This window comes from Solea solea, chromosome 15 (assembly GCF_958295425.1).
Source record: "Solea solea chromosome 15, fSolSol10.1, whole genome shotgun sequence".
Lineage (NCBI taxonomy): Eukaryota > Metazoa > Chordata > Actinopteri > Pleuronectiformes > Soleidae > Solea > Solea solea.
Genome location: NC_081148.1, coordinates 12,565,180 through 12,669,940, shown reverse-complemented (window position 1 = coordinate 12,669,940; position 104,761 = coordinate 12,565,180). Strand labels below are relative to the sequence as shown.

At 40.3% G+C, this 104,761-nt stretch overlaps 8 protein-coding genes across 9 annotated transcripts; 2 read left to right on the top strand and 6 right to left on the bottom strand.

Annotated features, from left to right (window-relative positions):
• Positions 1-46,979: 46,979 nt before the first annotated feature.
• On the bottom strand, positions 46,980-51,628 carry emx2 (empty spiracles homeobox 2). Its single transcript, XM_058650726.1, has 3 exons — positions 50,908-51,628; positions 49,625-49,809; positions 46,980-48,209 (listed from the first exon to the last, which is right to left on the bottom strand). Exons 1-3 carry the CDS (start codon positions 51,287-51,289, stop codon positions 48,042-48,044), a joined length of 735 nt encoding a protein of 244 aa, XP_058506709.1. The 5' UTR covers positions 51,290-51,628; the 3' UTR covers positions 46,980-48,041.
• A 2,455-nt stretch (positions 51,629-54,083) lies between these two features.
• eif3s10 (eukaryotic translation initiation factor 3, subunit 10 (theta)) lies at positions 54,084-62,852 on the bottom strand. Its single transcript, XM_058651919.1, has 21 exons — positions 62,682-62,852; positions 62,050-62,240; positions 61,818-61,954; positions 60,946-61,109; positions 60,592-60,791; positions 60,169-60,377; positions 59,918-60,089; positions 59,577-59,681; positions 59,359-59,457; positions 59,144-59,260; positions 58,860-59,045; positions 58,137-58,484; positions 57,938-58,042; positions 57,739-57,852; positions 57,526-57,648; positions 57,200-57,353; positions 56,816-56,997; positions 56,582-56,664; positions 55,943-56,493; positions 55,183-55,533; positions 54,084-54,876 (listed from the first exon to the last, which is right to left on the bottom strand). The coding sequence occupies exons 1-21, from the start codon at positions 62,728-62,730 to the stop codon at positions 54,704-54,706; spliced, it is 3,813 nt and encodes a 1,270-aa protein (XP_058507902.1). The 5' UTR covers positions 62,731-62,852; the 3' UTR covers positions 54,084-54,703.
• Positions 62,853-65,687: 2,835 nt separating this feature from the next.
• Positions 65,688-69,990, top strand: dennd10 (DENN domain containing 10). Its single transcript, XM_058651165.1, has 10 exons — positions 65,688-65,841; positions 65,929-65,983; positions 66,880-67,076; positions 67,268-67,347; positions 67,430-67,578; positions 67,821-67,932; positions 68,020-68,120; positions 68,570-68,677; positions 68,764-68,858; positions 68,943-69,990. The coding sequence occupies exons 2-10, from the start codon at positions 65,938-65,940 to the stop codon at positions 69,108-69,110; spliced, it is 1,056 nt and encodes a 351-aa protein (XP_058507148.1). The 5' UTR covers positions 65,688-65,841; positions 65,929-65,937; the 3' UTR covers positions 69,111-69,990.
• On the bottom strand, positions 69,798-73,085 carry sfxn4 (sideroflexin 4). The gene is made up of 14 exons (XM_058651166.1): positions 72,947-73,085; positions 72,786-72,851; positions 72,642-72,695; positions 72,531-72,557; positions 71,773-71,827; positions 71,455-71,480; positions 71,304-71,357; positions 71,134-71,196; positions 70,935-71,003; positions 70,744-70,834; positions 70,540-70,655; positions 70,359-70,444; positions 70,159-70,276; positions 69,798-70,080 (listed from the first exon to the last, which is right to left on the bottom strand). The coding sequence occupies exons 1-14, from the start codon at positions 72,983-72,985 to the stop codon at positions 70,003-70,005; spliced, it is 942 nt and encodes a 313-aa protein (XP_058507149.1). The 5' UTR covers positions 72,986-73,085; the 3' UTR covers positions 69,798-70,002.
• A 301-nt stretch (positions 73,086-73,386) lies between these two features.
• Positions 73,387-77,486, top strand: prdx3 (peroxiredoxin 3). Its single transcript, XM_058651167.1, has 7 exons — positions 73,387-73,538; positions 74,635-74,740; positions 74,981-75,122; positions 75,222-75,357; positions 75,509-75,612; positions 76,729-76,894; positions 77,310-77,486. The coding sequence occupies exons 1-7, from the start codon at positions 73,503-73,505 to the stop codon at positions 77,358-77,360; spliced, it is 741 nt and encodes a 246-aa protein (XP_058507150.1). The 5' UTR covers positions 73,387-73,502; the 3' UTR covers positions 77,361-77,486.
• A 222-nt stretch (positions 77,487-77,708) lies between these two features.
• Positions 77,709-87,585, bottom strand: tm9sf3 (transmembrane 9 superfamily member 3). The gene is made up of 15 exons (XM_058651164.1): positions 87,355-87,585; positions 86,024-86,219; positions 85,757-85,879; positions 84,326-84,486; positions 84,112-84,189; positions 83,671-83,802; positions 83,391-83,557; positions 83,140-83,234; positions 82,890-83,020; positions 82,112-82,251; positions 81,373-81,441; positions 81,137-81,283; positions 80,638-80,721; positions 79,867-79,943; positions 77,709-79,288 (listed from the first exon to the last, which is right to left on the bottom strand). Exons 1-15 carry the CDS (start codon positions 87,445-87,447, stop codon positions 79,221-79,223), a joined length of 1,761 nt encoding a protein of 586 aa, XP_058507147.1. The 5' UTR covers positions 87,448-87,585; the 3' UTR covers positions 77,709-79,220.
• Positions 87,586-89,139: 1,554 nt separating this feature from the next.
• On the bottom strand, positions 89,140-95,260 carry si:ch211-117n7.7 (Monoacylglycerol lipase ABHD12-like). Its single transcript, XM_058650711.1, has 13 exons — positions 95,032-95,260; positions 93,242-93,357; positions 93,042-93,147; positions 92,810-92,929; positions 92,638-92,668; positions 92,489-92,534; positions 92,069-92,198; positions 91,559-91,596; positions 91,389-91,468; positions 91,194-91,276; positions 90,989-91,067; positions 90,756-90,877; positions 89,140-90,061 (listed from the first exon to the last, which is right to left on the bottom strand). Exons 1-13 carry the CDS (start codon positions 95,124-95,126, stop codon positions 90,022-90,024), a joined length of 1,086 nt encoding a protein of 361 aa, XP_058506694.1. The 5' UTR covers positions 95,127-95,260; the 3' UTR covers positions 89,140-90,021.
• Positions 95,261-95,809: 549 nt separating this feature from the next.
• Positions 95,810-103,614, bottom strand: mocos (molybdenum cofactor sulfurase). Of its 2 annotated transcripts, XM_058652316.1 has the most exons (15): positions 103,380-103,613; positions 102,175-102,264; positions 102,011-102,077; positions 101,259-101,903; positions 101,075-101,151; positions 100,757-100,956; positions 100,546-100,662; positions 100,088-100,468; positions 99,841-100,003; positions 99,635-99,722; positions 99,138-99,262; positions 97,851-97,947; positions 97,569-97,710; positions 97,369-97,473; positions 95,810-97,274 (listed from the first exon to the last, which is right to left on the bottom strand). In XM_058652316.1, the coding sequence occupies exons 1-15, from the start codon at positions 103,489-103,491 to the stop codon at positions 97,173-97,175; spliced, it is 2,511 nt and encodes an 836-aa protein (XP_058508299.1). In that variant the 5' UTR covers positions 103,492-103,613; the 3' UTR covers positions 95,810-97,172. The 2 variants fall into 2 exon arrangements, 1 of the variants encoding a protein (XP_058508299.1); XR_009242290.1 differs by lacking the exons at positions 95,810-97,274; positions 97,851-97,947 and having other exon boundaries at positions 103,380-103,614.
• Positions 103,615-104,761: the final 1,147 nt, after the last annotated feature.

Below are 104,761 nucleotides of genomic sequence, written 5' to 3'. Positions count from 1 at the left end.
ATGTCCAGATGTAAAAGACCATCATCTGTTTTTAGCATTGTAGTGAGACGCTTATGTACTTTTTAAAAAAAATTGCAACTTCATGTCTTGGAAAGATTTCCTTTGCGGAGACTCCTCCTCACTATGCACCCCAAAACAGTTAGCACCCACTCTAATAACTGTATTAACAACAGCAAACATGTGTATACAGCATTCCAACAAACCGATTGTAGTAGAGTGCTGTAAGCATGATGCAGACTTGCAGCTGTTACCCCAGCTGTCTGTAACTGTAACGTCCTCCCCTCTCCCAGTCTGCTGTTGTTATTGCAAACAGCCACGTGGATTGCAATGTACAAATAAGCTCGTAGGGCAAATTGCCCTCTGGCATCTCCTAAGTGCATTCTCCAGCAAGGCATCTTCCGATTCTTGGTTGTGTCTTTATTGTCTGGTAAAAGTTCCCAGCACCAGGTGAGCATTCACAGGTGAGGATAGTTAATGTGCGACTGCCAGGGATTCATCCATTATCATGACATCAGTGTTTATTTAGTATGTATTTTGGCCGTTACTTCTGAGCTGCCGGTTGATTTGACGTGAATGTCTGAAGCAGACATTCACGTCAGTGGTTCTGATTAAGCAGTAATGTAAATCATAAACAGCTGTTTTACTTGTCAGAAATATTTTTATATCTCTCTCTGAGTTCACAGACCTGGATTTATCTAATACTTGACGCAGTATTCAAATCATAGTTGTGAGAGAATCACAGACGTGCGCGCACACACACACGGAGTCCCATCTGTTTAATAATGACATTCACAAGTAAAAATCAAAGCATATGCTCTTATCACGATAATTAAACATTTTGACCAAATCTGGCTCCATTCTCGACTTGAATTTACAGCCAGATCTTTGTGTTGTGTCTTGTTGAAGCACATAAGTCTCATTATCTTGCCCAAAATACAAAGGCTATATTCCCTATGCCAAAAACATTTCTTCCATGATTGGACGTAAAAGATAATTAGCCGTCTTGTATCAATGGGCTGCCAGCCACACCATCTCTTGAAACCTTTCACGCCCAGACGTGGCCAACAATTGGCTCCATGCCTCCCTCATTCATATACAGTGGAATCAGTGAGCAACTGCATGAAGGTTTCACAATGGGAAGGGGAGGGAGTAACACAGAGAGAGCGAGAGAGAGAGAGAGTGAAAAAAACAGGCTAAGAATGAAAGAGCAAGGGAGGGAAGGTGGGAGGTGGGGGTAAAAGGGAGGAGAGAGAAATAGCGGGCCAAACTCGTTTTCCGCTTGATGGGTTAGCTGCAGAGAATGTGCCTTTACTAGGTAAATGATTAAGGCGGGTGGGAGGGGGACCTATGCTGCTCTGCTATTATGTGCTTCAAAGGTCTCCAAAGGCAGGTTAAATGAAAAGCAAATGTGTTGCCCTGCTGCTCAAATACCTCAAATGTTTTAGCAGGTGCAAGCAATGAAGAGGTGGGCAGTGATGGCGATGTGCTACACCTTGCCTGGGAATCGTGGATCTTCCTCTCTTATGTGGGACAGATAGTAACTGACCACTGAGTGGTGAGACACCGGTCAGTGGGTGGGATGTGGGTGACACAGGGCCAGTGTCTGAGAGTATGAAAGAGGTCAAGCTCTGCTCAGCGTTCTCATCACTTATAGGCTTTCATCTCTCACACAGGTGAATAGGTGATTGGGTGCAAGTGATGTAGCTCATTTATTGTCCAGGGTAAAAATAACACAAGGGCCATTCACATTTCTTTCACATAGTTCACTTGTTCCTCAAGTGTTCATGTTCCTTCTTCTTCCTTGCTTGATGAGATTTACTTACATCCATACACAATGTTATATAGAGTACCGATCAATAAATATAATGGATAATCATTTAAAATCTTTATATGACTGATGCGTTTTAAACAAATTTGCAGTATATCTAATATAACGTCGAATGAATCTCACTTTGTGTCTTTGTTGTTTCTGTGAAGCACTTTTGTTATATGAATAAAGGTTATTATTATTATTATCATCATAATAATTAATAAATTAATCTGTACTCACCAAGGATGAAGGTGACTGGCTACAAATATAGATTTAATAGCTTGGGATTTGTTTTAAGCAATAATCACTCAGTGGAGAGTAAACAAGTCATTTGTTAGAGATTTTCAGCTGCAAATGAAGACATTTTTGTTTGTGGGTTTTTTCAGTAGCATCAGCAATGGGACTGATTCAGAGGTGTTCATTATAATAAACAAACATGTCAGTTAGTCCACAGGTGTGGGCCACTAATGTGTTCCTGATCAGCAAAGTAGATCAGTGGCACAGAGCAGTGTGTAATATTCTGGCTTGTTTATATTGTTAGTTTTGGTTCTTTCATTGGATTTGGAAGTGTGAAAATGTTGATTATGCAAAACTCATCCTGTGGGCTGGATAAACCAGTTTGTTTTTGTTTCTGACGACAAGCAATTATGTGTTCATTAGACTAAGACAATGTTATTATTAAGGTTAACAAGACTTATTAAAGTAAGAGTAGCAACCTATGATTTAGTAAATTGTCACCACATAAAAAAACATATTTGAACACAGCCTTTATTGTCCTAATGATCTAGATTAGTGCCTGCATGCAAATTAAGTCCCTGTTGTTGATCAGCATCGGATCAACAACAGTAAATTGTCACTAGTTAAACATGTTTACCACAAGTTGATGAGATTGATTAAGTTGAATGCATGATCTGTGATGATAGTCATAAACAACACTCCAGCAACTCCAGATAAAACACTGTGATCACACATTAAGGGTGTAATAGCAGCGACATAATGACTATTCTGTTTACATGCAGCCGGTCCTGTTTTACAGCCTTTACTGTTTTAATGACGGTGTAATCTAGAATACTGTGTGCATGCAAATGAAGTCCCTGTTGTTGATGGTCCAAAATCAATCAGCTCACTCTCGGTTCACCTGTTCCATATCAGCGACGTCAGTTACATAATCACAGCGCGGTGATTACAGGTCTCCTACTGGCAGAGCAATTACCCCGGCACGGTCATTATCACCTCATAACATCATCTGCTCTCCACGCATCAGCACAGACAACATCGCTTTATATTACTCAGTGTTAGGTCATAAAACCAATCATTAATGTAGTGTAAATTGTTCATTATATTAAGTGTGAGAGTAATAGGTATAAACACTGATAAGCACATTTGTGATACCTATTTTTCTTACACATGATTGGATGCAGACACTCGGACACAGTCGCACAAAATAGAAAAAACTAAACCCAAAGGAAAAAAAACTTAAATTTAAGCACAAATAATAATGGTAATTATATGGAATTTGACAATTTTAGATGCATCTCAGTAAAACCGATTGTCCATCAGTTCTGCAGATTTTCCTCCGAGAGATTTAAATCTACATTTACTTCTAATAAATCATTTAAAGGAGAATAATGTATCCAATTGACTCAATATCATTATTTCATGAGATAGTTGAAAGAATTATTCAACAATTGCCGAGACATAATCACTGGTCATTCTGTTCATTTAGTTGAATACATTTGCAGTCATGCAAAGTGACTTACGACATAATGGAGGCCACTATTGAAGAACACTGTTGACATCCGTGCGATGTGAGAAGATGTGAATACTTTAAATTTCCAATATCATTTTTAAAAATAGTTTTATTTTATTTATATTTTGGTCTTTTTATTTTTAATAAAAACAAATTATTCTGAATAATTCCCATCATATTCATTACTGAGTTCAAGCTTTGCTTTGACTTTGTCCACTTCTGCTCACTATATGATGAATGCAAAGAATGATGAAGACTTTGTGCTTTGCTGTCTCATAATCTAACAGCCATTTGTCAATCCACTTCCAGGGAGTACAGGTGTTGATTATTCCTCTCTACATTTTCCCAAGACATTAATTTCTTCATATTGACATTCTTGCAGCTGCCTGGTGAGGGGTGGGGGAAATGAAAGCACTGCCATGGTATTTTGGAAACTCCTCAGAAGTCAGACTAACATGGGCTAGTTGCTATGATGGCCTATATTACGGAGTTTATGGCCTGTGGGGGGTCTGCTTCCACTGGCCCAACCATCAGACCTCAGGAAAGAGCCAGTCTGTGACATGATCAGCACGTCTGACTCCAGATAGATGCTAGAGGAATATACGCACTGCTGTAATAAACGATGTACCACCCAGTGAGGAATTACAGTAGCAATGACTGTGTTATGAGGCTTAACTGTCATTATTTTTATGTATTTCATCGCCGTTCTTGATTTAATCCATACAGTAACACCACAGCTCGCCCACTTCTTTCACCCTTAGAGCTGGACACAAGTACACACTGCACCCACTGCCTGCCCTGATGGTAAAAAAAAGTGTTGTTGTTTTTTTATTGTAGTTATGTTCTCTAGCGGAGCAGTAATTATTAATCATATTGCTCTGTGGTGCTGCTCTGACATGGTGTAACTGTGTTATTCTGTGGTTGACTCCACAGACAAACACACACACAAAAAAAATTTCATGGTGGCGGTTCAGCCACAGATAAAGGCTTTCTCTTCATTAAAGAAATAAATCAACAAAGGGAGAAAATGATATGTCAACACATTATTGACATAGCACTCTTCCCCTCATCTCATTATGATTCCTCAGCTGTGTTGTCACCAAAGTGTTAGATGGAGAACTGCTCACAAACTAATTTAAAAGTTCAATCACGTGCGCTGGTAGCAGTTTGCACTTAAACTCATGGCACACAGTTAGTGCAGTGTGTAACACAAGCAGAAAATCACACACAGTAGTACAATTACTTAGTTAATTAGTTAGTTAAGATTAGTGTTAGAATGTTCTTATAATTTTGAGGGTGATTGTGAATTGAGAATTGTGTTGGGGGTGAAATATTATGCAAAAAGGCATCTCTACCAAAGGTTTTTTTTTTTAGGGTCAGGTTGAGCGCTTACTGATGGAGCTGCAAGAGGAATCTTGCGTTGTGCACTTATCTGGTGTGTAGAGTTGGGGTACTTTCCTCCCTCTTTCCTCCATTTCTTCTCTATCTCTGGCACCAAACTTATCAAAATAATATGTGCAGTAAGATCTTTTTTTTTTTGGCTTACGTCTGACAAACTGATATAAATTTTAATCTTGACTCTGACAGAAGTTTTCATTTTGCCAAGAGTGCAGAAAGAGATGTGTGTGTTGTGTGGGTGTTGGGAGGTGTGCTGTACACTTACAAGTTAAAAACGTGACCATAGGAAAGCAGCAGATGACCGGAAAATGTTTTCAAACTGCACCCAGGACGAACATGTATTTTCATTTACGAGTCAATCAGGAAACCACAAATTCTTTCACGTCTCACATGACGTTTGGAGCCAAAGCACCAAGAATTACTTTAATGCATCTATTATTATTCCTCAGGATCATTGTTATTTACATTATCACCTGTTTGGAGCCACTCCAGTCTAGCTGAGAAATGTATCTGGAAATATTCAGCAACTTCAGTCCAAGTCCACTTTGATACGATGCTGGCTTTTCTCACATGCTGCTTCCAGCGGTAGAAACTCTGCTCTGCTCTGGCTCAGATTCCACTCCATGGTGTGTCATCAGTAACCCCGGTCCAGTTTGGCACGGGCTGCATGAGCCGGAATCTTGCACCCTCATTACACCTCAGCCACTCTAATTACAACCTGCTCAAGAGCTGTTATCCTACACCTCACAGTGACAATGACAGCGCCTGCTCTTTAGAGGCCTGACCGGTTTTCTTTTTTGTACAGAGACGCAGCACAACACCCATGTTAATAAGTGGCGTTCCTGCTGAAAGAAAATGCATCACTTACCAATTAATAACTAAAACCTATGATCTTTCACAGTGTTATGTCCCCGGCATAATTTTTACAAAATTCCTCTTGAATTTTTAATAATGATGATGAAGATGGCGTGGATGGGTTTGTGTATTCAGTGAAATGATGATGAAACCAAACAGAATCCTTTCTGGCCCTTCACTCGCTTTCATGGAGGAGAAATCCGTTTACACAACAGGCACAGAATTCGGTGGTGAATGTGTTCCATGGTGTCCTATCACACACATTATTGTTTGAGATCCTGTGTTATGCTGACAAATCCTCTCGTGGCAGCAATCACCTAAGCGTCTTCCATGAAAGAGATGTACATATTCCTCCACTTATTTCAGAATTTATTGTGTTCATCACTAATCCAGAGATGGGTTCCTCATGTAATACCCACCATCTAATCATTCTTAGCACTCCAAGGGCTTGTTAGACAAGATCCTGCAGACTGTAATTGTTTTGACAATTGATCCCACCAGCAATAGATTAGAAACCAGGAAACAGTGGGACGTTATAAATTGATATTAGTTTAAATATATAAATTACTCCAAATTAAAGTCTTCTTCAACATGAAAAACAGCACATGAAGCAGAGAGACTCCATCTCTGCGAACACCTTGCTGCTGCCTTTTGAATCCAGCATGCACATTGTCCTGATGAAGAGCATGACTTCTCAGCTCGATGACAGTGAACAGTGGCTGCCTACTGTATGTCCTTGCTAAACCTAAACATATTACACAGCATAATGTTTTTATAAAAGTCCACATTAGGCCGTGCCGATCTTAAAAGGTTTATGACGGCCATTTAGCATCATAGGAGCGAAGCTTAACGTGGCCATGTCAAGATAACATGCAAGCATCTGTGTTGTTTTCATTGGCTGTCAGCACAGATTTTACAGTGGCTGCAGGGAAAAGGGGCATATGTGCTTAAGATCCTCCTGCAAGGGCTGTCACTGCAGGAGAGCAAGGACGGGGAGGTGCAAAAATAGAACAAGAGAGACTGAGAGCTCTCCTGTCCAAGAAGATGATAAGGAAGAATAGACCACAGTGGATAATTTGACTGGAGCAGGGGGATAATATGGGCACAGAATTTTATTTGAAATGGCAGATCTCCTCTCATTCGGGCTTCATTCATTCATCTGTGCTGCTCTGAAAAGAAGTGCAGTGGCTAGAGTGGCGCCACAAAAACTAGGTGGAGCTATTGCTCACATCTGCGTCCACTGCTGAGGAATCAGGGCTAAGGGGGGTGGAAGAGACAATGTTTAGGAAATGAATGCAGGCCTGGGTCACAGCTTAGAATAAGATTGCGGGGTTATAAGAAAAGGAGAAGCCCTGTGAACTGTGCACCTGTCATGCAGGATCTAAACGGTCTTAGACTTAAAGTACAGCTTTAGGCCTACTTGTTACTCCAGAGGAGGGCAAAAATATGAGAAAATATCTGTGCACTTCCTTCTTTATCGAAATGCTGCTGCACTATACCCCTAAAGATGACACCCAACAGAAATTAATCTATAGGGAAATTGTGTTGCGGTAATGCTGAGTTGAAATTTGCAGACTAAATTACTCTTTGGCTCTATCTCCCCTATCACCCATGCATCATAAAAGCAGGGGTTTAGTATGAGATGAATAATCTCGCTTCAGCATGCCTCCCTTCTCCTGCTCCCCCTCACGCCATAATCGTCAGAAGGCAAGCCAGCTTAGTCAACCCTGTGCTACGGGCCAGGATAATAATTGCCGTATTAATTGGTGTTGTCCAGGCTAGACTGAATATAAGAGATCCCACTGGGGCTAATAATTAATGTTTTTACCCTCTCTTTCTCTCCTCCTGCTCTTCCTTTAACACCACAAGCACCTGCATAATGCACACAGTCCCTCTCTGCCGTCATTTGTTATATCATTAAGAAAAAGAGTCTTTACCTCCGCCAGTCTAGTAGCGGGATGATGACGTCTCACAGGAGCATTTAAAGATAAGGCAATGGAAACAGCACTACCACCTGTGCTGATTATGTTTATTCTTAATCTCACACTACAAAAAGATATGAAGATCCCGGTAACATGGTAACGTGGCTGTTCACAGTTTTCTGTGGGGATGAAGAGTCATGTCAAGGCATGAACCAGAAACCTGGACTGACTAAATCACACTCTTTTTTTTTCAGAAGTGTGTTAATTTAAGAAACAAAATTCCAGCAAGTTGTGTGTAGGTGTGCACACTATATTTTACAAGATTTTGCTGAACTGCTGCCCCTCCTTGTGTGAGCCTGCGTAAGTTTCTCGTGGAAGCCCAGTGAGTCAATCTGAGAGTGACTGCCAAAGAGGAGAAAAGCGTTTTTATGAAAGGCACACAGGAGCTCATGGCAGTTTTACACAGCCCTCCACCTTCAAATAATTACAGGCTGTATTATGTGCTGTAGTATCATGTCAGAAAGTGTACTGACTGCATAGGACTGCTGAATGTGCTATTACAGCATGTGTTCCAATTGTAAAATGATGATTATACTCTATGATCCTTTTAATGACAGATATGGGGATTTCTTTTTTTTTTATTTCTTTGTTTTTTTTTGTTCAGCTGGTATTTAGCACATATCTCAGTGTGGGGCTTTTAAACACATCTCACAGTTAAAGGGGGAAGAAACACATTTGGAACCAGTTTTGTGAAAGTCTAATAAGAATCTCTCTTTTTCTTAAAAATATAAGCCTGACCACACACTAATATACAAATCTGCCACAGCCTTAATTTAGTGACCTCCCATGGTGCTTTCTTTCTTTCTTTCTTTCTTTCTTTCTTTCTTTCTTTCTTGGATAAAAAAAAGAAAGAAGAAAAGATGAAGGAGATAACTGTTTCCTTTCCATGGCTGATTGAAGGTCATTCAAACATGAGTACCTGCGCTGTAGAGATTAGGCAGCTTGGTATTAACCAGCTTCATTTCAAGTCATTTGAGGTCATATCTGTCATGTCACAGACACTCTCGCCTAAACGTCTGCTTTGTTGTCCTCAACCGAGTCTATTTACTGCTGTGCGTCTTAATTGTAACCACAGCTTTAATAGGGCCCAAATGAAGTGAAAAAAACAACTCTTCTGTAACAATGTGCAGAGGGAATTGACCAAGGCACAGCTTAGCTCAGCAACCGGGCAGGGAATAAGGGCGGTGTAGAGGCCCTACTTTGTTAACGACTGACAGGGTTATTTGACCATTTGCTTTAATTACAGGTACTGAAACACTCACGACGTAATGCCTCAGTGTCAACCGTACAAAGGTGCAAATTAGTTTCCACTTGAATAGTTAGGGTGTGTCGCAAATCTAACGACATCATTTGGCATCAGACATGAAACTTAATCAGCTTAATTGTCTGTGCTAAAATATTTTATTAGTTTCCCCATCCCTTTAATATGTGACAGCTCCACAGAGATATGCGTTTAACATTTGCATAACATTGTTTTGTTTTTGCTATGTTACATGTGTACACATGTAAGCAGGAGCACAGAATGTTGCCACCATGGTTGGTATTTCAAAGGCAAATGTTTATGAAGCCTGCAGGGCAAATTAAACAGCTGCATTCCAAACATGCCTTGTTTTGCACAACACTGGCAGGTAACTTAATGGTTGTGTGCTCTTTTTATTTGCATCGGATTAGGTTCCTGTAAAGTCAAACTGAAACTGCATCCATTTAAACAGATAATTTTAGCCCCATAACACACCTCTCTGCTCCAGAGGCTCTCCCTCCTCAACATCTGCAGCAGGCCAGCACCTCTGCTGAGGGCATGACACAAGGGAAACCTACAGTATTACTTTTCACTTTTCACCCGTACTCACCTCTAACTCATGGGTATTACCACCGTGAACTGTCAGCTAATCAGCTTGCTACACATATCCTACCCAACGTCGACAGTTTGCCTGTTATTCTCCCCTCTCGTGAGTCAGTGAATAACAGGGTGAACTCTGCAGCACTTAAATCAAACAGTCATTAGTAGAAGAACAGATTGTCTTTTCTTCCAGTTCCTCTGTCCCTCCGATAAACAGGTCTGAGTGCTGACATATGATCCCTTTAACTAAAACAGCCCAACCTGACAAACTGATGAGAGGAATATTAATCAGGCAGGCAGTCATATGTGCCACACACTATATTGCTCATAGGATGAAAACTTAAAACTAGGGATTAAAAAAAAAGAAAAGGAAAAAAAGGTCTTATATTTTGGATATATTTGAAGAATAATTAATCTAGTTAGTGCTTTAAAGTGGGAAATAATAAGTAATAAAATTACACTTGTGGTTTAAAATAAGCCCCAAATGTGTGGTGTTCTTGGTCTTCCACAACACTTTGAAGTCAGTTGTTAAGAATGCGGACTCAAAATAGGTAGCTCCTGTTTTTTGGCAAATGCTGTGTGATGGTGTGTTTTCAGCCAAGCTAAACATCTGTCTCTGTGATCTCTTCCTGTAGGGGCCTGGTGTTCTGTCAGCCACCCAGTTTAGGCAATAACTGTCATTAATTAGTCTGATAAATTACGTCCAAAACAATGACTTGTTTAAATGGTCCAATTTAGCTCAAATCCTAAATGAGATATTACATCAAAAGCCAGCCGTTTCTCTATTTTAGTCCATTTATAGAGGCATGCTGCCTTCCTGAAAGCGTTTTAAAGGTTATGATTTCCTCTGATGATAAAGCGGTACCTTTTAATGAAATTCTAATTAGTAATTTCATGGACTTTCTTACCAACCATATCTGATAAGTGCACATTTTCACAGCCCACTTTAATTAAGCACACTTACAGTACAGTTTCAAACAGTCCCCACTTGAAGATGGAGCTCAGTGTGTCAAAAAAAAAACTTTGTCAACAGAAATGTTGCCGTTTTCTTTTCTTAATTAGATTGCATTATTTTTTTTGGTGAGTGTTTGTAAAAAGGTTTTTCCCCACTTCTGTAGCGCATGCCTCTGAACATGGTAAATGTGGTCATGATAAGGCTCTCATTAACATCCATGATTTTTGGTTATTATTTAATATGATGACAACACAATTAATTGGCCTCAGTTTTTCCTTCACTTTTTTTTTCTTGTTGACTTTTGGAACTTTTTAATCTGAGTTTAAGCTCAGATGTTAAGATTTAGGTGAAATATGATGATTGCTTGTGATTTTCCCAAAATTGTTTTCACAATATGCACACAGTGTAATCACATCACCTTTTTTTCCCATGTAGGTTGAACGTGTCCCATTTTTGTCAAAGCCAATTGAACACTGTTGGTGTGCTGCTGAGGTTTGGCTCTGTTGACCACAGAGCCCCAAGACATAATCTGATTTCACTTTCATTCAAATCATTTTCCACCTTGAGATCTAATCCTAGTTTACAATATGAACTCTGACCTTGACTATCAACTGGACTGGAGTTGGTATTTAATGTTCATCAGTGCTCGTTGTGGGAGTCTTCCCCTCAAACTGGAGTGCTTTTGACACAGCCTTCACCCAGCTGCCCCACAGTGGGCCCCAGTGGACTCTTTCAGGTCCCTAACCACACAAGTGTTTCCACGGTGGCGAAACTGTTTCAGTCTGACTGACATCCCAGTGTTGGGGTCCAGAGTTTTAAAAGTGCACAAAGCGTGACAGACCACCTTGGCCCTACCTCCTCGCCCCATCTCTCCTTTTAAACATGGAGTCCACCCTGTCAAGTCACATGCCGGAGCCGTAATTTAGACTAATAATTACCAGACATCACCACAATGAAACATCAGTGTCTGAACTTCTTTGGACCAAACTGAATTTTAATACATTTGGAAAAGGTTGGCCGGAGGCAGGAACCCTGCACACTGGGAAAGGCATTGCACATGTGGAAGCACTTTGGGAAGTGATAAATGATTTGAAATCCACAGCGTCCCTGAAAATGGAAATTAGGGCGAACAGGTGTTAAATGGGAACCACTGGTGCATTTTGAACAGGAGAAAGAAAACTCGGGTCTTTTGGGCCAGATGTGACACAGCCGGGCCTGGGATGGAGAGGGCGTTGCTGAGTGGTCATGGCCTGAGGTGTGTGATGTGTGGAGGCCCCATGTGCTGGACCTGCCCTCCAAGAAATAACAGATCTCTTGTGTCAGCTGGTCTGGGGGGGAAGGGGACGGCCTATTCTTACCCTCCTCCTTGCCACAAATACACTGCCTCTGGAGCGCATCGATTGAAATACTAGCAATTTAGCTTTAGCATAACGTGCTTTATAGATAACATGTGTGAAGCCATTTTTAGCTGTACATGTGAGGTATTCCAGCTACACAATATGATAATAGCAGCTTCAGCTTGCACATTCTCATCACCTCTGGCATGATTACTAATTTGTATGGGTGCCGTCTTTAACATGGATAATTGCCATAAATTGGAGCTTTATTCACAGAGGGTCAGGAAATGGCCAAGTATAACAGCCATCAAGCGAGTAAGACTAATTTTCCCTCTGCTCTGCTGTATACTCTTAACTGGAATTTTCAGACCAAGGGAACTGAGCCGTAACCTAAATGCCCATGATTTCATTCTCATCATGCCTGGGGTCTGTTCACCTTAGGGACCCATTTTAAATGTGATGACTAATTTACATTGTCAGAGATAATGAATGAATAACAAAACGGCAAATGTTGCTGGCGTTACAGAAAATAAGTCATGAAGAACACGGGATTGGGTTTCATTGTTGCAGCGACAATGAATGTTCTCTAATTTTGGACAATGTGAGCACTGACGCAGTTGACAGTAAGCCAGCCTCTGTACCCACCTAAATACTGTACCTCCACTTTTCTTGCACACATATCCTCTCACTGTTTTGGCAACTGTCTTCATGAAAGGTCTGTTTCCCTATTCCCCTGTCAGTCTCATTTCCTCTGCTGATTTCATGGAAACTTCTCAGCCTGCACTGAATTGTCGTCTCATTTTAGAGAGAGACTCTTGTTTTGTCCCAGTTGTCAAAACAATAGGCATCAGAATCAGACACATTTGTAGACTCAGGTGATGTGTATATCGCCTTGACCTGAGAAAATCCCAGGATGGATCACTCAGCTGTGGATTGTTATACTGCTCTTAGATGGCCAGCTGTTGAGATTATGTGGTATAGTATTATAGACCTATTCTAACGGAGTGCTACACAACCCAGATGGAGCCTAATCCTAATCTCTACATCAACATAAATTAACCATTTCATTAACCCTGCCGTAGTAACCACTGCTGTGCATGGGGAGGCTGTGCATCTGCATTGTTTTGCCATGACCACTGTATGGGAGTTTAATTGGCTATTCCATTAATAACATGGGCAAACTAATTTAGTAGAACCTGTCCTCTTTAAACCACGGGAACAAAGAGTAGGAGGGTGGAAATCAATCTCAGCTTTGTGCCTGAGCCACTGACCCGTTCATGCTTTGAAGATTGCTGCTGTAAAAAAAAAAAGCATCTGAGAAGTTATTTAACTACAAACAGAGCCTACCTTCCCCATTCCAGCTGCATAATCAGGCATAATAAGTGACTGCAAAGGTCCACTTAGTGTATTTCTAACACTGGAGACCTGCTAATCCTGTCAGCAGGAATGAAATTGGGGTGGGTGGGTGGGGGGTGAGGGGAGAGGGAGGAGGACTGTGCAGAAGCTTGGCCATGGAGCTGAGCATTTAACTCCATAACCATGCAGGCAAATGCCTGGGCGCCTTTCACACAAAAAGAGAAAGAGAGGGAGAATAAGCCTAGCTTCATATTTCAACCCAAAGTGGGGATCCATTTTTCCGCTTTAGTGGCCATCGAGGAACAGTGGGAATAACAACAACAGCAGTAACAGCCTGTCTCACTGGGCTGAGTCCTCATAAACTTGTGCTATTATCACTCCTTTATGGGCCTTTAAATAGAGAGTCCTTCAGATCAGCAATGTGTGCGCTCGCCTAGGTGAATGTCAGCTCCCTCACCTTTCAGCCATTTATAACAAGACATTTAATACTTATTGAATTGGCCTCTTTGTCAGTAATCATTTTTCTTGCAAGCGCTGTGCACAGTAGGGCAGCAACTATGTATCGATGATTAAGGAATTAGAAGAAAATAATTAAAAGCTATATCAAAATTTTAATGTATACATGTTTTTTAGTATGTATGCATAATATTTGTGTGTAAACATAATATTTCTTTGTAAGCTGGTATTTTGCTTTTGTTTACTCTTAATTATTTATTTAATCTTCACTAAATCAGGACAAGGTCCAATTGAGATTATGATCTTCATTACCGCTACCATTTTTCCTACGTATGAAGTGCCGCCAAATATCGGAACGCAAAATCATGCATAAAAAGGAAGGAAATATTGAGCCTTGGAGCTTTGATGCCCTGCAAGTAATGGAAGCATAAAAAGGGAGGAAAACAAATAAAGAATACCGAGTCAACAAATACACTGGGACTCATCAGATATCGCATTTTCCCCAGCTTTGTTTGTCAAAACACCTTTTATGGTGTTCTTTGAAATTCAGAGGCCCCATTAACAGTTCAAGCATATAATCACATCTCAGTAATGAGGTATTAATTAAGCAAGGGGCATCTATTGGCCCACTAAACAGCCTCATAAACAATTGACAGGAGATTTACAATTTTTGACTTCCTGACACCATTAAACAAATCAATATTGGGTTTTGCAGAGATGCTCGCCGGCTGGCTCTCTCTGGTCTTTGCCAATCAGCTCTGTGGAATACTAATGAGGGAATTAACTGCCTCATATTCCGCATGTGTCCCATCAAACAGATCCTTATCAAGTGAGTCTCATTTGCATGGAAGAAGACTGCTTTGTAGGTAAAGATTTCACAATATGTCACTCATTATGCCAGCCCACCCCAACTCCATCTCCTATCCCTGCACTTGTCTCTTATTTTCTGTAAGACTCTTGAAAACCCCCATGACCACCGCACAGCCACACAAACATTTATCCAGACACACACACACACTGCCACACCAGAGACCCATGGGCTCTGTTTGCTCCTCCACTCTTGCAAAGACCTGATGATATAACATAATGAATAGAAGCGTGGATTTCAAGTGGCATGTTTATCCTCACTATTTCTGCTGAGATTTTATCCTACCACACTCGCAGTGTGTTCTGCTTTGACATGACTGCCTGTTTATTGTCGCCTGGCACTGCACTCCCTTCGAGTGCATGAGTAGTTTTGTTTGATGAATATTGCCCTTAGAGAAGCTAATGATGTTTGTTTGTCTAAATTACAATGCTGTTGACCAAACCTGCTTTTCCAGTGAGAGCTGCACACGCCACACTGTTGTGGCTCAGTTCTTCGTAATGTGTGACACCTTTGTTTAAACTGAAAGAAGCAGCTACAATGCAGGGTGTTCCTGTGAACGTTTTCTTTGACTTTTATTCGATAATTATAGGTACTGTGCTTTTTGCTGCTTGTGACATGATGGAGCGATCTTTTCATTAGTAGGTCAGCATTTGATTTTTGTATCCTGCGTGTGCATGTCCTGTATTTTTCCCTTTAACTGCACAATGATGCGGACATGTGGATACATGTAATTCACATTTTACCTTGATGCTATTTTGCTGCTCAACAGCAGTCCCATGGCAATAAATGTAGTAATGTGCCTACAGATCCAGTGAAGAAATAGACTGCTACTTAACAAACATGGATATAAACAGGATGAATAGATGTATAATCAGCTTTTTAAATGCTTTATGAGCCTGCTGCTTTTTTTAATAAGAGATGTAAACCTTCTTGACAAGAGAGTGCTTTTAAATATAATATTTATCTTGATGCTGCCTTACGCAAATGAAATAAAATGTAATTAATGATGGCTGACCTACATATAATCGCTGCTGCTTCAGGGTGCTGGTGTTGTATTTGTTTTATCATAGTTACTGGGCTCTTAAAGAGCACAGAGGCATAATTAAATGTGTTAATAATCTCTCTGATTTTCTTATTTTCAATGCAAATCGTTGTATAGAACATCTCATTGATGCGGATATAAAGACATTACACAAGCATTATGCATGTGACATGAACTGGAGATGCATTTCCTCGCAGCGTTACCTCCTCCAAGTTTAAGTTTCAGCAGGTGAGCTCAGAAGGACAGAGCATCCAATTTAATCCATCTCGGGAGTGCTCTCCGCACTGCTCACCCCAGGAAAATGAGTGACAGGGGATGGCCTGTTGTCTTTGTGCTATGTGTGTGGCCGCGGGGCGGTGAGTTAATGCAGGAGATTGACTCTTAATTGCAGTGGGGAATGCTCATCTTTTCTCATTAATGAGACAGAGCCAGAGCCTGGAGATTTTCTCATCACACAAATACACTCCTCTACCAGCCAGGTTAAGTGCTGTTTATATTATTGACTTCCTTGCGTATGATTTTTCCTCAGCACTATGTCTCAGATTGTGAACACAGGGAAGAGAGGAGGGGAGTAAAGCGGTGTTAAGGGAAGGCAGTTGTGTGTGTTTGTCTGAAGTGAGCTAGTCACATGTGTGATACATGTCCAAGAGAACAGGACTCCGTCCTGGTGGCTGGTGAAGCCTCCCCATAGAGTCTAACAAGGCATTTATAGGATCACATTTCATTTGCATTTTGTCCAGCCTCCAGATCAAAAGACAATCTTAATTTGGAGGGGTTGCACCAATAGAAAGTGAGTGTTTTCTGATGGATACAGATGTTGCGGCTGAGCCAGAGGAGAGGCAGTAAGGGGAGAGAGGAGAGGACTGAAGCAGCGCTGTGGGTCCGTCTGTCTCTCTGCTTGTCTGTGCGTCTGGAGGTGGGGTTAACCTCTGCCTATAGAACGACCACTGGCTCCCCATGATGCATAACCGTGAGGGATTAGAGAGCACAAAGCAGCAGACTGTTTGGTGGAGCACTAAAATGTGCTCCTCTGGGGCTCATTGAAAAATGATTGCCGATTAAGTGTTTGAAGTCTGCCAAAGACGAGTGTGCGTTTTTAGTGGGATGACGATGAAACTCTATCTTCCTGCTTATGCAGGCAATTTTTCCTCTCTTTTTCCACTAACTGTACCATGATGTGTGTTCTCTTGTCATGCCTGGAGTTGAGGTTGCCAAACTCATTTCACCTCTTGGACCCCAGCTTGACTGGAAGCCAGACAACCAAAAGTGATAAGAGTGAATTAAGCTGTTACTCTCCAGCAGGGATGTTATTATCCCACCAGAGAGACGCATTGATTTCCTTATGAGAACAACAGGTGAGCTTGTCGAAAATAACTTGGAGTCCGCCTCAATAGGAGGTTATACCTACTCTATAAAGATTAAATAATGTTTATGGAAATAAAGCAGATAAGGTTCCATAAATGCACATGTGATAAATTGGTTCATGACCTAATACTCTATTTAGAGCACCATAATAGTCAGAATTTCTACAAGGTCCTGTTTAAGCAACAATTGTGATTGCTAAAATGTTTTTTTTCGAGAGGGTGTTTTTCCAACATGATTTGTAGTTTTCTGTCTTATTTACTTACACACTGCTTTTATCACCTTTAAAAAATGTTTGAAGCAGAGAATAATGAAATATGTCTGTAGTGATGTGGGGTCAGTCACAGTCACCCTGCACAGGCATGTGAAACGGTGCTTCCTTTGATTAATTGAAGCCTTAAGAAGACTAATACTCTGAAGTGAACTGGAGGAAATAATTTGTGTGAGAGACAATGTCGAGAGTGATGACAAACATAGCTTAGTCTTTCCCTGGTTGCACCTCAATTCCCTGCGATGTCAGCTTTGAAACTGCTGCACTCCTCAATATATTATCATGTTACACTCATTTGTTTTCATTATCGCATCAAAGAGGATCTGGTCATGCAGCGGCCATTTTCCGCTGTATGGAGGCCCAGAGAACAAATGTGACTCAGGAGTCACTTTGGGGTTATACAAACACAGAGGAATCTGCCATAATAAAGAGCTAGATTCACATTCTTATGTTACTACCTAAAGGGAGCAACAGCCACTGGACTTCAGAGTAAAAAAAGCAGTGGTTATTACTTTGTTCTGGGAAAATATTTGAATATACCATTAAAGTTAATTTAAAGTAGGCTTCTGTTGTAAAATATCAAGCAATAAATGATAAAAAAAATGAGGCTTTACCTAGACTTGAAAGCAGTGTTTTCCCTTAACTAGTGTCAGTAAACAATGGCAGAGTTTTGTTTAAGAGCTGTAAAAGGAGCTGAGCTGGGTATGTTAAGTAGTCTCACAGAGAGGCTGGAGGGCGAGGGGTGAAGGGAGAAGCTGGCCCCAGCGGACAGGTGGAGGTAAGCTGAGAGCCATACCACCCAAGGGGAGGATGAACTTGAGAAGTGTCCTTCACCGTCCTGTGAAGGTGGAGGTCAGCAGACAGCCACTCTGATCAGCCAAGATTCCCCAAATCAGCAGGAAGGACCCTTCTTGCCTCACTTGAAATAAAGCCACCAACAGTCCAGGTCAGTCACAATTAGGACTCATAAAAATAATCAAAAGCTCAAAAGCTGGGCAGCAATACTGGGGTGGTCAGGGGAGAACAGAGCACATCTTTGTGCTTCAAAAGGTTTTACTCATGCGTGAAACAGGCACACCTTGTTCCAATGGGTTGAGATGTATAGCAGTCATGTAAATTAACTCGGAAAACAACTGCCCTGTAAGTTAGTGCCCTCTGCTCCAAAGAACAAGAATTAATTAAGTTTAGGAAACTATGGGCCACACACTTTTAAGTGTCACAACCTCTACCAAGGCCACATCCACAGTATAAGGTGCCTTTGTACTAATCTCCTTAAGACATCAGAGATGGTGATAACAATTCATAAGCCCAGAGGTTGTTTGTTTTCCACCAGCATCTCTACCTAAGGCAGAGTTTTTGTTTGTTTTTGAAATCCGGTAATTAAGGCAGCTGAAAATTTGTATTTCTCTTGTCTGAGGCCTGGGGCTGGGATTAACAGCATTTAGCATTGTATAGTGTACCACGTCTCGTTCAAATAGGGTAGATAAAAAAAACAAAAACACATGGAAAGATGTGTTTGTGTCATGGTGATAAACTGTGGAAAAATGCTGTTTGACATGTTTTGTCATTGTTGAAAAATAAGTCAGTTAATTGATCTTTCACACATACTGTGTTTGTGACATGAGGAAAGTATTAACTGTCATAGTTAATAAGTATTGTGAAAATGTGCATGGGTTTGATATGAAGTTTTTTCAGTTTATTTGTCAGTAGAACTTGATGAACATGATTTTGGTTAAGAAAAGGGCCGACGACTAATCAGTTAAGAATGATGTTGCCTTCACTTCAAAGCTCTCTGTTGATATAAATCACATATTCTTCAATGAAACAATTACAGCTACACCTGCCTTTGGATTGTGGTTTTGACACCTAAGTGACACAAGATGCCCAAAGGTGTTTGGAGTGGTGATTGGTTCTTGACACTCATTACCCCGGTATTACAAGAACACGTCAAGCGTGAACATATTTTCCATTTTTGCTCTACAACTTAAACAAAGGGATACATTATGGTGGAGGAATCTTCTGACACTCACTCGGCCTTATTTGCCCCAGGCTGCACCCATGGGTGACATCTCAACTCCCTGGTTTATTACACGTGCCCGTCAAACTTTGGCTCCCAACCGCTTGCTCAGCAATGAACATGATCTAAGCTGTCACTGCCAATGACCCGCTGTACAGACTTGCTCACTGACAGGAAGTATTCTGTTAAAGAAGGCGTGTTTGAAAGCAGATCAAGGTGATGCGTCAGATTGAGCGGGTGATAAGTCAATTTAACTGATACATGAGTTAACTCACTTTGACATACTGAGATGCATTCTGATAATATCTGCTGCAAATTACAGACTCTGCAGAGGTGAACTCTACAGGTTCACTGATGTGACAGGACAAGATTTTTTAAGTAATAATTATGTCCATTTTTATTTTTAATGATTGTGACAGGTATCGCAGAGAGAAAAAAAAGAAAGACCCAGATTCAAACGAGGAGCTTGCAGGTATTAAGAAATTAATAGATTTAACGTTTCCTGCACTGCAGTAGCAGCTTTGGTTTTTCTGTTGTGAAAAGAAAAACCTGTTCATTCAAATCAAATTTAGTTTGTGAAGGGACTTGTCATACAAAGTAATCTGTGCTGCACCACATATTAATACAAAAAATAAGATTAAATCAATGTCAATGTTTAATATAAGTATAAAAATAGTGCATCAGCAAACCCAGTGCAACAACACATCTGCTCACACACAAATGGACTGACTTAGATGCTGAGAGAACAGGCACTGGTTTTTAGTCCTGGTTTAGTTTTACTTGGTTGTAACTTTGAAAAAAAAAAAAACAATTGAGAATTGACCATCTTTGTAGTTTCTGCTCTAATAGTCACCCATTCACCTGTTAAGGAAAGGTAGCATGTAGCAAGTCAAGCAGATCAGGTGTGACCAGAACTGAGAGAGCACCTTTACCAGAAACCAGAAATTATGAAAGATACACAAAATGAACAGGCAGTTATGTGGCTATATTGTGTAACAGTGATGTAATCACATTGCTTCAGTGTATGACACGCAAAATGGGATTTTTCTCAAGATACTTCAATGGCCCCAGGGAGGTTGATAGTTGAGTCAATGTATTTTTTTCTCCTGGAATATACAGAACTGTGAGTATTATTGCAAAGTTAAATATGTGCAACTGTCACTCCATTAAACGTATTATTATTGCATTAATACATGATTGTTTCATGTTTTCCATTGTGCATGAATGTACTGTAAATACTGAATCCGCAACGGCAGAGTGTGTGTCTGAGGAAAAGTTTATTTTTCCTCATACTTTCCTGCACCTTAGTTCTGCAAGCTATTTTCTGCTCCACTGCAAATCCTAATTGATCCAGCTCAATCTTAGCTTTACATTACATGGGCAGATGACATCATTTGATACTGATATTGTGCATCACTTTCTCAGGCTAATGTTGTTTTGCCAGCTTTATGGCAGTGCATGGTCTAGACAAAAGAGTGTGTACACAGGAACTGAGTGTATAAATGTTTAGACAATCATTATTTTAATTTAACATTTTTAAGGTTGACTTATCTTTGGTGGAAGGTGACACTCATTCTCGGATGGTGGCAGTAGTGTTATACTAAGGCTTCCAGTGCTTTGGTCTTTGTTCAACTCACATGCTTCAGGAGACAAAGTCAAGAGTGGAGCGACAGCGTAATATGACATAGCTGAAGATCAGGCTTGGTTGTCAGTCCTAGCTTGTCTCGGGGGTTATATGTCTCAGTCATGAAGCAATGATGGAAGTAATTCTGTGTGTCATTTCTGACAATCAGCATTCTCATCAAACTATCCCTTTTTAATCCTCCAACATTTAAACACATGTCATGATTAAATGGAGTGAAATAGTTTTGAGTGTAAAATATTTGTTGATGTAAACCACAAACTAGGACCTTCACTGCTTAAGTGGTATCGACTGGGTATGAGACTCCCTTTGTATCACATAATATTGAAAATGTGTTGTCATGCTGTATCAATTTTTGGGCCCTAACTAGTATCAGTGTCAGGGAAGTACAGTGAAGTGTCAGTGTCAGGCATTCTGCATGCCTATTGCAGCATGCAAGTGATTGGCTGTTGTGAGGCATGCAGGATAAGTTACGAACAGAGAAGGAGAAGTGGAAGACATGGCTTAACACATTAAATGAATGAAGGTATGTTGAGAAGATCTAAAGTGCATGAAATAAATTCAACAGCAGAAAACTGCTCTGTGTTTGAGTGCAAGAAGACAACTGAGTCAGCTAAAATTAAAGGAATTTTAACATAATGTATACATTATTTAAAAAAATTAATAGTGAAATGCTTTTTGTTAAGAACAAAATATCAAAGTCCAGATATCGATACTGATACCTTATCAAACATTTTTTTATCAATACCCAGCACTGCTCTTATCTGTCAGGTACTTTGTCTTAAACAGTTGCATAAACTTTTTCTCAAATTTTAGAATGCTGTTAATATATTTTACACTCAAAATACCAAGAGAACATTTTCTTCCTGCATACCATCATCTTTCTTTTTAACAAGACAATTAAGACTCTTTCAAACATCAGTCACTGTAGACTTTATTGGCATTCATTTCTTCAGGGTAGTACAGCAGCCTCCCAGAGGGGCTGCTAAATCAACCTTAAGACCTAAGACTAGTGCTTTAACCCGTCGACTACCTCTTCTCAACTCCTCCCCCTCTCAAAGCTTGTCCTTTAGACATTTACTAATAAACAACAGGTCAGCACCTGCGATGGCAGGTGATTTATTTGACCCTGAACAGCCATGGCGAGTGCACAGAGGGGAGGGCAGCGGACTGGGGGCTGAGGAGGGGAAGATCCTCAGTAGAAAACCAGTTCCACCGCCCCCGGAGGCATGGAAGTCAACGCCCCCACTGTAAAGCACTTACCGCTTGCTTCGTTCTGCTTTTCATCTGACTGTTTTCTTTATTTCCCCTGTAAAAGACAGCAAAACTGTTCTCGTTTATCACCATGTGCTCATAAAAAGCCTGAAGGATAAAATTATCACTTGTGCGCCGAGCGAGGGGGTGTCAGGGTTTGTCCCCAGTGTGTGACATCACAGAGCCTGACCACATTGTCCAACTAGTTCCCAAATCACTATATCCCACCCCAGTCTCCTCCCTGACGGGCCAGTCACACAGGGCCACCAAGCTATGGACCAATGATAAAGTATTAAAGCATGTTTCCCCTGCATCTGTCCAATGGATTGAACTGATCAGACAAGGTACAGTGCAGGATGTTGTCCAAGGACCTAACTAGAGCAGAATTATTGAGTAACAGGAAATTAAAAAATTCCTGCAATGCCGATCCACCACTCAGAGCAATTCTTTTGCAATCTGGGCTGCCCTTTCTCTGAACTCTAGCCGTTGGGGGTTCATGTTATATGTTGCCGTGCGCCACAATATCCCCAAATTAAACAAAGACAGAGGAAAAACCAAGTTATTGTACCTTTTCTCACAATATTGTTATTGTTTTGTGCGTCATACCGTCTCTGATTCTGCAACTATTGGAGGATTTCTCCTGTTGAAAGGGATTTTTTTCTTCTCCACTTTTGCCAAGTCCATGCTCATTGCTGGAGCTGTTTGGTTGTTTTTATGCATAATATTGATGAAAAATGTTTGCCTTGTTGCAACACATGTTGTGATTAGATGCACTTTAAATGAAATTGAATGTCAGTTTAGTACAATTTCACCAGATTATTCTAGACAATAACATGGCTCCCAACAGTTAAATGCAGATAAGTTTCATGACTGTGAGTGACTGCTAGTGTAAGTCTAGGTTGTCAAGTTCATCCATCTGGAGTATTTACTTAGTTCCTCTTGCCAAATGCAGATAGCTCTCAAGCTGTTAATTCCCTGCATAATACACGGGATAAAGGCCTAAATGTTCCACTGTTTCAAATCTCCCTCTGAATAATTGCACTGAAATATTATTCAAAATTGATGCTTCTTAGAGAATTATCCTTTTCCAGGAATTACAGAGGAACCAGCATCTTACACGTCAAGCCTTCATCAGCCCTTCGTCTTACCATGTGGGTGTTTTCCTTCTGAATGTGGAAAGCATAAGTGTATTTCGCCAAAACCACATTGTCTCATATTAAAGTAATTACTTGCAAACATGCAACTAGTTCATAGCTGGGCAAAGACAGAAAATCTTAACCATAAAAGACAGTGCCGACAGTCAACCATGTAATTCAAGTATATTCATTTTACGTGAACAGGTGGAAAATTATTACACCACGTAGTGACCTCTGAGTTGGTTTTATGTGGGCATTATTATGACTTATGTGAACACATTACACAACCACCAATAAGTTATAGTAGACAGTGTCTGTAAAAGTGTAAGCAGGTGTGAATGAAGGGTGAACAGAAGTATCAAACTTTGACCACAGGCCCACCCAAATCTTTCAGACTCAGTAACATTGACCATAAACCTGGATGTAAAATATTAACCAACAGAGGAAAAATTACAGGTGCATTACTGGAGATGTTAGGAGCATATGGAAACTGTTAATGCAGCACCACTAATGTGGCCGAGCTGGCTGCTTTCATTAGTAGGATGACTGGGGCACAGGGTGATGGAGGACATCCAGGCCTATTTGTTCAAAACCTTAGTGCACCTAAACGCAACATGAGGATTCACTTCCTCCTCTGAGTCACTCCTCCAAAGAGAAGAAAAATCTTGCTGGGATCACGTCCACGCTCCATCAGTCCTCTGTTACCTCATTTTAACCCTGAACAGATTGCGGTCATGAAGTGTTAGCAAGTATAGTTCATTTGTTTTAACCATCCTGGGCCATGAGATGGGTGGGGTTTACTCAACTGGAACAATCCAGACACACACAAGTGTTTGATTCACAGTTCTTTCCTGCAAGATGTGTCAAAACATTTTGGTATTACTTTGTTAATGTTTAATCTCCCTGACCTCAGGACAAGGCAGAAGTCATCAAGGGGATTAAACAATGACAGTAGACAGAAGTCTGGCGCAGTCGTGTTTTTAATTTTAAGCCACTGACAGCACCACAACTAAGAACGCTGTGGGATTGTGCGTGTTGTTGCTGCCTCTTCATTAATTGTTATTTTTTCTCTGGTGGATACATTTGGAAACAGCAGAATCAACTCTAGTAGATGAAGTTCATTTTTTGCTGTGTCTGCCCTGTTTATTTGTGGCAGAAAAATAAAATGTAAAACATATACATTTATTGACTTAAATGAACTCTTATGTGGCCTATTTACATCAGCAGCATAGGTAAAGTAAACATTGGCATCTATGTAGATCAGGGTTTTTGGTACACGATGAATGTAAATTCAAAATTAATTCTCCTCTTTGTTCTTTTCCTGTCTCTTCTAACCTCTGAGCAAAATGTCAGGCTGTCATTGCTCCACTACACAGTCAGCAGCTGGTTTCTAACTTTGTGTGACTTTGTAAGTGATGCATGGATCTTTTTCACTGAAAAAAAATCTCCCTGCTGAGTGAATCAAAACATAAAAACCAAACCAAAACAATGAGCCGCAGGTAGCTAAAAAACTTGTCAAAAATTAAGGAGAAATGTAGAGACAAGTAATAATTCTCTGTGGGATAATAACTCTGAGCGACAGCCTGGTCTGCTCTGAAACACTGGGAGCACTCTGCCTCTGAAGCATTTAATATGCTACTGTGCACTTAATTCCACAAATATATGGCTGTGTTTGGCGCTGCCATGTACATTACATCAGGCTTGACTTGATTCTGCTCCATTCACACAATCACAAGGATTAATTGTCAAAGAAAATCTCCTGTACATGAGCATGAAGAGTGAACTCCTGCACTGAAAGCTTGGTTGTATGTGCATTACGGCAATAATGCATTTATTTTCCTCTCTGTCACAAATGTGACGACTCGAGTGGAGTATGAGTTGTGTTTGAAAAGTGGTAAACCTGCTGAGGCTCTTTAATTTCCCCCCCTCTTCACCAGCATGAGGGATGGTTCAAAGGGTGACTCTCTGACAGGGCATGTGATCGCTCCTCCGTCCTTTATCTGCCTCCCCACATTAGCACGTAAATGAGGCTGCACTTTGGGTTTTGGGAGCTGAAGCGTGCTCAGTGTAAACAGGAGTTGTACTGTTATCATTACTGGACAGATTTCTGACATCCTAGCACCTCCGTTTCATTAACATTCAAAAGGGCTGGGATTTTGACACTGCCTATGTTTATACAGATTTTTGAATACTTTGCAGTGGGGGATTGTGCACAAAAAAGTGTATGCATGGTTGCGGTGTTGCATTAAGTAATTTACATATTGGCAACCTGAACATTGTGGTACAAAAAGATGATTTTGTGTTTAAAGCTGCAGTGAATATTTTGTGGTATTCTTTTTTTGTTAATGTTATTATTCTGCCTCTGTTTGGGCTTTGTAAACAGAAACAATGTAATGATGTGTGTATTATTTGTATGCGACATCCTTCACCTAAAAATGAGCTCTACCAAGCAATACTATCAGACCTGACTGAGGGAGCATTTGTGTGTATACAGTAGCAGCATGAGAGCAGGCGGGTTCAAGAGTGTTGTGAGCAGTAGAATTCACTTCCAAAACATTTTGTGCATGCTTCTTTATGTTTGCGGTCATCACGTTTTGCTTGCACAATGTTGCTGTTGCCTCAGTCCATCTGAAACAAAAGACGCAAGAATGTCGCCAGGCACCATGAGGTTTGACCGTCTCTATTTTCAGAAACATAGAGAGAGTCGTGTGGACCTGATAGACTTAATCAACATTGTGTCAACTTATTTGACAATATTTTGAATGCAATGGACATTAAGTTACGCCCTACAGCTTTAAGTGCTTCACTGTATTGCAACTTAAGAGAGAATGGCGAAACTCTGAAGACAATTTGGTTGATCACAAAGAAAAAGCTGTTGGTATGAAATGGATCCAACATGCAATTAGCTACAGTGCTATATTTCAATGTGGTTTGCATATCGATGTTGATGTGTATGCTGGAGTGTGTTCTCAGGCCTACAGTGGGGTGACTGCAGGGTCCTGAAACTCTATTGTGATTCGAGCAGAGCTTATCGCATGGGAGAGAACTGGCAGCCTCTTAAAAGGTATTATATGTGCTCTCCTTCTCCTTCTCTCTGTCTGACAGGAGCCCTCGGGATGAAAGGGAAAAGCAGTGGAAAAAGAGACATCGGTTCCCGACATGGGGAAGTCTTTGTTTCTATTCTCTGCATCCCAAGTCTCTCCAGGAATCCTAATTTCCACCATTCACCTACCTATCGGCAGATAAAAGCTGGTTGAAGGGGGGGATTTCCTCAATTGAGACAGCTTGTAACCAGTCTGTGTGAGGGGGGAGCAGCACAAAGCTCTGGAGTGAGAGGAGGTTGGAGCACAGATTTCAAATCATTTTGAATTCGAACACACTGGCCAGTGAGTTGTTCTGAACAACGTTTTCACAGAGGCTGATCTCAGACCTGGCTAGGAATCTTTGAGCGCTTGGAGGAGAGTGACACACGACATGAGAATCTCCACGAGTCCTCAATGTTCCCAGGAAACGAAAGCGGAGATGTTGATATTGCTTGTGAGAGGCTGAGCATGCCTCCACTTTGTTTTGCATCATGTTGGTTTCTTGAAACCACTCTCATTAAGGCTGTTTTGTTCTTCTTATTTTGAGGTGAAGTAGGTTGGGGGAGGGGGGGTTGCTTAGATGGTGTTGTACAAATTCTGAGAATGCCAGGCTTGGCAGCTGACATCCTTAATGTGGCTGCTTGGCATTAGAATGAGGGAGGGTGAAGTCCATGCCAGTCTCATGGGAGTGGGAGGTGTTAACTTCTAATGGCTCTCTCTGCCACAGCCCTGACATCTGCAGGGCTCCCAGCAAAAAGAGTGAGGCCTTTTTGAAAAATTAATGGAGCTGAATGCATCTCACAGCAAGGAGAGGGCTGGATTAATCAGCACATTAAGGGCTAGCTCCGGATTGGAAATAATTATTGGAGCTGACAAGGTGCAGAGGTGCCACTGCCAGCTCCTTTCAGGAATTTTTTTTTAAAGCAGTTTAAAAAGCCTTCAGATGTTGGCATTATCTTGCGTGACCAAATTAGGAGCAAATGAGAAAAGTTTATCTGGCATTTTGGAGTATTGAAAGAGCTTAGGCTTTATAAATTATACAGTGTGTGTGTTTGCATTTGTGTTCCTGCATGTGTGTGTGTGTGGAATAAGAGTGCAAATGCATTTCCTGCATGTGGGGGGAAGGGATGCAGGCAACGAGAATTATAGGTAAATCCTTTTTCACAAAAAAGAAGAAAAAACATAGGTTTCAGATTAAAAGTGGGAGGTTTGGTTTTCTTTTAGAGGGACTGCACAAAACTTTAACAGGGATTAATATAAATGGGTGCTTGAAACTATCATACTGTGTGAACGCATGAAAAGTGGATGTCTTAACACCCTGAAAGAGCCAGACGGTAAACTGATTACTGTTGACCACCCATGAAAAGCATGAAGAAGGGTGGAAGAGAAATGATTTAATAAGCGGCATGTTTTTCTGCCTTTCAGAAATAATCCGCTATAATTTTTTTCCTGGGGAAGTGATTGGGCTCACGTTACACTCGTCATTAATATTCTTTACTTTGCAGACATTTTGCCAGATAATCGCCGCCTCCTGCCTTCCAGGCATAATCTAGGTGATGCATGCTAAATCAAAGATATCTCTGTCAAAATAAATACAAATAAAATTACGTTTTTATCAGATTTCCGCAAGATTGTCTTCACCTGGAATGCATGAGGACTTTCTACTGAACAATAGTTATTGCAAGTGAGCAAATACAAAACTTCAGTAAGGCAAACGGACATTTCTTATTTTATGTGTTCTTGCTTTTTAAACAATATTAGGAAACGGATCAGAGATCTGCACTTTTCTTTGGGCTGTTGTGCATAACACACATATGGCTCAACCCTAAAAGCAAACACGAAATTATGAAATGGATTAACAGTAAAAATGTTTACATCTTCATGGTGATATGAAGACAACACCTTTGAAGGGAGGCGGTCCACAACATCAAAAGAAACTCTGTGAGGAATGCCAAATGTTTGGCTGGCTGGCTCTTTGATCTTTAAAGCCCCTCGATCAGATATGTAACCTTGGATAGAGATCTCCATTATGGCTGTTATTCTCTTTTAACTGCAGTGGCTCTCCAGGTAATGACAACACACTAGGTAACAAATTGTAGGCCTGAGTGGCAGCAATCATCTTTACAATCTCTGTTCCGCTACAGTGAAAGAGTCGCAAACGTCAGGCAGGAGTAGAAACTGGAATGAGTGTTTACTTCATTCAGTATCGATGTAGCTCAGTCGTCTCACACGCCGCCACTGTTCCTCAGCGATGTAATTACACAAAGCATGACTAAAGTCAAACCCTGGAAAGCAGGTGGATTTGCAGATGCAATCAGGGTTGTGATATACTCAATGCAAGGGATGCAAATTTGATTTAACTACTTCCAGGGGTGATGTATGGAAAATGATATAACTGAAAAGGCACGTAAATTGAAAAAATAAATAGGAAGGAGATCATCTTAATTACCTTGAAATTACACTCATATTCCATGGTACCGATATCAGAGATTGACATAGGTTAGAGATTTCAGTTGTTTATCCACCAGTAGAGTTGTGATTGCCATAGATAGAATATTACAGTTTGTGTTTTCTTACACCGTGACAGTGAAATTGTATTTGGGTGGTAAATGTTACTACTGGAGGTGTGAAATACATACCACAGATTTGTTTAACATTGGATACTATACATTTCCTACATAAATGTTTGTGTTGTGTATGCGGTAGCCTCTGGGTGTCATGCTTAAGCTTTTACATTTGTGAAATCCAACAGGATATTTGCCACCTGTAAATGCTTACATTTACGTGAAAGTCTAATTTCTCCAAATCCATGTGTGTATGATTGTATTTCTGAGACCTCACCTCAGCTCCGTTGCCTCAGGGGCCAAGACCGGAGCAGGATTGCTGTGCTCTGTAACACTGAAACCACTGAAACTAAACGGCCTTGGATTCGCCTCTTGTCTCTTTTTTACGGTTCTTATTAAGAATTACAGTGGACATTTTAAAGTGCTTTTGTATTTCTACATGCTATTTGAAAGCAACTGGACCTGCTTGGGGTTCTTGAAGATGTTCCACCTCTCATTCAAAAGGAGGAAGTCTTTTTAGAATGCATTCAGAAATGCGTTGAGCTGAACCTTTACAGATGTGCTTTCATAAAGATAGAGTCAGAACCTAGATGCATTCAGGGTTTTTTGTTTTGTTTGTTTGGTGCAGATTACAACATTATAACATTAAATCAAATTAAATTTGATTGTTCTTGGACCTTTTTTTTATTTTTTGTAATGGATTATAGAGCTACGAGAGTTCTGTGTCTATAAGAGAAACAGGTAACTAGTAGAGCAAATCAGTTCTGTGTTCACACATCCCCTTATTTTATTTTAACAATAATAATAATAATAACGATAATGATAATAATAATAATAACAACAATAATAATAATATTTTAAAGTCTACTGTCGCCTGATTGTATTAATTGTTGTTTTTCATTACCTTTGAATGAGTCTCTTATATTTATATCAAGAGCTAGGTCTGCTGAGGCCGCCACTTTGGATCACCATGTTTTTACAATAGCAAGCAATGGACAAACGACAGCAGGCTAAGGTGCTGCTGCAACATGCAACTTAACCTATAAATCTTGGTACTCTGTACCTTTAAATAAATTAAATTAACCAAAAAGATGTGCATTTTACTGTGCTGTATCTGCTGATATGCTGCAGGAAATTGTTAAAACATCTTACCTGTCTTTACCTATCTTTAAAAAAGATAAATGAAAAATACATGTGTGTATGCATGCAAACCATCTGTTCTTTTCTCGTAATAGCCTGCAATTAAAGTTTCTTTGGGCTGTCAAAGAAGACTGCAGCAGGGTCAAGGGTCCTAAACTGGCACCATGGGTGCTGCAAGGGTGCTGATGGTACAGTATAGTGGCAAAGCAGAGTTGTTATAAAGGGCAGCTGCCAGCGATTTAATGAGGGAGCAGGGGATGTGGCCCCCCCACTGCAGCTCATCGCCACTTAATGGCACCACTAATCCCTGCAGAGACGGTGCTGTACACACAATTGGTCTGCCCTCCATGTGGCGAAATATTCCAGCAACACTTTCTCACACCCAACATCACCAGTTAGCTGTTCACAGTCATTATGATATGGTGCCTCTTTCAAAAACACTGGCAAATGAAAGGGGTGAGCTGGCGATTACAAATGAGGTGCTCCGTGACATGGTCTATTGATTGTTATTTCCAGTCAACACTGCTACTCCATCCAGTTTGTAACTTAAGATGTGGCTCACTGGTGTTAAAATTTACCTATTATTTTTTCCACTGAGATTTTCCTCTGGATGACTACTACAGAGTAATGAGTCTTCCTGCCTCCACTGTGGTAGTGTTAAGGGTGTAGACAGAGCCATTACTAAGCTTTGGTCATGTTCAAATGGTCTTGGTTTTCTTTAAAACATCGTAATTGGCCTTGAGTGTGAAATGTGATCTGTGAGCTGCTGTTTCACTTGTTTTTCACAACACTATATCATTATAAAATGGATAGTTCCTGACTTATTAGCTTTTCCAGGAATCCTGCCTTGCAGGCATTTTCGCTCGCATTTATTCCACACAAGCCTCAATCTGCCGCTAACACCGGCAATGTGCACATACATACACTTATCGGCCAACATTATAAAGCACACATGACTTCTAATAGAGCGGCACCTGGTGTGGTCTTCTGCTGCTGTAGTCCACTGCCTTCAAGGCTCTGTGTGTTCAGAGATTGCATCTGTGTTTATTTGAGTTACTTGGTTTCATTTTGAATTAGTCTGGACGTTCTCCTCTGACCGCTGGCATCAATAAGGCATTTTCGGAATGGGGAAGACAGGTGATTAAAGTGACTTTGAATGGTGCATGGTTGTTGGTGACATTCAAACTCACTTAAATCTCCTTTTGTCCGTATTCTGATGCTCAGTTTGAACTTCAGCAGGTCCTCTTGACCATGTCTACATACATAAATTCATTGAGTTGGTGCCATGTGATTGGCTGATTAGATATGTGTGTCAGTAAGCAGTTAAATATGAATGTGTATCTGTTAGTTCACTCATTGTAGTGGTTTTGCTTTGTTCATAAATGGCACGAGCAATTGCCCTGTCAACATTTAAACATTTAAAGATTGTCATGAGAAAAGCTGAGAGAAAAAGGTTGAATTTGTTCTCCTGTTCACCACACATATGTACAGTATATACACTACTTACATATAAATACAATCCGTATCACACTCAAAGTCTTGCACAGCCCTGGCGAACATATGAAAATTGAATTTCAAGTGAAAATCGAAAGCATGAAAATCCAAACCACACTCCACAAAAAAACATTCCCCATATGAGATTTCATGGTCGTGAAGAGCTAGAACACCACAGATCCCGAAAGGTAATGTGTCTAGCAGCAATGTCAAAGCAAACCTGTTTCACTTGTAAAACATCTCATATGTTAACATGAGTGCACAATTAACGCGAAACCATTTAAAATATACACATGTAGAACAAAATCATTTTCATTCCCAGCTGGGAGCTCGCCTTGTTTTCTGGAGGGGAGATGCTTATTCCCCTTGTCTGGATAATAATTTGCAGATTTGCTGTCTCACAGTATACACTCGTTCTTTGACTTAAGTTGATACTTTAGTCTCAGTGGGACTCCAGGGCAGTGGAAACGAAATCTTTATGATTCTCTGCCTCCATATGTTTTTGTTTATGAGCGGCAATGTCTGCCAGGGAATTCAGCCTGTCATGTTGGGACAAAGGGGGCAGTTGTGAAGATATGCCGTATACATGTGATGCTGCCCACCTGCCAAACACACATAGAGTACATGAGCTCTCCATCTATCTATCTATCTACATAACACACACACACACACACACACACAATCCCTCTGATACAGATGTGCTGTGCATGCGGCATGCTGAGTCTGAGCTGCCATGAAGCACCTTTCAATACACTCAAAGACACAAAGGAAAGGTTATGTATAAAAGAATGATCAAATAGTTAAACGCATTTATTGAAGAATAGAAAATGCAACAAATACAGTAGAAACAATATTACTATTGTGTTTAAAATTATGATTCATTGACTTTATTACTACTATCTATTAACAGAAGATGATCTCTCTCCTACCTCACTGTTCTAACTTTGACACAATTAGCAGTTTTGTTACGTTTATCATCATGTCTGTTTTTTTGTGGTGTAAAGACACCGGGGGGTGGGGGGGTTATAAGTAAAATGACAGCCCTGATGAAACCTGGGCCACTTTTAGACATGAACGCTGGATAAATGTCTGGAGGTCCGGTATTTGGGTCTGGACTTTCTGAAGAATTTGCCACTGACATATGTCAAATGTAGCAGGATGCTGTCTGGGTGAGATGCGTTCATGAAAGCAGGATATTTCAAAAGGTCCAGGCGAGGGGGTGGCATCTGGCCTGCACATTCACTTGCTATGGATCATGGACACATGGAGTTTCTCCTGCTGCGCTCTCACATGAGCTAGTGTTAGGGTTAGTCATTAGGACATTGTGCGGAGATTTGACAGGAGAATCTCCAGAGTGACTTCTTTGGACATTTACGTTCACACATACCATCCCTCTAGTCTGAAAACAGTTAACCTCAGGAGATGGTGCTTCATATTAATCTAAAAATAAATGATGGAATTCATTCATTCACACTCTAAACCAAAAGAGGCATTCATTTTGTTTCATCGACTTTGTTGTGATAGAGGAATTGCCTCACAAAAAAAATGGAACAATATTACGTTATGTCTTGAAATTAGTTCTCATCCCAAAAATATGCAATGAATCTGCATTTGGAAAAGATTTATTGTTGAAGAGACAAATCAGTGTAATCTTTATCCCGTAGCAATGAGGCCACATGATGAGCCACCATTGGAAACAGAAATAGAGTGAAGCTCTTGCCGTTGCTGCTGTTGCTGCTGCTGCTGCCCCATCATCTTTGACAAATGGTGCAGTGATAGAAAGGCCTCTTTGAGTGAGTTGTAACTTTCAGCAGCCCCTCACAGGTGTGGGTGATCTTTCATCCTTCCAGCCCTCCTCCTCCTCCGCCTCGCGGTCCTATCTCTGGCCTCCATCAAAAATGAACGTGATGCCTCAGGTTCAGATTAACTCCACTTTGACAGACCAAAGGCCTCCCCTCCTCCTGCCCCTTTCCACCTCAACTCACACATCTCCTACAACAGGGGAAATTAGGGCTTGTTTAGCAGATCTTACAGCACCACTAAACACCGCCCTAGATAGGTCACTGATTGCTTGGCTCAATCCATAGTGCTCCGCCACCACCTCCACTCCCCTGAGCTTATCTTTGCCTTTGGCCAAAAGCAGCTTCTCTGCTGAACCCACCTCCCCTCACACACACACACACACACACACAGAATCCTCCCTCCAGCTTGTCCAGAGAAAATATATAGCTAACTTATTGTGAACAGTCTCAGCGGGGTCAGTCGATAATATCTGTTCAGACTGTTGCCGTGTCACAATGTTTGCTTTGCGGTTTTCCAGAAAATAACACACACAAAGTTAATGTTTCTTTTAATTGTGGATTGAAGCAGATGGTTTATGACAAACTGTAAGAGCTCCTTTACTGGTTATTATCCTCAGTTCATCTCAGGCAGGCTTCAGTGGTTACCTGGAATGAGCTCACTGTGGTCACACAATAGTTACTATGTGGAATAGACATGACTTTGTGAGAAACTGTTCATTTTTAAAAATGAAACCCCACAAGGTGTGTATTATTTTAAAAACCTTTCTAAGTAGTACTCTTGCAGCAATTATGGATGTGGCAAGGTGCTTAAACGCCTGTGGTTGGCTGAGCCCTATCATTTGTCTCTCTTGTCAGTTTCCTGTTTTCTTGAGCAACTCCCCTGACCTGGCTGGCAGACCCGCCTGCCCTGAAGAGCACTTTCCCTTTTCCTCATTCTAGGTTGGGCTGGCAGGGAAGAAGGGAGGGAGGGAGGCAGAGGTGAAGAAGGGGTCTAACTTAATCTGACCCACTGCTCAGGTCAGTGAGCTGCTTACCGGGTCTATCCAAACATAGGGGCTTGTTTTGCTAAAGCTGTGGAAAGAAGAAGTGCCCTCTTAAATCAATGCTTTACTTAGAGCTGTGCACATGCAAGGTTGTTATGCGTGAAACCACAGGAGGCAGAGTTGGCACACAACCAGCAGTGTGCTCCTCACCATGCAAGCTGAGGGGGGAAAAAAGAAATCTGTACATGGCCAAAAACATTTCAACATTACGGGCTGTATTGTTGCATTTTTAAAGTGCAATAATTTCCCCCACAATTGTTATGGTGCACTAAAACGCAGCAGCATTTTCCTCTTGGCCTAACACAGTGTGTGCTCTTCCTATGACAAAAGGGAATTGCTCTCTAAAATGCATCCAGCTGTGTGTACTTATCCTTTTCTCGAGACATATTTTCACCAAAAAAAGTCCAGCCCTGATCTAATCATGATGCTGCAGAGAGAGACCTGACCGTGCAGCTCACCATATGTGTTTGTTGTGCATAGACTGGAGCAGTTTTGACTTTTTACTCTGCTGATATTCAGGTATCATATGATCTAAAGAGGAATGTCAAGATCGTCTAGATTTATTGTTCCTGTTTGACTGAGAGTTTGCAAAGAGGAAGAGAGAAAATATTGCTTGAGGAGTCATCTTTGAAGTAGCTGTCAGCAGGGCAGGGCACTAAAGTGCCTCGTTACAGAGACGGCCAGATACAATGCATACTGCAGAGGTGAATTGTCACTGAGATTGATTTTTTATGAGCACCCAAAGGCACTTTCTTGCCAACAGACTCAATGTTCTTTGCTTATAGCGAGGTGAGGCGTTGTGAACTCGTCACATCTGACACTGGCAAGAAAAGAATTCACATTATCTTGCCTCTGCTCCGCGTTTATAACTCTGACACCTGGTGTGCACTCCATTCCCAAAGTATTGTATGCAAATGAGGCGCAGTAAATTTGGAATCAGGTTATATTGCACTTCTGACAAACATGACCAGTGGTAAAAGGCTCTTGTTGTGACTGTAAACAAAGGCTCTAATTCACCATAATGGCTCTATGGGTCCAGTGCACTGGGAGATGCAATGGCCAGTCTCAGTGGCTTAATTATCTTTCTAATTTGTATTAGCACTGGCTATCCTCTCAGGGATAATTATGTATCTTGTGTGTGAGCGAGCTTAATGAGGTTAACTCAAGTCTTTACATGGTATAAGAGTTCACTCACCTTATAGGAGAAATGAAAAGCCTCATTGCTGCTGATTGTATTCTTTTTCTCCTATATGTGCATAAAGTCTTGTGAATCCCAGTGGAGTGCAGAGGTAAAAATGAACTTATTGTCAGTGGTAACACTCAGCACAGGAGACGGGGACTCAGCTAGGATGGTCAGTTAAGTACACCGGCTAAACCTGGTCCATGCTGATATGTTTAAAGTTAAAATCAGATACTGTTCCTACTGGATCAGTAAAACCTCTGTTCCCCCGACTGTGGTGACATTTTGAGAAATCTCAGCACTTGTATCGGCCTCAAAAATCACTGAGCCCCAAAGTGAATCATGTTAGCAGGTACTGATGAGGCTGATAAGAGCTTTAGTTTGCCATTTGTGTCTCAATATCATCTAAATTCTCTAAAGTCCTGTGATTGTGTCAGTTAATACTTGACACACAGCTCAACCATCAGCACAAAGAAAATACACATTTTCTCTTATGACTAAGTGTAATCCACAGCTAAAGAGTGCTCATTTATTTGCTGCACCCCTCCCATTTTTGCTTGCTCAGTACTTAGCTGTTTTTACTGCAGCTTAGGGAAGGGAAACCATCTTATCTTTGACTGGGGGGATTTATTAGTGCGAAAAAAGATAATTGCTATTCATAGGCCACTGGGGGCTGATTTACAACCACTAATATTTAGGATTCCTAGAGCCATTTTTCTGCTTTTTTTATCTCCAGTCCTGCCTGCAGTGCAGAGGGTAGAGAGGTCATGATGGACGAGGGGGGATGGGTGGGGTGATGTCTCCACTCAGAGCAATTTGGCCGAAGACTAATGTGTGAGGAAGTAGCCGACATGAAAAGGTCTCATCGACGTAGGTCTGCCTGGAGCTGACAAACACCTGTTCTACTTAACCTGTAATGAGTCTGCAACTCAGATCTCTCTTGTCAACTTTTATCTGTTTGCACTGTCCAAAGAAAACAAAAGTGGTGATGAAGTGGAACAATCTGCAAATTTGCTTTAAAACCTGTTTGTTATGTGTATATAAAAACATATTTGTTATGAAGATGTCACAAGTTGAAAAAAGTCCTCCTCATTTACAAATTTTCCCTCTGGGTTTTACTCACAAAATGGCTGTGAAAGTTAGTTCTGTTGATTATATTACCTGAAACACAGGTGGCATTATTATTTTTTTCTTTCAGTTTGGGAAAGGTTGGTTGCAGGTGAAACAGGAAATGAAGAGTTTTGGGCTTGTCTGTCCACGTTGATCCCTTAGCTAACCGGGAGGCAGCGGGAGGCTTCAGCCTGAGCACTCAGATGTGAGGTCATAGGTTCAAAGCCCAGGTGTTGTGCCTCGCAGCGGGACACTTCCCAGTCTAAACAGTGTAAATGGTTTCAGAGAATGTAGAGGTTAACCTGAGATCAAAGGGAGACACCTTGGAGGAGAATCACTGTACTGTATCTGTGAAGGACATCAGTTTGTAAATACTCTCATCTGTTCTTTTACTGGTAAGCATGCATGACTATCAGGTGTCCTCACTTTAGGATTTATTTTATGATCACACCAGCTATACATTTACATTTGTGCCAGATCAGTGCAAATCCACATGTGCACACTTCTCACCATTGTTCTACATTTTTCTTTTTGGATTAGCAACTGTGGTGCAGGGTTAGGTTAATTTTTGTTGATTTTTGTTGTTGGTGATGTTATTATTTTTGTACTGAGGGTACGTTTGTGTATACATCAGCAAAGCAGGAGCAGGCAGAGCTAAGAAGCTTTTATCCCGTCAAACTGCTGAACGAGCAGGTTTTCTGAGCAGTAGGATTCACTTGTTAAAGTTTTTGTGGACACATCATTGTGTTTATAGTCAAACTCTAACCTGTTTGTAGCCGTCTTGCTTTACTAGCACAGTGTTGTGCAGTGAGGGAATGTCACCAACTGAGAAATAGGGATGCACAATATCATTGGCACAATATCGAAAGATATTGGCTTTAAAATATATTATCGGATATCGGTAAACACACCAAGATCTACTGATATGACTAATGACTACACCTTCTAAAATTGTTTTTTTTTATGTTTATTTATTTTACTCAATGAGTAAAATAAATGTCACATCTGCTGTGACATGAGTACGAAAAATATGTCTATTTTACCAGAGAAGTGTATCAATGGAAACGTATAATGTTGACAAAAATTCTAATATCGTGCATCCCTACTGAGAAACACAGAGAGTTGTGTGGAACTGATAGGCTTAATCATCATTGTGTGAACTCATTTAGCAATGGTAATGGTCATTTGTTAGGTTAAAAGTTCCACACTACAGTTTTACGACAATATTATTATATGATTTTTCCATTTGCTGTCAGAGCGTCATTAGATGTAAATTGTGATTTTTTTTTCCCACAGCAGGTAAAATAAAACAAGCACAGCCGGAGAACTGCGCAGCTCCTTCTTTCCTTTTGATTCTCATTTCATTGATTTAATTTCTCATTCTTAAGAGATGTCACTTTGTCTGAAAATTTATTCATCCTGCATATGCAACTCTTAATAAAGCTAATCTTTTGCTCGAGCAGAAATCTCATGGAGGGATAATCTGAGATAAATATAGTTAATTGAGGCCAGGTGAACTTTCTTTATCAGCAGCCCAGTCAACCAATCTGGAGTAAATGAGATAATTAGAACGGAGATGTCTTCACCGGGAACAGAGCGTGGTCCTGTCCCACAGCCATTTCCCTCAAATTATATCTGATTTCACAACACATCAGAAATATATAGGGAACTAGTAGGCTAACAAATGCAGTAATGTTTCTATGTAGACACATGGAAACAATAATCAAGGCAGACAATTTTTTATGTCCCTTGTGTCTTTCTCAAACGATGCTGCGTTACTTTTAATTGCAGCAAACATGATGAACCTCCTCTGTGAAAGAAAACTGATCTGAATCAAGTGAAAAGCAAACACCCTTCTCGCTCTCCCTTTCATTTACTGCTCTCTTTGGCCATACGTGCAGTCTGTGCTCCGCTGAGCCTGACCGCCATTAACACATCCGAGGAACCATGTCCTAATTACTCATTCAGCCTGACAGAATCTCCTTAATTACAAACTTCATTAGCCTGCAGGACTTTGTTTTTCTCCAGAAAAGGAGGGAGCAGGGGACAGCTCGGGCCAAGGTGCAGTGGATGCGAGGCGTAGGTGCTTTAGCACCTTATTCCTCCATGCATTTCTTCTTCTGTTTTTTCAAAGGAGATGTTAAGACCTCAGTCAGAGATCTAATTAGATTCATGGTGAGAATCAGACACCTTTTAACTAGCCTCTGGAGTCCCCCTAAAAGGACATTGAGATCCAGTGTAAGAGAGGCACTGAGAATTAAATGGACCTACAGTGCCTTTCATGTGTGAAGTGGTCTGATTTGCCATGCCCTCACTTTCAAATACAAAATAACCCGCAGCTCTTACACACCCTGCTAGCTGCTACTCTTACATCCTGCGTAAAAACACATAGGACGGCCCACAGAAGACCATGTCCACTGACTTATGCCATAATTGGACCTGAAAAGACACATATTGCCATTACCGTGTTTATATATTCTACTGTTGCACCTATTTCTCCTTTAATTGTCCAGAATCACGTCAGCCACGTAGATCATCACACGTGGCGTGACTCAACAGTCACCTGTCACTCATTTCCGCATGTTACGTGCATTCGCAGCGCAGACGTTCACACGACCTGCAATTATATCGTGGCTGCCACTGCAGCTGTATAGCAACTGTTTCACCTTAAGCTTGCATAAGCCCAAGAAGTTATGCTTGTTATTAATTATAAGCTCTCAGAAAGTCCACTTGAAATCGTTAGACAACGTTAGCATCCCTCTCCTTCAATGGCTAAGCTCTGCACCGTGTGGGAAGAACATTATGTTGGTGAATGATTAGCATGTATAATTGCGATTTCTTTCTCTGCAGAGGTGCTAAGGTGTTCATTGGCACGTAATGGATGTCACAACCTGAATTACTATGACCAATCATTGACACCATCTGTCAAGACAGTGCTTCACCTCTCTGAGCAGTGGTACAGAAACGCTGCTTTTATGCACAGAACAAACAACCAAACACTTTTTTTCCGCCCTGTCAACATACAGGAACTGCAACACGTCTGTAAATGTGTTTCTCTTCCGCCTGTTTAAGACAATCTTAAAAAAACATCATAAAAGTCTTTGCACTTGAGGAAGGTGGAAAAGTTGGTGCAATAAAAGTGAGTACCGTTTCAGCATAAAAAGGATGTGGTTTAGAACTCGCACAACTTCATTTATACCAGTAATCAACAGGTATTCAGTATCATGTCAACAGACACTTTTTGTATCTACTGTTCTCAACCATTTTCCCCTCTAATTAGATGATCCTGACACACATTTACAGATGCATGTGCAGGATCCCCACTAATAGACTGTTGATTGCCAACTATAGGGTAGTTGACTGTCATCAGATCGGGGACTAATTGTCATCTAACATACGATTTGATGTTGACTTGACAATTAACATATTGTCAACAGATAATCAACTAAGAATGTGTCATAGTTGTGATCATATGTTGTTAAATTATGCAAAAATAGTATTTATAGTCAACAGGCACTTTAATACAGGGTTTGGGTTAGAGACGACAGTTTATAGTGGCAGTTAGTTAATTGTATGTCACTTATCAGTTGAATACGTGTCAACTGGTTACTAATAGAGAGTCAACTGAGCTTCTTTTTTTTTTTAATTGAATGCATGACAATTTGGTTAAACAATTGTAATGCACTGTCATAGAAACCAGCTTGTATTTAGATGTCACTCACTGTATTTTCCACTGACACACATTCATCACTAGTATTAACCCTTAGTGCTCACTTTGCATGGATCTGTGCCGCAAGTGCACCCTTGGTAAATTGGGAATAATACAAGTCCTATATGGACATCTGGGGTTCTGTGTTTATAGGTCACATAATCAGGCTTTAAAAAATGTGGAATTTTTTTGTCTTCTTATGTGTACAAAATAAAACCATTTCAATCCGATTTTTACATTGTATATATACTGTACTTTTAAATATAGTAATGGGGAAAAGCAGCCCTGTTCTAAGGGTTAAGTATTAAGTGTTGATGTTCTCTTACCTTTTCAGCTTATGAAAATGTATTATATATATATATATTATTTTTTTTTGATCCAACTTATGCTTCTCCCAGCTGCAGTTTTAGTCCTCAGTCTCATGAAACAAAACTACTTGTTTAGTAGTTTTTTCCCACCAAAAGAATAAACAGATATTACACAGAAACCCACTAGCCATACTATACGTATACAGAAATACTGGAGGCACATGCACACACACACAACCCCCCACAGAAATGATTGTTTGCGCATGTTAGTCATGTTAAAACCAACACCGAGTGTCTGTTGAGCAGCAGGGATGATGGTATTATGACAGCACTGACCAAGGAATTGGCACGGTTTTGCACTGGTGCCACAAATAACTTTGGTGTTACGTGAAAAGCTAATGAGAGCTGGCATAAGCGTTTTTGGTCGGGATTCACAGAGACGCCACATGAAGCAGTGCAGGAGGTTTCATGAAGCCCTCGCTGGTGTGCTGTGGGTGTTGACTGTTGTAGAGTTTGGCGTCATTGAGAAATTAGTCGAGGGAAACATTCTCCGCCCCAAAATTAGAGAAAAAAAAGTACTTAAACCCTGTGTAAACTGTTATTCTTTTAACTCGGTAAGCTCACATACTTTTCCATTTCATCATTTGTTTGAGTGTCATAGTCTTTAACTGCGATTAGGAAATGTTATTATCTTTAAACCTATTGGTCCTCTGTGGATTGTTGTTATTGTTTTATAATCATATTAAATTGTGTATTGTTATAAATAGATAACATATCAAAACAGCCCCACATGATGAATTTTTTACAAGGGTGTGTTGGAAGAATGTATTTGGCTTTGTAACACTTTCCATTACAGTACAGTGACAACATAACAACATGAAAATGTTTGTCATAAATGTAAAATCCATCCTCATTAATGACTCACATTGTCCATTGTTATACGACCAAGCCATTGCTTGTTTATTACTATAAAAATAAGATGGCATGACCATCGTATTGTCAAAAATAATTACTATACTATTCCCATATTGTTAATGAAGTAATGAAGTGTTACCTTTTTATTTCCCTATTTATTTGATTATTTTAAAGGCCAACTCCTACAGCAAAGAGCTTAGACTTATAAATGAGGTCTGTACTTGTTTTTGTAAACACTTTTATTAATTAAATAATAAACAAAAAGCTGGTGTTAATTTGCAAACTTCATTTTTTTTTTAAAACAAGCTCTATTAATGATCGGTTTGTATTGCGTTATTTAAACAAATGGGAACAGTAATAAGGGTAAGGTTATAATGAGGCTATTAGATCAGTATTTTTTACTTGTGAAGTTGTTTTCTTTTTTTAGTTCAATTTTCCAACACTAATTTATTCTCATGAAAAAATAACTAAATTTACTTTTTTGAAATGTGCCCTAGTTCAGTTTACACTCACACTGAAAATGATCTTAAGTTAAAAAAGCGAGGGACCATCCATTACCCAAGTGCACACAGACAGCTGTCCAAAAAGTCCACCACTAGTATTTTATACCGCCTCACGTTCCAGACACTAAGCACTCAACTGCTGTCAGACACAGCCAATGGAAACTTGATATTTCATGTTTTTTGGGGGCAGATTTTTCTCCCTCCCAGCCACCAAGAGGGGGAGACATAGCAAAGTTCAGTGGAGAGCAGAGCAAGGACAGAAGAACAGGTGCCCACAATTTCACCTGTCTGCTCAAAAACAAGCACACCAACACACCACCAGCTATATTCCATTTCAGCTCTAATTGTAGCCACATTTTGCAGCAAAGAGATGAAACCGGAGAAGAAAAGTGGACCAAGACCCCAGTTTTAGAGCTGATTTCATGGGAAGACACAGACAGTAGAGTTGGTATGGCTTTAACACAAGAGCATTGTAGCTTCAGCAAATAAAAGCAGGAGTGTATAAAAAAACCTGTGCTATTATTTTGAAAAGTACCCTCTGGTTGTGCCACGGCTCCGGCCTGCAAGCTCACAGACCTGCTGGTGGTTGTGGGAGGGGACACAAAATAGTTCAGCAGGCACATGTGATATATTTAGTGAGGCCATTGTTTGTTTTATTTAGGGAACGAATTGAGGATTTTCCAAACTGCAGGGCCCCTGAGGTATTTTATCAGGTGTACAGTCCGCCATATGTTACACATTAGTGAGCTAAGCATATTGCTGGTTGCAGATACAACCTATAACATGTTTGCAGTTTGGAACTTCAGAGGACAAGGGTTGAAAATGTGCTCCCTTCATAGCTGGTGGGCAAGTGGGAAACACTTATATGCAAATGAAACTGCATTACATTGCAGGCCAACTTCCCCCTATCATCAAGGAAAACGGACGTTTGGACTTTATGGCTTTTCAGCAGATCGTGAAGAATATTAATGACTGCAAATAGATATTTACTGCACAGGCCGCTAGAAATAATAAGAGGAAAAACAGCTATTAAAGGTAGTAAAACTTTCTGCGGCTTCCCTAAACTGAGCTGTGTCTGTGCAGTGTGTGGTTGGAGCACGGAGCAGGCCAAGTTCAGGCAGATGCTGGAGGTGTCTGTGGACTGTGTGCAGGGCATTATGGGAGCCAGGCCAACGAGAAGCCTGACACACAAGGAGAAAGAGGCGTCTGTCTGCATGTGCAGGCTGACAGAAAAAAAAGTTTGCTGTTTCTGATATTTCGCAGTATGAAATGGCTGTTTGTCACATGTGGCTGTGTGACATTTGTTGTCTGTGTGTTGTCTGACCTCAGTGGATGTGAGCAGTGGCTGAAACTGTGCATGGGTGTGTCACAGCAGCGTGTAATGTGGCTCTCAGCTTTGTTCATCTATTAACAATCACATGTCGGGTGCCAGGCTCTCAAAGTGTGTGTCAACGAGCCATAAATTCATCTGTTGTGATGGATAGTTTTCCACTAAGTTTATTTTCTGTTTTTCTGTGCTGTCTGGTCTCCTCGACTCATCATGTGTTTTTTAGGTTTTTAGTGAGGATGACGATGAAGGAGTGAAGGCAAAGACAAAGGGGTGGGGGGGGGGGGGGTGCTGGGGAGAAGAAAGAAACCAAAAACCCTTCTGCTGCTGCTGTTTCCAATCTTCCTCATGTCACTTGTGTGACTATAATGGTGCCTTTATGTGAACAATAAAATAACTGATCATAAAAAAAATCTGCTATAATGGAGAATAAAAACATTTAAAGTAAAAAAAAAAAAAATTTTAAAAAAGAGAGAAAAGAAAATGGGACACTTAGCAGAGTGGAAAGACAGCAAAAATAAATAATTGTCTCCAGATGTAACTTTACTTTTTTTGACATTTTATATTAATAACATCACTGTGGTGTTTTTTTTTTGACAATATATAGATTAGATTATATTGTCTAGAACAATTCAGTTAAGAGATACATCTTAAACGGTGTGTCTTATTAAATACAACAGGCCAGTGTGTTTATGTGTATGTGTGCACGTAATTGAAAAAACTAAATTTGATAAACGATTCAGATGCATAACAAACAAAAAGAACACGTAATATGTTATTTTCGCGCCTGCGCACTTGTGTTTGCGCAATTTGCGGGTCACGGCAAATTGTAAATTGCTGCATTTATAGCACAAAAATGATCAGAGAAGCACATCATGGCCACAAACGCTCCTCCCTTCGTTATTAATAATAAAGAAAGAAACAAAATCCCGGAGCTCGGATGTTTAATTTATTATTTTGTAAGCCATTTGAGGGCTGATTGTATGGTAATTGCTCATTAGTCTTGTATATTTATCGCTGCACCTTATGTCAAGGCCGAGGGAATTGTGTGGACTCCATTCTCCCGTTTCAGGGATCAGTTTCAGGTGAAACGGGACAGATCAAGTTAGTGCGGCGTGGCGCGGCTGATGGCAGCGGCCTTACAGGTGCCACCGCCTCCTCACCTCAGCTCAGCAGCCTGATGAGAACATGTTCTGGTGCAGTAACACCAGCAGCGTGTTGACAAACTCTCCAAAGCCATGTCCTTTCAGGAGCCACTTCTCCCGATCAATTATTGACTCCCGGCGCTAATGCGCGTCCTGTTCCCTCCCTCATCCACTATTCACATTAGTGCTGTCAGCGGACGTAATTATAGCTACTAATTGCAGATTAGAGGTTTTGGGTCAGTGGGGTCACTTGATAGGACCGACTACTCTGTTCAATGACGGATAATCATTTCACGTTGCAGGCTAAATGTTTAATGCGGGTGGGGGCTCCATCAGGTCCGAAACTGGGCCGGTTCTGCTGCTTCTGCTGCTGCTGATGGTGGTGAATGAACATTTTAGGCAATAATCACAGAGTTTTATGGAGAGTTTGGCTCCTGGATGAAGGAGCAGCTTCAGTTTAGATAAGCGGGTCAACAAAGGTCCCACAGCCACGGCCCTTTACGCACAGCACGAGCGTGGAACAGGAAGAATGTGTGGTGTATGTATATAGTAGGCCTGCACACACACACGCGCTCTGTTTGAATTCTGTCCAAACCAATTAAAATCACCTGAATTTCGTCTTGAATTGCGCTTGATCGCTCTTTAATAGGATGTGACCAAACGGCGCGCTGAATATTTAAGACGCTAAATAATAGGTTATATGAGTTTACATACACGCAATGTGAGGTTTTTCTCGATCATTTAAATACGACCCAATTTAGCCCGTAAACTACATTCTGTTTTATGAACAATTAAAAGAAAGAAAAATCTACACCATTTCAGAATATATATTTACAATAATCTGGGATATAAAGAGGCTGGGGGTTTAAGTGGTATAATTATTGAGACTATTTAATCTAACTGTTAAATTCTCATGTTTTTTATTCTTTAAACAGAGTTGCAAACCATTTTTTGAGGAGAAAAGAAAGACGGATATTTGCAGGTTAAAATCTAAGGCGTTTGAATTTATCAAGCGGTTCCAGACTCTAATGAGAAGCTTCTCGTCCTCTGTGTCCATACAGGCGCACACAGGGTGGGGTGGAGGGAGGGGAGAGAGAGAGAATGCGCCAAATTTGTTTGCGGCGGATCAAGGCTCACCGCCTCCACTGCACTTTCTTTATCTTAATTCCAACTTGAAAAGATATAATTATCTAGTTTGAACAGGACTGCTATCAAATCCTTCTTTATAGGCAGGGAAGGGAAAAGCTCGAGTGGATTGTGAAGCTCTGAGCCGCTCGGTGTTGCCCGAGATAGGAGTAATGAAGTTGTGGAGTCCGGAGATACAAAGGGCATTAACCTCATTAGCATGAAACCTTTTCTTCTAACTATTGTGGGACCCTTTCAGTCCTCTAATCCCCCCTATTTCAAAGCTGGGTTTGTAATAAAGCTTTTAGGGGTTTTTTTTGGTTGTTTTTTTTTCAAAGCTAATGGTATTCTCTAAAGATTTTATTGCTGTTATAATCTATGGGTTGATTAAGAACTCCCTATATGCCACCCCGTCAACCAGAGCAATAGAAAAAACAGCCGTTTTTTTAGTTTATGAAACAGAAAAACGTGCACCTTGCAACAGAAAACACCAGGAAAAAAAAAAATCATAATCCAGTATAAATTTGTCTGATTTAAAACTGAGCTGCATACTTCTATTGTTTTGCTCTTGAATTGTTTGTTTGTGCGTAAATAGGGAATAATTTCCTGCTTTAGCCTCAAGGCTTCAGTAAAGAAGTCCTGTATAATGATCCCGTTCAGTCCCGAGCAGCAGCAGCTTGCGGCATGATGGAGCCTACAAGACAAGATTTTAAACAAAGATCCTATTTTGCGGCACACTGCAACCTTCCCTTATCGCGTCGCGAGGGCCAGTCAGATTGTACTAAATTATGTCCAACCAAGCCCCATTGGATCCGTGGATTAAGAGATTAAAGTGGACCACTGGGCAATGCACTCCCTTTCCCCCCACATATTACTTGCATGATAATTGCCCAAACTGATTTGCACCTACACAAAAGCTCGTGGAGACTCTTTGTAGCAGGAGCTGCTGCTCTAAAATAAAACTAACGCTGTCCAGTGCGCACGCACACACACGCACACACACTCAGAGAGAGCAGATTACAGACTGCAGCTTTTTCCTGTGAGTTTAAAAAAAAAAATCCTCTCCACGTCATATTCTGTGTGATGATGGAACAGAACAGCAACAATAATAAAGATCCTCCACTGTCTTATCCTGTCAACGGCCTCCCTCCTCCTGCTCCGCGTAATCCAAAAAAACTCTTTACTTTTTTGCGCGCAACATATTGATAAAACTTTATTGACAAAATATTGACAATTACATACTTCTTGGAAGTATACTTTGTGTTAAAATTGTAGCAAACTTAACACAAACACAAAAATTATTTACATTCTGTAAAAGAGGGTTTAACAGAAACATTAAATTTTAGCATTTCTGTACATGGAATACGCTCAGTGCTTGAAGTTTTTTTTCTCTTTTCTTTTTTTTCTCCTCTCAATTCTTGCATTTAGTCCTTCGTGGCAACTTTCACTGGAGGGTCGAGTCCTGACAGAAGCTGCGTGGCGTGGGGCCACTGCAGCGACACATTGGTAAAGCTTTAGGTCAAAGGAATGTGCTGATAGCCTCCCTTTAAGTACTTTATCTGTGGTCTGATTCACCTTTTTAAAAAGATTTTTTTAAATCGAAATTGAGTTTTTGTTCTCTTTTCCTAAAAAAACAAACACTATAACGCAGCACCGCTACTTCATTTTTTTCACAATCACTTTTACACGAGAATCATTAATGAAAGACTGCACACTTTGTAAAAAGGAAGAAGCACGACATCTCTGTTTGAAAATAGAGTTAAAAACACTTTTTTTCTTCTTGGTTTGAGAAAACTTGTCAAATTAAAAATTAGAACAACTACCAGGAGAAAAAAAAACTGTACCATGCATTTCAAGTTTTACAAAAGCAATTTTGGTGTTTTGGTATCTTGAGTGGAAACGGTTTTTGATTTTTTTTTTTTTTTTTAAAGAAACTTCTGAAGTGCAAACGTCCAATATGAATTGGAGAAGAAAGTATTTGGAGGTGGTAGATGGGGGTTGTAGTGGTGGAAGGGTGCAGGTGGGTGCACTGAGACACTGTCAGTCACATTTCCCCGGGTCATTTGGACTGACAGACCCACTGGTGACATCAGTGCCACCAGTCAGATTCTCTCACCCTCAGCTGCCGATCTCCGGAGATGTGAAATGTGACATTGGCTTTTTTTTGTTTACCCTCTCTCTCATTGTCTCTACACGGCATCCTTTATCCATGTCCTCCTTCACACAGACGATCACATAATATAGTCTTGTTTGTTTTGTTTTTTAATCGTCCGAAGTGACATCGATCTCCTCTGGACTCGCCTGTTTGGTCGCAAGTCTCCACCGGTTTATGTGATGCGATCCTTTCTTCTTCTGCTGAGACTCCGAGCCCTCCTCCTCCAACTTCTGTCGCTTGAACTTCGTCCTCCGGTTCTGAAACCAGACTTTTACCTGAGGAGGGAGGAAAGATAGGAAAAGAAAAGAAAAGAGGAGAGGAGAAACTGGATCAGTATCAGGAGATAAACCGCTAATGGCCGGTGCGTAAAACCACGCGTAAAAGGGACGCATTGTTTGGACAGCAGAGCTAAATACGAGCAGACAGTAGTGGAATTTAAATAAATAAAAATATAATAATAAAGACAAAATGACATGCAAGCATAAATACAACCTGAACAAATAAAAGACAGGAAAGCAATATTTAATGAATCCAAACAATCAAATTAACTGTTTCTAGATATTAAAATAGGAATGTATGGCTCATCCTATAAAATGTCCGTCATATATGAACATTTACACTGACATTTTATAACAGTGCAATTTATCACACATGACACCGTCCATTAAAATGAAGAATAAATAAAGTAATATAAATAGTATTAGTAAATTTAAATATATGTTTCGCGGAAAAACAAAATAGTTCATTGATTATTTTTCACCCCTCACAGCAATAATAAGAGTTGCATGTGTGCAGCCTACAGGCTGCATGTAAACGAAACAAAAGAATAACATCCATGTCACATACTTAACATACATTTTCACACACTCCTCTAAATCGACTCGGCTGATAATGAAAGGTACCGTGGGGGGGATTAACGACATCTAAATCGATAAATTGTCTGTTCCTGCTTTGTCAATCCGCGGCCCCTTTAGCCCTTAAACGGCATCTGAGGTGCGTTTAATAAGCCTTCAGTGGACTAATTGAAGGAGGTGATGGTTCACTTCTCCCTTCAGCTCCTCCAAAGGCCGCGCGGTGCAGGAGGACAGAGGCGGCGGACAAAAGACAGCGGCTCAAACGGCATCTTAAATATGGCAGGGGGAAATCCAGTGCGCCCGCCTCGCTCTTTGAATCGCCTATGCCATAAAATGGTTAACTGGTTAATTTGCCCTCCATTTTGAAAGGCAACATTCTCTCCCCCCTCAAAACAAAGTAATCCAACCCCTCCTGAAACGAGGTTAGGCCTCTACAATGACGGTGGATTTCATCCAACAGGAAAGCCTCTGTCTTCCGTTAACAACACTCGTTTATGGACCCGATGTGCAATTTATTATTTTTCATTATTGTAAAATGCCTGTTTTTCTAATATCACAACTGCTCTTTATTTGTACGTGTCAATATCGTTGTTCATTGTTAATATTTTTTTTATTATAGTGGCCTAGTTTTAAAATACTCGTGACGCACGGTGCCAAAGAAAAACACTTAAATATCACACACTACGTCCGAAATATCGTTTTATGGCCACAATAAAAAAAAGGTTATGAAGTACAAAAGCATCACACAACAAAAAAAAATAAGAAAATAAGAGCACTGCTGCTGTTTGAACGCAAACAAAACAAAACAAAATACAGAGAGTAAAGGTGTGTCTTACCTGAGTTTCTGTGAGGCTAAGGCTGTGTGCGAGCTGCTTCCTCTCTGCTCCCACCACATAATGGTTTTTCTCGAACGCGTGTTCGAGCCGTAGGAGTTGTGAGGGAGAAAACGCTGTCCGGATTCTTTTGGGCTTTCTGGCCAGCGCGTTGTGCAAAAGGAAGCTCTCTGGACTCGTTTCATTTCCTGGAAACGAGCAGAAAACAACGAGGGTCTGACATGATCTCTTTTTTGTATTTATTATTATAATAATATTATTAGTATTATTATTTGAACAGTTCGAGGCCTGCAGACAAGTGTGGAACAATAACACACCGAGTCTGCAAATATGATGTGATGATAATAATAAAATAAGATCAATTGTTATTTAGCAGCGTGTGCTTTTAATTATTATTTAACGTTGTCGATTTGTTCTAACATTTATCAGAGCATGTTTAATCGTGGGCCCATAATTAAATTAACTTGAAAACAGTCTTTGTTTACAAAAACAAAATCGCAGGTTAAACGAACAAATGGAACATCTACAAATAAACAATAGCAGGGAAAAAAATAAAATAAAACACTTCGAAATTAATTTGAATTCACTTTATGATACATTTTATTTCCTGGGGGAAATTTAAATAATAAGAAATAAAATAGTACAAAGCGAAGTAATCGTAATTGTATAATTATTATAATAATAATAATAATAATAATAATAATAATAATAATAAAATAATTGTCGTCGACTCCCTAGAAAAAGCACCAGTGTTATTATGTAATTCTTATCTTAAAGGTAAAAGTGCAATTAAAATGTCAAACTAGTCTAATTAAACCACGGTGCAGTGAGGTTTTTTTCGTTGGTTGTGACGCGTGGATGTAGATCATATGCTATAAATAACCTGCAGACTAACAGTGTACAAACATGTCAAATATGCCACTGCTCTTTTTCTTCAAAGCCACGAACAGAGAACACCAAACAGCAGAAACACGAGAAACTGTTATTTCTCAACTCTCAACAAATTATTTCTAGTGTTTTGTTGAAATTGATTGCACGGTCACTTTAAGGGGGGATAATCCTTTAAATGTGCTGCGGATTGGAGATGATTTACGGCTTTAAAAAGAGGTCATCTTCACTTTGACACGTTTATATTTCTCTTTCTACTCCTCACTCTCTCTCTCTTTCTCTCTCTCTCTCTCTCTCTCTCTCTCTATCTCTCTCTGTGTGTGCTGATGGAGAGTCACATCTGTGCTGTGATCCGAGCCGAAAAAAGTGCACCAAACGAAAGCTGCTCGATCACTTACCTTGAAACCTGTGGCCCAAGTATCTATATCTGTGTAATAACCAGGGGTAGAAAGTTGACGGGTCCCTTTGCTGGCTGGCGAAAAGAGGGTGCGGACTGTGTGAGGAGGAGAGCGGGTGAGCGGCCAAAGCGTGCGGCGGGGCCACGGAATGCACGGGGTTCGGCTGATGAGAGACCGCCTCGGCAAACACCAAGTCCGGGTTAGAATAGACGCTCCTGCCGCCGGAGTGAAAGCCGTTCAGGAAAGGATGCATCTGTCCGGAGTTTGCATAGCTCAGAGCCGCTGGCCTGATCGGTTCCTCGGAGCGGGACACCGGTACTGGATTATCCTTCGCCACCAAAGACTCTATAGTGAAACACCTCTTGGGTGTTGGTTGAAACATTGTCTGATAGTCCAGGTTCCCCAGTTTCAGTTGAAGTCGTCGAGGCGCTCTGGCTTTAAGAATACTCCACACCCAAGAAAATAGGGAAAGTTTCTGCGCAGTGAAATAAGTTGTGGGGAAAAGAGCGACAGCGCCGTGGAAGCCAAAAAATGAAAAAGTGCTCGGCTACTTCCAGACTAATCCATGGATGTGATCGCTGTCCTCGCCGGGTTCGCGCAGACACATTTCTTAGTTCATGAGCCTAATTAGCGCTGCAGTCCCATAAACAGCTTCCTCCGAAGGCTGCACGGGCATGGTGATTGGTCGCTGCTGCTGCTGCTGCCGCTGCTGCTGCTGCTGCTCGCCTAAAGGTGGAGAAGGGGAAGACGCTTAAAAAGTGCGTCAATGGGAAGCAGGGGCGCGGAGAGGCGGACTCAGGCGCGCAACATTCATCCGGACGCACGCGCGCGTGCTCGCGCACATACCTCCAGGACATTTAACAGAGTGAAGTGAAGCAGCAGAGCAGCTCAAGGAGGCCTGTTTATTTCTATTTAAGGCCCGCGACAGGTTCAAAGTGATTTTAAACAAGGGAGGAGGGTGCTTTTATTATCGAGCGATTGTTTTAATGAAGCACAACAATGTTGCACAAACATCAATCAGCACTTAAAGTCTGTTTCCCACGCAGACTAATATTGATCACCATCTTTAAGTGCGCTTCATCAGGCGGCCTTCGTTTGTTCTATCCCTCACTTTTGTTCTTCTCTGTGGATTTGTGTGGGGAAAAAACATTCTTGTTGTTTCGTTGTGTGTTCTTTGAAGATGAGGTTGACTCTGCACGACCACGCGTGACTGTGTGTCTGCATGGGAGACACAAACAAGCTCGAGGCAAAATATAAAACCTTTTTTTCTTTTTTCTTTCTTCTAAATGTTACCAGTGTGTAGAGGGCGCGGACCTGACAGAGGCTTCAGGATCCACTGACACCTTTACACCGATGAGTCGCTGCGTGTCACAGTCGCTCACGGCTAAATGCGCTCAGGTGTTCAGTGGATCTGTCACCACAGTGCGTGGATCAGTGAGTATAGAGCTGCAGCCGTGGCCGCGCACCGTGGGCCTGCAAACACACTATAACACACACTGACATCTAACAAATGAGGTGACGCGTCCTGACACTGGTTCACCCACCTGGCATTTGATTTAAATTATTATTATTATTTATATTTTTTTTTTATTTTCTTGACAGACTATATAATATAAGGTAATTATGGGATTAATGCTGGATAATTATAATTGTCCTTTAATTAATTATTATTATTATTAGTATTATTATTATTATTAGTAGTAGTAGTATCATCATCATCATCATCATCATTATTATTAGTAGTAGTATTATTATTATTAGAATTATTATTATTAGTATTATTATTGCTGTCAGCTTGTGCACCTAAATCCACTTCAGCTATTATTTATTATGGGTTCTACTTAAAGGCGCTTTGGAATCAAATAAGTAGTGAAATCGTTTTGTTGAGCTGTCAGAGCGTCAGTGGCTCAACAACACACAATACGACCACTTTGACATTTTCTGTTTATAACAACACTGAGACATGGAGGATTTCGCTTCGTGAAAGTGGTGTAGCCTTTTATTTTGAAAATATCAATGTTGTGATCAGGAGCTTTATATTATCAATATTATATTTATTATTATTGTGATTTGCATCTATAATTCGTACTAGATGATTTAAAACTAAAATTATGTTTATTTTATTTTATTTATATATTTATTTTATTTAAGTAATTTTATAATAAATTAAATCACACAGTATGATACTGGTCCGATCACGGTCACCTTTTTCAGTGAAGAAGAAGAAACACGGACACACTTTGCTTCCTCAGCTCAGTGAGGCGTTCAGGGTCTCACTCTCTGAACGGTGCTTCAAGGACCTCTAGTGGTGCAAAACTGTAACAAAGTGCAATAAAATTGAATTATTTAGGCAGAAAGGCTGTGTAACAACATAACAGTGGACTGGTATCTCAGAGTTAAATGCACATTGACTGACGTAGAATAGTGTGTAACGTGTGTGAGAAGGTTGTCAGTGAGTCATCATGGTCATTGGATCTTCATGAGTGAGGTCACCTGATTCTGAAGAAACCTCTGTGATAAGAAGTGAAGCATATTCAGCTATATTGCTGATATAGACACTCTTTAAGATTAATTGTGGTACTAACAAAATAACTGAAAAATTGCAGAGCAATAAATATTTAAATGTATGAATGGTTTTCCATTGAAATCAACAGGGGGAGGTGCATGGAAACAGCCGTTTCCAGTCTCTGTCACTTCACTTCAGTGTAGGAACAAACACAGGTCTATAACTCACATTTATCTCGGCAAATAATTTGTTCCTTGTGTTTTAAGATAGATGTTTGAGCTTAAAAGATCCAGTTTGTCTTATTTTCATTTGGCAAAAGACAGATTGTTTTTAAATGACCTCACAATGAGCCTTTTTATCAGGAGCTGGGTCACCTCTACAGAGGCTGCCAGTTTAGATTGCCATTGTTTTCGTTTTTTACTTTTGGGTTTGGATAGCAACTCACATGGAAGGGAAGGATGAGGTGAGAGATATTTAGCTGGAACTTCACAAATAAATATAGCAAAGGTTCACACATTTAACCTTAAAAGAGAGGCCAAAAAAAAAAACTGGTGGCTGTGAATTCTTTAGGTGTCATTCAGACTTGATCAGAGCTGTCCTGACTCAGCATGGGAACCACTGACCTGCCGTCTTAAGCGGTAATACAGCATTTATCAAAAACACAAACATGTAGATGGTGAGCAAACATCTTTATTGATAAAGGCTTCATCTGTACACATGCAACCTGGTTTGGTTATGCTGTTTGCACCAAGATAGAAGCACACACTGGATATCAAGCGAGACCAAATTGAAGCAAATATGATGAAATGGAAATGTTATTTAAGAAGTATCTGAAACAATAAATGAAGAGCAGGTATTACTGAAGAATATGACTAATACATTTGCAGATTGCAGATTTGTGCCATGAATTTATGCAAAGGTGTATTGTTCAAAAGAGGCATCTGGTGATCGACTGAGTTTGTATTGAAAAATGGTGCATGTACACTGGTTTTCAGTTTTATCATTTTAGACAATCTCTCTCCTACAACTGGGACCAGTGACATTTATAAGAAGTTGTTTGCATCATGAGAGTTAAGTGCGGACAAGTCCATTGACTGATAGTGTTTGAGGTGATTTAAGAGCCTCTGGTTCAAAACTGCTGGAAGTCAAATTTAAAATAGGAAAACTATCATCTACAAATTATTTTTCAAAAGGAGTAACACACACGAGCAACTGAAGTGGGTACTGATGGTTTTTTTACTCAAAATGAATTCATCATTATCTGGGCCCATTAAATGCAGTGGCTGTTGCTCAGCGGCGGACAGTTGTCCAGCCATCATCATCCGTCTCGTTCTTGGTGCGACGAGGGATTTCTTTATCCAAACGCCAAGCCTTGTCTCCTTCAGTATCTCGGTCACGCTCCCTCTCTCGCTCTCTAGGCCGTTCCTCTCTCCTCTCTTCACCCGCACGACGCCAGGAGCTTCCTGAGAAAATAAAAGATGCACATGTAGTCGTGTTGATTTTACAATACACAGGTTACATTCAGTCAATGAGACGACACATTCATCTTTGTACAGTAAGACACTTGCTGTGGCTGTGAATAAATAGACAAATATTGACATCTGCTGGCTGAATAAAAAATCAACACAGTTGTTCTGTATGACAAGAGTGCTAAAAAAATAAAAAGGTTAATTGATAACTCCATTAGCAGGCAGCCAGTATAGATACATTAATTCTCAGTGACTGAGGAAAACTATGATACATTCATCCCCAAAACCTGCTCTGCTTACCTTCATCACGATCTGTGGGTGGGGCTCTCTGTTCACGCTCATCCCGGTTGTCTCTATCACGGCGCTCAACACGTCGATCATCACGTTCGCGGCGGTCGTCACGTTCACGGCGATCGTCGCGGTCAGGGTCTTCTTTGCGAGATTCTCTCCAGCTGCTTCCCTCATCTCCACCTGGTCTTCTCCAGACGCCCTCTTCTCTTGGTGGACGACGGTCTCTCAAACCAGATTTTTCCTCTCCATCTTCCTTTTCGTCCTCATTTTGACCACCACCATCGCCACCGCGAGGGGGTCCCCAGCTGTCCTCTCTGGCCTTCTCTCGCTCACGCCAGCCTCCTTGAAGACCAGCATTTCCTAATGAACCAGTTTATGATTAGGAGATTTTTATTGTTGCTGCTGATACTATTATGCCCGTCTTTAGTTTTGTGAAAGGAAACAATGTAAGATTATTTGCAAGCTGTTTCCTGAAAATGGGCTCTTTCAAGCAATACTATCTGACCTGACTGAGGGTGTGTTTGTGTGCATACAGCAGCCGTGCAAGGATGGGTAGCAGCAAAAAGCGCTTATCTTGATATAAATAATAATGTGTAAAAAAAAAATGCATGGAAGATCTTAAGACCACTAAATCAATATCACGAGCTAAAGAGGATTCAAAACTAGCAAAACATTAAGCCATTAACTGTTTGACGAGTTATTTTGCAACCAGCCCCCTAGTGGCATATATTTGGCTATGTTCTTAACAGCTGAATGACTACAGGCTTACCAGGTTTTCCCAGAGATCTCCATGGGTTGGGATCATCATCATCATCATCACCACCACCACCACCACGACGTCCCCCATCATCCATGCCTCTCCTGCCACCTCTCTCGTCATCTCCTCCTCTTCGGGGGCCCCAGTCATCATCAGCCCCACGCCTGGAACCTCTGGAGTCATCCATGCCTCTACGAGGACCTCTGTCATCATCAAAGCCACGCCTGGGGGCACGATCTTCGTCAAAGCCACGCCTGGGGGCACGATCTTCGTCAAAGCCACGCCTTGGGGCACGGTCGTCTTCTCCGCCCCTCCATGGTCCTTGGTCATCAAAACCTCTGCGAGGACCACGATCATCATCCATCCCTCTACGTGGAGGACGATCCTCATCTCCCCCACGGCGTGGACCCCGATCCTCATCAAAGCCACGGCGGGGACCTCGATCCTCATCAAAGCCACGGCGGGGACCTCGGTCGTCACCCCCCCGACGGGGACCGTCACCTCGCCTGAAGGAAGACTCCTTGTCCTCTTTGTCATCATCAGCGCCTTCCTGTCTCCACTCCCTAGAGGGAGAGAGCAGACACAAGTACAGTTTGAGTGAGTTAAGGAAGTTACAGCAAGTCAAATCAGTTTGAAGTTGTCAACACGCACCTGTCAGGCACTGAACGACGCACGGACGAGTCACCTCCCTCCACACGCTTCCTCCATCCTCCCTCCTCCTTTTCGCCCGGCTCCTGTGTAAGCGAAATATAAACACTGTCATTTTTCACTTAAAAAAGAAACTAATTGTTCTGGGTATCAAACACCTAATTTCCACTCCTATTTCATATTGAAAAGAAACCTGCGGTTCTGGCCATCAGTTAAATAAAAGTAGCTCTTTAGTACCTTAGCTTTCTCCTCTGGTGGGCCTTTTCGCTCCTCGTCACGGCGGCGCTCTCTCTCCTCAATCTCCTGCTGACGGGCACGCTGCTTACGCTCCTGCTCTTCAAGCTTGCGCAAACGCTCCTGGTACTCCCTTTCTTCTGCCTCTCTCTGCTCTTGTTCTACGCGTTCAAGGTCTTCACGTTCTGTAACAAAAGACAGAAAATAATGTGAGGCATTTTCGAACTTCATTAACTTATGAGTAAACAGTACCTCATTAAAAATGCTACCACATTAAGGATAATAATTCCAAGGATTTAACAGGTTTCTGTAAGGAACATCATCTTGTTATGTTCATCTTCTTGCTTTCTGGTCATATGTATCCATTTTGTGGTAAAAAGACAATACCTTTCTTGAGCTGCTCCTCGTGGATACGCTGTGCCTCTTCCTCTTTCTGTTGGTAGTAAGAATTACGCCTGTCCTCTTTGCGCTGCCTCTTCCTCTCTTCCAAGCGCTTCTTCCTCACCTCTACTAAACGCTCCTGGAAAGCTTTCAGTTTTTCCTTGACAGACAGAAAAGTGTACATGAAGAACTCCACTTATGTTGAAAGAAGAACTAAATGTTATGGGTTAGCTTTATCGCTATGATATTGAAAGGTCTTCACCTTACCCCCATAAATGACTTGAAAATTTGTACGTTCTAAGTTAACACTATTTCACAAACATTTGACAAACCTCATAAATAAAGCTTCGAGCAGCAGTTATCTTAGACAAAAAGCTCTCTTTGTCCTCCATCATCCTGGACATGCGCTTCTTGTGCTCCAGAGCCTTCTCCCGTTCCACTTTCATGTTACTGATCTACAACGAGAGGGAACAAGTTAAAGTCTTGAATTCTCAAGTTTGTCGAATATTTTTTGGCACTGTTTTTTTTCCATTTTAAAAACATACCCTTTCCTCCTCCTGGAGCTCCCAGAGTTCCATGTCTTTGATTCGCTGCTCCTCATAAGCCTTTGTGATGAGAGGAATTTCCTCGAGGCGTTTGGCCCTCTCAAAGAAGTCAATCTGGAAAAGAAAAACTTCAGTGTCAAAGTCTTCTTATTAATTCATAGGTAAGAATATAGTCAGCACCAACATCTTGCTCAGTTACCTTCTTCTCCTGATTCTTTAGACGCTCCTGAAGTTCCTTCTTCTCCTTCTCCAGCTGCTCCACCTGTTTGGCCATGATGAAGTCAGGATCCAGCTCCTCCAGGTCCTGTGCAAAGCGATGAAAGATTGGTTGATCTTGTGTCTGAAACTTAATATAACCATGATTGAATGCTGCATTATAGAAACTATCATAATTTTACCTCAATATCAATATCCTTGAAGGCCTTAGCTCCGAGTTCAGTCTTCTTGATCTGCTCCAGCCGCTCCCGGACTGTCTTCTTCTTAATCTGCTCATGCTCCTGCATGATACGCTCCTTCTCCCTCTCTTTGGCTTCCTGGCGCAAACGCTCCTCTTCCGCCTTGCGCACTTTCTGCATCTCAGCTTCCCGCTGCTCCAGCTCCTCCTTCTCGCGCTGGATGTTCAAGCTCTCCAGACGCTCCTTACGCTCCTCAATTGTCTGCCTACGAGCCAAGATGCGCTGGTGTTCTTTGCGGCCGTTTTTCTGGTAGGCCACTATGGCCTGCTGGCTATGCTCATCACGCTCTTGCTGAGAACAAAAAAATAAAAATGCAGTTTAGCATTCAAGAATAAAACTGTTCTGTACCAAAGCAGGGTCTGGTTATGAATGAGACTTCACTGCAAGATGAAAATGTACATGTGATATTAAGTTAACACTGGTCACTGATTAAGTGTCTCCAGTTTCTGTGCATCTGCAAATAGTTTCTTCCACTGAAGAGACTTCACGTCTCTTCAGTGGAAGAAAGTATTATATAACATGTGAATGTTGCGTTACCCTATTTTATACTACATTTGTGACACTGAACGCAACAATACAAAGAGAAAGAATTAATTTGTGATTCGAAACAAGGACTTTTTTGTGTTCTTTAAAAAGAAAAAGCATTTACAGATTGATGTAACTCACCAGGGTAGAGGGAGGCTTGATGACCTGGATGGCTTTAGCCAAAGAAGAAGACATGGCAGTCAGCTGGTTTCTTATCTGCTCTGAGGGCATGTTCTGCAGGAAAGGGCCAACAGGAGCATCTTCTTTGGTCGAGTAGTTCAGGTCAGAGCCAAAGCTCAGAGTTCGAGAAGAGTGGTCTATTCTGACCTGTAAGACAAATATGCACCGAAATAGCATAAATACATTTGTCATAACATTTTATTGGTAGTGGAGTCAAAAAGCATTGCTTCGAAACTTGAACTTACCTGCAGATCACAATGGCGGGCAGCATCCACAATGGAGCGCTCCAGCTGGAAGGCATCCACAAATGGAACCAGGGACGCCAGACGGCTGAAATCAATGCTTTGATAGACCTGCGCCACCTGAAATAATGGACGTGGTATAATGACAGTAATTACCATCAAGGAAGTGCAACTGTGAAGATGAGCTTTCCCGAGGAATGAAAAAAATGAACACATACCTGTTGCAGGAGCCTTAAGATGGTATTGCTCTGCAGGTGGGGAACATACTGCTGCAGATCAGGCTCCTTTTCAGCCTGGTCTCTCACCCAGTTCAACACCTAGTTGAAGAGTAGATGTTTAAGTACACTAAAATAAGAAGGGAGTCACTACTCTAAAATTTGTGAAATTATTTAGAAAAATGGCATGCACTTCTCACAGACAGCTCTTTACTATTTACCTTGGTCACTCTTCCACATAGTTTCAGAGGATGAAACTCTACTTCCAGCCAGTTGTAAAGTTCTTTCACGTCAGGTACAATATACTGCATCAAGTTAAACCTCACCTAGAATACAAACATGAAAACATACAACATAGGATTTAGTTAATTGATCAATGCAAATGTGTGCAAATCAATAAATGGTCATGTTGCCTGGCAAGTGGCAACTGATCTGCATTAAAATATTGAGTATTATAGTAAAGCTAGAATTTCAAAATCAGGGGCCATTTTCATAAAAGTACAAAACAAAATGGGGCATTCTGAAAAACACCTGTAACTATTTCCTTTCTCACAAAACATACCATGTCATTGATAAGACTCTGGCGATTTGGTGGAGACTGGAGGGTCAAAAGTGTGGCCAGTCTGCGGTGTTTCTCCACAATGATGCCATCCATGTCCAGCAGCCGAGCTATGTCAGTACGTTCGGGGGTGATGGGAATGGACAGTGTGGCTAGAAGGACTCTGGTGGCCATCCTGAGAATAGAAAGCATTATTAATCATTTGATGATCGAAGTTGAACATGTCCTCTTTTCTAATTATAGGAATTACATACCTCTGCATCTCGTCTTGGGTCAGATTCTTACGCATCTCCCTGGACAGGTTATAGAGCCGATGAAGGGTGCTTGCATGGAAAAGAGCATTTCCAGATTTCCAGAACACAGTGGACACCTTGTTGTAGTAGTTGGCCATCAGCTGGGGCTTGGGAGGCTTCTTGGAAAGAGCAAACAGGCCATGGATGTCTTCAACAGCCTTAAATGCTTCCTGGAAATAGAAACACCACAGCATCAGTATAAATATCTACAAATTGTCAACACATCAATCATTAAATTACAGTGATCACATGTATTTAGTTATTAAGTAGGTAAAACTATACATGTTTGTATGTTTATATGTGGTTAGAGTTTTAGTGACTGTGGTAAAACATGCATCAACAACTGTACAATAATTTCAAAGGTTTGGTGTTTGGTCGACCAACCTGCCACAGCTCCATGCTTATAGCACTGTCCAGCTGCACCAGGCGTGTCTCCAGGTGCATGGACTGGCTTTCAGGATTGTTGAGGTTGATGGCAGTGCTCTGATTGTGGTGACGCTGAATTTGTCCCAGATGCATACGCAGGTTGTCACACAGCTTGCGAAACTCAGCTTTGCGGGTGTACTGAAGGCAGAACTTAAATGCTGCAAAATAGATTAACAGATATTATTACCAGCATATCTATGCAACATAGCAAAGGTTTTTTATTTAAAATGAATTTCCATCCTGTCATTAATTCAATGACACAATAAAATTATGTAATCTTGTAATCTAGATTTTCAGTTTATATCACTATACCTTGCTGGGCGATATCATGGTACAGACGCTCCACCTTGGAGTTGTTTCTGAGCAGGTCCAGGCACTGGCGGTAAGACTCCCACAGGAACTTCACCCAGGGAGTGAGCAGCAAGCGATCAGTACGATCCTGGGTGTCCTCTCCACTCACAGCACTCAAGAGCACACTGAAGTCACAGCACAGTATATATTAACACAACCCCGCTGATGATATGATGATAATTTCTCATTTTTAATTAAAAGAACATTTTTGATCAAATGCTGATTGATCAACTGTCATTAATTATTCAACAGATTAACAAATTGACCAACAATGTCTGTTACCATATAGACATGTAATTTCTCTTGACCATACATGCTAAATAGTTACTTTTATACCAGCAGAGGGTGCACGTCAACCATCATAATAACATCATAAACAGCCTTTCTTAACAACTGGTCTATGTGACAGCTTGTAACCGGAGAGTTTCTGGTTCGAGTCCCCACCATGTCAAAAAACCCAGAGAAAGGTACCCAATCACCATTACTTCCCGGGAACTGCTCAGTGGCTGCCTGCTGCTCCTAATCCTAGTAAAGTTTCTCGTAGAGGATGGATTAAATGCAGAGAAGGAATTACCCCTTCCCCTATGTTAATTTACAATACTACAAGTGTAAATGAATAAGCAACTGTCAATTATTAGCCAATTCACTTATTAGTTAAACTGCATGTTTGCACCATACTATTAAATATTATAAACAGCAACTGAATGTTATCTATCCTTATGATGTCCAACATAAAGTTAAAATTCAGTATCAAATTACAGGTACAGTCCAGCAACTTGGGTGGAAAAACATGCTGTGGCCCGATTTCTAAATAAAAAACAGAGAAACCTCACCTTTCTGGAGTCTGGATGTTGTCAAGATCTTCAATGTCCAGGACCATCTGCTGGGACTCCCCCTTTGCAGTCTCCGTCTTCTCCTCTGCCAGCTTCAGGTAAGCTCGGACCACATCCTCCAGAGATTTGATGTTCACCTGAAAGCAGAGACAGTGGTTTCACGTCAAATACAGATTGTCTGCTTCATTAGACAGCCTTGAATAGCAGAAATCTATGTTTTCTCATCTCATACCTGCTGGCAAATGTTCTTATACTGGTAGAGACCCTCCTTGGCCAGGTGGCTCTTGCGCAGATCCACGCAGAGCTCCAGGTACTTGAGCATGATGGGCTCGTGAATCTTCTGCCATGTTCGATGTTTCTTGCTTTTGATGACATCGTATAAAACATCCAAAGCAGGCTGTTTCTTACCAACCTCAAGAAACTCTGTAAAAAAGAAAACTTAATTAAAGCACCGCTGACAACACTAAATGCACCATAAAATCCCAAGTACACCAGCGATACCCATGTTAGCTTAATTAACATGATACAGTTAGGCCTGTATGCTAAACATTTGACATTAACCAACATACATTTAAGATAACACATTACTTTGTAATTTAAGTAAAATTTTATAATATGACCAGTACCATAGAAATGACATAACCGGTTAGCTATACTGTCTGCAGGACGAACGCTAGCACTTAGCTAAAACCAGATGGGATGACCCGCCATTGTAGCTAGCATTAGCCGTTAGCTTGGCTTAGCGAAGCCGCGGCGTTGAAGCAACGAGGTATTTTCAATGGTGGAGCGAGCTAGTGGTGGCTCGGCTAGTTAGCATATGTGTGAAAGGTACGTGAAAAAGGGCGACGCCGTGAATCTACTCACCGTTCGCTCGTTTAAGAGCATTTTCTGGACGCTGAAAATACGCCGGCATGGTGGCGTTCTAGTGAAACTCAAACTTGGCTGACTAGAATGAATTTTCACAGATTTCACCAGTCCATCAAAGCCACGCACTCACTCGCCGATGCGGTGCTGGCTGAGAAAGGAAGAACCTCGTGAACAGCCTCGGTAGGGTTGCCAAGTCCGTCAGGCCGCAGTATCCTCCTATCACACGCCAAGCAGATGTAGGTCCACCTTCTTTTTCTTCCTAGTTATTGTATATTTTAAATAAGACAGTAATAAGACAAAACAATAACACCAACAAAGTTTTCATCTTATTAGGACCTGTTTGTGGTTTGGATGATTGATAGACTTTTTGATGCCCAGTATGTTTGAATAGCCTCAGCAAACAGCTTTTGGATGCAGCTTTAAATGTTATGACATTGTTTATTAACATTGAATGGCAAAATACTTTAATTCAAAGCACCCTCTCCACACAATGTGACATTCTTTCATCATTCTCTGTCTTGTTACTTATCCAGTATTTTGTATAAAATATTCTATTTCAAATTTCTCGGGGTGAGCACTACATGGAAAAGTTTTTGTAAATCTGTTTGTGGTGTGACACTTTGGAAGAGTCTGATGGAGGAGCACAAGGGATGTTGAAACATTAAACAATTCAAAAACATTTATTGCATTGCCTTGCATATCCTCTCTCTATTGGCTTGACTGTCCTAAAAATGTAGAAGCGGCTTGTTTATCGGTATAGCTATAATATTTCTACTGTACACACTGTGCAGCCCTTAGTCAGTGACCTGCCAAGGTTGAAGCCTGTCACGTGACCCGTTGGACAGTTGTGCAATGAACAGATGGACAGACAGACGGATAAAAAATAAACATTCTTTGAATTAATAAATGGGTGGTCACATTTTACATCACGGGAATCTAAAAACACTTGAGGTCTCAGTTCAAAGTCATCAAAGGACACTTAAGTTGATGGGCAAGATACTCTGCCAGGTGTGAAGCCTGTCATGCGAACATTACTCAACCTATTTCTTTTCTGGAATCTGGAATGTTTTTACTACTGCCTTTTCGTTTTTTAAAGGCATCAGAGGACTCTTGTCTTGTCATGCGACCCAAGACACACAAACACAAAGAGACATCCCTTGAATTAATGGAGAGATGTGAAGACATGATTAATAATATAATTTCCAGTCATTCTTAAAATGTTTTTGAGTCTTGTTGTAGTGTTGCTGTGTTTGTCTTGGTTAGTTGGTAGAGTGGTTTAATGGTAGTGGACAGTGCATTCAGCATAGATCAGATGCAGGTGAGTTGCCACTTGCCAGGCAACCTGACCGTTGACTGATTTGCACACTTTTGCATCGATCAATGATCAGTTAACTAACTGACGATTGGCTAATTAACTAAATAACTGAGTAACTAACTGCAGTTAAGCACCATTACTAATTGGAGATATACAGTAAATGACACTTTGAAACCTAACAACAGTCACTGATAATTGGTAACAACTGTATTCGGGAAGCATGAATTTGTCACTTGATTAGGTGCACCAGTTCAACTGCTTTTAACACAGATATCGAATCAGCCAGTGTCATGGCAGCAACTCAATACATTTAGGCATGTAGACATGAACTGCTGAAATTTAAACTGAGCATTGAAATGGAAAAGAAGGGTGATTTAAGAGACTTAGATTGTGGCATGATTGTTTGTGCCAGACAGGCTGGTTTGAGTATCTCAGAAACTGGTGATCTACTGGAATTTTCACATAACGTCATCTCAAGGGTTTACAGTGAATAGTTTGAAAAAGAAAATATCTATTGAGCAGCAGTTCCTCAGGGCAGAATTACCAGGTTGATGCCAGAGGTCCAAGGCAAATGAGCAGACTGGTAAGTGGAAAGGGAACTTGACTTGTAACCGGAAGGTCGCCAGTTCAAATCCCCACCCGGCCAAAAAGGGCTGGGGTACCCCGAAGCAAGGTACCCAACTCCCAATGCTCCCCGGGCGCTACTCAGTGTGGCAGCCCACTGCTCCTAATTCTAGGATGGGTCAAAATGCAGAGGAATACTTTCCCTAAGGGGATTAATAAAATTAAACTAAACTAATGATCAAACGGCAACAGTAACTGCAAACAGCAACTCAGAAAGAACAAAAAAAAAACCAAACAAAGTCCACCACACCAGGTGCCACTACAACAACAACAACAACGGGTAATTGTAGACTATTCTGAACAGCATCATTCTACAATGAATTCGATTTCGAGTGAGTTGTCCCACTGTTGAAGACAATACACAAAAACCTTTACACAAAAAGCGGGGTTTCAACAAACCTGGCAGCTCCGGCTGTATAAAGTTCCCGTATGCTGTCTCCGGAGGTGCGTTCATGTAACCCCCGTAAAATGTCAACCCCGCGCTGAACTCATGCTTAACTAGTAGTAGCAATAAGAACGTAAACGTCCTTCCTAAAACACAACTCAAAACATAGACTTGTAATTTGTTTCTTGTGTTAAGCGGTCTTAAAACAAAATAAATAAATAAAATACACTGCTTGCCTGACTTAACAAGTTATGTTGTGTTTCTGAGGTAAAAGTGGAACTGTATGGGCTTTTCTAATGCTGATGCCCATCTATGGAATTTTTTATTATACATATTTTTTCATTTTGAACTATAACAGCCCACATAACAGAATAGTTATCTTATCTTAAAATCACACAAAGCGTATTACATTACATTACATGTCATTTAGCAGACACTTTTATCCAAAGCGACCTAACAATAAGCGTTTTACCTTCCAAAAACATTTCCCTTGCCTTGCTCATTTACCTTCTGTGGCAGACACACATTTTTCAATTCAATTAACATTTTATTGAGGAATAAAAGTCCATGACAGATTATAGATAAATGAAAAGCTGTCATATATTAGCGGTGAACCCGGAGCCCGTGAATGCACCATCACTCCTGTACGATCGCGAGATGTGATTGGTTGTGTCCTCCTCACGCGCAAAGCTCTAATCCCGGAAGAAGGAATTGTGGAGAGGGGAGTCTGTTGACAGCAGCGGGACAATCGACAGAGTTTAAACATTGTTTTTGTCTCTGTTAATCTGTTCTGGATTACATTTTGATATTTCGACGCAGCAGGAACCACCAAGGTACTTCACAGTTACACTTGCGTCCACAAATGAACGTGGTTTGCGGGTTCTCTCCTGTTAACTCGTGGTTATTATGAACTCTTTCAGATATGGAATATGGCAACAACTGAAACGCAGCTTATGTCAAGCGTCGGTTTGATCGGTAAGTTTCCATTCACGGGTATTTGATCGGTTCTTGGAAGAAACGAAGCTGGTGTCGTAGGGACTGTACCCGACAGGAGAGTCACATGATCCCAGTGTGACCCGAAAGTGTCCCATCATCATGGGATCACTGCTCCTACATGTCATGTGTAATAATGTAATAACGTATTGTTCCAGTGGACTTTTTTTTTCTTGCTGAAAATTCGAAACTAGCTACAAATAAGACTTGACATTAAAACATGTATATTTGTGAATCAATACCACAGTGAAAAAAGAATACACCCCTGGGCCACCTTATTAGGTACACCTGTTCAACTGCTTGTTAACACAAACAGCCAATCACTTGGAAGCAACTCAATACATTTAGACATTTAGACATGTAGACATGGGCAAGACAACCTGCTCAGGTTCAAACTGATCATCAGAATGAGGAAGAAAGGTGAATAAAGTGACTTTGAATGTGGCGTGGTGTGAAAAAGAGATCATGTGAGCAGCAGTTGTTCCCATAAACAAAACCAAGGTATGCAGGAAACCATCTGTGAAAATACAACACACTGGGCTACAATATGGAAGAGGTAACCAGGTAACTTCAGACTATTGAATCAAATGTCAGGTTATTAATATTTAGACTTTTGTGTCAGTCTTATCACAGAACCTTCACTGATGGTCTAAATGGGGAGTTAATCTTTTCTACCCAACACTAACATAGCTGTTTTCACCATGTTCTGGATTTTTTATAAGTTGTGGCATAAAGAAAAGGTCCAGGTCGTCAGCTGAGCATTGCCACTGAAAGGGTTTCTTGGATAAATGCATCTGTCCACATTCTCTGTCCATCGTTTAGCACGTAATGTAAATATATTATGTTCAATCTTTGTGTTTCCTTGCTGCTGTTCCCAGAGAAAGATGTGAATGGAGACACACTGTGGGTGTGGTGTTATCCCTCTGTGGACTCACGCCTGAGACAAGTCCTGCTCAGTAAGTGTTGTCTGACGCAGCAGGGCCGGGATTTCCACACATTTGTGTTTGGTCAGTTCTGTCGAACCTGGTACTACATCACCACAGTGGAGGTTCAGGAACCTACAGCACTAAATAAGGTACAGCGTCATTACATGGACAACAATGCACTGCCAGTAATTCGCCTTGAATGAGGAACAAAACATTCACAAAGACTTCCATGTTAAAGAAACTAGAATTAACAGTTGAATAGAAATAACAGTGATAAAATAAGCAGTGCAGCGGTGAACTGTTTGACAAATGTATGTTTTGTTTTTTTCCGTCCTTCAAGGTCACTCATTTTTCAACAGTCGTCACAGCAAAAGACTTCAACCCTGAGAAGTATGCTGCACTCAGCAGAATACTCTGCAGGTAAATGTGTTGTTTGTAAAAATATAAGATGTAAGTTATTTCCTGGGTCATGCTGCCCACACTGGTGTGGTGTGTTTTTCAGGATGTACGTCAAACATGGCACCCCAGTGAAGATGATGGAGGCTTACCTCACGGTTCTCATTAAGGGGATTTGTCAGAGTGATGAAAATGGATCGTTTCTCATTAAGGACTATGATGTTCGGAAAGCGTACTTGGCCGGTTCAATCAAAGGCAAGACTGAAACAATTTGATGTTTTTTCTTCTTAAATGCATTTTTCTTTGGGATTTCATCTAAGTGTAGGTGTGCGTTCTGTTAACAACCTTCACCTGATTTGACATTTTATTTTGTAATATTAAATGCAAAAGGCAACCAAGAAGTTTTACTCGGAAAACAACCCAGATTTCTTTTAAGAAAGAAAAGAGTTCTTTCTTTTTTCTCAAGCGATTCATCCAGTTTGCTCGCTCTTCCTCAGATGTGGTGTCTCAGTTCGGTATGGAGACCATCATCTTGTACACAGCACTCATGCTGAAGAAGAGGATCGTTGTTCATCACCCTCGTATTGAAGCGCTGTTAGAGTTTACGAGGTAAACTTGAGACTTGGAAATTCACATGTGGGTTAAAATGTTAATTATAATCTTGGTGTTAGAGATCACTCTCCCGTTTCCCTCTAGAGCTCTGCCAGCGCTGACTTGGCACAGGAAAGACTGGTCCATCCTGCACCCGTACGTGCACCTCAGTGATACTGAACTGGAGGATTTACAGAATTGTCCAGGTGAGGCTTCTTCCTGGATTATTTACTCTGGCAACCGGAATCGGAACTTGCTTTCTGAAGTTCAGAGATCTGTGATGTCAACCTGCAACCAGGCATCTATTGGACAACACTAGCTGTCAATCACACTGGACTACAATGTTATATTGTCTATTTTCCTCTAAATGGGAACATAATAGAACTGACATCATGTTATCTCCTCAGGCAAATGTTTACTGTCATTATAAATCCAGTATGCTCATTTTCCCACAGAAATCCAGTCAAATGCAGTTATTTTTTTAACAGCAGAGTCTCTCCTACTTCTGGTTTGGCCTCAACAAGTAAACCAGAGAACTACATCCACTTTTTAAATACAGACTTTGGTCAACAGTTAATTCCCATTCTCTCCTTTCACTGTGACCGTATGGTGCACGAGTGTGTTCTTTATCCACCAACATGTTTGTACTTCACAGGTTATATAGCAGGATTTGTAGATCCAGAAGTGAGTAACAGATCGGACTTGTTTGATGTGTATGTGAACCTCCCTGACAGTTTCATCACAGTGTCACAGAGTGCTAAAGGTACAGTATAATGAAAGAGAAAGCATGTTGATTCCCGAGTGTAGGACAATGTTAACCTCAGAGTGACGTGCTCTATCTCACCGCAGAGGCAATGGCCATGGGGAAGTTGCACAAGGAGGTTGGTCACCTCATCGTCCAGTCGGCTGAGGACCCAGAGAGGTCAGACAGTCAGGTGATTAAGGTGAGGTCACTAACACTTCTGTTTTCAAGCCACGGTCACGTTCTCCGTGAAGAACTAACATGACGACCACACTTTAATTCACAGGACATCTCTGTTAAGACCAAAGAAATCCTCACCAACCTGCTCGCCCTGGCTGACAAGTGTGAAGACTCTAAAATCACACTGGAAGGTTTGAAGCAGCATCATTTCCCTGCAGCGACAGAGAACTTCCTGTTTCATCTGGCGGCTGCTGAGCAACTCTTAAGAATATAGACCTGTTTTCAGATGTTCCTGCTGAAGATCACGACACCGCGATCGTGACGCTGGTCGGATTCTTGCTCTGCTCTTTTGTAAATGTCTGGATATTTACTACTTTTCTAAAAGGCATGTGCAGACTCTCACAGTAACCTTTTGGGTCGAGTAGCAAAGTGTCACCAGTATTAAATTTTAGCTTGCACTTTTATGCTAATATGAGACAAGACTTAGACGAGACCACCATCAAAATTAAGTTTGGCAGTGTTTTATATTTTTCTTTCAGCCAACTAATCCCATGATAAGACCAAAACCAAATGACTGTCATCAATTTTATATTATTCATTATACTATATTTTAATGAGGGACAGTGTTGCTGGTGGATTTTCACTCGCAACAAATTCAAGGTTTGAGAAGCTTTTTCTTAAAACTATAGTACCCAGATGTTTAAGGAAACTATTTGTAATTATTTTTCCAGAGAGAATCTTGTGGGTAAAAGACAGACTGTTGATTTTGGACTTGTTATGGTATTTGTTGATAACTAGACAGAAATCTAGTAATTGTGGACTACATAAACTAAATGACAAATCTTTTTTGTTTTTTTTCAGCCAGTACATCAGATAGCACTTTTCAGATGCTTCCACTTCCCAAACTCACATATCTAATTCTTGGTCACTGTAAAATAAATGTTTTGTTTTTTTTCTTAAATGAATGCAATATCAGAAATGTTTTATTGTTGAGAACAATTTCAGCCACATTGCCAAGACAATGGTTTTGTGCCAACTAAGACTCAGAGTGCAATACACACAAGTGCTTGATGTATTTTCATGAATTGATGATAACATTTCCTATCTGCTAATATTAAAAGTAAATAAATTGGGGTCATTTTGTGTTTACTTCATGCAACTGCTCCTCAGACTCCTCTGTGATAGAATAACTGTCCGTCCACTGCTGCAGCTTGTAGCTCCTCCTCTAACGTTTCTCTCTTTATCTGTAAGGAAAGGTCAGTGTGTCAGCTGAGGTCGTCACAGGGAAAACAACAGTCGGGTGGAGGACTCTTGAATCTCACCGTTCCCAATTGTGGAAAGAGACTAAACGATACGGGGATCATCAGGCCCAGAACAAATGCAAGGCTCATGTTATGGAGAGCAGCGGCCAGCAGAGAGTTCCTCTGAAAAAGTCTTGTTCTGTAAAAGAATTCATTTAGTGCTTATCTGTGGTACCTTTGTCCTCACACCTTCACCAAAATTCAATTCAAAAGTAACTCACTTTCGTAAAAGGAAAAGCAGTAGATTAGGAACAGCACCAGTTGTACCAAACAGCGCTGCTCTGGACAACGCAGTTTCCCTCACAGCCTGAACCAAAAGAAACAAATATTTAATACGGCACGTTTTTAAATGGCATTTTAAGTGTATTTTGTCCATAAGCTCAATTTTTAAAATAACAAAACCTTCTCTCCTGCTGCTTTAGAAAAGCCAACTGGATTTCCATTGGAATCAAACACTTGGATCCCTGTTTCTGACTCCTCACTCCTGATAGTGAAGACACTGAAGAGGGCCAGAGCAGCTGTAGAGGGTAAATAACATGTCAGTGTAAAAGGTCTTATCTGTCATGACAGCAGAATAATTATATCACAAGATCACATATGCCTTACCGGAGAGCGGCACCGGTAATATTGACCTGAAGAAAGTCTGGACTGGTACACTTTTTATACGGAGTCGGTTAATGAAAATTTGAGGAAGGGCCTGAAACAGAAGATAGGAACTTATTTTCTTAAACGTTTAATTAAATGAAAATCTACTAGTCAAGATGAAGAACAGCCACCAACACTATCGGCTCACACACCCCTGCACATGTGGCATAGGACACTGTTGCAACGGTCAAAATGAGCTGCTTCAAATGCGTCGTCTTCCCCTGGCGGAGAGAGATAGGAGACTGACGATTAACAAAGGAAGTATTTGTTTGGGCGGTTCTGTTAGAAAAGTCAACGTGAATTCACTTGGAGATCACAGTTGCATGTTTTGTAAGAAATCAGGACATTTACCGGCTCTGACGAAGAATTTCTATTCGCATAGTTAAACCCAACCATGTAACTCTGCAGCATAAACTGAAAGAATAGTTTTATTAATGCAGGTTTTTTTAATAGTATAATTGTACATAGTGTTAAAAGACAAGTGATATATTTGAATTAAAATGACAAATGGGCTGCTTTACCTGCCAAAACAGAGCTGGTTTGACAGTAGTGTGAGGCAAAAAACTGGCAACCACCTGAATTGAAAAAAATGCAAAAAGAAGAAAGAAATCTTAATATAATACAGTAGTAAGATTAAACTGTCATTAAATATTTGTTAGGTGACACACGTACCAAAGGGGCTGATATTGGCAATAATGCTGAAAGGAAAAGACAGAAATGAAATGTCCAGTAAGCAGTAGAATGATACAGTGTGTAAATGTTTTAAAAAAAAAACTTAATTGAGATGTTTGAAGACTTATTCTAGTGTTACTGGTATAGGTGATCGTCTCATAATATTAATATAAAATATACAATATAAAAAAAGACCATGGAAAATACTATGTAATGCCATTACGGTTCCTCTAAGAACACTACAAACAACCCTTGATATAAAGTTTGATTGTTTTAAATGTTACTGTTGCCCGGAGAACGATTATGGTGATTATGTACCTGGAGGGCGGAAGGCTAGAGGAAGAACAGCTCCAGAATCAGCATGGACAGATGACTGCAAACACAGAGCAAAAACATGTAGACATTTTTAAACACGTACACCCTTTGATTTAAAAATAAATAAAGCTGCAAGCAGCACAGTGCGGGCCCCACAGCTGCCACCCTGCCAGCAGGTGGCGCTATGCCCTTGATCCAGTTTGGTCAATTTATGGCGGAGTTACAGGAGTTACTTCCTGTTTTGTGGTGAATGGACTAAATTCACCAAAATTCCGATGGCTGTCGTAGACACACCCTTTTGAATCTGCAAGACCCTTTCACGACTTTTCATCATGTGTTTAGTATGAATTGCTGTTTTTTTTAAGGTTGGTATGATTAACATGCTCGGACGAGTTTGTTTATTTACAAAACGCCATGATGGACGCATAATTCAAAATAGCCGTCTTCCTGTTTAGTTGAGGCCATGGTCTCAATAGACTTTTTTGTTTGTCTTGGGCTGTGACATGTTTCCACTAAGTTTTCACCAACATTTTGTGCCTAAAAATGTGATCGTTTGGGGAAAAACAATATAATAATCCAGGAATTCCAATAGGTCGTTGGGCCCTAATAATTTTAGTTCTGTTTATACAAGTATTTGAGCAGCAGCAGTATTCATTACAGTACAGTGCTGTACTGAATGCTGTAAAGGTGACTGTATGTTTCAGTAAATTGTGTTTAATTTAGATAATATTAAAAGCATTGTTTATGTTTCATTTACTCACAAGAGCAAGAGTCAGAGCAGGTGCATCCTGTAGAAAGAAGAGCAAAGAGGTTTAACTCGGTGTGTGGTCACATGACAGCCAAATCTCCATCAAACAAGAAAATCAACTGACCTTTTCACTTTTCTCTTCATTTCCAAGCAGAGAGTGAGCTTTCTCTATTTCAGACTAAAGAGAACAGCATCATTAGTTGTATATTAAATATTTACTGCTCTTATTACACGACAGGTACAGATTACTGCAATGGCTGCTGCTTACATTAGAGGCGATTAAGACGGTTGGATCGAGGAGATTAAGCCAGATTTGTATTCGGCTGAGGAAAGACTGAAAGAGAAGGTGTTCACATGTAAACATGTAAACATAGTTGTTCCTCATCACTGATGATGATAATGCTCTGCGTGTACAAACACAGTCGTTACCTGACCATGACCTTTCCAGTACAACAGATTAGGATCCATTTGAGCAACAAATACATGTAAATATCACTGTCTCTTACTATACAGCACTGTAACAGCTCATTGTCATACCTTTGAGGTCACGTTAGAAACCACTTCCGCGTCCAAACGCGTGTTTATTTGTGCTGCATTCACGAACACCGGAAATATCTATATAATAATCCCAAAAAGTGATATGCCTGTGTCTACGTTGCCAATTTGTGTATTTTAATTTTATTTAATTATTTAAATGTATTCTTTAATTAACAAAAAAAATACCATACAAAATCGACATACAACATAATTAAAAAGCTGAACTTAAAAGCTTAGTTTTTCTCTGAGGGTACGTGAAGGCAACACAAATGCTTCTTTAAACATGTCGTTATATATATATTTTTTGTATATAAAACAGTATTCTCCCAGTTTTGGTGGCAGCATTTGTAAAGTCCTTTAAAAAAATAATAATACAAGGTTATATTTTAGAAATATTTTAGTTTGCGTCGTATGTGACGCAATAACGTCTTCTTCTGACACATTCAAGATGGCCGCCACCATTGGAAGACTGCTCCGGACCTCTGTAAGTACAAACCATGTACAAACTCGTTCACCACAGTCAAACTTTAACTCCTTACTGTTATATATTTATATATACTCTGCTAGTCTATGAATCAATAACCGACGCGTGTCCGTGGGAGTTATTAATTAATAATAGACATGGGTCATCACGGAGTCGCTGTCATTTTGGATGTGACGCACATTTGAACAGGGTTTCCAACGTGTGGACTGTGGTCCAATGGTAGGCCAGTAGAGCGGAGGTTCTACATAATGACAAACCATTTTAACATTTAATCACCAAGTTTGACTGTCTAGAATTGCCATTATAGTTATCTGTGACTAGTAACTTTTGTGTATAGGGTTTGTTATTTTAGACATCTACAATTCAGTTACAGATACCCTAGAAGATCTACATATTCATTCTGACTATCTGAAACTTACTTCAAGGTATCTAAAAAAAAAAAGGACAATGTAGATATCTTCAACTGAGCATAATTAAATATATCTTCAATTTGAACATAATGACATTTATAGATGTCTGAAATTGGAATTAGAGATAGCTACTATAGTTGGGCCAGGGTACTAAAGTATAATCCGTATTTCTGACAAAACCAAAATATGGAAACAGCACCCCCTTTTTCTTTTTTGTATTGAACCAAATACGGAAAAACGGATTTTGCTCCCAGCATCAAAAAACGAAAACCAAATAACGGCCCAAATTTGTTTTTTGCAAATTCCATTTATTAACAACCTGCTCCTCTTGGCTGAAATATGCAGCTCAGGTCAACTCTTGATGTAATAACTGCGCCACCCTGTGGCTAAACATCAGCGCTGAAGTCATAACTTCACAAGTTCTCATTTTCAATGATTATTAACACTAACACTTATTTTCCACAGTGTGCATTCACACACTCAGCTAAAATAATAATAATTATGTATCACGTTCTCCCAAAACAACCAGCTGTTCTTTAATTTTTTGCTGAAAATACAACTTCCTTGTTGGAGGTAAAACAGGAAAAATAAGACATTTACTCACTTGGCTCAAACATGAGGGATTAAATATCCTTATTTGTATGGTTTTACTTAAAAGTTAACACTGTGATTGTCAATTTTCTCAGGTTGCAGCAGGAGGGCTGAAGCTCACAGCAACATGTCAACATGGAGTCTCTGGGGCTGCGAGAGTCCTCGCTGCTCCTGCACTTCAGAGAGCCTGTCTCTCTACAAGTACGTACAAAACCCTCATGTGGTCAAATTTTACCCCCAGATCCTTGGATTTAAGCTGTGAGATGATATAACCTTACTTAGAAATAACCCTTACCCATTGAACTGGATTTGGTGTGTCGTTATATTGTATGTTTGTACTGATGTCTGCACTCAAATCTGCAAGAATTATGTCTTGGTTTTACTCATCAACTGAATAATGAATGAATAATGAATAAATAGTACTGGACTTTTTTGTACCAGGCACTTGCAGATGGACCCCTGCTGTCACTCAGCCTGCTCCTGATTTTAAGGCCACAGCTGTTTCCAACGGGGAGTTTAAGGAAATGAGCCTCGCTGATTTCAAGGGCAAATACCTGGTCCTTTTATTCTACCCACTGGATTTGTGAGTACCAGTTGTGACATTGAGATTAAAAGCTACTCTGTGATATTTTGTGATATTTCACGCGCAGCACCTTTAACTCGTGTCTGTGTTGCTTTGCAGCACCTTTGTGTGCCCAACAGAGATCATCTCATTCAGTGACAAGGCCAACGAGTTTCATGACGTCAACTGTGAGGTGCTGGGTGTATCTGTGGACTCGCACTACTCCCACCTGGCATGGATCAACACTCCACGCAAGGTACACTTACCCACGTGATCATCATCACCCAGCAACAGACAAATGGTGCAAGGTTCAACTCAGTGCCTCGCTTTCATCCAGTCTTTGAATGAACCTTTAGTAAATGAGTGATCTACTGTGTGTTTGACATAATGTAAATTGTTTTTGTCAGGCTGGAGGTTTGGGAAAGATCCACATCCCCCTGCTGTCAGATCTCACTAAGCAGGTTTCTAGAGACTATGGTGTTCTGCTGGAGGGTCCAGGCATCGCCCTCAGGTAGGTTTAGTCATGTTTCTCACTATTTACCTGGAATTCAACATAAATTCCTAATTAAATAAGCATTTTTGGGGTTGTGAGAAATATCCTCTGCTACTGTCAGTTTTTGTTTATCTAACATGTGAATTTTATTTAATTTTTTTAAGTTTTGTAATGTCCATTTATTGTCTGGTCTTTTATTAAAATGTATTTGTCATCTAGTTCAAATCTCCACATGAAAGAGGTCATTTGTTTGCTCTGTGTGACATGTTTGTCACGAATGGCACAGTATAATAATCATTCAGTAACACTCACATCATCTTTATATCTTTTTTATATATTTTTTTAAGGGTTCACATAAAAGCCAAAAATAAGTCAGAGAAAATCTTTGTTATGCTCATTTATGTGCACAGTGGATCTTCAGAAGATGATGTTTTTGTCAATAGTGTAATTAGAGATGATTTTAATTTTAATTAGCTGAGAATTAAATGAGTTTAATTCTGTAGAACATTTAAAAACAACCTCAGATGACCAACATGCTGTACAAACAATACAAGTTGGGTACTAATAAAAACAACAGTAATAATTTCATCAAGTTTTATTCAGTACTAATAAAAACAACAGTTAAAACAGAAATGTGCTATAAGAGCAATACAATGTGAATAAATACTGTTCATTCCTCCTTAAATGTTTGCATATTACTGTTGTGTTGCCTTTGTTTTTCTTACAACTACATCATAGAATTCACAAAATGTTCTGTTGACACGATTTGGTTTGCAGTGCGTTGTGATGGCTAGCATTGTTGTCTCGGAAAGGTCACCGGTTTAGATCCTGGTTAGACCAAAAAACTGAAATTGAAATCTACACCATACCAAACCTGTACCACCTGTGTAGGTGCTTTGCATGACGCCTTTGTGTGTGGAGTTATCTCCAACTGTAGGTGTAAATGTTAAGAGTGAATGAGCGTTTGTCTCTCACTGTGTTCCCTGTCCCGCCTTTTCACCCTATGTCAGCTGGAAATGGCTTCAGCTCTCCCTGCTGCCCTCAAGAGGATTAAGGATGAAGTGGTTGAAAATGAATGAGTGAATAACTGGATGAATCGTGATGATTTCAGTTTTGGTTATTCTTGTCCTGTAGGGGCCTTTTCATCATTGATCCAGTTGGAGTGGTGAGACACATGAGCGTGAATGACCTGCCTGTGGGCCGCAGTGTGGAAGAAACCCTTCGTCTGGTGAAGGCGTTCCAGTTCGTGGAGACTCACGGTGAAGTGTGTCCGGCCAGCTGGACCCCCAAGTCTCCAACAGTGAGTTCACTCGTCTTCCAGACACTAATTGCATTTCAATGTGCCCTCCTTCAAAAATATCAATGTTCCTATTGGCACCTTTTGTTGCATTATGTATTTCACACTTTTACTGTCCAGTTTTTTTTACATTATTTATTTACAAGGGGTTTGAGGCCACATCCGAAAGCCACTAAAGCCAAAGAACTTTGGAATTGCTGCTGGCTCCCATTTTATTGATATATAAATATAAACTCCAGGGTTACATCTTGTGGTTGTAAGACTCTAGCAGCACATGCAAAACAGTTTTTGTTTTAAAAATAAAAGGCTTTGGTGTGGATGTAGTTTTCAGAAGACTTAATTTGTCTTCCTTCTAGGAGTCAGATGCAGTGGAAACCTGCTAATTAATTGAACTTAATCTTGTTTAACTGTTTTTCAGATCAAACCAACGCCGCAAGGATCCAAGGAGTACTTTGAAAAAGTCAACTGACAAAAAGTTCAACGTTTTCAACTAAACTAGAATTTGGTAGATACATGAAACGCTTTAAATGTACTCTGTAAGTTGTATTTATCACACTCGGCTGAATACTCAAATAAATCCATTCTTTATAAAGGACAGCTCTTTGTTTTGCTTCATGCGCAGGTTTGTGGTTGTAACACTCTTGTTATTCATGGCTGATTAATGTAATCACCTCAGCTGCTCCATTACAGACACTGAACTGCACTACTGTGTGTTCATGTGACTGTGATACACATGTACAGTAGGTCACTGTATGCAAGCGCCTCTCTAATTAATCAGTTAATATTTACCCTCAAAGTCCAAACCACACTTAATAACCCCTGTACATAAACATGTTTATTTTCTCTTTTTACAGCAAGTTAATATGCAGGTTCAAAATGTCTAATCAGACATTGGTACACAACATGAGGTGCCAAAATCAACTTCAGTGGGGGAAAACTGGAAGTTAGAAAAAGGAAAAGGCATTGCCACTTCTCATACAAGTAGGGTACGTACTGTATTTACACAAAATGGAAAAGCATTGGAAACACTCCGCAGCACTGTGTGTGGTCATGAAAACATCTAGTTTTAATTGTACATAATCTTCACTTTGTACAGTTTGCGGAAACAAAGCCAACGCCTCATTCCCTTTGGACATTCACAAACGATGTTTTAGGTTAGGCAACAGAATGAACATGAGGGGGAAAGTGGCTTACCTAAGATGTCGAGCCTTTCTCAAGCTTTAAATAAAAACAGGAAATCAATGTATGAAGAGTGTCCACAAGTAAGCGTACGGGGTTGTCAAAATCTTGAGACGAGAGGACGCAAAACAAAACTGACTGCAGTGGACGTTTGATCAAGATGTTTTTTTGGTGAAAAGTTCATGCAATTTCAGGCAAGATGTAACAGCGCCACCAGCCCCACTCCAAGCACCCAACAGAAAAAACAACCCAAAAATGATTCATTAAAAAAAACCCTGTAGTAAATCTGTACAACGAAAATACATTTGGGATCTACATCTAAAGGTACATTAAGGTTATATACACTCCCCCCCAATCCATATATTATCTTTACAAGTAGACTTCATTCAAACCCAAACATTAAGAAACAGAAGACTTAACAGGGAAATGGGATCACATCAAACATCCATTTAAAAAAAAGAACAAAAACAAAATTGGGGTCTTAATTACTGTACCTCAACCATTGATCAGTCCCTCTGTTCTTGTCTGTACAGTAAACTACAGCAGGACTAAAATAAAACTGGATGGACTGCTACTGTAACAGGGGATTAAGAATTGTCAAAGTGGGGGGAAGATTCTCACGTGATTACTTTTGCAGTGAAGGTGGATCTGAACCAAAATACCCAACAGTGAAGCAGTATTTTGAGTGCGGTTGCAAATACAAAACAGAAATCAAGTCAGAACAAACCTAAGGGCACAAACCCAACTCTCTCATTATTCTGACGCAATGGAACAAAGGCTTTTCCATACACTTAGGCCTCTTCACTGAAGAGAGCTACACAATTCCATCAATGAACATTTATTTTCTCTGGTTTCCGGTGAGATTGGGTTTTTAAGGAGAAGCCATGTCAGCCTTTAACACTTGCCCCAACATTTGTTTGAAAGCAATAGATAAAAACAGAACCTTCTGTTTGATATCTCCGCCACGGATTAAACTCGTTCTCTTTTGAGTTGCGACGTTGAAATTTCATTCAGAAAAATGGAAAAACTACATTGTACAAAGTGAGATTCTCACAATCTCTTTGCAAGAAAGAAAAGTAATAAAGTATGACTTGTGCCCGCCGTCATTGGCAAATCCATTATTTATCCCTGTGTTTCTGCTCTCTGCGTCTTAGTCAATTTTCACATTTGTGTAGATCTTCCTCACAAAGGCACTTGTTCCCATGTATCCAACAGCACCTGGAAAACAAATGTGCTCAGTGAGTTTCTTTACAGGGGAACTGGGAAATCACACTCCTCTCACTCTGCAGGTAAATCTGTCACAGGAGAGAAGAGTTACCGGTGAACGAAGACACTAACGGTAAGCAGAGAATAGCACAGTTTACATCTACAGCCAGATATCAAACAGATCCACAAGACTGCATGTGGATGCAAGTGCAGAGAGGAGAAAGCTCCACAAGCTTTCAAGTACATGGGAGATGGAGAATCAATGTGAATGGAGCTAATGAGCAATGATTCACCAAACTGAACTTGGTGCTGAAGAACTGTGTGTGTGTAACAAAATGTACAGCCTGAGATTATGAACGTCAAATAGAAACCACATATCTGTAAAATCATTCAGAGGCATATCCTGTACATTTGATAACACAACAATTTGTTACATCCATCCACTGTGTCTGAAAGTATTTAAAATGTGCATACAGGACTGAGCATTGAGTTTGAGCAGGTCAGGCATTGAGCACATACATGAGAGGTAAATATCTGTCACAACAAATAAGATGGTTGAAGTTACACGTCATATCAGACGCTGGACTCACCACACATGATTCCTAGAGCAGTGCTGAACACGGCCATGTAACCAAAGTAGAAGGACGTCTGGAACAGGCCGTACATCCTGTAATACATCAGCACAATATATATATATAAACAACAGGTGAGAAAATCAATTTGATTGTTCTGACATTGATTCTTTTTCTACTTTGAATCTGTTCAAAAAAGCAGCATTTTCTTTATCCTGTAAACGCAACATTTTTCCAAATGCAATTATAATTTTTGACATACAAAATCAGGAAATATGCAATATTTTCCATGTACTACATGATAAAATATGTCATTGCTTACCTACAACAGTGATTTTTTTATGTGTATTATTAATATTCTGTATTTCCTGAATAGGACTCGACTGACCATTTATTATACAATACCGCCACCTGCTGGATTATGAGGAAACTAGCATCCATGCCAAGTGGAAGAAAATGGGTCAAAATGATGAATACAAGTTATAAATCAGAGACCAGTACATCAAAATGAAAGCTTAATAACAACATGGAATGCATGACTTAATGTTCTAATGATTGGGGAAGAAAAAAAAAGGGTCTATAATGGGTTGCATCGATGATGCTTAACATAAAGTAAAGAATAGAATTATTAGTTTTACACAGTACATATTATTTGAATATACAAACCCGTGGCAAATGTCATGCTATGTCATACACAGACAAATTAGTCAAATAAAAGATAAAAAGCCATAAAAAGATCCTGAGTTTGCATGTGGGTTAATGGTGTGGTTAAAGAAGACTGAAACTCACTTTGTTTTGAAGAAATAGTAGTAAAAGGAGTACATGTAAACATAGACAGCAGTGGATGCTGCAGAGAGGAAGCTTGTCCATTGCCTGGAAGAGACACGAAAAAAAAAAAAACCAAAGGTGAGTCACAGTTCAAGGGTCAATCAGCAACTTAATGCACTTTATGGTATTTGTGGTCAGTGATGACAGTGGCGCCCTGATGCAGACCAACTGCAGCTGCACTGGCCTCCATCAGCCATGGACAACTATCAGTAAGTATGCAAACTTTCTGTTATACATATACACTTCATTTGTATACACACTGTATATGTATCATCATCATAGCAGGTCCCTAACCCCACCTCCACCAACTGCACCAAGTGTCACTCCAACTGCACACCTGTGTTGCTTATGCTTAAAGATACTATCTTTTGGCAATAACATACACATTTTTGTGTAGAAATGTTGGCGTGATAATGATGCACAAACATACATTTGAGCAAATAAATACAGTCACACTCACCATCTGTAATCCTCAGCGTTGAGCAGGAAGTACGTACACACGATGGTGACACACACTGTCACGATGCACAGAATGACCAAGACCAGCATCATGAAGCCGTACACGTAGTAGATTTTGTAGGCCCAAAAAGATGTGAAGATGAAATACCTGAAGAATGAGGACAGTAAACGCATCACCATGGCTGCCATCTCCAGTTAACGTTGTACAAATCCATCAATATCACTGCACAGACTTACATTTCAATGAATATGGAGCCGAATGGGAGGATTCCTCCCAGGCAGACAATGACAGCAGGCTCCATGAACCTGTGCAAACATGAGATTCGGCAAATTAATATGAGCTTTTATGTCACACTGCCACTGCCCCCTTCAGGGCAGGGGATACATGACTTATTATGTTTTGAGCACAAAAAAAGGAAATACAGACTGGAAATTCAAGCAAAGTCTGGCAGCAGAGCTGAGTCACATCTACTATGTCCTGCTGGCAGCTGGCCACAGAGCTTGGCAGGAGGTTGTAAATGTTAATCTACTTGTAGCTTATTGCTTTGCTATTTTTCATTATCCAAAGAGTTTGTGCAGACAGCAGGGCCACTTTGTGCATCAGACCTGACATCAAACACTTGAACACAGGGTCCAAAAAACACTTTGCATTCATTTCATACATTAAAAGCAAAAACCACACTGCCCACTGATCACTCATTACACTTCCCTCTGCAAAAATAAAAACGGAGCATAAAACAGTGTTTAAAAGCATGCTGTGTTTCAGGCATTTGGGCCTATTTGGCATTTGAGAAAATCTCAATAAGCTGATTGTTTTCTTTTTGTTTGTTAACATTGAAAACATGGACATTTTACTCAACATTGGCTGTGAATAATGGCAGTTTCAAGGGCTGCTCTAGTGCCATCAAGACACATTACTAACAGATTTCTGTAATCAGACACTGAACTGACCCCGTCTGCTTTGGGCCACACCTACCATTTCTTCTCTGGGATGGGTCTCGGCACAGCATTAACTCGGCAGGGGAAGTTTGGCTGGCCTGACAGATTCCTTCCCAAAATTGTTCCCACAAGGTTTAACGGCAGGATGACGAAGAAGCAGATACAGCAAACAGCAACCTGTGGGAAAATACCAAAAATAATTCTCCTTTAACTGCTCTGTTATAAGCTTCAGTGTTGCACTGGATCTCTTGATACCCAGATTTCTGTTGCTTCCAGTTAAAAACACAAATACTCACTAAATTAGAGACAAACTCTATTGTCAGATGACCTTCAGATTTGGACAGAACAACTTAACTGAGTTTCATATTTATTCCAGCTCAGGCTGATACAGTGTTGATATGATTTCAACACTTGACACTTTGTGCAGATAATAACTATGGGGGTTGTATTGAGCCAACGAACATCTGTTTGTCATTAAGTGTTTTGGAGTCATTAAATTTTTTTGGGGTACTGAAGCTATATTTCAGAAACTTAGAATGAGGTTTGCACTGACATAAGAAATCCAGTTTTGTGCATTCTTTTGTCTTTTTATATTATTTTTTGCAAATAACCATAAATATGTACATGTACTTGAGTTTTAATATTTTTGATGGAGCGCTCTTTTATACACTTTTATCATCGCCTCAGTTATTCATCAGCTCCATGACTGATTAATCAAGTGCCTCGGCCACAGTGCAGCAGACTCACACAAATAAACTTGTTGTTCATAATTGTGGTTTTTTTCTTTTAGGGAGGAACTGCTGTGTCAAACCCACCATGGTGCCAAATGGGATGGCTCTGGAGGCGTGGTAGTAGATGGCAATGAAGTTGATGAAGAAGGCAGTCCCGCACACCATGGCTGGGATCAGGAAGGCTCCGATGAACATTTGTTTAATCCATCTTCTGCCTGTGTCATTGAAACAAAGCACACAGCATAATGTGAGAAAGTAACACGTGAAAGCCATAGCAACATATACAGGAAAGCAGTCCAAGAAAAAATAAGGTATGGATGTTTTCTTTTATTACCTCCTTGTTTTGCATACAAGCTTCCACCAAAATAGCCATTGACAGGGGAGGTGCCAGCATAAACAAATATGGCTGTGCTCAGCATGGATCCTCTCCTGTAGAGGGAGAGAGAGACAGAAAGACAGAAAGACAGAAAGAGAGAGAGCGAGCATTAGCCACATTATGCCATATATTTGAGCTTGACTTGGCAAAAAATCTGACCCCACCTCATAATTGTAACAGTAAACTAAAATATGCTCCCAATTACTCACTCTGTGTACAGATCCTCAACCATAGCGACAATGATGACGATGAGGGAGACAGAGAAGATCTGGCAGCCAGAGCCAATAAGTGAAGAAAAGATCAGTGGGTGGCTTGATGGCCGAAACACATCGCCATGTACTTGCTTCCACCCATATTCATCTCCCAGGTCTCTGTCCTGTTAGTACACAGTGACAGAATGAGACAGTGAGACAATGAGAAAATGAATGATTAAAAAAACTTTTTCTCATTCCATTCACTCACAAGCAAATGAGCAAGTTACCGACTTACCATGTCATCCATTTCCTCCTCTTTGCTGTATCTGGCGTAATCCTTTCTGAGTGTTCTCATTAGAATCATGGACACCAGACCCACCAGGAAAATGACCATCATGAAGGAGTTGAAGATGGAGAACCAATGAATCTGAAACAGTAATAAAAAACAAACAAACATGACTAACATGAATGACTATTAGTACACGTCAGGGCAGGAAACACTTTTTCATCCCATCTATCTGCAAATCAATTGAATTCCTGTCATGTTAGCCGCAACAGTTAAAGAATCAGCCGAAAGTTACTGTTACCAATCTATTGTGGAACAAGGCTCAATGAGAAACATGTGAAAGGTCATACACAAGTGTTCTGTTACAAAATGCCTGGGGCTTATTATAAAATTGGCTGCTATGATGAACCACAAATAGCTGAAAAACCAAACCCATAGTATTCAACTCACCCGATGCTGGAAGAAGGATGGGTCTAGGTACTTGTCAAACCTGTCTTCAAATTTCACATCAGACTTCTTCCACTTGACCTGTGAAGGTAAAGATGTATTTAGATTGACAGATATAAGATTATAAGATCATCTTTATTAGTCCTGCAATGAGGACATTTACAGTGTTTTCTAAAAAATACAATTAAAAACTTCATAAAGGTCATGTACTACTTACAGAATAGGACATTTGAATTCGGGTGTTTGGCACGAGTTTGACTTTCCCCTCACTGGTCAGATTTACATCAACAATTCTGTTGCCATTGAAACCAATCTCCAGTTTCTTGTACGTCCACAGGTAATGATCTTCTCCATTTTCATCTGCCTCACCAACAATACCTGAAACAAATTAAACATGCATTGAACAGAAGGGTTGATTTGGACATGTGTAAACACTGAGCCTCCAATTATATAAACCAAATCAGGATGTGAAAATGCCAAACAAAGGTCACTTGCTACACAGCATAACTTTCAGACAGCATCATCTGTATGCGTCTGTTATTGTCAGATTAAGGCTTCAGCTGTTGTCCACCACTGTCCCTGATATGCATTATAAACAATATCTCACTGAAAAAATCAGTTCAATGCAAAATAGTCATGTCGACATTAAATCAAGATGTGTTGTCACTAAAAATAACAATTTGTGAAAACATACAGCATAAATCCCTTCTTCCCAGTACAAATAATCTGGGGTGAAATACCTTCAGTTGGCAGTATATTAGATATAACTAATTTGAACTATCACGGTGTAATATAGCAACCGTGCAAATCATGAAGGTCACAATGTTCATTATTACTGAATTAGTTTTTGAGAGCTCTTGTTTCAACTATATTACCATCGGGATGAAATGTGTGGTGTTGTTGAATAGTGTTATAGGACTATAAGATGTTTTTTTGTCCAGCCTACTCACTTACATCAAGTAAGGCAGGCTAAAAAAAACTCAACATCTATCTTTATGTAGACAGAATCACAAGCAAAATCTGTAAAATGTCTTGGCATGTAATGGTTTCTTTCAGTTTATCAAACTCACACAGGTGATATAACTCAAAATGAAGACACTGAAATAAGTAAATAAGTGTGATTAGTGTAAAAAATTGGAAAAACTACAGATCCACTGTTACTGAGCTCCAGGTTCACCAACTATAACCAAACTAAACACGCTGTTGCCTCATACATTATATGCTCTGCTTCAGCTACCAGGCTGTCAAGCCGGATATGAGGTCCAAGTCCATATTTATATATAGTCAATAATGGGCAAGTATGGAATATATAAAGGGAGTGTTACTATCTGAGCAAATGTCAGTGATCCACCCACAGCCAACACCAGCTTCCAGAGTAATGTTTGTGCAAAGGTAGGAGTGGCACCACTGTCCAAACTACGATCATATACGAGAGAGGTAACACTTGATACAAGCTAAATTACAATGACTCATATATATCCCTCTTAGTGTAGAGGGCACTTCACTGTCAAACTCTTAACTGGAACATACAGACAGACAAAGCCAGGGCATATAAGAGTAAAACTCCAAATAACAGGTAAACTCAAACATCTTTTACAATTTATACATTTCTTAAAAATATTCTAAATGGAAATTAAGCATCTCTTACCCCAGATGGGCAGGTCATCTATGTACATTTGGTACCAGTAGTGGTTCTTTATAGCATAGACAAAGGCATCCCGCTTGGCTTTATCCAGGTCAATTTCACAGTATGTTGTCTGCATCACTTCCTCTACATGGATCAAAAACAAGACATCATAAGACATGGAAGAGAAGACATATAGATATTCAGTGACAGCTGATAAACAGACCAGCCATGAGTTCATGAGTGCTCAACAGATGAACTCATGAAGGTCAGTTTGACAGTAGAAAGTACCTTTGAATTTGATGTCTAGACCGCTGAATTCCAGCTCCACTCCCTGCAGAGCCTCTCCAAGTGTTTCATGGTAATGACTGATGGTTTTCTTGGAGCCCACGCAGAATGGCAAAGAGAAATACTTGTACGTCTCCTGTCGATTGTGGTAAGGCCCCACTGTGTTCATCCATAGGACAACCTCCTCCTTATCTGTGTACTGTAAAGAGTCAAAATACTCTTCTTAAGAGGTAGCCCAGGAATGTCACACCAGTTCTGCTTGTCTTGCTGGTTTCATACTGGTTACTTTTTCTACAATAAAATGTCTAGACTTTAATCCACTTTAACCACTTTTGACACTTCATTGTTTATAAGACATCCATAGCAACATTTGACTTGATCACTGGGTTTACAGGGATAATGACTCGGTCATAGTGACGTTACGACGTTGCCTGTAAAGCTGAATCCGGGAGGAAACGGTAGTCCAATAAAATCCATGCAAACAAGAGAAAACTTAACAATCTTAGGTCTTAGTCAGTGTAACACTTAAACAGTAATGCATATCAGACGAAATGGAGCGTAACTATACTGTAATCACAGATAAACAAGGCACGATGAGAACATTTCATGTCATATTATATTGAACACAATTATTTATTGACAATATTAGCGTAGTACTTATAGTTTTAGTAAGGTTCGTGAACGGATATCGCAAATTGCTTCATCGATATAATTTTCAGACAATTAAGCAGTAGAGATGTGTGGAGAACACAGTATAACACAGCTAATGAACACGTTAATCGGTTGTAACTAAGGAGAAGAAAATGACATAAAAGACACCGGGAGGCCCTGACATGGTTTAACCGGTGTGTCAAAAGCTAATAAAACATACGATGCAGTCTTGCCGTTAGGGCAATCGTGTTTCAAGAGTCCCACAAGGTTATATTGTTTAGGCACTCATTATGTTTCTGATTATGTGTTGGTTTATGACGTGACTGTGACTATGGAGCTTAACTTGAGTGCACTTTCCGCCGGTGCTTGAAGGAATGCTGAAGAGAACCAGTGTGGAAGACGTGCTAACAAGCTAACAGGCAAACGGTAACCATTAGCACAGTTAAGGCCGATAAGAGGTGACATGTTATCTATCCAAACGAATATCTCCATGTTTGAAAGCTCGTCGGTTATCATTAAACAGTCCGACAGGTCTATCCTGTCACCGTGTCATGTCTCTAATTGTCTTTTCCCGTGTACAGCTAGCCGCTGCGGCTACTGTTAGCTGGTTGTACTGAGCACAAACGTCCATTATTTTCAAGGCTCCCCCTTTTTACCAGTCGGTCTCTCCGGCGCTGTCTTACCGTGTGTTCGTGTTCATCTGCGTCCACAGGTAATAAAGAGCCCACTATAGCGAGGAACGCCGCCGCTAACACCTTCCACCTGCAGGATCCCATTATTATCGGCGGAGAAAGTGTGCAGAAAGACTGGGGATGTTAGCTTTGCGGGGCTATTCCACCTTCTTCCTGGTTGTATGACAGAGGCGAATTTTAGGGATGCGCTTCGTACGCATATGGCGTAAGCGCTTTCAAGTCCGCACACCGTACGCACGTCAGATTGGCTGATATGGTCACGTGGCGTAAGCTGTCCAGCCAGCGCGGAACGCGATTGACTGAGCGGTTAATAAAGAAACTCTGTCGACACTTCATCCGCAACCTTCAGCCACGTCATCTGACTGCTAAGACAAGCTTCAGCTCAGAGTCCTGACAGAGCTGGTGCATGAAACCCGATCCCCGCGCAACACAAATGGCTCTATTCACTATTTGATGAGGCCTACGAGTAGAAACAAAGTTATCTGAACAAAATTATATGTTTCGGTCTGTGAAGTTTAGAGCATTCCCAAGAGCTTCATGTGCCAAGTGATTGTATGCCTTTCTTGATAAAGGACGGAGTTCAAAACTTCTGTATTAGTTTGATTTGAAAGTCCATGTCTTTTTTCTTTTTTTAAATACACACGTATGCCATCAAAATGCACAGGTTTAGTTAAGTTTATGAATCAGTAATACAATTGTATATTATTATCCTTGCCAAACCTATACACTAAAAATGATCTTGATTCTAATGGACCCTGTCATTAGCATAATTCAGTCTGGCTTTAAAGTGTATTTTCTGCAGAATTTAAGTTCTTGATCTGCAACCTGCAGTCCATTTCTGTGCAGAGCTCTAGTAATTGTCTTCTTTGAGACTACTCTTCCCGACTTGGCCATGTCATTCACTAGTGTCTTTGCAGTTGTCCTGAGGTCTTTATACACATATCTCACTAGTTGTCTTTCCAGAGTCTTTGAAATCTTTCCTACCTCTGCCAGGCTTGTTCTGTATTGTCAGGCTCTCTTTGAATTTCTTGATGATGCTTCTCACTCCAGTTCTTGAAACCTCGGAAGCGCTGTGATATCTTTGTATTATCCCTCTCCTGCTTTGTGAGCGTCAACAATCCTTTTTCTCAAGTCTAAACTGATCATGAGCATGACACTTTCTCAGGTGACAGCTCAAATCCTTATACTGAAGATTTTATATGGTGTGTAAATTTGGAGATAAACCCCAGTGTGAATTTTAATATAATTAAAATGCCAATGAGTATTTAAATTATCAGATAAAACTGAATCTGTATACAGTAACTAAATATATGTGTGTTTCAGTGCCGAATTGGGTTGCGTGGCTTTGTGGTAAGATACTGCACATCCAGGCTACATTAGCATTACAAGATTATATTGTACGTGTGATACAGTTTAGATTTAAAGGGTAGACTTGGTTCACTAAGAAATAAACGTTCACTGAAAATCCATTAATAAAAATGGCAAATTACACACTTAAAAGTTAAGGAATGTGAGTGTAGGTACTCTTTAGTCACTGTTTTCATGTAAATGTTTAACCTTGGTGACAGAATGTCAAAAATCTATTTTAATAAATTGCACTATATAGCCTGAAACTCTTCAAACATATTATGTGAATGCTCTGTAGCATATTATGTCGCTGCTAAGTTTGCAAAGCATCAGCCCTTAATACATGTATCTAAATATAAATACATTATATGTTTAAATGACAAATACATAATTGCATAAAGTTATTAATAACTGTTTACAAATACAAAACTAAATCTACTGTTTATTAAAACAAGCATTTGTAAGTGAACAATGTTTCCATTCATTCAATGATCAAACCTTATTTGTATTCCACCTTTCATAGAGGTTTGTGTGGTTCAATGTGATTCACACAAGACAATTAAATCAATGAAATAACTAACAAATGCTGACAATGAAAAATGCTGTATTCAGTTCAAGGGGATTTCTTGTATTTTTTGACCTGGGCCCTATGTTTATAAATGTATGTGTACGTAAATAGTACATGAAAAGATTCATAAGGTGATCTACTGGACTGCAGTGTCCAGTAGTGGCTGCAGTATAATTTTATGGGGGAATCGCCATTATTTATAGTTATATCTCCATAAATAGTGTTTGTTTTTGCAAATAAACGGCTCGGATTGTTATTGTAAGAGTCTGGAAACATTACCAGGGGGGTAGGTTTGGTTACAAGACTGCTGTGTTGTCAGTACAGCACATCTCTCCCCTGTCTCGTCTGTGACTTGCAGCTATGTATCTGCTCGGCTGTGATGGTTCACTGATTCTCGTAAAATCCACTTGTTCACTCTCGCTCTCCTCTCACAGCATTTGCGCACTCATACACACAAGGGCATAGGTTTGCATATGGACGGTGGGGACACCAATATTTGGAGAAAGCCAGACTGTCAGGGCAAGGTGTATATATGCGTGGATGCTGTGACAAGAGAGCGAGAGCGAACGAGTGATCTACTGGACCATTTATGAAACTTACTATACTATTCACATTTATAAACATAGGGTCGAAAAATACCAGAATTCCACTTTAATAGACATTCTTGATCTTGAATTCATGCAACACAAATGGAATGATGAAAATGAATCAGTGGTGTTCATCTGAAACATGGCTTTTCTGTTTCAGTCTTCTGTCCCATGTTGCAATGACAACACAAACTCCCTGCAGAGGAAAAATAGTGACGATGACATAGCGAAATAAAACATCCCATTTAACTTGCAGAGAGGTAACATCATAACTTTCAGATCATAATGACCTGATGAAAACACATGTGTATATTGTGTATAATGTGTACCTAATAAATAACTATATATAAATTCTAAATGAAACAAACGCGAGCGTCATCTTACACAATGTGCACTCGGCTTCTAATTGACTAGTGTGCATCAGTTTTACCCAGCCACGCATCTTTTTAAGCCCAGACACATTAAATTGCCATAAATGACGACAAGGTGAAGTAGCCTTGTAGAGAATAACCCACAAAATGCCACTTCTATCTTGCAAATTAACAGACAAAAAAACCCAGGTATCTTTCCTTCCCACTGCAAAGCTGAGTGGACTGTGATAAATATTTAGTAATCAGGTCTTGTTTGCAGTTTTAAAGCAGTGGTCTAATATCTCGTGAAGAACCATTAAGACAAATGTGGAAACATTACAAATTACTGTCAAAACATTTTCCTCAAAAACAAAAACACATTAATTGTTGTAAGAAAATGGCATTTAATGTATGTTAACATAATGAAGACCTACATGTTTGAGATCTAGGATATGATATTTGAACACACCTACTATTACATTCTAGACCATAAGACATTTTCAGACCCTGTAGAAGTCTAGGTGTGATATGTTTTCTTACTGTAAGATGTCAGGTAGATGAGGGTCTCTGTACAGTCCGTTGTGCAGATACCCCAGAGAACCGTCAAATGACACCATTTTGACTCTCTCTGCATTTTGGTATCTCACTGCTACCTCGTACATCTGGGAGACAAAGGCAGGATAAGTTCAGTCCTCGACTAAACATTTTACTTAAGAAAGTATCAGCTTTGAACATACATTGCCCCAGTTTACATTGTGTTAGATTAGCCAAACCTGCTCAACTATCCGAATGGGAACCATGTGATCGTCCTCTGAATGAAGAAAAAGTATTGGACTTTTCATTTTCTTCAAACTGCAAAACAAAAAACATATTATAACCCTGATATTCAGTAGCATAATCACAATAGTTATCAGCAAGTCAATGTTTGATATTATGCATCAGCTAATGTTTGACATCTTAGTGCAAACAGTATCTTACTTTTCTTCACTGGGAAAGACAACCTTGTTTTCCGCCCATGGCTCTGGGAAAAAGTATCCAGTGCCAGGAAATTTCCAGTAATACTTCAAACAGAAAGAGAAAAAAATAAAATTCAAGCTTGTGTGTGTTATGTAGTAGCAGCTTTGTGAAATTAACAAATCCAGTATCAAAAGTAGTTTCTGTCAATGAGCCTACCCAAGTAAAACAATGCTCTGTGATTTTCATTGCAGCACTGTTGAATGTACCCTCGAGGATCACACCATCGAGAACCACATCTGGTAACAAGAACAGCTGTCATTGTAAGATCATGAAATTATTTTTCTTTCATTTCAGTTAGTCAAAGTTCAGTTGTAGCAAAAATGTACCTTGCTCAAGCAGTTTCACTGCAAGGTTAGTGGACACACTGCACAGAGAGGCCAAGAACAAGTTAATCAGCTTCTTTATTTTGTATAAATTACAACAATGATAATATTACATTTTTCTAATATCTGTAGATGTTTTTAAGGATGCTACAGAATGTATGCCATCTATGTAGTGACTGTCATCAGTCCAATCTGTGTGGACATGGGCTGCTCATTTAACACACCAAAGAAAAACAGTGTCATTTATTGCCATTCTAAGAGAAATCTGTGGTTATTGAGTTTATTTGTGTTGAGCTGAATTCAGGTTTTCTGAGGCTTTGTAAATTTTGCATGGGGATATTGTTCATCTCATCAATCATCACTGACGCTTACTGCCAAAGATTAAATCAACTGGGCAGGAAAAAGCAGCAATCATTAACTGCAAAGCTCAGAGATGACCTTTTCAAAAACAGGAGTATACAGTGCACACATTTACTGCAACAATGAGGAGAGTGGGAGTGGTTTCTTACTCACCCAGTGCCAAGAGAGTGTCCCCAGAAGACAACCAGGCTGTCTCCACAGTGTGTTTTGACCCAGTTGTACACATAGAGGGCATCAGTGGTCAGACCGGCCTCAGTTGGCTCCCCAGAGGAATCTCCGAACCCTGCCAGAGTTTTACATCATCAGGTGCTACTCACTGACATATCATGCAGGTTTTTCCTTCTGCCACAAGGTGGCAGTCACTAAGAGGGAAAGCTGCACTGGCAATTGACCTAGGGTTGAACTGCTGTCATGTAACTGCCTTGCACAAGCACCACATCACTGATGTACAGTGATCATGACTTATATGACATTAAGAAGTAAGAAGGTTGTCAATTCCTTCAACAGGGGAAAGAAGCATAGAGAAGGAAAACCTGTTTAAGAGAAGAATTATAAAACTTCATTAGCACCAACCTCTGTAGTCAGGCACCAGCACATGGTAACCAAGTGCACTCAATACCTGTTGACACAAAAGGCTTATTTGTCATCATAATGGCCGCTGAGACTTTCATTTATTTATTATACTGCCACAAATTAATATTCTCGTGTTGCTGGTCACTCACTTTTGCCACTCCCACCCGATGAGTGGCTGCCCTGATGGAATGATTCACAAACAACAAAACAAATACTGGTGTTTTTCAGGGGAAGAAAAAAACACATTTGTCTAGTCGTGTGGAAATGTTACTCTCTGCTCTCAGGAGCCAACAAAAAACGCGAATACATTATTCATAATACCTATTCCCTGTGTTTCCATGAAGATATATGAAAACCGGTTTGCCATTGCTTAAAGTGTTCTGGTACCATGCCAAGTCCTTCCCTTGTGCTTCCTTCCACTGACTTTCAGGGACAGTGTGCCTTTAAGAGTTGAAAACAGCACTACAGCTTAAACTTGTTAATTAGATCATTAAAATCATGTATTGCTCCTTTACCATAGCCTTTTATGCTGGGAAAAGAACCCAATACTCACCATACCCCAAGGGAGATTCCTTCCTCTGATGTAAAGTACATGTTGATGGTGTGATTAAGGGAGAAATCAGCAGGCTGGCTGAGGTCAACAAAGAATGGCACCCTCACTACAAACAGGAAAAGAACAGAGATGGACCCTTTTCTGTCAGTAGCCTGAGGGATTACAGTACTCAGACAGGGTTGGCAGGGTTTTTAACTTACTTCTGTAAGTGTATACAAAATGCTGAATTAATCCTTGGAATACACTCAGTGAGAAAGGCACCAAGATGAGGACAACAACCAGGGCCAATAAGCATCTTTTCCACCACCATCTGGACCTAAAAACAGACATTTAATGTGTCCACAAATGAAGGATTTATACAATCTGTGGTCATTGAGGTTCAGTCTGAACTCGCTGATTAATCATAAGTGAACAAGCATAAGTACAGATGTGAGTGCATTCAATGACTCAGACCACATTCAGTTATGTTATTCTAATTAAATAATTAAACTAAACGGACCAAGAATACACTGCTATGGATCGTTTAACAACAGTAAGGGATCACCATTTATTTGTTCATATAATAACAATTATTATTTGATTATTGCTGTACTTGAAGTGTCTTCTTCACTGCCAGTTCCACTCAAAACTCCCTGATCAGTAGCTGTCCAAATAGAACAGGTGTCACAACCCTTGGCCACATTGGGACAGTTTCACTCCCACTTCTCTTCTTCATCCACTTTACATTCATTTCAGCCACAGAGGGTTCATGGTGACTCATCATTATGAGGTGCAAAGGGAAAAGGGAGAGTTTGTTGAGGTTTAGAAAGGAACTACCTGTCGGTGTACATCTGATTATTACATCGCAGCTGCCATTGACAGGACTATTAAACCGGTGCAATACATTGGAATGTGCACTCATGCGTGAACAGAGCTACTCTACACACCAGTCTGTGGTGGCAGGATTAATGTGAAAACATGAATATGGAAGAGAGGAATTGAATAATTTCTTAAACAGGCCAGGCAGTTACTGGAGTCAGGTCTCTACTCCCTGAAGGCAATAGCGGAAAAGGATGCTATTCAGAATATTGCCAATTAATGGGCAATGCCTCCACTCCCTCTATTAACACTCTAATCAGCCAGAGGAAACCCTATAATTCCAAGACTGATTTTTTTTCACACTGCTGAAAGGGGAACATAAAAGGGGGCGTTTATTCCAGATGGTTGCTCACATGTCCAGAGTTAACATTGTGATGATGTTCACTTACATTTTTTTCTAGATGATTTCAAAACGCTCATATTAGATTTGTATTGAAGGCATAATGGCAGCGCAACCTTTGAGTTTTGTACTTTGGCCAAACACAGTGGCTTCAGAAAGTATTTGGAACATGTAACTTTAGCTGGAGGTTGTACACTACAGCAAACTCACCACAATGAAAGCAGATTTCTGATGACCTCTAAAGGTCTTTTTTAACTGACCCTCGGTTCAGCATCACTCCTGAACTTACTGGACCTGATTCTGGCAGTTTATGTCTTGCACTCTTACAACCCCACTTACCTAGTCTGGACATCTGTAATTCAATTCTACCTAACTCAAAAGGTATCCACAATGATATTCTTCCTATCCACAACAGTCTTTTCATTCAGAAATTCACAAGGACAAATGATGTCACTTTCCCCATTCATGTACAGGGGTATGTCACTAATGATATCTTTCTATAAGGATGACTCGAGGTCCATTCTCCAACTGTTCACCTCAGTCTTGGCATCTTGCTGTCTCACTTTGCTAACATAGCTGTAATGCTGACATAGAGGAATTGATTTCTAGACAACTGTAATGCATAAGTGATGGCACAAACTACAAAGTTTTAGGTATGTGAAATGAAGGAGTATATATGATAGAAACTATTGCGGAGTGTCTATAATGTCGTGTTGACTTGAGTAAACGTGCAGCTATTATTATATCAAAGCTTGTGTTGTTGTCTTTTGTGACTAAATAGTGCTGACTCACGGTGTCTCCTCCGCCCCCTCCCGCTGGACTCTGGTCCTTTGAGCTGCATCGAATCCATGGGAGGCTTCTGTGTGTTTAACGACCCTCCTCTTCATTACGTTAATAACGTCAGTTCAACAAACAAACGAACAATATATTAACACGTCTGGACACGGACGTGTAGTCTAGCTGTCACTTGTTAGCTGCTAACAAGTTTGACTAACAGTTTACAGACTAAAGTCTAGTCAGGAAGGGGAGGTTCTTTGATCTGTTAAGGTCACACTGCTTTAGATGAGTGTATTACTGAGTGTAATACATGTGACATTTAATGCCACCTTAAATACTATTCAGACATAATCTCACTGTGAAAACGGTCCTCAAAACTACCTCTATCTCAAAAATATAACCCATTGTTTTTTGTACTGGTCTTAAAATTATGTGACACATAGTCATTTTTGATCCATTTACCTGTTTCATGTATTTAATATGTATTCTTTTATTTTATATAAGTGCACAATTGATTAAAAAGACCACAAGTTTTGTTCAATAAACTCAAATTTTATTGGATGAAAGAAAAAAAGAAATCAAACACATGGACGCAAAAAAGCCTGCATCATATTTTGGCCACTGACTGCCCTTATTCCCAAATGAAGGAAGAATTAGCAAAAACAGTCACTGATGCATGTGGAAATAATGTGAATCATAAGCAGTGGCCTATGAAGTCAAAGCTGAGGCAAACTGAGATTTTGGCTTTTATAATGCAGCACAGTACTGCCCACCACAAAATACCAAATACAGGTAGAATATGAATTTGTTTTTATTTTGCACACACACTAATTAGTGACAGTGACTGCACTTAACCCATGATTTTTACACACCCGTAATGAGCACACAAAAACTGTTTCACAGCAGATAGATAGATAGATAGATAGAAATTAAGTTGTCATAGCAGCATCAAGAGCTAGAAACAAACAAACCATTAGACAGGACTAAAATATTTACATTTAAATAGCAGTGATATTAGTGGGAGTACTGAATTGGCACAGCTAATAATAATATGCTCTAATAATAATAATATAGTATAAAATGTGACAACAAATTATATGAGAGGATTTTAAATCACAGTAATAATAGCCAATCACATGTTATAATAAAATATATTACATGATAATAATTGAATAATAATAATTATATATATATATGTTATAAAAACATTAAAAAAAATGTATACTGGGACAGCAGCCTGCAGCTTGGCAGAGACAGAGCAGTTACAGAGTTTTATTGCAGTGGGCAGGAAAGACCTACTGTGTCGCACCTTAACAAAAGAAGTCTGTTACTGAAGGTGCTATTGAGCCTGTCCTCAGTTTTATGAAGGAAATGTGAGGCATTGCCTATTGTATTATATTGTAATGTTTCTATGACTATTATATGTTACATTAGCATTTTATTGCATTTGTTCTCTGTCCGTTTTTTAAATTCAGCTTGTATTTGAGATGCCTTTAAAAAAGGGGCACATACTGCATATGACAAACAACAAAAGCTTTTCAAAAACAGTAGATCTGTTGTACTGACAGATCACTTGAGCACATACATACTTAATGTAAAAGCGTGTCACTCTGAGCATGTAGTCTTGGCTGGTCATGATATCTAACCTCAGTGCTACATTACATGTCATGTCCTGGCATAAAATTCTATGTCCAATTCACCCCTACTGGGAGCAAATACTGAGCACTGTGTCTGGTAGGTTTTTCATTAAGGGGGCAATATCATTCAGATTCTGGCAGCACTAACGGTGATGTTGTGTTTGGAATGAAGAGCAATATAAACCTCCATGAGGAAAAACAGTAAGAGAACTGCAAGGTTAACATGAACAGAAATGGAAGCATCAGCCCTGCCTTGTTTTGACAAAACATAACAGTAACTTAATTCAAATGATGTTTTTGTCATGCGATGAATACTCCAGTCGAATAAAATTTGAATGCATTGGTATGAAAAGGACACTTGAGAGAACAAAAGCCACGGAGGCTACAGAGACAGAAAAGAACAGAGTTTATAGAAAGTCCTCACAGTGTCAGACAGGTGATATCTGGACGTGCAGTGCAAAAATGATTGGTTAGGACCTAGGATGACACCAAAGTGAATAAAAAAGGAAGTTGATCACTTTAAGGACTGTGTGGTTCTGGCTGAATGAGGGAGCCGACAGAGAGGAGGCTGACATTCAAACACTCGGGTCGCTGATGGGCCAGGTACACACCAAAAGTCACCTAGAAATGTACAAATAACAGGCAAAGGCAAAGTGATCATACTTTTCATTCACATGTACATCACGCAAGGAGAAAATAATAGTTTTTGACTGACCTTTCCACTGCGGTAAGCAGACAGGGACATGAGTGGCTCTTTTGTTTTGGTCCCAGTTTCCTGGTCTATTCCAACCATCTGGCACCTTCCACAAGGGCCTGCAACCTTTGGGTTAACCACACAGAGCACATTCAGCTAAGACAAATCTGCTTTTGATGCAAATAAAAGATTTCAGCATTCATTTCAAAGTGTCAGCTCACCATGAATCGAGTGTTGCCAATAATCAAGTGTGACCAATTATCTTCCTCAAATGGTTCTACTCCAGTGATGACTAAATTGGCTCGAAAGCGGCTAATGGCATTCTGTGTGTCAAGGAGCGGATCCCCCTCAGAATAGTGCTGCCTGAGAAATCGGGTGTGGAAAGTGCATGTTATTTTGCCACCCTTTGTAACATAATCCACTGCAATGCAAATGTATTGGCATCCTGGTGTTTTTCACTGCATTGCTGATTTTTACAGTAATATCACATTCTGTGCTCAAACCTGCTGCTCATTTGTTTCTGAATGAGCTCCACACTGGCACGGTTGATCATGAGATACTGAGCTTTATTCACCAGGGAGAGGGATGTGGAGGTGGTAGCTAGAAAACATAGACTTTATATTACCCCAGTGATTTATTAGATTTCAGCAAAAACATTCTGATCTCTGGTTTGAACAATGCGCATCCTTAAAGAGATGATAAAATTAGGTTCCACTGTTATAAATAGTTTGGAAATTGTATTACATTTCTTTCAAATACATGCACCATTTAGGGCTTGTGTTAAAACTGTAGTGCCTCACTTTGAAACACATGTCTGATTAAGCTTGTCAGCTACATGCAGTTACTCGGTATGGCAGTATTAAGATCTCATGTTGCACAGGTGACATTCGACTCGGCACATCACGGCTCAACTCTACTCGGTTTGGTGTTGTTTTCCATTACTATAGTACATCCTCAATGTGGGCGGAGTCATCAAAGCACGGCTGCATGAAACTGCCGTGACGTCGTTTTATACATGATACAAACAAACTAGTGACTAGTGACATGTAAAGCAGTTGTTTTCGGTGTAACTGAATCATTATAATCAGTTCATTAAATAGATTAGGGTTAGGGTTTCACAGAATTTCACAGATTCACAGAATCGTTCAGTACTTTGCAGCATGACTGGAGCACAGACTCCGTCTGACACAGTCACTGAACTGAAATACAGCGTCAGGAGTCTTGATGCTCACTGCTCACGATCGCCGGCTTTCTGCAGCGCTGTCGCTAAATACATGTGTACATATGTTGCAAGGAAAGGACAGGATTTTTAAGTGTTTTTAACGGATCTACAGTTTATGGTGTTAATGGAAAAAAACGAAAACTAGCTGTGCCGAGCCAAGTCATGCTGGAACTACGTAGTGGAACATTTCATCGCTAAAAGTTCGCTAGAACTTGATCAACTATACGACTAGTTCATTTAGAATCAGCTGTGTATCACAAATAACGTCTGACGCAATTTTCTTCTCGTACATTGCAGCAGCAGCACGGTGCATTAAAACCAGGTCCATTGGTGTGGACATAATCTATTTCATTCATCTTCCCTACATGATAAACGGATGATTTTCAACAGAGTAACTTGCAAAGGCAGAAAAAGTACGACATTTCTAAATCCAAACAAGAGGGAATGCAAGGTCACAGCTACAACCAGGTACTTGGCAGAAATAAGACCTTGCATTGCTCTTGTAAAGTGTAACAGATGAACCAGAAGAGCCAAGCAATGCAGGTAAAAATGCTCATTTGTACTGTACCTCCACTCATCCCCTTCTTTGTGTTTCTGGTGAAATCTGGACTTTGTCTTATCAGGCGACATGGCTGTCCGAGGAAGTCTGAAAGCCACGATGCCGCCTCATCCCCACAGTCAACAGTCTCCACCCTGGAAGGGAAGAAGGAAGATGATTATATTCAGGAGGTCCTGGGGGAAATCTAGTTGAGGCTGGTTACTATTTGCTGCTCCTAATCCAAGAATCTAGAAAAATGTTTTTGTCATGCAGGTTTCTGTCAGATATGTTAATATCACATCTCACTCATTGTTTGTTTTTACATTAAAAATGACATTATGAGGCTTCCACATTTACATTCACATGAGTGGGAATGTGGAGGCCTCATAATGTCACCCACTGTAGAGCGGTAACCGTCAAGAACAATAGACTTAAGTGGCAGTGATATGAGAGAGCGATATGAAACAAATCATATATGTGACAGAATTCCCTGCAGCTGCTGTTTCAGATACTTTAACATTGCTCACCTGTCACCACAAACTTTACTCTGACACATCCCATAGCTTTTGTTCTTTTGAACATTGTTTTCCAAGGGAACAGAAATGGTGTCCATACCTGCAGGGCAATGGGAAAGAAAACAAAAAGAGAACATTTGCTTATTCACCTACAGGTTAAATATCCTTTGGCTAAGTGACATATTTATTTTCAGTGAGCCACTGCCAAACTGTTTGACCTGATGTCTGCAGGAGCAATTTGTTCGAGGGCAGGTGGACTTTCGGGTGAATTAGGCATAAACGCGTCTCCCTCTTCTGACTCAGGCAAACACCGTTTGTGTTTACCACCATCCAGCTTCGGTCATAAAGTAAACCCTGCGGTCCCACTGGCCATTCATGGACCTTCATAAAGAACAGAATATAGTCAAATATAAACATAGAGAGGTGGGAGTGATAGGAGTGACAGAGAAACTGATGTGCTCAAACCTCATATGCTCCACACGATTTGATGGGATATATGTAGATGTTGGTGAGAGTATAAGCTTCTCTGTGGCTTTTTGAATCTCTGTATTCAAATCCCTTCTGTGATGCGGCTGTTGGCTTTTCCTCATCTTCTTCATATTTTTTTCCATTAGTAATTTTAACAGGTGGAGTTTCACTTGAGCCCAGAGGTTCTGCAGTGGTTGTTTTGAGCTTTTCCAGCCTCACTTGGTCCACTTTGATTGGTTTCTCTACGAAGCACTCGGAAACAAATTTCAGGAACCTTTGACAGTCCTCAAATGTTGACATGAAACCGAAGGACACGCGGATAGATCCGGTGGGCTGGCCGTCCACCAGGTCGATGCTGTCTCCACAGACATGCCCAGCCTTGAAGAAAAAAGATATGTCAATATTTTATGGGACTAAACAATTCCCTTAACATTTTTCTTGTGCTCCGATCTCACCTGCACATTTCTCTTCATCTGCAGATTGGTGATCCCGAGGAAGGACTGACAAGCTCCAGTGTTGCAGAAGCAGCCTGTACGCAGGTGAATATTGTACAAGCTTGCCATTCTGTCCACCTGAGGACGACAGAGGAGTAGTTTGAATATTCCTACGCACTGACTATGCATGAGGTCATGAGAAAAATAAATTAGTCCTATTTCTATTAGGTACCTGAGAATAACCAATTATCTGTCCATGAGAATCCATAAGGTTAAAGTTAAGGATTGCGCCCTGTGTGCTTGGGCTCTCAAACTGGCCTTGAGTGTATATCCGCGCCACTGGTTGCTTGTTGCCATGGCAAAGACTTGACAGCAGTAGGTAAGTGTAGCGTGCCAAGCCAAACGTGTGCAGCTGGATGTTGTGCATGCCCCCTGAAGGCAAAAACAGAGATGGAGTTCATATTAATGTTGATGTCAAGGAGATTGGCACTGTGAATCAATTGCATATGTAATCTATTTTTGCTTTTTTGCTTTTAATGAGGCGTTGTACCTGTTATCTTGTAAAGAGTGTCAAAACCATGATTTAGTGCAATAATGTCCAAGAAAGAGACAGTCCCGTCTTCAAATCTGAATCAGGGAGGATGAAAACATTTTAGAATAAGGATGCAGGAGTTACAGAGCAAGTGTGAGCTCAGAAAATATCTAGGATTTGGCAGGCTTGTGCAGTGCTTTACCTGTCAGAAATGTTTGCTGAATGCACATAATAATCTTCCCCAGAAAGGTAAGCTGCTGCTGTGCCTCCTCCAAAATAAGTCTTTTTTAGTATGCCTGCTGCGTTGTTACGGACAAGCAGGGCCCCCAGCCCTGTGGGAAAGCCAAACATCTTGTAGAAGGAGATGGGAATAAAATCAGCAGGGTAGTGCTGTAGGTTCAGAGGGGAGCAGCTGACATGAGAGGCAGCATCGAGGAGCACAAACCAGCGGCCTCGGTGGTCACATGCCGGGTAAAGGCGTCTTGCCTGGATACCTTTCACATGACTGAGGGGATACTTTATCCCAGAGAAGTTGCTCTGTGCTGGGTAGCAGAACAGGTGTGGTGTTGTGGAAACAGCATCTTCACCCCCAGACTCACCCTTTTCCCTCTTTTGCAACTCCTGTGGGGAGACAGGCAGGGAAACTACCCCCTGGCCAGAAGTCACCCCTCTTATGCCAACCACAGAGGTATGGCTGTCAGTCAGGTAGCTAAAACAACTCCCCGCTTCGCTCTCAGTCTGCGGCCTCCAGGGAAAGCTCTCTGCCACTAATTTGAGAGCGGATGTACAACCAGAAGTGAAAATTACAGTGTATTCCTCTGGAGTGGTGTTAAAATGCTGCAATATCCTGTAAGAGATAGTTCTATTTTTAACAAATTTAAACCAGCAAAGTGCATTTCAAAGCTCTCACAAGCATCCGTCACACAGATTTCTGAAGATGTTATTTGGCTTCACCTATATCTGACCCTATCCACGGTGTCATGTGTCAATCTGCTACTAGGGTTATGGCTGTGAGGGTTTCCTGTTGGGGAAAAAGAAAACAACAACATTAACACACCATGTGTGAAAGAAAATAAATGACCATAAAACAACACTCTAAATGTGAAACCTTCTCTCACCGTATACGTTCCTTGAAATGTCCAGGAAGTAATCCCTGACCAGAGACTCGGGGTACAGGGTGGTTGCTGCATGATCCAGGTAAGTGATTCCTGTTCACAAAAAATCACGTTTATTCTTGCATTGTCCTGCTCTAAGCAACGTTTGGTGTGACATTTACATGGTTGTCCAATCAGTATTTGAGGACAAAAGTAGGCTCTTAACTCATGGTTGCAGCTATAAAAGGAAGTTTAGGGCTTTTCATTGCTTGAGCAAATATAAGTTTATTTCCAGAAGCTGTTTAGTCGGCTTCAACCCCGTCTCTATTCCCTTTCATCTGCTTTTCAGGGAAAATCGGGCTACGATGGTAACCTGCAAAGCCAGTCTTTGTGACAGATACAATAAGTACAGGTTCAGTAACAATCATTATTGAAGCTTTCAGGAAGTGATCAACATTTGGGTTAGGGTTGACATATCAAATTATTGGTGGCCTCTCTCTAAGGCCACGCAATAACCATTGTGGTTGCTCCACATCTCAACATGTAGGGGGTTGTCAGGGCTTGCTCGGTGCCCTAGTTCTTTGTTTTTGTATTGTTGTGGAACCTTTCTTTGTTGCCCTTTATCCTGGCAGAAGGAAAACAGCCTGCTTGTCTACTTAGTGCTGCCAATTGTCTGAATTGGACAATCTCTTGAGTGTTTTGGATGTGAACCTTATATCTTTTTTTAAACTCTGTGTATTGAGATCAACAGACTCAACAGCAGAGGCATCAAGCTCTCAAGTTATAATGACTTATTTCTGTACGGTTCTCCTTAATAGATTTTATTTGGCATCATAAATACATTTCTATTGTGAAATATTTATCGTTCCATATCAAAACAAAAACTTTTATTTTGAAACAATGATGAAATCATCATTATAAGTATTATTATTTTCTCAAAAAGCTTGACCTATTTTTTTTTCCTCCACTTTACCAACCCCCTACTGACCACAGCCCAGGGGGCCCCAGGTCATTTAAGTTTGAGCTGCTTTCCTTCTAAAAACGCACTTTTATAAGTTGGCCCACACCTAAAGCAATAATGTAGTTTTATTACTACTACTTCTACTTTAATGTCATTCAGGGGAATAAATGAGTATCCGATTTAATGATTTGATTGTGCATTATTATTATGTCAATTTTTTTTCATAAACTCTCTCTCTCTCTCTCACTTCAACTGATCGCGTCCTTACCTTTCAAGCGCGTGAACTCGTGCTCGATCACGTGCTCGAAGTTTCCCTCATAACCGTAGTGTCTCCAGATCTGCTGGAAACTTTCAAAAGTACAAAGTTCTTGGAAATCCATCGCTCGTGCTCCTTCACTGAATCACAGCGACTTCTCTTCTGCTGCTGCTTCTGCAGTCATTCACACCGAACACTGTCCCGCGGTGCGCCCGTGAGACGGCAGCACTTCAGGTTACAGTTTTGGTTCGTTATTAACAGATTATTTGCAAACACGTGACAGGCAATCACGTGACAGACAATCACGTGACAGGAATACAGTTTACACAGGTACACGCTAGTGTAAGAGCGAAACACATTACAGAAGTTACAATGATTAACTTTCCGTTACACTTACTTTTTATACAGGGTATTTTACATCATTTTGTTTTTTGTTGTTTTTCTCAGCTTCTTAATGTTATGTTATGATCTTTGGATGCAGGAAGTGAATGTGTTTGTTTTGTGTGTTGTGTATGGAGGTGTGTACATATGTTTTCATGTGAAGCACATTTTATAAAGTTTGCTTGATTGATTTTTGCTGCAAAAATTGGACCAGAGCCGGCCCAAGGCATAAGCAAACTAAGCAGCTACACATTTCCCCTAAGTTTTAAAATCCAAAAGTCATTAAACTAGTTTAATTCAAGTTCAGTATCACCCCACTTAGTGCTTCACTTTGAATACAAATTAATACGAGGCTACTTTTGTGATTTTACTTCCCTCTACGGTTTTTGGTTTGGTTTAAATAACACAACTATAATTAAAGTAATGTATAGTGTTACATTTGTATCAATAAATGGTCAAGCACCGGACACTCTGAGGTGATAAAAACATCAAATTCAGCTTTGGGCCCCATAAAGGCCCTGAACTGGACATAGCCTACACATAATTTGCTATAATTATATATATATGTATATATATATATATATATATATATATATATATATATATATATATATATATTTATATAGCATTTCATACTAATGCTCCATTCAGACATACTCCTGTTTACATCATGCCTATGTAAACAAGAAGCTTATATACACTATAGTTATTGTAATGCACTAGAAACGAACCATGTCAATATGTTTTTATTCTTTAATACTGTATTCAGTGTACCCACCTTCCTCTATTATTTAAATATATTAATTTCCGGAAAAGTACACATGAAATGCTTTTACTTGCTGTAAGTAATTATGAGAACATTTCAGTTTTTCACTGTTTATTGATCTTCATCCTTCAACTTCAGGCAAAAACCAGACTTTCATCATTCATTAAGTCAAGTGTGGGTCACATTTACACAAGTACAGCATTGAAAAAGTAAACCTGATGTGTTTATATGTCATTCAAAGTAAGCT

Bases quoted from the DNA above. Each gene is read 5' to 3' on its own strand.
- dennd10 (XM_058651165.1), top strand. From the start codon at position 65,938: ATGGCAACAACTGAAACGCAGCTTATGTCAAGCGTCGGTTTGATCG. The intron at 67,077-67,267 runs GTACAGCGTCAT...CCGTCCTTCAAG, and splicing joins AACCTACAGCACTAAATAAG to GTCACTCATTTTTCAACAGT. The intron at 67,579-67,820 runs GCAAGACTGAAA...GCTCTTCCTCAG, and splicing joins CTTGGCCGGTTCAATCAAAG to ATGTGGTGTCTCAGTTCGGT.
- tm9sf3 (XM_058651164.1), bottom strand. From the start codon at position 87,447: ATGGGATCCTGCAGGTGGAAGGTGTTAGCGGCGGCGTTCCTCGCTATA. The intron at 84,190-84,325 runs GTAAGTAGTACA...TTACCTTCACAG, and splicing joins GAATTCAAATGTCCTATTCT to GTCAAGTGGAAGAAGTCTGA. The intron at 83,021-83,139 runs GTAATAAAAGAA...TCAATGACACAG, and splicing joins CTTGTATGCAAAACAAGGAG to GCAGAAGATGGATTAAACAA.
- emx2 (XM_058650726.1), bottom strand. From the start codon at position 51,289: ATGTTTCAACCAACACCCAAGAGGTGTTTCACTATAGAGTCTTTGGTG. The intron at 49,810-50,907 runs GTAAGTGATCGA...GCTCGTTTCCAG, and splicing joins CTTGGGCCACAGGTTTCAAG to GAAATGAAACGAGTCCAGAG. The intron at 48,210-49,624 runs GTAAGACACACC...CTCCCTCCTCAG, and splicing joins TTAGCCTCACAGAAACTCAG to GTAAAAGTCTGGTTTCAGAA.
- prdx3 (XM_058651167.1), top strand. From the start codon at position 73,503: ATGGCCGCCACCATTGGAAGACTGCTCCGGACCTCT. The intron at 75,613-76,728 runs GTAGGTTTAGTC...CTTGTCCTGTAG, and splicing joins GGTCCAGGCATCGCCCTCAG to GGGCCTTTTCATCATTGATC. The intron at 76,895-77,309 runs GTGAGTTCACTC...ACTGTTTTTCAG, and splicing joins GGACCCCCAAGTCTCCAACA to ATCAAACCAACGCCGCAAGG.
- mocos (XM_058652316.1), bottom strand. From the start codon at position 103,491: ATGGATTTCCAAGAACTTTGTACTTTTGAAAGTTTCCAGCAGATCTGG. The intron at 101,904-102,010 runs GTGAAGCCAAAT...TATCTCTTACAG, and splicing joins GTGGATAGGGTCAGATATAG to GATATTGCAGCATTTTAACA. The intron at 97,711-97,850 runs GTTTGAGCACAG...CCGATTTCTCAG, and splicing joins CAGAAACAAATGAGCAGCAG to GCAGCACTATTCTGAGGGGG.
- eif3s10 (XM_058651919.1), bottom strand. From the start codon at position 62,730: ATGCCGGCGTATTTTCAGCGTCCAGAAAATGCTCTTAAACGAGCGAAC. The intron at 60,792-60,945 runs GTATAGTGATAT...TCTATTTTGCAG, and splicing joins CCATGATATCGCCCAGCAAG to CATTTAAGTTCTGCCTTCAG. The intron at 54,877-55,182 runs GTAAGCAGAGCA...TTATTTTCTCAG, and splicing joins ACCCACAGATCGTGATGAAG to GAAGCTCCTGGCGTCGTGCG.
- sfxn4 (XM_058651166.1), bottom strand. From the start codon at position 72,985: ATGGATCCTAATCTGTTGTACTGGAAAGGTCATGGTCAG. The intron at 71,358-71,454 runs GTACGTGTGTCA...TTTTCAATTCAG, and splicing joins TGCCAATATCAGCCCCTTTG to GTGGTTGCCAGTTTTTTGCC. The intron at 70,656-70,743 runs GTAAGGCATATG...TACCCTCTACAG, and splicing joins ATTACCGGTGCCGCTCTCCG to CTGCTCTGGCCCTCTTCAGT.
- si:ch211-117n7.7 (XM_058650711.1), bottom strand. From the start codon at position 95,126: ATGAAGAGGAGGGTCGTTAAACACACAGAAGCCTCCCATGGATTCGAT. The intron at 91,277-91,388 runs GTAGGCTCATTG...TTCTGTTTGAAG, and splicing joins CAGAGCATTGTTTTACTTGG to TATTACTGGAAATTTCCTGG. The intron at 90,878-90,988 runs GTTTGGCTAATC...TTTGTCTCCCAG, and splicing joins CCATTCGGATAGTTGAGCAG to ATGTACGAGGTAGCAGTGAG.